Source organism: Maniola hyperantus, chromosome 3, assembly GCF_902806685.2.
Source record: "Maniola hyperantus chromosome 3, iAphHyp1.2, whole genome shotgun sequence".
Taxonomy (NCBI): domain Eukaryota; kingdom Metazoa; phylum Arthropoda; class Insecta; order Lepidoptera; family Nymphalidae; genus Maniola; species Maniola hyperantus.
This window is the reverse complement of record NC_048538.1, coordinates 12,172,771-12,316,949: the sequence shown is the minus strand read 5'-3', so window position 1 is coordinate 12,316,949 and position 144,179 is coordinate 12,172,771. Positions and strand designations below refer to the sequence as shown.

General features: G+C 38.0%; 6 protein-coding genes and 1 pseudogene across 10 annotated transcripts; 4 read left to right on the top strand and 3 right to left on the bottom strand.

Moving 5' to 3' along the window:
• The first annotated feature begins 51,017 nt into the window (after nucleotides 1-51,017).
• LOC138404723 (uncharacterized) lies at nucleotides 51,018-52,350 on the top strand. The gene is given in 5 exon segments (XM_069509514.1): nucleotides 51,018-51,035; nucleotides 51,798-51,898; nucleotides 51,900-52,008; nucleotides 52,010-52,171; nucleotides 52,174-52,350. Coding segments are annotated over 5 exon segments (567 nt in total).
• Nucleotides 52,351-59,976: 7,626 nt separating this feature from the next.
• LOC138404734 (uncharacterized) lies at nucleotides 59,977-66,410 on the bottom strand (annotated as a pseudogene).
• Nucleotides 66,411-68,561: 2,151 nt separating this feature from the next.
• On the bottom strand, nucleotides 68,562-69,436 carry LOC138404733 (uncharacterized). Its single transcript, XM_069509530.1, has 2 exons — nucleotides 69,371-69,436; nucleotides 68,562-68,936 (listed from the first exon to the last, which is right to left on the bottom strand). Exons 1-2 carry the CDS (start codon nucleotides 69,434-69,436, stop codon nucleotides 68,562-68,564), a joined length of 441 nt encoding a protein of 146 aa, XP_069365631.1.
• Nucleotides 69,437-74,166: 4,730 nt separating this feature from the next.
• Pc (chromodomain protein polycomb) lies at nucleotides 74,167-110,130 on the top strand. The gene is made up of 3 exons (XM_034984570.2): nucleotides 74,167-74,309; nucleotides 74,992-75,392; nucleotides 107,344-110,130. Exons 2-3 carry the CDS (start codon nucleotides 75,324-75,326, stop codon nucleotides 108,112-108,114), a joined length of 840 nt encoding a protein of 279 aa, XP_034840461.1. The 5' UTR covers nucleotides 74,167-74,309; nucleotides 74,992-75,323; the 3' UTR covers nucleotides 108,115-110,130.
• A 2,907-nt stretch (nucleotides 110,131-113,037) lies between these two features.
• On the top strand, nucleotides 113,038-114,962 carry LOC117996714 (uncharacterized). Its single transcript, XM_034984846.2, has 2 exons — nucleotides 113,038-113,540; nucleotides 114,335-114,962. The coding sequence occupies exons 1-2, from the start codon at nucleotides 113,220-113,222 to the stop codon at nucleotides 114,830-114,832; spliced, it is 819 nt and encodes a 272-aa protein (XP_034840737.1). The 5' UTR covers nucleotides 113,038-113,219; the 3' UTR covers nucleotides 114,833-114,962.
• Nucleotides 114,963-116,198: 1,236 nt separating this feature from the next.
• Nucleotides 116,199-122,444, top strand: Fuca (alpha-L-fucosidase). Of its 4 annotated transcripts, none has more exons than XM_034984841.2 (7): nucleotides 116,199-116,563; nucleotides 117,570-117,876; nucleotides 118,236-118,377; nucleotides 119,107-119,573; nucleotides 119,933-120,073; nucleotides 120,773-121,134; nucleotides 121,856-122,444. In XM_034984841.2, exons 2-7 carry the CDS (start codon nucleotides 117,633-117,635, stop codon nucleotides 121,973-121,975), a joined length of 1,476 nt encoding a protein of 491 aa, XP_034840732.1. In that variant the 5' UTR covers nucleotides 116,199-116,563; nucleotides 117,570-117,632; the 3' UTR covers nucleotides 121,976-122,444. The 4 variants fall into 4 exon arrangements, with proteins under 4 accessions (XP_034840732.1, XP_069365429.1, XP_069365430.1 ...); XM_069509328.1 differs by having other exon boundaries at nucleotides 116,200-116,563; nucleotides 117,581-117,876; XM_069509329.1 differs by lacking the exon at nucleotides 116,199-116,563 and adding an exon at nucleotides 117,415-117,503 and having other exon boundaries at nucleotides 117,581-117,876; nucleotides 120,773-120,956.
• A 3,104-nt stretch (nucleotides 122,445-125,548) lies between these two features.
• Nucleotides 125,549-143,863, bottom strand: Tbc1d8-9 (TBC1 domain family member 8/9). Of its 2 annotated transcripts, none has more exons than XM_034984838.2 (19): nucleotides 143,634-143,863; nucleotides 143,352-143,518; nucleotides 142,426-142,593; nucleotides 141,576-141,672; nucleotides 141,194-141,457; nucleotides 139,543-139,807; nucleotides 138,191-138,393; nucleotides 137,059-137,191; nucleotides 136,369-136,648; nucleotides 135,511-135,704; nucleotides 134,267-134,461; nucleotides 133,402-133,551; nucleotides 132,507-132,695; nucleotides 131,649-131,828; nucleotides 130,835-131,043; nucleotides 130,085-130,194; nucleotides 129,185-129,382; nucleotides 128,658-128,764; nucleotides 125,549-128,229 (listed from the first exon to the last, which is right to left on the bottom strand). In XM_034984838.2, the coding sequence occupies exons 1-19, from the start codon at nucleotides 143,675-143,677 to the stop codon at nucleotides 127,999-128,001; spliced, it is 3,384 nt and encodes a 1,127-aa protein (XP_034840729.1). In that variant the 5' UTR covers nucleotides 143,678-143,863; the 3' UTR covers nucleotides 125,549-127,998. The 2 variants fall into 2 exon arrangements, with proteins under 2 accessions (XP_034840729.1, XP_034840730.1); XM_034984839.2 differs by having other exon boundaries at nucleotides 137,059-137,179.
• Nucleotides 143,864-144,179: the final 316 nt, after the last annotated feature.

The following is a 144,179-nucleotide window of genomic DNA, read 5'->3' as shown; positions in this document are numbered from 1 at the left end:
ATTTTTACCATACCATTTTAATAGAAAGTTTTATGTTGACATGAAAATTATGTACTTGCTTGAGTACCTATATATTTATCTTTTTTTATAGTGCATTTATGACATTTTATTACAAAACTACGACAAGGTGCTTGGGTAATTTAATAATTTTTATGCCATCTTTAACTAGTAGATATTATCTAGATTACCTATATGCCATATTTTGTACAATTATTTTATTATTGTATTGTTCTATGCCGATCTGACTTTCGTAAGCGCTTGTAATGAGTCTAAATCGAAATAAATACAAATACAAATACAGAATTCCAAACTTTACTTGGAAATTAGTTCAAGTTTCATATTCAGTGAATGTGATCAAAGTCACGAACTTTAGGTTTAGACTCAATTTTAGTACAGTTTTAGGCCGTTTTGCTTGAAAATTAATTCAATTTTGTATTCAGTGATCGAAATCACGAGCTTTGGACTAAATTTTGGCACATTTTTAGGCCACTTTGCTTAAAAATGAATTCAATTTTGTATTCAGAGATCGAAATTACGAATTTCGCATTCAATTTTAGCACAGTTTTAGACCATTTTGCTTAAAAATGAATTCAAGTTTGTGTTCAGTGATCAAAATCACGAATTTTGTATTCAATTTTAACGCAGTTTTAGGCCATTTTGCTTAAAAATGAGTTTTATATTCACATTCAGTGATCGAAATCATGAACTTTGCACTCAATTTGAACACAGCTTTCGGGCGATTTGCACGAAAATTAATACAGATTTGTATTCAGTGGGCCAAAAAAACCCAAACCTGCTGTGGATTAAAGAAAGAAAAAGTCTTTAAGTAGGTACTTGGAATAGAGATAGCATGCATCCTGGAGACGGTCATCATCTAGTTGAAAATAAAATAAATATACATACTTAAAACGAATCTCTTCAACAATTTTCACATAAAATTGAAAAGCAATAAACTTCCCAACTTATTTCCATTTTCCGCCCAAAGCGTCAACGCAATGTAATCTGCTTTTCATCGCTCGACGCAATTCTACATCAATCTTAATATTGCTAATATAACTTTGCCGTCATCCACATGTATTTTCAACCTTATAACGAACAAGATACGATTTAGTAATGAATATTTTAGCTGTAAAGTTAACGTTGCATTCGAATACTAAAAATTCTATCTTTGAAAGTCGCAACGTGGCCCGAGGCGTCGTTCGGAATTCTTCGCTCCGTTCAAATCGTGTTTTCGAAAGGGACAGCGAGTGCTCAATTAACTTTGTTGGAGCGAGATGGTGAATAGTAATAGAAGAGGGTTTCAATTGATTATGAAGGGTGAGGCGCCCTTCGGTTCGTGTCTATTGAAGTCCCGAGGCGGGTGGGGCAGCTATTAAAATAAAGCGTGCCACTCACATTTTTTTGTTTCTCTCTATTTAATTTCGCGATGGAGCGTAATTTGAATATGCAATTTACATGGCCGCTTGTTTGCACATATGGCTTACTATCGTATGCATATAGCACTAGCAACCTAAGTACAATCGCACCTCTTTACCACTTTGTTGTCCTAATCGATAAAATGAAAACTGGAAAACTGTAACTCTGTCCATATAATGTTTGAGAAACAAGGTTGGCGATTATTTCTGAATAATTATTATTAAGTATCAAAAACTAATATTGGAAATAGCCGAGCAGAAAGAACCAAGTGAGTACCGGGTACTGGTGATCTCTGGCGATTATATTAAACATTGCAGACGACAGAGGAATATCGGTGGATAGATTGCCAAGCTAATAATTAATAGTCAGAGTCCAAAACGCAAGACAAGGAACGGTAAGTGTACCTACATCGGCAATAGACGTTCCTTGGTAGCAAATATTATTATCGAACTAAATCGATACAGAACTAGGTGATTCATATAATATTATGATTCAAAAGTACTTGTAAAAGTTTAATTGAATAAAATTTTTTATTTATTTATTTATGAAGAAAATAATATCAATTCATAAATACCTATGACTTGTACAAGTACCTAGACACGTCGGCAGAAAAGACCAAAAGGCTGACCAAAAAAGCGTGGGATAGAATGCGTAGAAGGAGAATGGGTAAATACGCAAACTGAAGAAGGCAGATGAAGGACCGGGATAAATGGAAGAAACTTGTGGGGAAGGTCAGTACCAACAGAAAGTTGTAGTGCCGTAGGTTGATGAAATTATCCGTCTATTAATTCCTAATAGCACAACAATGGCTTCAATTCCTAGAGCGAACCTTTTATAAAAAGAATTAATAGGCATAGCATATTTTGTGATCCAACATCCTTTCTTTACCATGCTATGAGTCCTTCAGGTGCTTATGCTAAAATTAACACAACGAACAAAAAAGAATCTACGTAAGCGCATAACTCATATTATAAGCGCATAACCTATTTTTTATGACAAGGAAAACAAAATACACTGAAGCATCGTCATAAGAATCTACTAAAGATGTCTAAAAAATGTTAAAATATTGTTGATTGATCTACCTACCACAAAACAAAAACAAATCAGTTATTGCAATGATACCCTAGACAACAACTGAATATCCGTTATTATCCTAAGCCGTACGTGCCCAATCTAAATAGATAGGTAGATACCTTATTTTAAAATATAGGTATAACTCACTTGAAAACATACCTAGAGGCTAGGCCTACAGAAATTAGTCATCTTGCGTCTACGATTAGGTAGTTCGTCTTTATCAGTAGGTACCTTCTGCGTTGTTATCAGAGAGTAAGCCGTAGGTACCTACTGAGCGATAGTGGTTCTATTTATAGCTATTAGGCTCAATCATTATAATTATGTAATTTCACTATTATAATTAACTAGGTCTACACAAATTTCAATCTCCTATTTTACCCCCTTAGGGGTTGAATTTTCAAAAATCCTTTCTTAGCGGATGCCTACATTATAGTAGCTATCTGCATGCCAAATTTCGGTCCAGTAGTGTGAGTCAGTCACCTTTTCATTTTATATATTTAAGAAGATTTTGATCACATACCTAAATACGTAGATAAATGCTTGTAACAGTTTTCACCTTGCTGTCGTTGTCCAAAACTATGACATTCAAGCTCACAAAAAAAAATTAACATCCAGAATTAGCGGTTTTTCGGTTGCTGTAGAAGATAATGGGCGGTGGTAAGTAATCTCTCAACCTCATAATCTCATCAACAGGTTTTGAATTTTTGAAAAGAACAACCCCCGAGTTTTTGCTGGCTCTTTCTTGCTGCTTGTCTAAACTCTAATCAATGGTAGATTTCAAGAAATAATTTTATGTGTATGCAAGTAGGTACATAAATTCACTTGATTTAACGGCAAAGAAAAACATCGTGAGAAACTGCATAGCCGAGAGTTCTCCATAATGTTCTCAAAGATGTGTGAATTCTCCAAATACGTACTTGGTAAGCGTAGTAAACCTTCTTACTTCTTCTTTACTATGCTGGGTTTCTTTTCCGCACCTAGACGTATAGCCGTCTTGATGTAACGTGTATCCCAACGGTAAAGGGAACTTATAAAATGAAGGACTTTCATACAAAAATTTCATCTCCTTTTTAACTTCCTTGGGGAGGGGGGGTAATTTTTGAAAATCCGTTCTTAGCGGGCGCCTATACGTGTAAAGGTGGTAACATATACTAGTAGCTACGTTAGGGACTTCTTGCCCGGGCATTTCCTCTCAGGTAGCACATTGCTACCTGGATCCTACTAGTTTTTGACCTGGAAGGCCAAGGTCTTGTGTTTCTATGGCGTAGACCTCATTGTATTATCTCTCCGTAAAGTGTCAAATCCGGTGGTGTCGTCAATCCCTTGCGTCGTCCTGTTCTCTCGCCACTGATGCCTGCGTTGGGTTCAGGTACACGTGGTGGCGTGGTGTCCCCAGAAGCTCACGAGGTAAAGGACGCCCGTCCGGCGGTCTCGCGTGATGCTGGGCGTACACGTACGTCGTACGTCTTATTAGGTACCTATGCCACACCCTATACTTACTAGGTACCTACAATAGATCTTCTGAGCTTCTGATCAGAAATCTTTTGAGCATTAATAGATTTCATACGTTCAAGTTGAATAACATGAACAATGAACATTTACGTTCTTATTATTGGTATTTGGCATAGATAAGAGAAATAGAATATAGATTCCATGCCTTTTTGCCTCACTTAGCGCTCGCTGTAAAAAATAAACATTCCCACTCAAATTGCGCTCAGCTCGGAGTTAATTAAGGATTATTAAGCGGTAAGGTTTACGAGGCTGTTGCTCATTTTCTATTACTTAAGTCGTCATTGTTCCTGCTCCGCTCATATTTTCTCCGGCGGGTGGTCATTGTTACCCTTACTATGGACCCTTACTTTGTCTCTGTCACTCATACCTATGTGACGTTTTGTCGGTCTCAACGACAGAGACAACCCTCTACGAAACCGTTATCTCACTCTAAAGGTCGATGTACAATATTATCTGGCGCGTACTGTAACTGCGGCCTGCCCCGCGGGGTGTTTACGTATTTCGCGATAGGCTTGCGACAAGCGTAAATCTCGCGATCATTGCTGTCAAAACGTATTTTTTTTATTTTTTTTTATTTTTATAACAAGCGTAGGTACACCAAATATTTACATTATTTTTTTCTCGCCAAACTGGTGAGCCAGTTTGTTGGCGAGCTGTCACCCCGCTGGTCTCCCAGTGTTATTGAGTCGGTTCCTAGCGAGATATTTGAATCGCCCCCGACATGTGAAATGTAAGTATAGGCTGAGGAAAGAGCTGATCATTATTATTATTAAACAAGTAGATTAAAGATTTTAATCAGACATAGCTGAGATCTACGAGTATCTCGATTTTATGTTTTTGAATACAAAATCCGCATTCAAATCGGTCTACCTGATCGAGAGCCACGGTGCACATACTCTACTTATCTCTGTCTCTGTCTTATCGCTTGAAAAAATCCATCAATTATTTTTCAAGTAACTAACTAATATAGTTGCCTATGATGATGACCACTGAAGCAGACGTGTTCGGACTCGGAAATGGAGAGGGAGACTACTACGTACGGCAAGCGCAGCATGAATCATCCTCTATTTTGCTGTAGCGACGAATTCAAGAATTTGACGTGAAGTGAATGGATAAGAACGCCCTAACCAGCTAAATATTTCAAGGCAAGAGCGAATAGGCATCTTCGAGGCAGTTGCTCCAACCTATCAGATATAGCAGTCAGACCTCCTTGCTTTTTACTAAGCATGGCTGACGTCAAGTGCAAGCCTATCTCGCAAAAAAAAGGAGGAGGCTCGCCTGTTTTGGCGCGCCCTCCTGTGACAAGCAGTAACGCCTGGTGATGATGATGATGTCCTAAAAGTTGTTTCGACTTACTTTCGAGTTGCGGAACCGTTTCGTTAGTAGTTTTTCTGCAAGCAGCAATCGCAATAAAGCATTTTTACGAGCCATTGTAAGCGGTTTACGACTCGCCGACCGCGATTGACTTTTGAACATAAAATGTGTTTTCTATGTCGCTATTTAATGTTTACTCCTTGTTTTTCCATAGTGCGTGATTATTTTCAAGGTTCACTTATATCTATTAATATACAAGTTGACTAACTAATCCCCGCGACTTCGTCCGCGTGGATTACACAAATTTCAAACCCCTATTTTACTCCTTTACTTTACGGGTTGAATTTTCGAAAATCCTTTCTTAGCGGATGTCTACATCATATTTAATAGCTTCTTCTTTTTCTCTTCTTCACTCTAGGCTAGTTCTCCGTATGTTGTGCGTGCTTTGCCCTTCCCATACATAATAGCTATCTGCATGCCTTTCATCCTAATCCGTACAGTGGTTTGAGCTGTGGGGTTGATAGATCAGCCAGTCAATCAGTCTTTCAGTCAGTCAGCTTTTCCTTTTATAGGTATATACTTACCTCTAGATAGAGAAGTGCTAAGTGTTGTTTCGTAGACAGCTAGGTAGGTATAGGTATCTAGTCCGCGACAGGCAATCGGGGTATGAGCCAGGAGGACGGCCAGCACCCTCACGTCACCCGCGCTCACCCGCACCGGGTTAGCGCAGGTGACGTGAGGGTACTTACCTATGCGGAGACAGGTGTGCGGGGTGTTACCTCCCCGATTGCCATTTTGACCTGTCACGTATCTACTATAAGAAGGTATACCAATTAGAGGCCCATGACAATTCATCAGAGAGAGGGCTCCCTGGTCCGTTCGTCCGAGTCAATTTTGCGTGAGGTATGATATTCCACTTAAGGCCTCCCAAAAGCCTCAAATTGCAATTTTTTCACATTATGTACCTATATCGACGTGTGCCAAATATCTTAATCCAGAAAATAGCGGCACTAACTGACATGGTTTTCAAAGTGTCTAATGGACGACGTTTACTGCAGAGGTAAAGGCAAAGGCATATGATACATTAAAATATTAATAAGACTAGGCTAGGTACCATATCGAGAGTGTAAGAGAAATTCTGGTTTTAAATTATTGTTAGGGAGGAAACCTAGATGATGAACCACGATGATGCCAAGACCGATGGCCAAGAATGTAGCAAGACTGTAGCACCATAACCGTAAGAAGAAGAAAGAGTGAAACTTGTAATTGACATAAATACTTCGGTTTAGTTTGAAGTGAAAATCTTTGGATCAGTTTATAGAGATTTGAGAGGCTCTACAATCTACTATAAACCATACAAATAATTATTTAGAGATCTGTGGGTTAAACAATAGATATCTACCTAGGTACCTACAGCCTAAAGTGATCAGTGACTTTAAGATCAATATAGAAAAAATAGTTGAAAGAACTTAGCGCAATCTTGGCGTTGGGAAGCGAAGCTCTACATTGCAGGGAAATCAATGTTAGTTTTAATGACTCTGCAATTTGTGAACCTAACCTGATGGAAAGTCTATGCAGTCTTAGGAAGTCGAAGGTATCAAATAAGTGCGGTGTCTGTAAATTCTATCGCGCGTTGATAAACGTTTCTCTGCAAAGCGGTTTACATGTTAAAATCTAATCTGCTTCCCTCGATGGAATCGAGATAATTTACTTAATGCAAATAACATACCTTATTTCTTTTCTTTCTTAGCTCTGGGCAGGTACTTATTCCAGTTATTGGAGTACCTATCATCATTATATCAGCTTGCGGATGTCCCCTGTTAAGCCTTCCCTAGGGAGTGCCACACTACGTCCTCATCCAGCCGTTCAGATAGCGTCAGTCGATTGCCGTGCTTGAGGGGGTCCCACGTTACGTATACCTACGCTATATCTACTCTAAGGCGTTGGACTCCAAGAGCCATCTCTCTTATGATAATATCTTTCTTACTAAGTATCCAGAAAAATCCATAGAATCAGATAAATCTGTTGTATGGGGTAATTTGCAGCACCGTGCGTGCGTCTCTCTAGAATAGGCACTCACTCACTCAGCACTTCAAACAACCTATCGGATAAGTCAGGGTTTCCTTTCTCAAAATCAACCGGGCCGCATAATATGTGAACTAATCATATTTTTGTGTTATCAAATTACATGAACTATCCTCAATTACAATCAATGTAACTCTCACGTATCCGGTATCGCACAGGGAAAACCATCAACGTTACACATATACCAGATCAACTCAACCTAAGTCTTCGACACGCCTTCACACTTATTATTGTGGTGAATTTTTGATGAAATGTATTGCGCGTGTTGTCAATGATTATTATAGATCAGAGACATGGTCGCTAAACATGACCTTATAAGAACGCTCAGAGTCACGGGGTGGTGATGAGAGCTATGCTTGGAGTTTGTCTACGTGATCAAATCAGAAATGAGGAGATTCGTAGGAGAATCAGAGTAACTGACATACTTAGCTAAATGGGTTGCGAAGCAGGAGCAATGGGTGTGTTTTTGTGTGATAGATAAAGCCGAAAATATTTGAGGCCTCATAAAAGGAGGATATTGTCCTCCTTTTTTGAGGAGAAAGAGTTCTACGCATTAACTTAGTTTTCTCTACGATGCGTTTTACTCACAGGTTTTACTTCATCCTACCTGCCTTTGTCAAATCTAAACCAATTTCTACGATTCTTTTGTCATTTGAAAATTTCGACGCAAATTTTCTTTACGATGCTTTTTACTTCATATCTCCGTAAAATTTGAACGGATTTCTACAGTTCTCTGTCATTTGAAAACTTCGACGCAATTTTCTTTACGATGCGTTTTATTTCATATCTCCGTCTTTGAACGGATTTCTACAATTTTCTGTCATTTGAAAATTTCGACGCAATTTTCTTTACGATGCGTTTTACTTCATATCTCCGTCTTTGAACGGATTTCTACAATTCTCTGTCATTTGAAAATTTCGACGCAATTTTCTTTACGATGCGTTTTATTTCATATCTCCGTCTTTGAACGGATTTCTACAATTTTCTGTCATTTGAAAATTTCGACGCAATTTTCTTTACGATGCGTTTTACTTCATATCTCCGTCTTTGAACGGATTTCTACAATTCTCTGTCATTTGAAAATTTCGACGCAATTTTCATTACGATGCGTTTTACTTCATATCTCCGTCAAATTTGAACGGACTTCTACAGTTCTCTGTCATTTGAAAATTTCGACGCAATTTTCTTTACGATGCGTTTTACTTCATATCTCCGTCTTGGAACGGATTTCTACAATTCTCTGTCATTTGAAAATTTCGACGCAATTTTCTTTACGATGCGTTTTACTTCATATCTCCGTCAAAGCTGAACGGATTTCTACAACTCTGTCATTTGAAAATTTCTACGCAACTTTCTTTACGATGCGTTTTACTTACTTCATATCTCCGTCAAATATGTAGGTACGGATTTCTACAATAATTCTTCCGTAATTTGAAAATTTCGACGCAGTTTTGTTTATGATGCATTTTACTTCTTCCTACCTACCTCCGTCAAATCTGAACCGATTTCTACAATCCTTCTCTCATTTAAAAGTGTATAACCTACCTACTATGAGATTAACCCTGTTTGACGATTTTAATGCTTTTAGGTCATTTTTAGGTTCATTCAAGGAAATGAAATTTTGTTAATAGGCTTACCTACCTAAAATTCACAATTTTAACAGTGTGACCTTCAAGTCTTCTAACAGCTTAGTGTTAAGTGTCATCACACCAAACAATTTGAACATTTTGAACAAACGAAATATTTCGTAATGCGTTTCGTCACAAAAACGCTAGAGCGTTTGCCTAGCTATCGGTGACTATTGTTGTTCATCTAATTCGCATCTAACAAGGCCAAAAAACGGTAAAATAAAAAATCTGCCAACTGACATCGATTCTATTATGCTTATAAAAAACGAACACAATGCGTCGACAACGCCACGCGTCCCGCTACCCTCAACGACGACTTTCAAACTCACTAATATTACAGAGTTCTAAATATGGAATTTAATATTAATTTATACCTTATTGGCTTATAGTTTAAGATTCATATTCATCTGGCAATAGATCATTAGAACTCTATCAATCTAATCTTTGTAAATTAAAGTTAGCTTGGAATCCGTCGTCAAGCGATGCGACGTTGCCGCTCCGGGCAAGCAACAGCGCTGTTCACTGTTCAGTGTTCACTGCTATGTATATGTGTGTACTCCTGACACAACTGGCGCCGAATATTTATTGTATACTAACAGAATACTGACGCACGCTTAGGTCGACAGGGTTCTATTTTTCCAATGGAACAATAAACTGTACTTTGAGCCATGGGTGTAGGGTCCATATTGATTTCGTTTTAAGTAGAATCCGACCTTGTTCTTATAGGATGTTTTTCTATGTGACCGTCCAGGTGGCTATGTATAGGTCGGTTCGATACGAATAACACGCCGCGCCGGCTTTATCTGGACGTGGAGGATTATTCGTGATCCCTGGTAAATTAATCAAGACGATATTCGAGATTTGAATGCGGCTTGATAATTCGTGCCTACGTAATTTGCTAATTTGGGTGGTACTTAGGTAGGTAGGCATAGGTAATTTGAATATCTGTTTAGGTCGTGGTATTAACGAGGATCTTAAAATTGCATAAATGATTATTAATATGTATAAGCACAGTTTTTATAGTGTTGTATCACGTTTCAAGTTTTTGTATGGGTCGTATCCTGAATGTCAAATTAGCATTTAAAATTTAAAACTAAGTGGACAAAAAAAAGAATTTATTACTCACTCAAATCCGTTCAGTTAGTTACCAAGTTATAAAAAGAATACCTACCTAATTTACAAACAAACAATTAAGATGATAAAAGCTACAATGCTTCAGCATTATAAAAAAAATGTAAAGTAGGTAGGTACCTACCTGCCTACATGATAAATAATTATGAGTAAATATGAACCTAATAGAGAATATCTTTAAAGAAACCGTGTTCATATTTTAAACCAATGAAGCCTGAAGGATTGAAGCTAGTTAAAAGAAATTGTATGAGACAAAACTGCAAATAGAATATTTTTTTTTGGGATGTCTGCATCTGATCTTCAAAAAACATATTTATATAGGGAAAAGAAAATGCAAGATAGCTTCATAACAAATTAAATACCTACCTAGATAATTACTTATCTCATTTTAAGTAGATACCTAAGTCAAATCACCCAGAATTGAGCATCGTTTTCCAATCTCTTCAAAAGTCTGAATTTCATATTATAATATCCTTGCATCAACTTATATGCTTGCTGTACCGTTTGTATCTTCGATAGGCACAGCAGTTGCAAAGCTGGTTCGTAACGTAAGCATCAGTAATAATAATAATATAAAATCTAATTGAAACAGAAGTATTTAGCGATAGGTAGACATATTATATTTTTGTTTCTTCGAACCAATTTGTTAAATTTATCACGCCCATCTCCACTGAAATTTTATACAAAATAATTTTTCAAATCACCTTTAATAACTTGCAAGGTAGTCAAAATAACGGTTAAAGAACGATGGCGCTTACGTCTGTCTAATACAATCTACAATTTAAACATTTGAAGAAAAGAAAGAAGCGGAAAAAGAAAAGAAGTGTAATAAGTTAGAAGCCTTTGAAATGTGGGTATACAGAAGAATGTTGAGAACAGAATTGAGCACAAATCTCTTGGGTACAACGTGTCATAAATACAACTGTATTATAATGGCTAAACAAAGATCTTCAAATCCTGAAGATCGTAAAAGTGCGGAAGTTAGAGTACTTACTTAGAGTACTACCACACAACCACCACACACCACATTGTGAGAAATTGCAAATACGATCTTCTTCAGCTCATTATTCAGGGAAAAATAGCCAGCAGAAGACCACCTGGCCGAAGAAGAACATCGTGGCCCAAGAATTTACGCCAATTGCAATGTACGAGAAGAGTAGGTACCTGATTTCTTTTCCGCGCAGCAGCATGCAAGGTGCAGATAGCCCTAATAGTTGCCAACCTCCGATAGAAAATGGCATTTCAAGAAGAAGAAGAAGAAATCTAGTTAATACAATTAGTCATTCAAAAAATAGGACGCTATGGCCGTGCCCATCTAGCCAAATTGTAACTTTTCCTTTCAGGCATTGCACTAAGTTTTGTTTAAAGTGACTTTAAAATCAGTATTATTCCTGTGTTGGTGTTTAACGAACAATATTTAGGTAGGTATGTAGGTATATCAATCGCAATTTAAATGCGGACTCGTAAACAATCAGTTTCAAGGCCGCTGTTATCAAAGACTAGGTACATTTCACTGCATTTTAATATCGTGATAAAGTTATTTTAGTAATATTTAGTACGTAATAGCTGTCTCACTCAGGTTTTGCTCGAGTGATATTTCTGAAAATTCTTTCTGAGTGGGGGTTCTTAGCATCATTGACCTTAGTCAGTAAATAGATGGGTGACCAACTTTGGAGGTTTGAAGGAGAATTCGTGTCTGTTGGCCCTAACTTCACTAAATCATAAAATTACCGAACACAAATTATTATTAAACCTATGGGTTGAAATGGTAATTGAGTCGTATATTGGGTAAAAGATATTAAAGCCCCCTGCATAATAGTTCCAAGAAAACTCCTACCATGATAATATAACTAATGAGTAGAGTATACTCTCTAATCTGTTTTCTGTGCTAGAGGATAAGATCCTCATAATATTCTCATAATATGAATGCCTGTTTAGTATCCCTGAGTCTTATGCAAGTGATTTGTTGCTATCCATTGAGGAATTCCATGCTGCATCTCCCTTAATATATATCAAATCTTCACTAAATTTGAGTAAAACAAACTAAATAAATAAAACAGATTCAGATTTGATAAAGTTATGGAGTGACATCAACAAAAAAACTCAACTTCTATCCCGACGAAGCGGATCAAAATTCAACTAAGTACATTATATCTTTTGCAACTGATGAAGGTAAGTATTTAGGTTTTTTAGCAATCTTTGTTTTTAAAGAGTATTTGTGTAGCTTCTTTTATATCTATCGCTGATTTAATCATAAGATGATCTTGAATTTTAATGACTTCTCAGAAGCGTGAATGTCCGTAAATGAATTCTACGTAGCATTTATTTACACGCAAAATATGCATGACAATCAAAATTCTACCTTTACGGTCTCGATTTAACACAAAAACGAAAGGTTTTTGTGTAAAATCGAGACCGAGAAACTTCTAAGTGTTCCTCTAAGTTCTAAGGTTTCTTTGTAATGGTTAATGAATTCTATGCAGCATTTATTTACACGCAAAACATGTATAATAGTCAAAATTCTACCGTCTCGATTTTACAGAATAACTTTTTAGACCTTCTAAGGGTCCTTGCCCCTATTTTAAAAACTTTGGTCATCTCAACCAATGACCGTTAACTTTTGGGCTTAAATCACTTGTAGAGATTTCTATAAACAACGGTCTTGTTCTTGTGTCGTAGATACCTATGTTTTCGGTGGTTCGTTGTGATAATTGATGTTGCCTGTCTGTCCTGCCAATGTCTTCTGATACGAATTTTATATTACGTTACAGCACCTTGGGAACCCACTTTTTATAGGTTCTTTGAGCTATGGACCCCGCTAATTGCTTCTTTAGCAGCTCACATCAATAGTTTTTGAGCGAATCTCTTCATTGTAAGGTTCTTATTTAATAACTTTTAGATATTTCAAGTTCATTCCATCGCTTGCTGAGTGACTTTGAACCTTTTTGAAACTATTTTACATAATCGTAGTGTGGACTGGAAATGAATGTTTTTACTACATCGTACCTCTCTAATAGTTATTTCCCTCAATATTCTCCCTTCGCTTGATATTCTGATCAAACTACTACCTATATCTCAGCTTGTACTTTGTATTGGTTTGAGTTAGATCAATTCATTTGAAACTCTCCTAGCTTTAGTTTTAAGTTTACGTAGCTGTACCTAATTAATTATCACCATTATATAATTGTATTGCAAATTCAGCAATTAACCATCAGAAAGTGTACCTAGGTGTACCAAGTACAACAGTAAGTACCTATTAGGTACACAATTTGAAAACTTACCTAAATGATTTGACTTTGACTTCAATATTTAACTGAGTCTTGGTAGGTATTGTTTCAAACTGAAAACATTTTGTCTTATCGATCAAATCAAATAAATATTCTCATACCTAATAGAATAAGTATCTAGATGGGAAGATTAATAGATAGAGACAATACACTGGGTACAACAAAAAGAATCCCTATACATAGGACACAAACACATAACGTAATACAAGTTACAAGCGAACAACATTATTCAGCAATGTATAGCGCGCTGTTGACGCAATAGATTTTCCGAGTTGGTCTGCCAACGCGAGCTGGCAACGTCGCGCCGGCATCGACTCGCGCTAGTAGAAAGCGCGTTTCTAATCTGGCGGCACTCGGCAGTCAATGACTTCGGCGCGGTTTCGTTTTAAAATACCAACACTGCATATTTATCTGCAGCGCGCCGCAGTGGTATTTTTAGGGTTCCGTAGCCGAATGGCAAAAAACGCAACCCTTATAGATTCGTCATGTCTGTCTGTCTGTCTGTCCGTCCGTATGTCACAGCCACTTTTCTCCGAAACTATAAGAGCTATACTGTTGAAACTTGGTAAGTAGATGTATTCTGTGAACCGCATTAAGATTTTTACACAAAAATAGAAAAAAAAGCAATAAATTTTGGGGTTCCCCATACTTAGAACTGAAACACAAAATATTTTTTTCATCAAACCCATATATGTGTGATCTATGAATAGGTTTTCAAATTAGTGATAGGTATTGAGGTTTTTGATATAATTTTTTTCTAAACTGAATAGTTTGCGCGAGAGACACTTCCAAAGTGGTTAAATGTGTCCCCCCCCCACTGTGACTTCTAAAAAGAGAATGATAAAACTAAAAAAAATATACCTATGTTGTACATTACCATGCAAACTTCCACCGAAAATTGGTATGAATGAGATCTAGTAAGTAGTTTTCGATTTATCGTGCAAAATAATCGATAAAATACGATTATACTACGGAACCCTCAGTGCGCGAGACTGATTCGTACTTAGCCGGTTTTTTTTATTTAGTTAGTTACAAGGAGCTATTTAGTCACCGTTCAAGTTTTTATCGTTGGCAATACCTACATAATATACATCGGGTAGGTAGTAGGTATCTATCCTATAGGGTTTGGATTCCCTTGTCGGGTCTTGACAGACAGACAGACATCGAAGTGATCCTATAAGGGTTTCTTTTTTAGGGTTCCGTACCTCAAAAGGAAAAAGGATCCCTTATAGGATCCCTTTGTTGTCAGTCTGTCGTGTTTGTCAAGAAAACCCGTTGACCTGGAATTATGAAATTTGGTAGTTAGGTAGGCCTTATAGCACAGGTAAAGGAAAAAATCCGAAAACCATGAATTTGTGGTTCCATCACAAAAAAAATTGTGTTTACGAAAAAAACAAATCACATACCTAGATAGATATATTTATGTAGGTAGATGTCTATATTATCTTGGATGATGGCACGGAACCCTTCGTGAGCGAGTCCGATTCACACTTGACCGGTTTTTTTCTCTGGAGATAAGTACATACGGAATCCTAAAAATCAATTTGTGGAAAAATACAAATACTTAAATCTCTGTTGCCAGAGGATTTATCGGTTTAAAAAAAATAGCATAATTAAAAAATTCTGCGATAAGCAGCCAAACGAAGGCTTTCCTTATTATCCAAGATTTTCCTTATTCATTTTAAATACATTATAGTTAGATATAAGTAACCTGCGTAATTACCTACCACGTTAATTTGAATTGAGTTTGTTGCGGTCTTCTTTTCAGACAGTGTGCAATTTCATAAAAAGTAATAATTTTTACCAACATCATAAAAAACTACTGCTGAACTGTTAGATCAAGGATATAATATTAAGATATAGGTACACAGAAGGCAGTGGTTTTTTACGAGTTTTTTCAATCTATTAGCTTGTATGCGTCCACTGCTGGACATATGCCTTTCCGGGCCGAGCGAATCGGGTAGAGAATCCTGCATTTCGTGCCCCATGCGAATCAGCGAACTAGGATATGACGACCGAAGAAAGGCGGGATAACCATTCCAAATTGCTAGGCTCTAAATAGCATAGATCAACCCGTGCCCAGCGAGGTCAGTATGGGCACTATAGTCCGTACAAAATGACTTTTCACACGCCATTATAACTCTATGGGTCAACTGTCATGTCAAAAGTACGGTTCACCTTTAAAATGGCTAAAACGGCAAACGGCTCGTGAGATGTCATTTTTTACGCATTATATTTTAGCTTATGCTCGCGACTTCGTCCGCGTGGACTACACTCAAAACCCTATTTCCTATTCCAGTTCCAGTTCCACATCCGTCCAGTAGTTTGAGCTGTGTGTTGTTAGATCAGTCAGTCAGTCAGTCAGTCACCTTTTTCTTTTATATATGAGTATTTAGATGAGCAGTTTACAAAGAGCTAAAATTCCATCATCTTCTGTTAGCCCAGGTGGCGCTCCGTCGGCGAGTGTCGTGACGCCTAGCACTGATAGTGTTATCAGTGCCGGGCTTATCGGCTTCCGCTGCACGCAGCTGCCGCTCTGACGCGGACCCGTCACGAGCTCAATTTGCACATTCACTTGAAAGATGTTAAATTATTAACCTCCTGCTGCGCGATTGCAGGAGAATGACAGCTACAATGTCACGATCGCAATCACATCTGATTTTTTGACGCTCGCTCACTATTGGCGACAATGCATTGTTGCAACAAGATTCGCACAAATTCAGCCAATCAGAACAATTGAGATTATAGTAATGATTGATGCCGGTTTTACGAAATTGACCTACTGTTTGCAATCTATTACCTTTATAGGTAGGTACATACCTTAATCGTCAATATGGTTAGAGACCAAGAGAGTGCCATAGGCTATTTTTTATTCTGGAAATCGGAGTTCTCGCGGGATTTTTAAAAACCTAAATCGACAGATTTTTACAATTTTCTGTTTACTATCTGGGTCTTGAGATTATTTTTGGAAATCTTGTGGTCTTCTTCTTGATCGGTGTCCAGCCGGTTCACGCACTTACCACCGCAATCAGAGTCGCTAATCGTTACTTAAGATTGAGTTAAAACGAGACAGATTTATGTGAGAGATATAGCTCTGTCTCATTTAACTCAATCTTAAGTAACGATTAAGCGACACTGAGTACGGCTGTTAGACTTGTCGCGCGCTAAGTACTGCTAGCTACTACTGGTAAAGTTTCTGTAAGTATAACTCAAACAAAGTTCGCTTTTGAACCCGACAGAATCTTCCCAGAAAATATAGTTCCCTGTTCCGCATAATACCTATGCCTAATGCTGAATCCCTCGTTTCCTCTCCAATCAAGGCAACCTAATATCAGATACTAAGCAGTTCAGTGTGGACGGTTAGGCAGGTATAAAACTTTAGGTGGCCAACTGTAAACAGATGAGATTCAAAATTTAAACCCCGAGATTAAACAAGAAATCCGAGCGAATTACGCTGTATATCTGGAACTCAGGTTATCTACCATGTAAATAATTTTATCCGTTGCATAATTCCGCCAAAATCACCTGTAAAAATGTTAAAGAACGGTTCCTTTCAAATTTAGTTTAATGACAATCTCGATCAATAAAATTAATTAACCAATAAAAAGCATCGGTTGAGTTCGGCTCGCTTTCAAATAACCTTTCTGAATTAAAAACGCGGCGCAGCCTTGTGTCCAAGGTCTGTCGGCTCTTATCTACGACGCTTGGATAAATACCCGTTTCAATCGACTAACCTGATAAATTATTTTTATGTTTTCGTTTTATACAAACACGCTTAGTTGGTGAGGAACTAGCTTGTGTCTATGGCTTTGTTCAGGTAGATTTGAATAGGTACTTACAACTCCATGGCCTATTGACATTCCCATCATCACCATCCACTACTCTACTACTGAACACGGGTCTCCTCTCACAATGAGAAAGCCAAAATCAATTTATCTTTCGATTTCTCTAACAATCCCTATTTTATGACTACCAAGTCACTGAAAAAGGATTTTGGTAGGTTTAGAACATCTAATATCTCACTGTTTTTCAAGAGGCAACAAAGAGCCTAAAGAAAAGACAGGCAAAACTAACGTCGACGAGCTTCTTCGAAGAGAAAATGAAGGTAGGTAGCTAAGTAAGTAGCTGGTTTAAATTCTAGATTTGGTGTAAGCACATCTGCAGCGTGATGAATGTGATTGGACAAGTAAGGACTACAGTAATTTTGACTTAAAATGCATGTTCAAGGACTAAGAATAGTCACGATTGCATACCTACTTTGTTATTAGGTATCTATACCCTGTGTCTATAACACTATAGGTACCTACTACTTAATATAATTTACAATTTCACATAGGAGCAAAAGTTAAGGCACCAATTACAAAGATTATCAGAAATATTTTGATGAATAAGAAAAACTCCTACCGTGTTAACAATTTATAAATCTTTAAAAAGTCTGAGAATCATTATGGGAATTCATATTTGAGTGATGATGTCACACATACCGAAGCCGAAATATTATAAAATCTTGTAGATACACAGTAGATCGTCGATATTATTTATTTATCATTCAGTCCTAAGCTACTAATCTTCCCGCGTCTCTACAAGTTACAACTCTGTAAGTTGTATACCTAAAGTCCTTCGCTTGTTTCTTAGATCGTCTTTTATATTCTGTTGGTAAAATTTCTCATCATCCTGAGACCTTTTGTTATGCAATTTTTGCAAATGAAGCAGCCCTTGTGCAGTATCTTAGAAGAGTAGCCTCTATAAGTATACCTACTTATACTTGAGAACCTTATAGAGGGTGAGATTCTCATTGCTGAACATTGATTCTCAATATTCAGAGGCTGAAAATCAGCGCTGTATGCTCTTGTGTATCAAGGCATACATTATTATGCAGAGCAGTGAGCTGGAACCTTTTTTCAGCTTGTGCCACAATAAACAGTTTATTTCAGCGCTTCTTCTGCTTAAGCCATTTTTGGCTTGTGCAGCATTTTGCTTTGGCTTTTTACATGTGATGTGTGGCTAAATTTATAAAATTACTAAACTTTTTTCTTTCTTCTTTCATTGCAAGCTCTGTCGTGTTGAAATCTACGGTAAAAATAGCAACAAACTAGTTTCAATCGATATTAAGTATATTCACGTCTGTAAGGACCAGATATATTATTATACCTACCAGCATCTAAAACAACGTAAATTAAACGCACGTAAAAACGCGCGTGTAAATTAAACGTATTACGCTACCCTATTTAAGTTTTTATAATATACGCGTCATGATGCATCCTGCTTCACAAAACATCAGATTCACGTTTTTTTACACTTCTATACCTATCTAGCTACCTATTCTAAATTATGTGTGTCCAACTAGGTATTTCTCTCAGCAAACAAGTAGGAGAAAAACTCTTAACTTCCAGTAGCGCTGTTGATTTCAAAACGACGGAACATTGAAACACTTAACTTTTTCCATTGTCCAATAGTTGCACAGTCATTGTTGTTCGAACTATTCGAGACCAGTAGCGGCTGGCATTGTTCGGATTCTTTGTCTAACGCCACGGCTACCAGCTATTAAACATTTACTATTGTTTTAAATTGCTTTCAAATGCGCTAGACTTGTTTTTTTCTCTTAGGTTTTTTATCCCTTTTTCAATGCACGTTCGGTCATTGAGTAATATCAATAGGTGATTATTTTGTGGTTGTATAAAAATGTGCAGTAAACTCCTGCATTTCCTGATGTAAAAGTATTGCATTAGGAAATGCAGCCAGTATGCAGGCACCATGTGACCAACACGTGACTTGTAGCTATATCTACTTAGTAATTTAATTAAATAAAGCTAGCTTTAAGTTTTATTCTAATATTTTCAAAAAATGAAGTAGGTATACTTAGTTCGCGACAGGTTAAGTTGGTAATCGGGGTATGAGGCGGGGGGACGCCTCGCACACCCGCACAAAGCCCACACGTCACCCGCGTGCGTATGACGCGTGGGTACCGCACCGCACCGCAGCGCATTTCGCCGTGTCTATATTTTTATGAAGCCTAACTTTGGCTGCCAATTTAATTTATTGGTCGCAAAAAAATTAAAACACTTCTAGTTTTTAGGGTTCCGTAGCCGAATGGCAAAAAACGGAACCCTTATAGATTCGTCATGTCTGTCTGTCCGTCTGTCTGTCCGTCCGTATGTCACAGTCAATTTTTTTTCGAAACTGTAAGTTAGTTAGAGCTATACTGTTGAAAGTTGGTAAATACATACTACAATAATATACAATAATATAACAGAATACATCTACTAGTATTCTGTGAACCGCATTAAGATTTTTACACAAAAATAGCAAAAAAAACAATAAATTTTGGGCTTCCCCATACTTGGATTGGAACTGAAACTCAAAAAAAAATTTTTCATCAAACCTATACGTGTGGGGGTATCTATGGATAGGTCTTCAAAAATGATATTAAGGTTTCTAATATATTTTTTTCTAAACTGAATAGTAGGTAGGTATACGCGAGAGACACTTCCAAAGTGGTAAAATGTGTGTGTGTCCCCCCCCCGTAACTTCTAAAATAAGAGAATGATAAAACTAAAAAAAATATAGGTAAGTATGATGTTTACCATGCAAACTTCCACCGAAAATTGGTTTAAACGAGATCTAGTAAGCAGTTTTTGATTTATCGTGCAAAATGTCGATAAAATACGATTGTACTACGGAACCCTCAGTGCGCGAGTCAGATTCGTACTTAGCCGGTTTTTTTTTATTTAGTTACAAGGAGCTATTTAGTCACCGTTCAAGTTTTTATCGTTGGCAATACCTACATTTAAATATAAGTACTATAGACCTATCAGTATCTAGATATACGTAGGTAGTAGGTACCTAATTATATTCTGTGCTTATAGGTCTTTATTAAAAACTTTTATTTCTTACATGTTGTTCTTTCATTATTACTTTCCTTTTATCTTAATATGCAGTCCGTGGTAATTTACTTGGTAGGTAATTACCGAACGCAATAATTCTCTTTATCTTCGGAGATAATGCTATGTTTTCAAGCATTTTATCACTCAATGACTCAACGACTACTAAATTCCTTCATTAGAGATAACTATAGTCTATACCTACAATGTACTTATTTTGATCTAAATTGAAATTATTTTATTAAAATGAAAAGTGAACAAATTTTTTTGATAAGTTACTTACTTTAGTTTACTTTAATTTACCTTCGATACCCGTGCACGTATTTGCCCCAATTTGGATGGTGGATAAATACTAAATAGGTATTTGGTATCTACTAACATTGGCTGATGATCGCAACTACTTTCGCATTAATTTACTTTTCTTAAAAACCCGTGGAAAGTTAAGTAAGTGTTTTATCAGGGAGACAGGATCAAGACCGGGAGCCGCAGCAGAAACGGCTGAAAACGGCAAGCAGCGCAAGTAGGTAGGTACCTATTCTCTTATCGAGTATTACATTTTTGTTCCGTTTGCCGTGGAGACCCTGGGGCCATGGAGTCTTATACGTAAAAAAAAAATATATTTTTTATTCAATTAGGTAAACTTTTACAAGTATTTTTGAATCGTCAGATGCATGTACCACTGGTTCGGAATGCCTTTGGGTAGGTATGAAGCGGGGGGACGCCCCGCACGTCATCCACGCTATCCCGCACCGGGTTAGCGTGGGGGCTGTGCGGACGTGCGGGGCGTTACCCCCTCGATTGCCATCTCGACCTGTCTCGGACTAAACCTAGGCGTAAAACTTCTTAGCCATTAGTAAAGTATAACGTGTAAAATAATTATGACGTCATACGAGTAAGCTGATGCCCGCAGTAGGCAACTAGTAAAATGTGCCTCGTCACTTCGACGTCCCGACTAAGTTAACTGCGGGTGGTCCTGTATATGTATAGGTAGGTACAGGTAGGTATGTATTTAGTTATAGTACGCGACAGGTTAAGATGTCAATCGGGGTACGAGGCGGTTTGTCTTCTTTTCACAGTGAATAAAACCGGCCAAGTGCGTGGCGGGCCACGCGCATTGTAGGGTTCCGTAGTCACAATCCTCGAAAAACAGATATAACTCCTTAACCTGTGAACCCTACTTAGCCATGATACTTAGTTTTACTTTAAAATTGATTATGTGTAGGTAGGTACTACTGCTGTGCTTTTTCACGTTTCTATATACCTACTACCATTTGGCTGATAGAGGGGGGGGGGGGGGGGGGCACTTGACTCTAATAAAAATTAGCACTTTAAAACATCATATTTTACAAACGGATCTAGAAATCGAAAAATGATGTTTCCACACCCACAGTAATTTTAAAAGACCTATTCAACGATACCTCACACTATGGGGTAGACGAGAAAAAAAAATTCATCCCCACTTTACATGTAGGGGAGCCACCGTAAAAAAATATTTATGAATTTTTTTTTCACCACTTTGTCGGCGTGATTAATATTTATTTATACCCATGCCAAATTACAGATTTCTAGCACTAATAGTCTCTGAGATTAACCGAGGACGGACGGACGGACGGACGGACGAACCCTAAAAAGCACCGTATATTCACGTTAATAGGTAAGTTTTTGCTATTTATCAATAGTAAGTATCGGCGAAGACATAAAATATAAATGTATAATAATGACAGTAAACGTGAGAACACAAGGTTTTATTATATTATTTACAAGACAACGCCATAAAATTACAGACGCGACGCGAAGAAGAACATTTGAATAGGGCTATTAAAATGTAATAAAATTATGACCATAAAAGGTAGATTGCAGCTTACTACATTGTAGCTGGTTTCAGCTAGGACATAGAGAACAATTCACAGAAGAGTAAGAGGAGATTCACAAATTAAAGAAAGAAAAAAACCGGCCAGTGCGAGTCAGACTCGCGCATCGAGGGTATCGTAAACTACAGTCGTATTTTTTCGACATTTTGCACGATAAATCGAAAACTATTAGGTATGCATAAAAATAAATAAAAACTGTTTTAGAATGTAAAGGCCCCATAGCCCTTACCTATGATACCCCACTTGGTAGGTAGGTATAGTTATCTTACTTTGAAAGTTGAAAATAGGAGATCCTACCTACTAATTATTTGTTCATAAACACATTTTAATTTTTCTTGTGATGTAACTATAAATTCACGGTTTTTAGATTTTTCCCCACATGTCTGCTATAAGACCTACCTTCCTGCGAAATTTCATGATTCTAGGTCAACGGGAAGCACCCTATAGGTTTCTTGACAGACCGACAGACAGATAGACAGACACACAGACAGACAACAAAGTGATCCTATAAGGGTTCCGTATTTCCTTTTGAGGTACGGAACCCTTAAAAAATATCTTGAATGGGCACATCGATGTGGCAGCCCTACGAATGACATACCTGCGCAACGTCGGCGGCTATTGTATTATGTATCAGGCCAGGGGGCAACTGATTTCCATTGCCTACCGCAAGATTTTTAAATAAACTTAGAGACCTTTAAAAAACCTTTAGGTAGTTATAATAAAATATATCACAATCGCGACGCGTGCGCGAACTGACTCCCTTGAAAAAGGACCCCGGATGGGTTCGAAACTAGTCGGGCTAACGTCGACTAAACACGTGAGTACAGCCGGGACGGATATTATATATAATAAAATATATACCGTACAATCTTGAGCAAAATAATAAATCAATTCAGACCACACACTCGTAATTATTTAAGATCCTGTACCTATTATCACGAAATGTAGGTAAGGGTTCAAATTGATTTGTCGAAAAGGAGTGAGGTAGGTAAAAATTAACTTAGGTGTAGGTACCTATAGGTACTTTAGCGTGACAGGTGTACCAATAATGACCTTGTTACCTGGTATTGACAAGGAAATCATGCAGCTACGTCCTACGAGTGATACTTAACCACAGTCCTGAGTCCAGAAGCTCTAAAGCAAATCAAATCAAGGAAGGTCAAATCGTATCGCTTATGCATTTCTCTGAGGAGGTTTCTGTGATTTATATATCTTCCAGTGAACTAAGGAAAACTGAAGTACATTCATATTTAAAAATCCGTAAAATATAATTTCATTTCATTAGCAACGAAATCAAAATCAATGCAACAAAACAATTTGTTTTTGTTAATTTACTTACAACTAATAGTAAACTAATAGTAGGCATTGGTATAGGTAGGTAGGTAGGTACCTATACCTACACAAAAAAATAATATAAGTACGTACATAAGTAGATCTAAAATATGTAACTAGGTAGGTACACCAATTTAAAATTCGTGTTTTGGCAAAACAAGAACTGAATGCCTAAAATATACTTCAAGGAAACCTTTTCTGAAATCATTATGAAACGAACCTTATGCAAATCAATAGATGGAGTTTAAACAAAATAATTATTCATTAAAATAGTTCCAATAAAGAACACCATTTACAGTCCTTCTCCAAACGCTAAACTGTAAAAGGATTGCTAACTGCGAAAACTGGAAGTAACACCATAAACCTCACTCCAAACACGCTTATCTATGTCCAGATAAAAAAGGCATTAATTAGTTTTCCTATAAAGCCAAGAAAAGTAAGGTACGAGCATAAATTGTGTGTTAATGATTTTAATCGCGACCGCTTATGTGCGCTGACATTCGATTCCGAATATGGCGACTACCGTAAAATGAATTAAATCACTCGTCCGAAACACTTACGTTAAAATTTAAAAGGATGTTTATATTTCACGGTATATTATTATCAGATTATTTGTCGGGCGACTTTTCTGGGGTAATGGTCAACTCGTTTGGGGTAACTGCAATCTACGTACCTACTTAAGTAGTGGATTTTGTAAAAAATATACTTACCTACTTTATTTTGCCTTTAAACTGTAGCAGCGTAGACAATAAAACACATTTTTAAAGGCTAAAGAGAGCTATTTTTATATCATTTAGGTACTATAGTTAGGTACAAATTTGAATATGATGGAATCCTCGGCGAACTTAGAGCTGCAACAATTGTTTTTCATGCCCTCCTGTCTTTCGGTACCTACTGCCATAAAATGGATGGATACACGAGAGTCTTTTAAGTCACTCTTTTAAAGTCTACTTCAAAATATGACCTCCCCAAGATGTCGGTCGGTCGACCAGGTCTCCTTCCAGTGACCGTGGTCAAATCTATTTGCTGTGAATAAATAGGTGTAGCCAGCTAAAACTTAAGCAGGTAAATACTAAATACCTATAACCAGAAACCTTTTACTTTTAGCCGTAGCGCGTAGTAACATTAATAACAAACATAATGTTCGTGTTAAAAAAACATGTGAAATCAAATAAGGATAAAAGCTAGTACCTACCTACTAAGTTACGTAATGACTAATGAATTAATAAAACCGGTAGCTAATTACAGAGCATGAAAATATAAGAGTGTAAGAATATAATAACTGTGGTGGATAATATTAAAGCAATTAACAACATTCTGCGCTAAGTTATATGGCCATTAGCGCCATATGTTGGTTGCGCCATAAAAGAGACACGCTAGTCGTTTATGAGCTGGAATCTTATGGTTATCATATCTTAGGCCACCTTAGGGCCTTGTCCTACCACTTGCGCTGACGAGGAAGCGACGCTATGGACTATTTTCTCGCTCTAGTAACGTAGGTACATTCTATCTATGATCCCGTTACAGGAAAAGAGGTAGTTGATCACTGACTGTGCATATACAGACCTCTTTCTCCACTAATTTGTTACAGTAACAAGAGTATTTAGTATTTCTTCTTTCTTTCTTTCTTTCTTATCTTTTACTTAAAGGAGAAAACTCCCGCGGAGGCGCTCTGTTGGCGGTCAAACCATTCGCGCAGTCTGTGAAAGGATTAAAATAAATGTACACCTACGTCTACCTATAGGTACCTATATATTGGCCACCTAACCGAACGATCGGTGCGAGTTTGCTCGCCGCACTCGCGCACTCGCTCATAGCCCAGCTACAAAACTATCACTACACACTCGCTTACTACGTTGCTCGCCCACTCGTTTCTAGTTTTTAACTCAATTTGTTTCTCGCTAATCGTCGCGTCGGCATGGGAACAAATGCCATTTGTCCATATCCATACTAATATATTAAATGCGAAAATGTGTCTGTCTGTCTGCTAACTTTTCACAGCCCAACAGATTAACCGATTTTGATGAAGTTTACATCAGTACAGGTACAGAGTTAGCTTACATCCAGGGAAGGACATAGGCTAGGTACTTTTTATCCCAGAAAACTAAAGAGTTCTCACGGTATTTTTAATAAACCTAAATCCACGCGGACGAAGTCTCTGGCATCATCTAAGTAGGTACCTATTATCGCTATAAAGCTATAGAGTATAGACACATGACAAAAAGTCCAATCTGTAAGTAGGAATATCATTATCTGGTGTCTTTTTGCTAAAAAGCATCTAAGGGCGTCTGTGCACTCATCCGTATTCGGTTCGTATCCATGATTTTTCGAAGTGGCTGTCATACAAATACGTATTTCGATTCGTATTTTTTTACCGATCCGTCAAATCACGGATGAGTGCACAAACGCCCTACCCCTAAAATATGAGTAGGTATACCTAAGTACCTACTACACTTACCTACTTAGTTTTGGTGCTATACCCAAAAACATAGGAATTTTGAAAAACTGATGTTTCTTAAAAAGTGTGTTACGTAGGTAGAAACACGGTTTTGCGTTCGTTTTTAGTTTGGGACTAAACTAACTTTTTAACCGACTTCAAAAAAAGGAGGAGGTTCTCAATTCGTCGGAATCTTTTTTATTTTTTTTATTTTTTATGTATGTTCCCCGATTACTCGAAGACGCCTGGACCGATTTTGAAAATTCTTTTTTTGTTAGAAAGGGTATACTTCAAAGTTGGTCCCATTTAAATTTGGTGAAGATCTGATGAACATCTTCGAAGATAGATACTGGAACTCCTCAACGGATAAGAGTAAATTGCTCGGGATCAGTGTAATAGCTTAGTAAACAGTAGATTTTTAACCAGTCATAGCATAATTCCATGGGGCCACTAAAAATTGTGAAATAAAATTTTTTTGCAAACAAAAAAAACCGACTTCGATCCTACACAAACACTAAAAATTGAAAAATAATTTAATTTATTTCCGAATATAATATGTATACAAGAGTTAATATAGTTCCATAATAATATTTTTTGGGGTCGTTGCCAATGAGGTGCCATGGTGGAGTCTCATAAAAATATGAAGTCTAGACGATTCCCGCAGCTAAAGCTCAATAATTGGCACCGGCACCAAAAAGTATTATTATGGAACTATATTAACTCTTGTATACTTATTATATTCGGTAATAAATTAAATTATTTTTCAATTTTTAGTGTTTGTGTATCGAAGTCGGTTTTATTTTTTTTGTAATTTTTTTTTATTATTTTATAGGACTACAATAAAAACTGCATAAGATAGGTACTCAATAATGTCTCTCTCAGAAAGAAAAATGTACCGGTTATCTCTACTAGATAGAGTAATAATGATGAAAAACTTTTCATTCAACTTTTTGCTTGGGCCGATCAGTGATTACTAATCATACATCCATCAATCATTGCATGATTACGTACTCTCATCAAGAGCTCTACTTAAGTAGGTAAACAAGACAAGTATTTTTTAACCGATAGTGTCGAGCTTCTAGGAATCAACATATCGTCCAATCTCAACTTTGGACAGTGCATCGAATGCAAAGCAAAAACTGCTGGCAAGAACTTGGCATCCTCAACAAAGTCAAACGGTACTTCACGCCGGATCAGCTTCTTACCCTATACCAAGCACAAGTTCGATCGTGCATGGAGTTCTGCAGCCATTTATGGGATGGCTCTGCCAAGTATCAGCTTGATGCATTGGTTTCGGTGGACCGTCCCGCTAGAAGACTCATTGGTGACAAAGCGCTGGTCAATTTTAAACTTCAAAGTTTGGAATATATAGGCCAAAATTTGCCTGTCTATCGGCATTTTACAGGATATGTTTCGGAGAGTGTGCCGAAGAACTTTTCGAACTGGTTCCTCCTTCACATTTCTACGGTCGTACCGCAAGGCATTGCCAATGTCTGCACCCGTACGCAGTCGAAATTCCATACGGATAGATACGTGCGAAGCGATTTGCCTTCTTTCTAATTCGAACCGCGAAGATTTGGCAAGCGCGCTCCATCATCACTTGCCACCAGGTCTGATCAGTGTTGGCAAAATTGAAATTGGCCTGTAATTATTTGGGTCACTTTTGCAACCAGATTTAAAAAGGTAGGTGTTGAGGTAGGTACCTATCAATTTACTACATTTCACAAGGTCTCGAAAGGATCCTGAATCCACAGATTCTTAAATAATTAGTCCGCAATTCTTTGTCCACTGAAGTGGAGAGGGAGTTTTATTCAATTCTATTGGTTAATATTTGCACTCCTCTCTTCTTCGCACCAGTTGACAAGCAGTCTTATGCTTGACCATATAGCACCAAGTTTGTTTTATTTAAAAAAATTCTAACCTTTTCTATCTTATTAATAAACTAGAACAGAACAAGGATCCGCTATTCCTTCTCAGCCATAATATTTATTACCTTGTTCACACTTTCGAATTAAATTATTGATTAATGCGTTTAATAAAAGTCGTCAAAGACTTGTTTTAGCAATTAAACCTATTAAGTATAGGTACGTACAACCATAATAAAGCTATTTTTTAAATGTCAGTTTCAGCAAAATACGCCCGTTGAGTTGAAATCCTTGACGACATTCCCGCTAAATGGCAAGTGCTTTTTTCGCCGAGCGCTTCTGCGAACGCCAAACTGGTCGGATCAGGACGGGTGCGCACGTTTTTTCGGGCAACGCACGCGCATCGCGCAAATACGAATAGGTATGTAATATTATGTATCTACTCTGTAGGTAGGTACGTGTAGTATCAAGACAACCGTCCCGTTTGTCCGACAACATCACCAAGCTTGCGTTAAATTATTGCTATTTCTCATAATGTGGCCGAAGTACTCCAACTTCCGTACTTTTATGGTCTTCAGGATTTCAAGATCTTTGCTTAGCCTTTGTAATACAGTTGCATTTTTGACACGTTGTACCCAAGAGATTCTCAATATTCTTCTCTATACCCACATTTCAAAAGCTTCTAACTTTTTATACAAGGTGTCCGTAAGTGTCGAAGTTTATAATTCAATATCCAGGTCGAAATGAAGAAGAGCATGGCGTGTCTGAAGGACCACATCGCTACATCACCGCCATCCTCAAGCTTCGCGGGGAAAACTTGGAGGAGGCCTGTCCAACACCGGGACGGCACGTCATTCTGTCCACATGAGGTGGCCATGTCCAACAATGTATACATACAAGCTTACAGAGAAGAACACGTTCATAAAAGATTAGGTAGGTACGGAATTAGCTGCGTTTCGCTTCTCATTCAATCGGCTTCTTTATTATAAGTATTCTATTTTGTCCGCAGGGGTTTGCATTACACTCAGAGTCAGCTAGCCGACAGTCAGTCTTAAACTATTTGCCGAAGCCTTACACGTAACCCTGCACGGTGCACCTAAAGCCTTTCTTTGCAAGTCGAGAAGTCGAGAAAGAGAGGCAAAACCCAGTAGTTTACACTCTGAAGTTCAACAAAAACCCAATCCTTGTACGGCGTGCACTAGCCGAGATATCGACACTCGCCTAATTGACGACCGCCCGCCGCATACTAATGGTCGATTAAAATTACTTTATGGCCCATAAACGTGTCTCAATGCGAACCGACCACGTATCGAAACAGTACTACTAAATTACTTTTGAAGAAAGTCCAGCCGCTTTGAAATGTTCACTACTTCTTATTCAATTATTGGGTCTCGATAAGACAGATTCAAAAAAAAAAGTAAACGCTGGTCTAGAAAATAAAATAATATACCTAAGTAGTGTCACCAAATATGGAGCTACAATGCCACAGCCAGACACACAGATATTTTTATTTATTTATTTTTATTTAACATGTACCGAAATTGTCTACTTGAAATGTAACTATAGGTACCTACATATAGCAGAAATTGGAAATGCTTATCTCTAAACAAAGATTTCTTCCAGCTTCCGATTCAAGGTTGTGAGTACGGCGTATTAAAAAGTGGAATAGGTCTCAGATACAAAAACACGCATATATAATACACGTTAAACTTATAAGCAGGTAACTCTTTTTGCGTGGGGCTAAAAACAAGGAATCACGGATACAAAAAGGGTAACTATACATAGCATTAAAGAGTAGATTGCTAAATACCACCTGTGGTGACCAATTTTATTCCAAATCCAAGAATGTAATTATTGCTTTCCTTTCAACCTTGGTCGTGACTTGTTTGTTAGCACTTAGCACTTAGCAGGGCCGTAACGGAGTAGACTCCCGGCGGCGTCAAACAGCAGGCTGAGCGACAAATCCCTTGAAGGACTTTTGGGTTGCCATTTTTGAAAATTACTGCACACTTCAGGCAATATTCGAAATTAAGCTCAGTATCCTATACCTACCTTCATATATACAGCTGACAGATAGCCAAGAATTAAATCCAAAGTAAATCATGGTTTTGGTTTTGGTACCTAAGTAAGTGTTTTATGGATCTTTACTTCTGCTTCCAATACCGGAATACCGGTATTGTCTAATATCGGGATGCCGGACTTTTTTCATCTTTTTTCAATACCGGTATTGAAATGTCTAATACCGGTCTCCGTGATATTATTAACCACCCAGTGACAGATCTATATTCTATTGCATATATTTCGTATAGGTACCTAAATGTCGATTTTCACGTCTCCAACTTCAAAAACATAGGACTTTCATATAACCTTCCACCCCCCATTTCACCCCAGTTGAACCACACCAGTTGGTAGGCTTTATAGTTCCTGAGATTTCGTGATTAGTCAGTGAGTGAGTGAGTGGTATTTCGCTTTTCTACTATACTAGACTAGCAGTTGCCCGCTACTTCGTCCACGTAAAATTTTTGGTTTCTCACGAGATCTAAAATTTTCCCGCTGCAAAAGGCCTCACTTACCTACTCACTCAGAATACCTCAATGCCAATTTTCATATCTCTAACTTCAAAACATAGGATTTTCATATAACTTTTCAACCCCCATTTCACCACCTTAGGGGGAGAATTTAGCTAGATCTTTTCTTATCTTTTAGATTTTTGAAAGTTCAAATCCTAAAGGGGTAAAACAGGGGGTTGAAAGTCGTGGGCGTAAGCTAGTTTAACCATCTTCGTTTTATGGTGCTAACTGCTAAACAGTGGGTGGACATCATTTTTCCGTCCTACTGCAATGTAGTGGTCGTGTAGGAGTCAAGTAGAATGCAGCAACGACGCGCGATCACCTTGACAGATAGCGCACATCCGCTTGGCATTTGAAGCGACCCGATACATTAATCAAACACTTTATAGACCAATCAAATATGCATAATAGAATGCGAAATCTTGAAAAAAATCCAATAAAATACCTATTTTCAATGCCTCGAAGTCGTTCTGTACTTATCTACTTACTAACGACGAGATTTTGCTGTTACCTTCGTAAAATATTTTTTTTACCTCTTACAGTTTTTACCTCTTATGTAACGATAATAATAAATAATGGTAGATAGGACCTTTTACCTCTTACAGTTTTTTGTAACGATATATAAGTAGGTATATCTTTAATGGTAGGGTAGATAAGTAACTTAGTATACTAAAAATAAAATGAGATGTGGAGAAATTAAGAAAAATATACAACTTCAGAAGAATAAAATAAAAGTTATATACTAGATACCTATAACCTACCTACTGCAATATTAATGATAGGTAATATATAGGTAAGTACTAATTAGTTCGGGAAACTTGTCTAATAAACGTTTAGAAAAACGTTGTTTTTCTAAACGTTTAATAGATATACTTAGACTGCAATTTTCTATGGATAAAACCGCTTACCTACTAGTTAAGGATAACCTATTTAACACGAAGTTACAACATACTTATTATAGAAATAGTTAAGATGTAGACAATTAACGCATAACGTTTTTAACGAAATTAAGCATTGCAATGCAACGCAATCAAGCTATGGGAAAATGGTCCGTGAGAATGTGAATTGCGCCACAGAGTTGAGTACCTACATGATCTGTCGTGGCTATATGTAGAGAAATTACAGTTAGCTGTCGTGGAGCTGCCGTAATATTGCTAAATTACCCGCCGAGGACGTGCGACTGAGCGCTCGCGCGCACTCATTCGACAAGAAGATAAGAAAAATGAGTTTTAGAGTTCCGTATAGTCGCCATAGAAAAAAGGTAGGTACTTACACTTGTCCATCTCCATCCCGTCAAAAGAATTAAAAGAACCTATAGGGTACCTACTTGCCGTTGACTTATATAATCATGGGCAGATGTCTTAAAGCACAATTAGTACTTATTGGGAAAAATCCAAAAATCGTGAATTTGTGGTTACAACAGCTTACATCACAATGAAAACCTGTCAGGTGCGAGTGCGCACACGAAGAGTTCCGTAGGTACCATCGTATAGGAAATAATGTACATCGATCCTTAGAAAGAGATTTCAGTTTCGAAGAGCGTTGTCTCTGTCACTCATACGTACCTATGCGACGTTTTGTCGGTCTCAACGACAGAGACAACGCTCTACGATACCGGTATCTCTTTTTTAAATGATGTACCTACCAAAAATTCAGGTTTTCAGATTTTTCTCTTTACTTGCTCTTTGCTTGCTATAACAACTATAAGACATTGCTGCCCCTTAAATTTCATAAGTCTAGGTCAATGGGAAGTAGATCTGTACCTTAGAGGTCAGACAGACAGACCGACAGACAGACAGGCAGGCAGGCTAGCAGGCAGACAGACGGACGGAAGCGAACGGACAGTGGAGGCTTTGTACTTAATAAGGTCAGCATCCTAAAAAGAACTTCCATTATTTTTTACGAATTAAGTACATCACTAGTTTACCTCTAACTCATTCTAATGTAAGTATATTCGTATTTCGTAAATACCTGACGCGTTACTCATTCAGGAATCGGGATGTTTCGGAAATGCTCGAAGTGCTTGCTCAGTAAGTAAATACTAAATACCTGACGTGTCATGACACGTCGGATATTTAACTCTCGGAAATTAATGTAGGTACGGAATTTTACTGATGGCGATTACCGTCACCATCATCGTCATCATCATGGTGATGATAATGATTGGTCATTTATTCATTCGTTAGCGGGGGACCGACGAGCCTGGTATTTATAAGCGTAAGACGGACGTATAACATTTCGGGGATTTTCTAAGTAATATGGTACCAGGACAGTGTGTCGAAGATTTTTAGCAAATTCACTATTAATATAGAAATAGTAACAAAAAGTACAATATCTCTAGTATATATCAAAAACAAGATAAAGAGAACTTTATCTAGAGCTACAAATACATCAGCTTTTACAGTAATTCGCGCTGATGTTTCTCTTGACATTCCCGCAGCGACAACATCTCGCTCTTTTATCACTTCTCTGCTTCTATACTTACCTATTCTCTTCTTGCTTGTGCTAGTAGGAATAGTAAGTTTTTTCCACATTTTCCGACTTTAAATAATTTCAGTCATTCCACATCGAAATGTACCGAACATTTTGATGTGGAAACAACTGAAATAACAAAAACGATGTACTAACAACTCCACAGCACACAGTAGCATACGAACAGCCTGTTAAACCTCATAATGGGGCATAATTACTGTTCGTAACGTGCTAATTAACCCGTCTTCAATTACCCGACCTACAAGGTATTATGAATTACGTGATGCATACTTGGATGCATTCTCTTTATTATGATTCGTTAATTTACACAATAACTCAACTCTCTAGGAAATAATTCGGTTTGGTTATAGAAATAAAAAAACTATTGTTAATGAACCGGATAACGGCTCGTGAATTTATCTCATAACAAACAAGTCATATCGATCCTCAGTGCACCGTAAAAGATCGAACAGTAATTTAAATAGACACTACATACCTACTTAGCGGCACGCCATAAAGGCGTAAAAGCACTGCTTAACCTAATTTTAATAAGTCATTGCTTTTTCATAAACAAACAATTTAGATTAACACAAAGAAGCTTTTGAAACTTCTGGACCTGGGAATTACGACCCCACATCAGTTTCGTTTTTCCTTAATTGATGACTATAATCTATATCAGATTGAAAACCTCTCAAAGCTTCAGAACAACATCAATGCTTTAATCAAATACATTGATTTCTCACTTGCAGAACAAGTTTATCAGTATCTACCGTTGATAAAATTAAATGAATCCACCGTTGATTCGCAACGTTTTCCTTCGAGGTCATTTACTTAAATTCGGAATTAAGCCATTTTACTAATCTTTAACTTTAGCATAATCTGTGTAATCCTCGATAGCTGGATTAGGTACTTATTCGATAAAAAAATTATCAGAGTGTGCCTCTGATAATTTTTCAACACGTAGAAAAATAGCAACGTCATTCGAGAAAATTATGACGATTTTATAGTTTGTGATATTATTACGATTAGTAAGCTGAAGTGGCAGTGGGCTAGGCCATGTTTGTTGCAGAACCAATGGCCACTGGACACAATGGGCAGATGGCGTGTTCTGCAGAAGAGACCGCGTACTGGCTAACGTAGCGTGGGCTGTCTTTCAGTCCACTGGATTGACAACCGTAAGAAGATGGCGGAACGTGGTTGGATAGGAAAGATAGAGGCTAGTATCTGCTGGAGTGCTCTTGATACCTAGTGTCTGATGATGATGTTAGGTATGCCAATTGATTTTATCAGCTATTTGATACCTACTTGAATTCCCGAGAAACTTGTAAAATTATTATCAATAGATACAGTCTGCAAAAATCTAAAAAATATTATTTAAATAAGGTATGTTTTAAGCTTGATTGCTTTCGTCAGAAAAAAGGCGGCAATCAGCTAAAAGCAAAATCATTTTCCAATTTCATTTCCTCTGACCGGGTATCGTTGTGGAAATGGAACAGAACAAAGGGGGATCACAAAGGCTATCCGCTCCCCTGCCTCCCTCAGAGGGTAAAGCGAGCAAAGTGGGTGAACCGGGTGCCTCCCCATTACCCCCGGGGCCGAGGGCTTGCGTGCACTAATTGCGCGCTTAAATTGGGGTAATGCATGAATTCGTTTGGCATTTTAATATTGTATGAGCCGTGTTGGAGCGGCCATTTATTTTAGTTAGTGCATTATCTCGACACACTATCTGAATTTTTGTGTTGGAATTGGATTTTCTTTTAAATAGAGGTTACGTCAGTGAGTGACTAAGCGTAGCTTGTGGAACGGATCTCTGAGTACTTTGATAACTCCAAATAAATATTCTACCTCTACTTACCTACCTAGTTTAAATTTAGAAACATTTCTACGAGAAAAAGACAAAATTTGCGGGCATGATCTACTTAGTCAAAGATAATTTAGGAACCATAAGCCACAAACCAAGACTAAAAGAGCTGCTCTAAATACTTAGTTACTTATCAATGCTTATAATGAGATAAGCTGTTAATATGAATGTTCCTTTAACACTCCCAAAATAGGATACCCTTCCAAAATAATGTAGGTAGGATAACTATTGTGCAAATGAAAGCAATATCGTCAGAGCTGTCACGCACACGTTGCGTCGAAAATGCTGACTCACAAGCTATTAGAGTTTGCCTCCTCGGAAAACTGACAAGATTCGATTGAAACGCCGTAAATAAAACATGTTGCAACGATCACCCTTCGAAGCATTCACATTATTAAGTTACGCGATCCCCGAAGCGTTTTGCCGCCAAAACAACGAACATTTTGCCCCCCGGCGCGGTAAAAACATTCACGTCGGCCGAGCTCCGAGCGCGAAAGAGAAAACCCTACAGGGCGGAAAGGGATGGCTGCGTTAATATTTTACAGGCATCTCCGCATCAGCGTTGCCCCCGTCATTAAAAATTAGAACCTAATCAACCTATTCGTAAGGTCGGAAACGATTCATCCAGCAACAAGATCGCGTGTGTGCCCTTACGTCGGTGAAAGGAAATTACAACCACACCCACATATAATGTTGCCGCAGTAAAAAACGTGTGAGAAGAAATAATGAGCGGTTACTGGCGAGTCGAGAACCGAGAGCGGCGATCTCATCTTTTTTCGTACATCCTTTAATTGATTAGAGGAAGGCATCGTCAAAGGATGTTAGCGTGGATGTTAATAGGCATCGACGAGTGGAGGCGATGAATGATGGATGAAGGGTCCCGCGAATCTGATTACAAATTTAAATGCGGGATGCAGATGAGCTGCTCGTGATCGCCGCCTGTTGAAATTCAATGAGAACGAGGCCATCGCGATCATGCGTCGATAAAACACAAATCAATTGTCATTCTGAACATACATAGTCGACATTGTTCCTGGCTGTTGGGACATTTGGTGTTTCTTTATTTGATTCCTGTACAGTATTGTATTCGGTAGGTGGTCTTTATATAAATTTTTGACGTGTTCTTTTTATCCTGCGATAGGGATCTTTATTCCGAACCTAAACAGGACTTCAGATAACAATAATACTGGCTTGGTACAATTTACGGACAAAACTTTTGCAGCGTGCACTTGATTACAAAAAATTTTAACCGCAGTCAAACTTATAGGTATGAACCATTATGTACAAGCGGTCAGATTTTAATAACTACAATAAAAGAATGATAAACCCCCACCACTATATTTATTGGCCTGTAATTCTTTATTATCTGCGGTAGGGTAGACAAGACTCGTGAAGTATTTACATTTCTCGCTAAAATATTACCTACCAACATTAACAACAAGGAAGTTAAGGGAAACCAGGCTTTTCTATCTTAAAAATATAAAACAGTTCAAAACAATGTTCAAAAATTTGTTGTTTTTCCTTGCCGTGCCTACTTACTTAAGTAGCTAATCAAAAACGCATAATGAGTAATTCAAGATTGGACTAATTGAGAATAATGAATGAATTAATATACTTAATTTAATTGTAGCACAAAATTAATACAGGAAAACACATAAAAAGCAAAATAAAAGTAAAGGTAGGTACAATTTGGCGGCCTTATCGCTACCTAGCGATCTCTTCCAGGCAAACAGAAGAAGATGTAATTTATAAGGTCCTTTGGCAAAGAAACACGTCCCTAGTGGGATTCAAGCTTCAAACTCAAGAACCATTCCGTAGGCATATTGTGCAAAAACTCTAGTTTAACAAAAACTAGAAAACTCAGTATAGTTAGAGTCCTATGGAAAGCTATAAACTCTCTTGTGGCCTGTGCTCCTGAAATCGAATGAGTTTTTTAAATCCGCAGGTCGATTCCGTAAGACCTGCATCAATCATTACTACAATCGCAATTGTTGTGATTGGCTGAATTTATGGTATTCTTGTTGCAACAATGAATTGTAGCCAATAGTGAGCAAAACGTTAACCAATCGGAGGTGATGGCGATCGTAACGTTGTAAGTAGATGTTATCCTACCGCGCTTGAGCGCCTGATCTCGTAATAGAAGAAGTTGAGCTGCAAGTACCAACATATGATTCTAACACCGTCATTTGCTGTCGGTTGGTAAAAAAGTTAGACTACTCATACCGCCACTTTTAAAATCTGACATTCACATTTCACAATCCAGTGACAGTCAATGAATGATGGATAATTCCTACCTTGGATGAATATTGAATAATTATATCTCTATGATTTCTACTTACTACAAATCCTGCCGAAACACTTATTCGAACAAGAATCAACTCCGTAGGCACTAAATTAACTAAGCGTCTCTTGTCGGCATTTGTTTGGGAATGAAACCATGAAAAATACCAGATCTCTAAGCGTTCCTAAAATTTTATGCAAGTTCGTTTGTTGCCCTTGACTAAAGTTATCGTATATACTGGCAAGTAATAATAAGTTCTCTTAAGAACTCCAATTATTTAAACACCCACAGTTAACTTTTTATTTGGTAACTTCCTGTTGGTGCCTGAGTACCTCTTCTCTCACAGGATCACTGTCAGTCACAGACGTTTTTCTACTCGGTGCTCTTAGTAGATAGTAGGTAGGTACGTATTAGAATTTTACTTTCAGTTCTTCCTCAACGTTCTTCTTCTTCAACTGTCCCTCTGACTAACGAAAGTTGGTCAGCACTCGCAATGTTCGTCCACTCTCTGATCCTGCAGAACATTCAGACTAATGTGGCTCTTACCAGCTACTATGCCTATCGTTATTACTTATGTCAGCAACACTGACTAAATTACTAGGTATTTTTAGCTAATTTTAAAGAATTGGTTTGAATTCAAAGTATTGATCAAGATTATCAATTTATTTATTGAAGTTAGTTTAATGAATTGGACATTGTTTGACTTATCCGATGTCACGCGATTTGTGGCGGGCAGCCATTTTGAATCAATTTGTATAAATACCGGTGTTTGGCCCTTTTGAAGGCAGTCTCGCTCTGACTCGAGACTCGACGACTATTAAATACTTTTTGTGTTTAGGTCGCTATTTCAATCAAGTGGTTGCAATAAGCATTTGTTCCCCAATCAAGTTAATATTTCAGTTAGTTTAGTTTAACGACTAAAACTCTCGATAAACCTCTACGCGTTGTGATCCATATCCGCGCGCAAGTTTAATATGAGAGGACATTTTAACTAAACTCATCTAAAAATACCCAATGATTTGCTTGCTTTTCTGACTGACTCTTTCACTTATTACTTGCAAAAGCCATCAGTACCTACAAATTGTGTATCTAAAATCTAAATCTAAAAAGGTGACTGACTGACTGATCTGTCAACGCACAGCTCAAACTACTCAACGCATCGGGCTGAAATTCAGCAGGCGGATATAATATATTATGTCGTAGACATCTGCTATAAGAAAGGATTTTGTAAAATTCCACCCCTAAGGGGATAAACCCCCAATTTTACTCCTAGAATTGCTTGTGTAGTCCACGCGGATAAAGTCGTTGATTACTTACATGAATAGACATACCTAAGCTAGTAAGGCATAAGTACGTACCTACCTACCCAAGATTTTTCCCTATTTGACGGTCTTTCAAAAATCACACTCACTTCGGAAAATTTGCCACCTTATATGCTTATTGCAATAGACCTACCCACCTCCATTATTAGGTATGGAACTTATTTCAATACATAATTCTGTGCCTACGCATCGCTTGCAAGTTGTAATATAGGTAGTACCTATACCTAGGTTTTTTAGGCATGACGTCAGTGTACCTAACCAGGCAATTTTTAGCAAATTGTGTAATTTTTTCCGTAGACACACTTGGAAGATGTAATTATTAGTTAATTATGTGATAAAAGTAATATAGGTAGTATGTATTAAATTACGGAATTCACTTATCTAAATGCTAGAAAAGATGGCATGAAACTAAAGAAACTAAGTAGTTTGTAAAGAATCTACGGATACTAGCGATCCGTTTTTATATAATTGCTTATTTATTCAGAAACTAAAAATAAATAACAAGTCTTCTTTTCATCGTATTCTGTTTGCGCAATCGGAATGTTTATGTGATGGCAACGATACAAGGCAGTTTGTTGCGCAGTGAAAAAACCACTATAAAAAGACCCGAGTATCTTTGAATATCAACTCTAGATGTGTTATTCTTAAATGCTACAATGGGTACGAGAGGGGTCTCTGTAACTGGTTATGATTAAACCCAGAATCTCCTTATGGAGTCTGCGTTCCTAGTAACTCGCGTATAATGCAACAGGTTGCGTCTGGGTCTTTCTTTCTGGGTTGTTGGAACTAATGAATGAAAACTGTCCGTTCTAGGATCGGCAACATGGTCGGTCGAGAGTTTGTTTTATGGTCGTTTCTGTGTGACTGTCGTTGTATTGTATAAATATCGTTAATAAAGAACTTATACCCAATCTAACAAGTACAAGTATAAAATACAAATTATTTAAAACATCCACAGAAATTCGATACACATTAACTACATTGTGGTAATCAATAGAATCATTTCGAATCAAATTAAACAAGTAGAAAATACAAAAAGCTAAACAATCTTAGCAGCATCGGCAGAAATGCTTTGAACCACATGAGTAGATCTTTGAACCCTTAAAGTAGGTAGCAATAAGTACATTTCGTTATATCGATCCTAATTTCAGTAATACCACCGTGACTGCAATCACACCAGCTCGTTATAGACCAAGATCCGCAAAGCACCAGACCTGTCTTATTTTCTGAGTAACAAAATGTGTGGGACAATGTAGTCTTTGTATGTACCTACCTTTTACGTTTGCATATTTGCTAGCTTGGACCAAGGGCCAATTTAAAGATATCAAGCTGCTTAAGGTGGTTTGATACATCCGGCCGCGATTTTTTTTTTTTTCAAATTCAAATTTTAGTTAGTTTTCAAAAATAGTAGACTAATCATACATCGAAAGTTTATGGTAATGAGTTTTGCGGGCATAACACTTATGCATCTACATGTTTTTCCATAAAGCTTTGGTCAAAAATACTCATTTACTTCATATTTGTTCCTGAAAGATAATTTTCTGAATTTTCCCAGATTTGCACAAATATGAAGTAAATGAGTGTTTTTGACCAAAGTTTTTATGGAAAAACATGTAGATGCATAAATGTTATGCCCGCAAAACTTATAACCATAAGCCTTCGATGTATAATTAGTCTACTAGGTATTTCCGAAAACGAACTAAAATTTTAATTTTCGCGGCTGGATCTATCAAACCACCTTAAGGTACAAAAAAAGTTAGTCACTTTTCTTAAAGTCTGAGTGCTCATTTTTATATTATACTGGCTTATGCTCGCGACTTCGTCCGCGTGGACTACACAAATTTCAAATCTCTATTTCACCCCCTTAGAAGTTGAATTTTAAAAAATTCTTTCTTCGCGGATGCCTACGTCATAATAGCTATCTGCATGCCAAATTTCAGCCCGATCCGTCCAGTAGTTTGAGTTGTGCGTTGATAGATCAGTCAGTCAGTCACCTTTTCCTTTTATATATTTATAGATGTGTTGAAATTACGCCCCACGGCAGATGTCTGGCAGTATTGATTTTATTAATTACTAACAATACTCTGTTATACATAAAAATCAGCACATATCACAAGTTTTGTTACTCAAAAAATAAGACAGGTCTGGCGCTTCAGGGATCTTGCTCTATAAGAATTAACGCGTACTAAATGTTTTCGCCGCTCATTTCTTTGTTTTTGTTGTTTGAAATTAGCGGTTCTTAGCGGTTGTTGGAATATGAGTCGGAAATCTAATTAAGCAGCGATGATGAGATTAAAAAATACCTACCTTCCTTGCAAGTATATCTAATTATAATATGGAAGTGTACCTACTAGAAGGATAAGCGAAGAGAATGAACAAAAAGACTTTATTGGCGGTAAGTATTTGTGATAACAAAATGGAAAAAGTATCACAACACACTTACAATTAGAAGTTAAACGATTTTGTTTATTTTGAATATTATAGAATCCAACTTCGGAGAGCCTAGGATTCGGTACCTAACGCGAGCTTTATAATTTTACAAAAAAGCCACCGCACCGGCCGCGTATTCATAAATACCACAGTAAATACCCGACGTGTTATCCGCCCGAAATAGCTTCGTAAATACCAGACGTGACACACGTCAGGTATTTAGGTACGAGACTAAAAATATGGGGAAGCTTATGATTTGGCATCATTAGGTATACATAGATACCTACCTACTTGTTAAGCAAGAAAAATTGCTGGTAAATAAGCACGCAACGCAATAAATAAATAATCAAGTGTAACATGTTTTGCTCTGCAACCAAACTTAATATTATCAGCAAATTAACAAAATACTTATATTCAGTCAGCTTGATATCACATTTATCAGTACGTCAGTTACGTAAGGGCGGCTACCTGGAGCTGGTGTTGAAAGTAGACTCCCTTTTGGTTGTGAAAATGATTTAATTAGGACATTCGTATCGACGTTGGAACACGAAGGCCTTTAATTAACTATCTTATTTAAGTTACTATACTACTTATGTTAAATTAATGCTTGAGCTAATTTTAATCAAAAAAAACAAACTATAGACTTACCCGATAGACTTTACTTGGACGATATCACTACAAGCAGTGGTCAAGAAATAAGTGATCTATTTAATAAATACTTTCATTCTTCTTTTGAGCCAAACTCCTCTTGTTCTACATCCGCCGTTTACAACCCGTGCAATTCCACAAACGAAACGTGTATCAGCCTATCGTCTATCAGTATTTCTCTATCAACTGTCAAAAAATACCTAAAATCACTTAATATCAATAAAGGGTCTGGACCCGATGGCATACCACCCCTTTTTCTAAAAAAATGTTTTCATTCAGTGTCAATTCCATTGTGTATTTTATTTTCCTTATCTCTGAAAACAGGTATCATGCCTACATATTGGAAGCAATCTTATGTTGTTCCTGTTTTTAAAAATGGTGACAAGCATGATATTAAAAATTACCGTCTTATTTCTAAGATTAGTTGTATTCCTAAATTGTTTGAACACATAGTTTATGATAAAATTTTCCCAATTTTACGTCCCTTGATCATAAATCAGCAACACGGATTTATTAACAGAAAATCAACAGAAACAAATTTATGCGAGTTCACTGATTTCGTTACTTCAGCAATGGACAGCGGCTATCAGGTTGACGTCGTTTACACAGATTATTCTAAGGCCTTCGACAAAATTTCCCACAATATCCTTATTTCTAAACTTAAACGTATCGGTGTACACGGGGACCTGCTTCGATGGGTTAAATCATACTTATTTAATCGTAGTCAAGCTGTTACAGTCAAAGGATACTGTTCATCATTCATCCCTGTCCCTTCAGGTGTGCCTCAGGGCTCCCATCTTGGTCCATTATTTTTTAATATTTACATAAATGACATTTTATCAGTTTTCAAACACTCAGAGTTTTTACTTTATGCTGATGATAATAAGATTTACAAAATTATAAGAAGCGTAAATGATTGTATTGATTTACAGAAGGACTTAGATTCACTTTGTCAGTATTGCTCCCAAAACTCACTATTCTTAAAAGTGCAATCTTATAACATTTACAAGAAAACGCAAACCTAAAAACTTTGATTATAAACTAAGAGATGAAATTTTGACCAGGGTGTCCTCGGTAAAGGATCTTGGCGTAATATTAGATAAAAAGCTGATTTTCGATGAACACGTCAACCACATAGCTAGTAAGGCTTACAGGATGTTGGGATTTGTCTTAAGGATTTCCAAAGAGTTTAAACTACCGTCAACACTTGTAATTCTCTATAACTCGTTCGTTAGATCATCTCTGGAATATGCTTCCACAGTCTGGAGTCCTCAGTATAATGTACATAAGGATAAAATTGAAAGAGTCCACAATCGGTTCAAAAAACGACTAACATATTACATATTAAACAATACTAATAGTAATGACAATCCCCATATGCCAGTTTCAGCTGCTGACAGACGTGTTCAAAGAGATCAAATCCTTTTATTTAAGCTTCTTAACAACGGCGTTGACTCACCATATCTGCTATCAAAAATATCTTTAAGGTGCCCACGGGTTAACTCCCGGCATCGGAAACTGTTTCATATTGCACCAAGTAAGACTAAACACGCTGATAACACATTCATACGACGAAGTTGCAACCAAGCTAATCATCTATTCGCGAAAATTCTTAGTGATGAAATCATTTATTTTGATAAGGATTAATAGCATGAGTAAAATAAACGCGTTTAAATGTAGTCCAAAAAAAATTCAAGATTTTTAAATAAAAAAATGGTTGCTGTGCCTCACTCGACATAGATGGGTATAGTGTGTCGCGGACTTTTTTGTAGATATTTATAAGATCTACAATTAATTAGAACATTTTATGGTTCTATCTTTTATAGTTTAGGCAGCGTACGCAAAATAAGTAACTTTTCTGGTTGATTTTTTACACCTTGTGTCCGAAAAACCCAAATATCTTACGGAACCCTATTTTTTTCCAAAATAAAATATAGCCTATGTTACTCGTGGATAATGTAGCTTTCGAATGGTGAAAGAATTTTTAAAATCGGTCCAGTAGTTTTTGAGCCTATTCAGTACAAACAAACAAACAAACAAACAAACAAACAAACAAACAAACAAACAAACAAACAAAGTTTTCCTCTTTATAATATTAGTGTAGATGTAGATTAGCTCAAGGGTACGAACCACGAGGTATGCGTTACTTCATCGATGGTTACTTTGTACGGGTGTGGACTATGGAGTGGGTATCTGTCCTTAGAGTCCTATGCAGCATCGTACGGGACGGTAAATAGCTTGATGCCTGCCAGTACGTTTTTTGCCAGAGAGTCGTCACTCGCCACGGCTTCAGCCTCCAACCGAACCAGATCAGAGACAATCTAGAAATTATTTTCCGAATTGCCCATGCCGGGCTGAAATCAAACCAGAGACCTCCCTCTTAAAAGACCACTGGGCCTCATCATCTTTTTTTTAATTTATAGACTAGTCCTTGGCTGCAATCAGGCCTGGTGGGTGGCAAGTGATGATGCAGCATAAGATAGAGCGCGCTTGCCTAGAAGATGCCTATTCACTCTTAACTTGAAGCTTACTCATATTATAATTGGAGGGGAAAACTGATCGTCAGCCAATATGCACCCACTGTTAGACATAGGCCTCCTTATGAACCGCCAACGTGCTCTATCTTAGGCTTTTCACATCCAATCTATACCTTAACCCCCCCCCGCAATGTGGATACCTTGCTGAAGGGGGGGGGGGGCTTACGCGTCGTTTCATGAGCTGCAGTCTCCATTTTTGAGAACCTTAAGGTGCTGATAAACTTGAGCATTCACTTGTAATGATCATTCGTGCGAATGTTGCATCACAGAAAAATACGAGAACATTTTAGCGAGCATTCTATCGAGCATTCTAGCGAGCCGAGCACACGCGACCTCTGACATCTTCATGAAGAATAGACGAGCATTCGCTAGAATGCTCAAGATGTTCGTAGCAATATTTGGCTGATGGCTCTATGCTTGGCTCGGCTCGTTGTTCAGTTCGACAAAAATAAAACCGGCGAATGCTTGATGTTCTGTTACAAGTGAATGCTCAAGTTTATCAGCACCTTTATGATTATGACTTTTCCACTTCAACTTGGGGGCTATGTCGGTCATTTCAGTTGTTAGGCGAATCACTTTGTTTCACTCAAAAAAATTCCGAGCATAGGTATTTCCATAGCACGCTAAGCGATTTAGAGTCGGTAGAATAGCTTCACCTGAGTGTCCACGTTTCAGCACCGTCGGTCATTAAGTACCTACTGATAGGGCTTGTAAACAAAATCATGCTAATAGAGATAAGCTACTGTTGCAAAAAAAACAATCGAATGAATCGAACAATAATTATTTATTATTGATCAATGGATTGTCGATTTATCTTCGATTTTGTTCGATTGTCTTCATAGAAAACAATCGAATAAAAATCGACAATCGATTGTTCCATTCATTCATTGTTTTTTAATAAGAATACCAACCGAACGCCCTGGAGCGAATAAATCGAAATCAATTGTGCAATTGCATTCGATTTTCGATTTATTCGTCCCAGACCTACGCGCTAAGTAACAACTTTTTTCGATTGTTCAATTCTGATTCGATTGTTATCGAATAATTACAACAATCGAATAATTCGAGTGTTTTTCGGATGTAAGTATCGCCCATAGCTCATAGAGAGCTGAGGTAAATAAGCGCCACTCATCCCACCCTCCTACGCAGCGACGCACGAGGTGCATCGCTTGAGAGTTGAGCTGAGTGTTCCAATATTTGTTTTTCCCATTAGATACCGGCCGCTAGTAATTTACATTCGACCGATAAAGAGCAATCCGGCAATATTGTTAGAAAGGAAAGCTTCGTGTAAGCACAGTGTAAGTAGGTACCTTTGCGCTTTGGTGTGATCAATGATCATACCTATACCTATCCAACCAGGTACCTACGTATTTATGTAGCTAGGTAGCCTAACCTACTAGTGTAGTGTTAGGTTGGTTATTCTGGGCATGATCTTGTGTATGAGTGCACTCGCCCAGCATCGGGGGTGTTAGAATCAGAAGCTAGATTAAGCTGATTATTGTTATCAAGTTTTTTGTTTAAAAAATTGACGGCTCGCTGGTCTGGTCCACTGGCGTAGATTTATCCCAAGTCATAACACAAATGGGATTACCCATGAAGTAGGAACGGAACAATACCTAAGTAGGTAAGTATAAAGAATTACCTACCAAACAACCTAATCAGAGGTAATCGCCGTTTATTGTTGTTTACCTACTTTCCTGTTTGTAGGCTAAGCTTGCGGAAGTCAGGCAAATCAGTCATTGTTACTATAATACCTTGCTAAATCCAATTACCTTTATCACTCTTTTCAATCCTGATGTGCCGTAATAGGTACCTACAAGGTATCTACCTACATCACGTATTAAATCCCATTTAACCAGATTAAATTATACCTACCTACATTATTACCCTTCCTTTCAATGTAAATAATAAGGTACATCTACATTAGATAGTACTTACCTGTACATTAGATAAGGTGTAACTGATACACATCAGATGGACTACATTTTGACTCGGCTACCTATAGGTATATTATGAAGTTCAAAATTAGGTTAACGAATGCTTCAATCATAGGACAAGAAGACAAAACTGTACACGGGCTCCAGTCTTATTATAAAGCCCACATAATTCACTGCACCTTTCGGCCGGAGCACCTCCTACCATTTGCCCAGCGGGCAGTTGTTACATGCATCACGTTCATGGACAAACCCTTTAGGTACTTATTGGAGTCCCTAGAGTATCGATTCTTCATCGATTCATAAGACATCAATTCTCTTTGTGACTTTCTCTAAAATGGGGAAAGTTCTGAAGAGTCACTTTGAAGTTTGAACTGATACTTACCTACCACCACATAAGTAGATATTTCTACTCTGTGCTGCAACCTTCCCTGTTTTCTGATCGCACCTTTTGTCGAGGTCGCAGAAAAAGAATTCGTCCTCACCACCTGGATGCCTGATTTTCTTCCACCTCTCGTTATTTCAAGGTTTTTCTTCAAGTATGGAACCAGCCTCCATGATACCTATTTTCTGTGTTCCTTCAAAAGCAAATGCTGGGCATATAACTTCAAAAGCAAAACTACAAATGCAAAATGGAGCTATTCAAGGAGCGGCGGAGCGGACAAAACAAAATTCCTCAAAAGACGGCAACGCATTAGCGGTTCCTCTGGTGCTGCTTAAATGTTCATGGGCGGCGATAATTAACTTACCTCGTAACATTAGGTGACGCGCCAGCTCGTTTGCTCAACATTTTCTCACTAATACCTATACAAAAATACCTATAGTAGGTATATCTAATACGGAATTATATTTTCGTAGAGCTCTGTCACTAATATAGGCCATGTGATGTTTTATCGGCCTCAACGACAGAGATAACGCTCTACGAAACCGCTCTCTTTCTAAAGGTCGATGTACAATATTTCCTGCCAGCTACTGTAAATAAGCAGTTTTCCTTGTCACACAACATGCGTCTATTACTTACCTAACGTACGAACGTTTTCAATAACAGGAAAACACTTTTTTATTCAAGATACCTACTCGTAGGTTTGCGCTTGATGATAATCAAGTCTGGTAAGAAGCAAAGGTTGACGCCATTGGAGCAAAGGCTCACAAAGATTGAAAAGATTGAGCAAAATTAAAAAAAAAATCTAACTGCTTTAGCTTCTAGGTAATAAAACTCTGAAACTTTAAAGACTGGTTTCACCTACTCAATTAGATTTCCCCAATAACAAAGGATTATAGGAAAATGATCAGGTATGAGTCCCTTTAAATTGCTTTATTCGACAGCGACGCTTGACAAGGGTCTACAATCTACATAGGAATTTTAAATTGAACTTATTTTTTCATCCTCTTGGACAATTCACTAAACGAGCTCTTTTTATCTACTTACGATACCTATTTAATTTTTCATAAACAACTGAAATCTAGCATGGTACTACCACTTGAAATTGACTCAATTTACTCTTGAACAACTAAGTACCTAAATTGTGTTAACGACGCTACTTAACTGTTATGCCGGCTCCACACAATCGTTCAACTGTCCAACACTCCAACATGTGGCCAACGTCTATGGTATGAAGTCGATCAAAAACAGACTCTCCACACACACGTCCCAACTTCATTGGAGGACGTTGAAGTGATAGTGCTTCTGTTGTGCGTGCATATAATTATTTTTTATAAGTTCAGCATCATTATCAACAGATCTGATGTCCACTGCTGGACAAAGCTCTCCTGTAAGGACTTTCACACGCCATGGTCTTGCGCCGCCTGTCTGTCCACCTAGTGGAGCGGTCTTTCAACGCTGCGCTTTCCGATGCGAGGTTCCCTCGTCTGACTTCTGAGTGAAGCGACCACAATGATGTGTGGACTGTGGAGGGTCTGTTCATGTGAGTTGGCCAACTCCTTTGATCTGTGTACGATTTACCGCCATTGGAGCGATCACGTGCCAAGACGATCCAATATCGAATTATCTCTCCACAGTTCACACGTGGAAGGTTGGATGAACAGTTTCCTGTTGGACGACTGTGTGGAGCCGGCATTAAAAATTGCTAATAACATGGATATTATCATATTATGGCCGCAATTACAGCTGTAAATTTTACTCACTGAACACTGTTTACATTAGTACAATGTAAACAGTGTTCAGTCATTTACCTTAGTCAATTTGTTGTCAATTAATTACGTAAGCTACTTGCGTCAGTAGAACTTACAGGTTGCGGCCTGAATCTATGGCTAATACTAATAATAGAGAATAGGTACAGATCTTGGATGAGTCTTAGTCCAAGGTAACAGATCCATGCTTACAGCCGTGAAACAATGACGAAACACTGTTTAGCTTCGCAGACTCGACACCATTTTCACGCTTCAGTTACTTAGTCATAATCATAGCCAGTTTTATCTACTTTTATGTCCTTTGTTCATTGTACGAATAAGGTAACAAATGTTTGTTACCTTATTCGTACAATGAATGTATTTTTTGCGATTATAATAGTAGGTGAGGTAAGTAAGTAGGATCATAATAGTAAGTAGATATGCATTGAGTCGAAAGCCAAAACAGCTAATAAAAGGTTTGATGGTATCCTGAACAAGGCAAAGCGATATAACACATCGAAATAACACGTCACACTTTGCCAGACTCAGGCTCTCTTTGGCATAGGGTTGGTAGGTACTTACTACTGAGCTGCTACCATCTTTAGGATAAGTACTAACTTGATGCATTAGAAATTAGAGTCGATAGATCGTGGCGCCCAATTTATCACTAAACAGGTGAAATTGCTCAGCTTACAACACCGCAATATCGTATAGGTATAGGTCTTTTATTTGCTGTGATAGCCTAGTGGTTAGGACGTCCGCCTTCTAATCGGAGGTCGGGGGTTCGATCCCGGGCACCTCTAACTTTTCGGAGTTATGTGCGTTTTTATATTTTATTAAATATCACTTGCTTTAACGGTGAAGGAAAACATCGTGAGGAAACCTGCATGCCTGAGAGTTCTCCATAATGTTCTCAAAGGTGTGTGAAGTCTACCAATCCGCACATGGCCAGCGTGGTAGACTATGACCAAAACCCTTCTCACTCTGAGAGGAGACCCGCGCTCTGTAGTGAGCCGGTGATGGGTTGATCATGATGATGATGATGAAGTCTTTTATTGTATAAGTAGTATACTTTGGAGGGTGTATTCAGGAACTTCACAACATGGTTCCTCCTGCACTGTTCTACCAAATTACATGAAACGTTTTTTCAACGTTTCTGATTTAAACCGGTTTGGAACGCCGCGCCGCGCCGTTCTGGCATCCGTATTTCACGTAGGTACTATACCTACATAAAATGTAGGTATATAACCTATACCTACATTTTAAGAAACTTCAAGAAAGTGCACTGCAGTGCACTTTCTTGAAGTTTCTTAAAATGTATAGGTACCAACCTAGTAGTAGTAGTAGTAGGTTGCAACCTAGAGTAGACCTCATCATTGCGAAAACAAATAAACTAAAAAAAATATGGAAACATAAGGTAAACCCAAACATATCTTAAGTTAAAAACCTATTCCTATGAATATGATTTTATCACAGATTTTTGCCGTCCCTGCCCCGGACTCTACATGACAGATACTTACATCAAGTATGAAGTAGGTATATACACAACTCATATTTCAGTATTTTGTAAGTTATTAAATAATGAACTAAGTATTAATACATTATTGGGATAGTTTGTAAAAGAATATAGAGTCAATGTGAATATGCCTTTATTCCGCGGCTTGGTATAGACATAGAGCATAGACGAAACGAAACGAATCCATACGAATTTGCGCCAACGAAGCACGCTACGTCTGTGTTTGTGTGCCTATGTGTAGTGTGTACACGGCGGCAACGTGTGCGTGCTCAGCATTTGATACGTCCACCAAATGAGGTTGCGGTGAGTGAGTGTGCGTGAACCGTGAGAGGGTATCGTTTTGTTCGTTTTATTCATTGATATACGGAACCCAAGACACACAGGTCTCTGCAAATGTTGCTCCTGAATTTCTTCTCCTGAACCGTATTTTCTTTTTAGGGTTCCGTACCTCAAAAGGAAAAAAGGAACCTGTCTGTCCATCGTGTCTGTCAAGAAATTTTCAAGGTACTTCCCGTTGACCTAGAATCATGAAATTGGGTAGGTAGGTCTTATAGCTGACATAAGGGGGAAAATCCGAAAACCGTGAATTTGTGGTTACATCACAAAAAACATTAAAATATTGTGTTCATGAACAAATAATAATTAGTAGGTATTTTCAACTTTTAAAGTAGGTAAGATTACTATACTAAGTGGGCTATATGAAAGGGCTTCACCTGTAAATTCTAAAACAGATTTTTATTTATTTTTATGTATGTATTATTGGTTTTTGATTTATCGTGCAAAATGTTCAAAAAATACGACTGAACCCTCGGTGCGCGAGTCTGGCTTGCACTTGGCCTGTTTTTTCAGTTCCAAGCAGACCAAATAATATAGAAAGGCATACAATTATCAGTTATTTTAAATATTTAAACGGGTGAGATTTGCACCCGATTTTGTGATTTAAATCCACCCACAATTTTTTTTATAATTACATTTTTGGTCTCTCATAATATTTGCTTTGTCATGGCCTCTAACTGAATGTATTGTTTGTTACCTGAATGATATTGTACAATCATTCTTTCAAATAAAAGATTATTAAGTAAGTACATATTTATTTTATTAAACCCTCAAATTGGCTATGCAGCAAAAGAGCTGATCATCAAATTTAGATCTGGTTTGTTTTAGTTTGTTTGTTTTGTTTTAGGGACTTGTACAGAGGTTTACCAGTGGTGCCTATCTTGGGTTTTATATCAGTGTTTTTTTAATAATTTTATTCGACGTCCCGGTTTCTCGTCGCTGAAAGGGTCAAGTGCGTGAATACGGCTATAGAGACGTCGCCAGGTGACGTGGGAACGGCTTACGATGATTATTATTTATGATTTTAGATTTAATCCCTGATTGTTTGTCAGTTGTGCGCTGGTTGTATAGTGCGTGCTTTGTATTGGGCGTTTGGATCTATTAAAGAGACGTACGTAGATATGTACCTAAATGGTGATTAAGGGAAATGTCCCAATACTCGTCGGTTTCTCAATTCAGCTGACTTTGCAGCTTTGCCACGTTGCTGTTAGTGAATTTAGAACAAAACAAATTACATGACAAGAAAGCAGATATTATAATGTATTTATTAAATATAATTTTGGAATTAATAAGTTTCATTAATGTTATTAAATAATTAAAAAATACAAAAATGAGTGATTTGTACCAGTATCCGTCAGATTTGTCCTAATTATCGTCAATGCGTCCCAGAACTCGTCAATTTTTAACAATAATTTAAACTCTATTGCCGTAGACATAAGGTGTATTTTAATTTCATTTTCAAGTTGTGATTTTTTTTTACATCGCCACTCGAGCTGAGAAAATGTGTAAAATATAAATTTAACTAGTCGTTTTAAATGAAAAACTATTGGATTCTGGGCTTTCAAGCCATGGCGGGAAATCCGCGCCTCGTCCTTGGCCGTTTACGTTGTCTATGATATATCATCATCATCAACCGATAGACGTCCACTGCTGGACATAAGTCTTTTGTAGGGACTTCCACACGCCACGGTCTTGCGCCACTTGAATCCAGCGGCTCTCTGCGACTCGTTTGATATCGTCCGTCCACGTAGTACCTACTATATTGTTCAAGTTTTTTTTAGATATTGTTCAAATAGGGATGATGACTACTAGTCAAATAGGCATCTTTTTAAAATTGTTTTTCTGTTGCTTGTTATATTTTAATATTTATATTTATGAACCCCAAATTTGCTTGCTCTCTCATTTAAAACTCCACTCAATTCGATAGCAAAAAATACCGAAAGGGCTTCAAGACCTAGATCACATCCACACACTGCGGCAGGTTATACAGAAGACTGAAGAATATAATCGGCCACTTTGTTTAATGTTTTTATGAAAAAGCCTTAGATTCTTTGGAAACATAGGCTGTATTGAGATCGCCATAGAGGTGCCAAATCAACTACTGGCATATTCAAGTGCTGAAGTGCTTGTACCAAAACCGCCACGATGTCAGTCCGCATTGAGGACCAGGCAAGGAGTCGTAACCCCCCGAAGTCCTTTACCGCTGCTTTAGAAGACTGTTTTAAGTTTCAGGATTGGAACGGTCTTGGCATTAACACTAATGGCGTGTACATCACTCACCTTTGATTTGCCGATGACAATGTATAGTCGTTATTGCAGAGACTCTGGAAGACCTTAATGCAATGCTCAATGACAGCAGAGCTTCAGAACAGGTGGGCCTAGAAATGGACATGAGTAAGACAAAAATCATGACTAAGGCTCATGTCCTGCCCCACCCAGTAATCATTAAGAGCTCTGCACTCGACATTGTAGACGAGTAGGTATGTATACCTGTTGCCATATGGTTCTGAGACATGATTGCTAATTATGAACTTCATAAAAAAGCTCAGAGTCTCTCTATCGCCCAGACCCAATTGCAAAGATCGTGCAATTGGTTCGAGATATCGACAAATAAAAGGCATAAACTAATCGTGGAATGTAGCCGTTATCTACATAATAATATGTCGTTAAACCACGAAATAAGCTTGAAATCATTAAATCACCTGCTTTAACGATGAAAGTCGTGGTCAAAGACCGGTCAGGCTTCACAGACTGTGGCGAAACCCGGGTTAACTCGCAACAAGGTGATGATGTGTGTGTGGTGGGATTGGAAGGGCATTATTCATTATGAGCTGTTATCACCAAGCCGGACCATCGATTCTGAACTCTACTGCGAACAACTGATAAGATTAAAGCAAGAAGTTGAGAGAAAGCGGCTGGAATTAATATATAAACAACAGAAGGGGTGTGGTTTTTCATCATGATAACGCTAGACCTCACACATCTTTAGCCACTCAGCAAAAGTTAAGAAAGTTTGGCTGGAAGGTGTTAATGCATCCGCCGTATAGTCCTGACCTTGCAACTTCAGATTTCCAGCTGTTTCAGTCTCTTCAGAATTCTTTAGGCAGTGTCAGGTTACAACATCACTAGAGGACTGCCAAAACCACTTGTCGCGGTATTTTGATCAGAAGTCCCGAAATTTCTATAGCAATGGGATCATGTCCCTACCTACAAGATGGCAAAAAGTTATCGAACAAAATGGTACCTACATACTTTAGTTAAATGTAAATAAACTATACTATTTTTTTATTAATTTTCTTAATGTGCAAATAAAATGCAAAGAAACTTTTTCCCCAACCTAATATTAAGATTATTGTAAAGTTATGTTAAAAATACTGATGCCCATTAAAAATGAAATAATTTCGTTTCTTTATAACATATATCTGATTTTAATTTTTGTTGTTCAAGTACACGATATCATAGATTAATTATTGGTCTCGATGCACGATATAACTGAAATTATACACACGTTTTAATCTCTAATATGTCACCGTTTTTGACATATGGCGTCGAATTCAATCGCCACTTTAAAACTCCCTATTTCATATGAGAGCCCCGCGGAAATAAAGCTTTTATATTTTTGTATGAATTTTTGTAATATTCGGCTGAAGGCCGTCAGTTTCATATTATGTTTAAATTTGAAATAATTGCGGTCAGTAATTCAGAAGTTATAAGGCTCTGACGGACAGACGGACAAGTGCCATTTCACTCAAGTAGACTCAGAGACCTCACTTCGCTCGGTCAAATATATACGGGAACAGATAAACATTACACAGCATGCTAAAATTATAAAACTTTAACTTCGTCGTAGTCAGGTTAAAAAATAAAAACATTGCATCTTCAATTTAAAGGTCCATTTAAGTACAGATTAACTGTCCAAAACAGTCACTGTCTGTATACCGCAACTGAAACTCTTATCACGTTGCAATAAGGTTTAAAATTGAACAGTGTCGGTATTACGTTCATTTTTCTAGTGTGTCCCAGTAACCGTCAAAATAGTATGAATTTTGACGAGTATTGGGTCAAGTAGGGATTTCAAAGTACCAATAGATGTCACATGCGTTAAATCATAAATAATAATAAAATAAACACAGTTTCATAGATTATTTCGTTAGAAAATTAACTTGACTATTGTATAAAATAATCAGATTTACCAGAGTGGCCAATAGATGTTTCAAAACTTCCTTCGAATACTAGCATGTAGGACTACGATTGAGTGACTAAACCTGGCTAAAAACACAAATTTTGAAAATGCTAACTTTGAATGCGTTTTTCTCCAACTCTATTATAGTTTGGATTAAATGTTGTTATACTAATTTATGGAAAATACTATCACAAATATGTTGCCATAAAAAGTTTTCATTTAGTTTTTGCTAGAAATTAATAGCTGACCATTTTTTACAATCTGACGGGTATCGGTACACTGACGACTATACCAGCGTTTCCCTTAATAGGGTACTGTATACCCTTTTTTGGTTTGGTTACTATCTACTTACTTGGAATATCTACACTTGAGCCTTGGTTATTTTCCTGGAAAGTTAAAAGAATGCTCTATAATACAGGACAAATCAATTTTTAATTGTTTCTGACTGATTTTTTTTTCACCCGGTTGCCTTAGCCTACATCGTCAGATGTTGTATACAAAAACTAACAACCAGGTGTTATACCTACCTACTGTTATTGGTAGATATTTCTTCATCATCATCATCATCGCGTGCCTTCTTCGAAACGAAGTTTGGAGGTCATCATGCGAAAATGATTTCTATTTAAAATACTTCTCTATTTAAAGCCGCCTCTTTTAACTTTGGGTAACTAAGCCCTGTCCAGTGTCCACCCCCTTATATCGTCCAATCATTTCTTCACCATTTAGAGATATTTATTTATTTTAGTGATAGGTATTTCTTCACCATCATCAAAAGCTTGCCTCTGACTACGTCTCAACATAAGCGTGATCGAAAACTCGCTAACACACACAGTCCTCTGGTTATCTCATCTAGCCACTTCTCGGCACTGCCTAAGGTCGAACTTCGGCCCAGCGGGCTGGAGGTCATCCCACGCTGCACTTAGGTAAGTATCAGTTCTCTACTTCAAAATACAGCCTCGCCCAGCGTCTATTGGTTCTGCGAGAGGCATGACCTGCCCACTGCCACTTCCACTTGCTAATTCTTTGGGATTTACTTACCTGTCATAGACCTGCCGCATTAAGCACCCTCGTAGCTTCAATTTAATTTAAAGAACTTTATTGTTAAAAAAATTACAGAGAGTACCTACCTAACAATACAGGATAGATACACTAAAGAAAACAAAGGGCAACCTTATCACTAAAGTTTTAAGTTCGCGTAATAATTATCATCACTATACTTATCATCTTACAAATCCAACAACCGACCATCAAAAAGTATAATTTATTAGGTAGGTACCTATTTTGATGAAATTATTTGACTGACTTCGACTTATAAAAATATTCTTAGTCAATATTTCTATTTTTGTACAACGTATGCGATTCATATAAAGCGAGAAAGAACATTTTCGATAATCCAATTTCTAGGAATCGACTCGGTGCGTGTGCGCACCTCATTAACGTGTCGCCGGAATCCTGCTCCGAGCAAGTCGGCCAGCCAGTTGGCCGGACAGCATTCAGCTAGTACTGCCAGCATAACTGCCAGTATAGTGAGTATCTATACTACTATAGCCATAATATGTGCGCACTTATTTAGACATACTTGTCATAGCGTCTGGCTGTATTGAAGGCAATTTGAACAGCTACCAACTACTATACCTACCCGTAGATTACATTTATTAATTGAAAAACTAAATAAAATTGTGTTTTGCTACAATTTTGTATAGGTAGTCTTCGTATTCAGTTGTATAAGTAACTTATCGATTAGGTATCTAGGGCACCAAGCACCATAGCTTTGCTTGGTCAGGCTCTGCACACATTTTCACACTCATAGCAGTCACAGCACTCTCGTCTTGAATGTTTGCTCATTGGAATTATTATTGCTTCTACTAAGATCATGTCAGTCATTATTTCAAAAATTACACATTCTCCCACTCCCGTCGCATCGATCTAGGTATATCCTTGATAGTGTATTTGTTAAACAACATACTTAATATGTATATTGCATATATACCATATCGCATATATACGAAGCAGAGAATCTGAATTGCTTCATTTTCCAATATTAGCTCTTACAGTGCACCAGGAAATGTAGACGTGCGGTGTACGTATGTATAGATATAAGCAACATGGCGTGCCTGGTACCACTCTTCTAGGATCGAACTTCGAAGCCTATCTTAGGGTGGGTAGGTATATATATACCTACCACCGGTGGGTACCTACCAACTCATAACAAAGGAGATCGCCCGTGAACGGGCCCTCTTTTGTGGCGTCGTGTCAAAACTTAAATTAATATTTTTTTAAATGTGTTATTTTTTACGATTATGTTTTATAACGACTTTTTTCACTCTATTATTGAAAATATCCACAATTACAGTTAGAATCGTAAACATGCATTTATTTTGAAGAAGTATTAATTAGGAAATATAACCTCAATATCAGCAATATAAAAAATAAGATTTCTTTAGGTATAAATAACCAGGGTGAATAAATAGAAATCGTTTGCAAAATATAAAGAGTTAATTATTTGTCTACAAAATAAAATTAAAACCATGGTGACATAACAATTATATAAGGGGGGGCCCAAAGCTTCTAAAAAAATGGGAAATCTCTTTTATGCGCTCGCTACGCTAAGTTAATTAAAAAACGCTTATTTATAAATAATTTTTATTAGCCATTACGCCCAGAAATAGGTATTTATCAAAACTTAACATTTTTAGCATTAGGTATAGGTAGGTAGGTAGGTATATCTATGCATTAAAGTCGGTATCTCTTCTAGGTACGAACTAAAATCTTTTTTTTGAGTTCCGTACCCAAAGGGTAAGACCCCGCTGTCCGTCCGTCTATCTGTCTGTCACCGAGATAGTAATTAACCGACTGGCATGATCGTGGCCAAGCGCTACCTGTTATCTTTTTAATAATAAACGCTTATCAAAAACCTTGACCTTAAAGTAGGTACCTAGTAGTACCTATAGGCTGTCAATAAATTATTCTTTATCGGTTTGAGACAAAGAAATTATTTAGTTATTTATCGAGCTGTAGGCAATCAGAGATTAATTTACAATTCAATCCCTATGACTAATGATTAGTATCTATTTATTTAAGTATACCTAATGAACAATAATTTAATACAGCAATTAGATAAGGAAGGCTTATTGTGGGAGAAAGTGACAACAAATACACACAGCATACCTACAGTTCTAACTGAACACTGAACAGTAATTTAAAAAAAAAATTACAAAAATCGAAGTCGGTTTTTTTTTTTTTTGTAAAAAAAATTTATTTCACAATTTTTAGTGGCCCCATAGAATTATGCTATGACTGGTTAAAAATCTACTGTTTACTAAGCTATTACACTGATCGCGAACAATTTACTCTTATCCGTTCAGGAGTTCCAGTATCTATCTTCGAAGATGTTCATCAGATCTTCACCAAATTTAAATGGGACCAACTTTGAAGTATACCCTTTCGAACAAAAAAGAATTTTCAAAATCGGTCCAGGCGTCTTCGAGTAATCCAGTTTCATACATTAAAAAAAAAAAAAAAAAAAGATTCCGACGAATTGAGAACCTCCTTTTTTTGAAGTCGGTTAATGAAAAGGAAAAACCGGCCAAGTGCTAGTCACACTTGCGCATGAAGGGTTCCGTGCCATTATCTATAAAAACGGCAAAAAAAATCATGTTTGTTGTATGGGAGTCCCTTTAAGTTTTTTATTTTTTATTTTTTTAGTAGGTTAGTATTTGTTGTTATAGCGGCAATACACATTCCGTGAAAATTTCAACTCTTTACCTACTACGGTTAGCGAGATACAGCCCGCTGACAGACAGACGGACGGACGGACGGACAGCGGAGGCTTAGTAATAGGTCCCGTTGGTATCCTTCGGAGTTCGGGTACGGAACCCTAAAAACTAGTAGATATCGCGAACGTGATAAACTGATAACAAGCTGATAACACATAGGAGCATAGCGTTCGTATCGACACCGAAAACAATCGGACATCACAATAGCGGGGCGAGAAGGGTCGCGATCCATCATGAGTCCATTGTAATGTCATGAGAGGAAGGGCGCCTCGCTGCGGCGCTCATTGTGTTTTTATTATGACATCATTTTCTGAACGAAATAACGCTTATGGAAAGCCTGATTTTAGGGTTCCGTACCTCAAAAGGAATAAGGGAAACGCTGGTATAGTCGTCAGTGTACCGATACCCGTCAGATTGTAAAAAATGGTCAGCTATTAATTTCTAGCAAAAACTAAATGAAAACTTTTTATGGCAACATATTTGTGATAGTATTTTCCATAAATTAATATAACAACATTTAGTCCAAACCTTAATAGAGTTGGAGAAAAACGCATTCAAAGTTAGCATTTTCAAAATTTGTGTTTTTAGCCAGGTTTAGTCACTCAATCGTAGTCCTACATGCTAGTATTCGAAGAAAGTTTTGAAACATCTGTTGGCCACTGTGGTAAATCTGATTATTTTATACAACAGTCAAGTTAATTTTCTAACGAAATAATCTATAAAACTGTGTTACTTTTATTATTATTTTTGATTTAACGCATGTGACATCTATTGGTACTTTGAAATCCCTACTTGACCCAATACTCGTCAAAATTCATACTATTTTGACGGTTACTGGGACACACTAGAAAAATGAACGTAATACCGACACTGTTCAATTTTAAACCTTATTGCAACGTGATAAGAGTTTCAGTTGCGCTACACAGACAGTGACAGTTTTGGACAGTTAATCAGCTGTACTTGAGTTGACCTTTAAATTGAAGATGCAATGTTTCTATTTTTAAACCTGACTACGACGAAGTTAAAGTTTTATATTTATGCAATGTTTTTATTTTTTAACCTGACTACGACGAAGTTAAAGTTTTATAATTATGTTTTTATTTTTTAACCTGATTACGACAAAGTTAAAGTTTTATAATTAAAATTATAAAACTTTAACTTCGTCGTAGTCAGGTTAAAAAATAAAAACATTGCATCTTCAACAGCCACACAGATACGGGAATATATATTTGACCGAGCGAATTGAGGTCTCTGAGTCTACTTGAGTGAAATGGCACTTGTCCGTCTGTCCATCAGAGCCTTATAACTTCTGAATTACTGAACGTAATTACTTCAAATTTAAACATAAAATAAAAACTGACGGCCTTCAGACGAATATTGCATACAAAAATATAAAAGCTTTATTTCAGCGGGGCTCTCATATGAAATAGGGAGTTTTAAAGTGGCGATTTAATTCGACGCTATATGTCAAAAACGGCGACATATTAGAAACTGAAACTTGTGTATAATTTCAGTTATATCGTGTACTTGAACAACAAAAATTAAAATCAGATATATGTTATAAAGAAACGAAACTATTTCATTTTTAATGGGCATCAGTATTTTTAACATAACTTTACAATAATCTTAATATATTATATGGCACTGTTAAGGGATAATAGAGTTATGGGATACCATGAGTTCTTAGTTCGGAGTGGACCACCGACCACTAGTTTATATATACCTAGCTACCTAACATCCTCATGATCAATCCATTGCCAGCTCACTACAGAGCACGGGACTCCTCTCAGAATGAGAAGGGTTTTGGCCATAGACTGCCACGCTGGCCAAGTGTAGATTGGCAGACTTCACAAACCTTTGAGAACATTATAAAGAATTCTTAGGTGTGCCGGTTTCCTCACGATGTTTTCCTTCACCGTTAAAGCAAGTGATTTAATGATTTTAAGCTTATTTCGTGGTTTATCGACATATTATTATGTAGATAACGGCTACATTCCACGATTATTGTGTTAATTTTATTTGTCGATATCTCGACCCAATTGCACGATCTTTGCAATTGGGTCTGGGCGATGGAGAGACTCAGCTTTTTTATGAAGTTCATAGTTAGCAATCATGTCTCGGAACCATATGTCAACAGGTATACATACCTACTCGTCTACAATGTCGAGTGCAGAGCTCTTAATGATTACTGGGTGGGGCAGGACATGAGCCTTAGTCATAATTTCTGTCTTACTCATGTCCATTTCGAGGCCCACCTGTTCTGAAGCGCTGCTGTCATTGAGCATTGCATTAAGGTCTTCCAGAGTCTCTGCAATAACGACTATACATTCTCATCCGCAAATCAAAGGTGAGTGATGTACTCGCCATTAGTGTTAATGCCAAGTCCGTTCCAATCCTGAAGCTTAAAACAGTCTTCTAAAGCAGCGGTAAAGAGCTTCGGGGAACTTCCTTCCCTTTCCTTCCGCATTGAGGAATGGGGACTGACATCGTGGTGGTTTTCGTACAAGCACTTCAGCACTTGAATATGCCAGTAGTCGATTTGGCACCTCTATGGCGATCTCAATACAGCCTATGTTTCCAAGGAATCGAAGGCTTTTTCATAATCCAAAAACGTTAAACAAAGTGGCCGATTATATTCTTCAGTCTTCTGTATAACTTGCCGCAGCGTGTGGATGTGATCCAGGTCCTGAAGCCTTTTCGGTATTTTTTCTATCGCATTGAGTGGAGTTTCAAATGAAAGAGCGAGAAAATTTGGGGTTCAAAAATATAAATATTAAAATATAAGAAGCAACAGAAAAACAATTTTAAAAAGATGCCTATTTGACTAGTAGTCATCATCCCTATTTGAACAATAGGTATCTAAAAACAACTTGAACAATATCGTAGGTAATGCTACCTAATACTCGTAGGTGGACCCCCCACTACGTGGACGGACGATTTCATCCATTTGGATTCAAGTGGCGCAAGACCGTGGCGTGTGGAAGTCCCTACAAAAGACTTATGTCCAGCAGTGGACGTCTATCGGTTGATGATGATGATATAGCATAGACAACGTAAACGGCCAAGGACGAGGCGCGGATTTCCCGCCATGGCTTGAAAGCCCAGAATCCAATAGTTTTCCATTTAAAACGACTAGTTAATTAAATTTATATTTTACACATTTTCTCAGCTCGAGTGGCGATGTAAAAAAAATCACAACTTGAAAATGAAATTAAAATAAACCTTATGTCTAAGGCAATAGAGTTTAAATTATTGTTAAAAATTGACGAGTTCTGGGACGCATTGACGATAATTAGGACAAATCTGACGGATACTGGTACAAATCACTCATTTTTGTATTTTTTAATTATTTAATAACATTAATGAAACTTATTAATTCCAAAATTATATTTAATAAATACATTATAATATCTGCTTTCTTGTCATGTAATTTGTTTTGTTCTAAATTAAATAACAGCAACGTGGCAAAGCTGCAAAGTCAGCTAAATTGAGAAACCGACGAGTATTGGGACATTTCCCTTAACGGAAACCTTAAAGGATCACTTTGTTGTCTGTCTGTCCGTCTGTCTGTCTGTCAAGGAACCTACAGGGTAATCATGTAATTTGGCAGGTAGGTAGGTCTTATAGCAGACATTAGTTGAAAAGTCTGAAAACCGTGAATTTGTGGTTACATCACACGAAAAAATTAAATTGTGGTCATGAACTAATAATTAGTATTTTCAATAAAATTATCAAAATAAGATAACTAGGTATATCAAGTGGGGTATCATATAAAAGGGCTTCATGTGGATTCTAAGACAGGTTTTTATTTATTTTTATGAATCATGGTTTTTGATTTATCGTGCAAAATGTTGAAGAAATATGACTGTACTACGGAACCCTCGGTGCGCGAACCTGAGTCCCAATTGGCCAGTTCTTTTTAGTATTTGGGTCTTCTTTTAGTCGTCCGGTACCGGTACCCACTTAGGTATTAAATTTGATGATTAATATTGTTTTAAAGAATACTTATTAGCCATGTTAATGATAACTATTTTTCCCTTTCCCATCTAACTAAGCGTTGCGTTGGTAGGAGAAGTGGGGCAGCTAACAAGGAAAAATATTTCGTTTTGGATTCGGTACCTACCTACTTATAATGATCTTTGAATCATGACAACGCTAAAACGTCATATTATCTTTACATAGGTATGGATAGGTAACCTAATATTATATTGCACTGTGGTTTTTGTATTTTAAGTTTTAACACCTGCATCCTAAACGTATTTTGAGTTAAGTAGGTATGACTAGGTAAGTAGAAAATAATGCACAAAGTAAAAATGTTTTAGCGATCTCCTATATAATATTATATATTCTGTGCCTGTATGCAGTCTTACCTATACTTACCTAATGATAAATGAAATAGGTGCACATCATTATCATCAATCCATTGCCGGCTCACTACTGAACACGGGTTTCCTACCAGAATACGAAAGGTTAAGCCTTAGTCCGCCACGCTGGCCAAGTGCGGATTGGCAGACTTCACACACCTTTCATAGCATTATGGAGAACTCTCGGCTACCTAAGTAGGTTTCTTCACCTTCGTTGCTTTACTTCACCGATAAAGCAAATGTTATTCAATTGCTTAAGTATATTTTAACTCCGAAAAGTTAGAGGTGCGTGCCCGGGATCGATCCCTCGACCTCCTGAATAGGAGGCCGACGTCCTAACCACTAGGCTATCACAGTAATAAGCAAACTACCCTCGATACAAATCTTCGCACCATTCATTGTGTCTACAATAGCCATTATTTGGCGGTAAACGGTCTACACTACCCACTACCCAGTACCCGCCATATGCCGGCCATGTGGCGCGTGCTCCATTAGATTCCTCCACACAATAATTGTCTATGCCTCAATGCTTTGGATTAATCGTTTGCGGTGGAGAAAGTTCTTTTGTGTGCGACAAGGGACCGTGAAAACTGACGCAATTTGAATTTCGGGTATTAGTACCTTTTTTTAAGGAATTAATTATAATGTTTTCTAGATACAGGGTAATTATGGTTGAGAAACTTTTAGATCCAACGCCTACGGAATGGATAGGAGTCGTGTCTTTTTGAGAACAACTTAATCTAAGCTTTATTTGCTTTGAAATACAGTGACAGTTCGAAAGACAGATATTGTCTGGGTTGGTGCGCGCTTGCCTAGAAGATGCTCACTTCTGCTTTTAATGTATTTAAGTAGATTAGGTACTTATACTTACAAGTAAAACACCCAAGTTATTTACAAGTAAAATGCTCAATGACCTTAGCAGAGCTTCTGAGCAGGTAAGCCTAAAAATGAATATGAGTAAGACGAAAATCACGTCTAATGCTTATCTCCCGCCCCACCCAGTACCTTATCGTAGGGAGCTCTGCACTCGAAATTATTGTAGACGAGTATATATACCTATCCAGAACAGACTGAGAATCCAGACACAGAATCCAGTTGGGTAGGCCCAATTTCGAGAATGAGGTCCGCCGCCGAATCCAACTCGGTTGGGAAGCGTTCAGGAAGCTCCGAGATGTCTTCTTGTCCAAAATTACTCAGTGCTTGAAGACCTATGTCTTCGTACAGTGCGTGTTGCCAGTGATGACATATGGATGTCATCACTGGCAACTCGCACTGATCTGAGACATGACCGCTAACTATTTAAGTACTATACTTATATAAGAAATCGCAGAGTCACTCAGCGGGCAATGGAGAGAGCTATTTTTGGATTTTTCTACGTGATCAAATCAGAAATGAGGAGATTCGTAGGAGAACTAGAATAACCGACATAACTCAACGTTGTGAAGCTGAAGTAGCAATGGGCAGGGCACATAGTTCGTAAAACCGATAGACGGGTCTCACTCAAGGTGCTGGAACGGCGACCTCGCAGCGTAAGACGCAGTACTGGAAGAGTGCGTGCGAAAGTCCCTACAAGAGATCTATGTCCAGCCATGGACGTCTAACGGTCGATGATGATGATGATGATGATGATGATGAGTAGAACAGGTAAGGATATTAGAGCCCATACCCATCTGTAACTTTAGCAGATATAAAATTGTAATAGAGGAGATTTATCCTGTCATAAAACTATGAAACTATTCCCTCGCAAGCTTCAGTGGGTAGGCAAAGTTATTGTAACAGTCGGACAGTGCAGTGCAGCGAACTGTGACGTTTGCTCGATTTGCTTGATAAAGTGTGTCGCGACTCTCGACCACCCTCCCAAGCGAAATACAAAACAAGCAGATTAAAACTGAGATTATGCTCGTAGGTACCTATCTATGTACCTATATGTTTAATCTAAATCGACAAGCTTATTTTCGTATCGTACTTACTTATAAATTAATTTTTAGGGTTCCGTAAGTACCTCAAAAGGAAAAACGGAACCCTTATAGGATCACTTTGTTGTCTGTCTGTCTGTCTGTCTGTGAAGAAACCTATCATAACATCAGACATGAGGGGAAAATCTGAAGACCGTGACTTTGTGGTTACATCACAAGAAAAAAATTAAAATGGCTACCTACATAATCTAAGACTTATCATCGTAGTCGTCGATGTTCATTAATGCAACACGCAATAAAACGCTAGATAGGTATAACTGTGCTACTTAATTAATGCTAAAAGTTCCACACATCGACTAATTAACAACCTTTAGCAATTACGCGTTCAAACATGGAAACTCGTCGGCTATGAATCACAGACACACTTCATTGCACCCATAAGAGTGCGTGTTCTGTAGATAAGCGAGGGTGGATTTATGAATGAAGTGACCAGATTTGATTTTAAATAATTAGGACAATTCTTTGGCGTAATAGGTAATGATAAGCTTCCAGAAGACATATTGGAGAGGTCTCTCAACAAGGTCAAAGTTTTCAAGTAGGTAGGTATATATAAATGATTAGAAAGCTTAGGAATGAGTTGCTTAACAGCTTTATGATAGTTCTAATAACTTTGAGTGATTTTGTAAAGTGTAAATTATAAAAAGAATACCCGTCTGAGAAGAGGCTCTTCTCAGACCTGGGCGCGTTTCGAAATCAAAATCATCGAAATCATCTTACAATTCCAACAACCGACCATCAAAAAGTGTAATTTAATAGGTACCTATTTTGAATAAATTATTTGACTTTGAAATAGGATTATCTCTACCTACTTAGGGCAAGATATAAGGCAAAAAGAGAAGTTGGTGCTATCTATATAATATACCTAATGAAATTGAAAACGGCAAGCGGCGCAAGTATGCCTCTCTTATAGAGAGTTACATTTTTGTGCCGTTTGCCGTGGAGACCCTGGGGCCATGGAGTCTTAGTGCTAAAAATTTTTTACGAGACATTTCACCGCGATTAATAGCCTCAACTGGTGACAGAAGGGCTGGCTCATTTTTTGCGCAGCGGATCAGCCTGGCTGTCCAGCGCGGAAATGCAGCCAGTATTCTTGGCACCATTCCACGCGGTCATGATTTATATAGTAATTAGATAAGGCTAGCTTTAAGTTTTATTGTATTAAAAAAAAAAAAAAAATATACCTAATTATGTTGGGTAAATATAACTCTGATTTTTATTGTTTGTTGACAAAAAGTTAGTAGATTTTTCCAATAAAAAGTTTTATCTCAAATAAAAGGTACTTATGCCAGCTAAGCAAAAAAAGTAAATTAAGTAAAATCAATGCGAGCGTAGCAAGCGCAATCAAACTCATATTCAAACCCAAATCCTTTATTCAGATTAGGTATTATCACAGCCTTGAAATATATAGTATTTCGTTATATACCTATAGATAGTATTTCGTATATAAATAATAGTAGTATTTCGTTAAACTGTGGTATTATTGTACCAATACACTTTCTGATTCTCAATTGCTGAATTTGCAACACAATTATGTAGTGGTGATAACGCGAACTTAAAACTAAAGCTACAACAATTTTTTTCATAAGTATTGATTAAGTTTCTTTTGGATCGCGGTATTTGCGTAAATAAAAACCGGGCTGTCTCACCGAAACCGGGACGGTGTCGGTTGTGTCCCGTTATTTATGAAGCCGCTGGCTTTTCAATTTCCGCTCCCTGCGCCCTTTCCCGCTCACCCTCGCTCACCCCTCGTTTCACTCGAGACTCTTCACAACGTAATTTTATTAAAAAGACAGACCGTGACTCGCTCTGAATTTTTATCTCTTCGTTCGAGTCTGCTGCATTCCACGTCCTATTTTGAAATTCGAAAGGGGTTCAAATTCTCTGGGGGCATAGACTTTATTGGTTTCATTTCATTTTTTAAAAATCGGCCAAGTGCGAGTCAGATTCCTGCACCGATGGTTCCATACTACAGCCGTATTTTTTTGTCATTTTTCACGATAAGTAAATCAAAAACTTCAAGCATAAAAATAAATAAAAATCTGTTTTTGAATGTTTAAGTAAAGCCCTTTTTATATGATACCTACCCCACTTGGTATATTATCTTACTTTGAAAGTTGATGACCATACCTACTGTGAGCGACAGGACCGGCCCGTGTCCATCATACACAGGTCCTCGAGGGCAATGCCTTCTCCACGTTCCCCATCCTCAATATCTCCCTCGCCCGTTGCCTGACTGGACATGCGAGAAACCGATGGGGCAGCCCGTGATTGATAGGTGATGAAACACTCATCACCAACCACCCACTACATCCACATCCTCCGTCCAGTGGCAAAACGGCCTGCTCCGACGTGACAGGAGCATACCGATTTGCCTCGCACTCCTCTGTCTCATACCTGAACGGTCCTCGTGTTCCGGGGGTGTGCCCCCCACCTTCTGGGGCTATGCCCCATGTGTGCGTCTACTGCGCCCTCTGCTGGGGACACTCAGAGAGACGCGCAGACAACACCCCCCTCCCTGCCAGGTCAATTAGCCGTGGCCAACAATATCCCATACAGAGAACTTGTTTACCATGTTACCAGGGTGCATCGGCCCTAGCGCTGCTCTTCCCTTCGGACGCATCCAAAAGGGACTCCCAACACTTAGGCTCAATGGGCCCGCGGTGGATAGGTACCTACTACAACCCTTTGTGGCGCCTGGCATCCTCTACAGTCTTCTTCCACTTAACGAGGTCCTTCATCTATACCTTCTCCAGTTTGTGCATTTTCCTACCTGTTCTTTTCAGGTAAACTTACATAAAGTATAGGTACCTACCTCTTACAATGAGTCTTAATTTACTTTCGATCATCCTCACTTTTTCCATGAGTTCGATAAGCATATGAGGTCAGGTAACTTCATTCGCATTTTCAGCAGGTACCTACCTACTTACCTCCTACTTAAAAATGTCTTGGATTCGAATTCTATCTATACGGTTCGTACGGAATGTGCGATCTGCATCAAGACCACATGGCGGTTCACAATGTTGAGAAATTTGCGCAGGCATTGCAAAAACCGGCTCTTTCCCAGAACGCCTATTGTCAGCTTGATTACGGCTCGCAATTTTGTTCAACTGGTAACCCCTATGTAAGCCAGACTTAACACAAAACCTTTTTTAAAACAAGACACTTTCAGCCTTATTAACAATTTACACACAGTTTAGTTTTGAATAGTAGCTGCTTCAAGACGGGATTTCAAAACCCTCGTTTATTTGCTCCTGCTCCGTCGAACCAATCCATATAAAAAAGCGCTGCATACTCTTGAAGCGATCTTTACGCTGGTGTATGGCAAAAATTGAAGCGCTTTTTTATTTAAAATGTATTGTTAGGGAAAGGGGCTTTTATACGACAGGGTGCTTTTCAGTTTCATTGTTACAAAAACCTTTTTTCCTTCGGCTTCGTCATCGAGACTGACTCGTAGGTAGTTATTACCCGACTACGAAAGGGCTTTTAGTTTAGCACTATCCGTGCGACTCACCGTGATGTCGTCCGTCCAAGTGGGGGGTCTTCCAACGCTGAGCGTTCCGGTGCGAGGTCCAGCACCTTAGGACCCCAACGTGGCAACGTCTTTCAGTTTTCGACTATCTGCCCTGCCATAGTGCCATGTGCCATATCAATTCACCAGCAAAACTTTCCAAATCCACACGGATTAGGAGTTCGGTACCTTGCAGCATCAGGATTGAAGAGTCTATGCTCGGTATTTACAATATTATTTCACCAGAAGCAGTTCCTGAATCTCTATGATTTAGGAGTGCTGTACCCTGCATCATCAGGTTTGAGGAGTTAGAACTTGGAGTGTACCTAATCATAAAGCCGTTGCTTGATACCTAAAATATCAAATCACCTTTAGAAATTCCCGAATCCCCACGGTTTAGGAGTGCAGTAGGTACCTTGCAGCATCAGGATTGAAGAGTTGGGATTCGAAATTCAATGGTGTAGTCTATGCTTGGTACCTAAAATAATATCACACCATCCGCAGTTTCTGAATCACTATAGTTTAGGAGTGCTGTACCCTGCATCAGCAGAGTTTAAGAGTTAGGACTTGGAGTCCAAGCATGAAGTCTCAGAAGTCATTCCTTAGTAGGTACCTACAATATTAATTCACCATGAACACTTCCTGAATCTTGATAACTTAGACGGGCAGTAACCCTGCAGCATCAGGATTAAGGAATTGGATCCAGATTTTTTTGGGATCAGCACGGAAACTTCTGCTGTTGAAAAAAATTTGCAAATCGGTCCAGAAACCTCGAAAAAATCGGTGTGTATTTATATTAAAAAACGAGCCAAATTGAGAACCACCTCATTGGTAGTCGGTTAAAAACAACTTAAGATAGACATGGCTTAGCAAGCTCTGTAATTCTACGGCAGGTTATTATCGCCCTTTTTGAAGAACAATACCACCACGCTCCTGTGACATGCCTCTGGGGGTGATCTGTGCTCTGGCGTTATGCCCTCGTGAATGACGGAATTGAACAACAGCTGAAGGACCTTAAGTACCAGTTTTCCACCCGCTTTTAGGAGTTCTGCTGTGATTCTGTCATCACCTGGTGCCTTGTTGTTCTTGAGTTGTTTGAGAGGCATACTAATCTCGTAGTCGTATAGGCTAACGTCTAGGATCTCTAGCCATATCTTCAACAGGCTTTTGTGTGGTGGTGTGAACTTCTCTACCTCTCTCAAGATCTCGGTTTTAGATGAGACGAGACTGCTGTCCGATTTCAGTCGCGTCAATTGGCTCTGTCATTAGACAGACTCTTGCGAATACTTTTGAGCCTCTGTTCCGCTTGATGATATATCTAATACTGTAGATATTATTACCTACCTGTATCTACTTATTTGTCAATTTTAACGACACTCCCTTGCTTACCTTCTTTAACTCTCATGTCTACCTGCCTAGTAGAGATAGAGAGGTAACTAAAGAGGTACCTAAAGAAGGTGCTAAAGGTAGGCCTGGCCTTTTAGTTTGGAACTTTACGTTGGTCAAAATTCGACGCAAGATTGCATTGTCAACAAAATGCACTTTTGCGTCCGTTCTTTGAGCCATTGTTAAGTTTTTCTATGGTTTGTAAACCTTGCCATTACTTATAATGTACCTACCTATTAGGTAACAGACTAGCGGATAATTACGGATAATGAACTAAGTATTGTTTGCAATTATTTATTTAATTTACGGCTGGCGTTGTTTTTTGTTGATAGGACTCTTTTATCTTGTCTTTAGAAGTTTTTAATTTACCCATATTCAATTCATTTATAACACCTATCTACATAATCAATTATAATCTGAAGGTATAGGATTGAAGTTTCTAACTTGATGATTTCTAACTTGATTTTTGCATTTAGGTAGATTTTCACTCCAGGACGAGCCAGCTGGTCACATACTTACCTAGTCTCCCAAATATAATAAACGACATTATCGGTAGTGAGCTAGACAAGTTGGAACGTAATGACCTCCTTCTGTAATACTGAAGGATACCTATACCTACTGAAGGAGGGTGCGGAGTTGGAACGAGAGCTGGACTCTGACACCCACCTGCTCCGCAGAAGGAGACAGGGGAGAAGAAAGAGATGTTTGGCTCACCTTCTCCCGCCTTAGGAAATTAGTACAATCGCAAACCCGTGCCGGTTCAACGTCGGGACGTGTCTGTAGTAGCATCCGATACCCTAGGGATCTTGAGACGCCTGATTCCTGACGCGGGTTTTGTGGCAGTTAGTGAGTCCCTCATATGTACATAGGTAGATACTCGTACCTACCCGCATTTGTGTGGGATGCGTAGATAAGTGCATTTTTCCCAGCGGAAAAAATGGTTATATGTCCAAGCGCTGAAGTGATTATACGAAGACGCCACCATGTCAGTCCGTATATAGGAGCAGACTACGAGACCAATCCAATTGCAACGGGGGAGTGCGACATGGAGACGTATCTAATCTAGTTGGGTATAGGTCCAATTTCGAGAAAGAGGTCAACCGCCGAACTTTACTCGGCTGGCAGCGTTCAGGAAGCTTCAAGATGTCTTCTTGTCCAAAACTCCTTAGTGCTTGAAGACTAAAGTCTTTGAAAAGTGCGTGTTACTACTTGCCAGTGATGGCATATGGGATCCGACTCATCCGAGACATGGTCGCTAACTACGGGCCTCATAAGAAAGCTCAGAGTCACTCAGTGGGCGATGGTGAGAGCTATGCTTGGAGTTTCTCTACGTTATCAAATCAGAAATAAGGAGATCCGTAGTAGAATTAGAGTAACTGACATAGCTCAACGGGTTACGAAGCTGAAGTTGTTAGGAAAACCGATAGACATTGGGGTCCCAAGATGCTGGAATGGAATGGCGACCCCGCACCGGAAGACGCAGCGTTTGAAGACCCCCACTCGGAGGACGGACGAAACAGACGAGTTGCAGGGAGTCGCTGGATTCAGGCGGCGCAAGACCGTGGCGTGTTGAAGTCGCTACAAGAGACCTATGTCCAACTGTGGACGTCTAACGGTCGATGATGATGAAGCGAAGCCAGGATGGGTCAGCTAGTTAAGTAATTTGGTAGATTTATTGGTTGGTTTATTTATTGGTGCTTATGGGGAATGTCCACTGGCAAGCGATTTCCGCAATTTCTTGCAGAAGTAAACATTTTTCAGTGTCTTAGGTAGATGTTTAAACACTCTCGCTGCAACTTTTGCAAGATTTGTGGTTTAGTCCTTTGTTAGTTAACAACTTGCAGAATTAAGTATTAACATGACAACTGACTGCGAATCCTAAACGAAAACGTGCCAGTGGACACTTGGCCTAGGGTACCTTACTTATTTAGATAGATAAGTAGGTAATTACAGTAGGTACTTAAGTACGTGGCAAAAAATAATGTAGGTAAGTAAGTACTTACTTACATGGACCTTTAGAATGAGATTTCGGCTTTATAGAGCGTTATCTCTGTCATTATGTGACGTTTTGTAGGTCTCAACGACAGAGACAATGCTCTACAAAACCGATAAGTTTTTTTTCTAAAAGTCGATGTATCTAGTACATTATTTTCTGCTGCGTATACTATAGGTACCTATACTTAGGTACCTACATTTACCACAATCCAATAATTTGAAACAATGCGTTACATATTTAAAAGTACCTACCTCATCATGATCAACCCATCACCGGCTCACTACAGAGCGCGGGTCTCCTCTCAGAGTGAGAAGGGTTTTTGGCCATAGTCTAGCACGCTGGTCATGTGCGGATTGGTAGACTCCACACACCTTTGAGAACATTATGGAGAACTCTCAGGCATGCAGGTTTCCTCACGATGTTTTCCTTCACCGTTAAAGCAAATACTTAACTGCGAAAAGTTAGAGGTGCGTGCCCGGAATCGAACCCCCGACCTCCGATTAGAAGGCGGACGTCTTAACCACTAGGCTATCACAGCTTATTAAAAGTACCTAGTCGTTACGTATTTGCCAAGCCATTAATTACACATTAGCGCAGGGGTCCACAATCGAGATAACGATCTCTGATGAGCGGTCAGACGGGACTCGGCCGTTTTTTAACACAATATCCTGCCCGCTCTACACTCGCGCGTGAATCACGTCGGCCGTGAATTTTGTCAGCGATTTGCGCGTGATTTCTGCACGGAAAATAATAATACCTAGATACTTAATACCTACCAGAAACTTTCATTACAAACTCTTTTTCTGTAGCTTTACAATACCTAGCAAGGGTACCTAGTTAGGTACCCTGTAGGTACCTACTCAGCAGGAAAGATTATGACATCGAACTTTAGAAAAAGATAATCGGCAGCTTCCGTTTTGTAGAGCGTTGTCTTTGCCGTTGAGACTGACATGGCGACAAAGCCCATGGATGTAGAACAAAACCTCACGTAGGTATGTCCCTCTACCTAGTCTAATTTGCAACTTTTCGCTAGTGTAGTTTGCATTTGTTGCAGACCCTTTGTCGAGGGCTCAACTTAACCTTACCTTCACTTGTGAGTTTGGTTGTCCGCGACAAAGGTAGGTAAATAGGTATATCGAAGTGCAAACGCTAAACTGTGCAACCAAATTATTTCGCGACGTTTACGGGCTTTTACGGGGCCACAGCGCGATTGGTGCCATAGACCTTCCTTATTTCTACATAGTATAAAATAAAGTCGCTTCCCGCTGTCTGTATGTATGAACGCGTAGGTCTTTTAAACTACGCAACGGATTTTAATGCGGTTTTCACCAATAGATAGAGTGATTCAAGAGGAAGGTTTATAGGTATAGTTTAATATTGGTTTGTGTTAATTTGTTGAAATATGATGATATTTGAACAAAATGTCGGAAGAAATCAAACTTCCATCGAAAATTACTTACCAAATATTGTGCACAACAAAACGAGACGGAGGCGGCGGTGGTCGCATTTATCTTAAATATATAAAAGGAAAATGTGACTGACTGACTGACTGACTGACTGACTGACTGATCTATCAATGCACAGCTCAAACTACTGGACAGATCGGGCTGAAATTTGGCATACAGATATAGCTATTATGACGGAGGCATCCGCTAAGAAAGGATTTTTGAAAATTCAACCCCTAAGGGGGTGAAATAGAGGTTTGAAATTTGTGTAGTCCACGCGGACGAAGTCGCGAGCATAAGCTAGTATCTAATAGGTATTAGTACGGAAGTGGCACTACATAAGTATCTACATTGCCACCCATGCGAAGCCGGGGCGGGTCGCTAGTATTTTATAAAAGCCGAAAGTTTCTCTGCGTATTGTCCCCGACACTGCAAGGAATGTTTGTTTGGTTTGGGTAGGTACCAAAGTACCTACTTAGGAACAAGTCAAGAGTGAATAGGCATCTTCTAGGCAAGCGCACTCCACCTTGGGCTGCATCATCACTTGCCAACAGGTCTGATTGCAGCCAAGCCAATATAGGTAGATAAATTTAAAAAATCTCAAACCCCAAATTTTAGCGGTTCGGTTTAGAAATGAGGAGGCAAATAGGTACTTACCTACCTTACCTACCTACCTATCTCTACGTAAGTAAGTATCTGTGGAAGTTCGACTAAGTAGGTGCAGACCTGGCGATTTTTGACATAGGCAAGCTATACTTAAAGAGGCAGTGGTCGCGACTCTCGTAGGTAGGTAACTGAGTACCTACTTAGGTAGTACCTAATGCCGCAGATAAGAACGCCAGTCGCCAAGCAGACTGCAGATCCGCGACCCATCGTCCGCGTGTCGATACGCGCAGTTTGTGTTGAACTCCAGCCCGATGGACTTGCAACCTATTTGCAGCCCAAAGGATCAGTAGATAGATAGGTAGGTTCAAACTATCTGATGGAAGTAGATAGGTACTTAAGTACTTTACCCATCTGTCGCAGAAAAGACTGCCGCTGTGCAGTTGTGTTCTAGACAGGAATTCGCAATCCGTGCAAACGAGTGGCATTAAAAAAGATTTGGCAGTAGATCTACCTACAGATAGTTTTAGCTAGTTATATATTCACATACATTTCCACGGTGCTATTGTACGCAGGTCATAAATCAAACGTAACGTATCGAAAATCCTACCGCTCGTATCAGGGCGATGTGTCGTCTCGCAAGCTGTGTATATTTATCGCTCCACATTATCTCCCCAGCGACACCGACAGAATAAATAAAAGTGCGCGCCGCGCCCGCATCCGGAGACCCTTCGCGTCGCACGTAATCCAAAATGTCCGTTTATTTTTCTTTATGTGAGCCCTTTCAGCCGCGCGCTCGTCACAAAAAACAAAGCACGGATCCAGCATAGCACTCGAGGAGAGCGAGAGGGCGATAGGTGGCGGCCAGGCAGCCGCGGACGGGGCGCGGCTCGCCGCGCGCCCATTGGCCACCGCCGCGCGTCGCCCGCCGCCCGGACTCAACACCCAATCTCATTCGCTCGCGTCGCCCCCTCCCGCGCACCCCTGCCCCCGAACACCGACCTTTCACGAATGCCGAACCGATTCGATACGACCGAAAATGCCTTAGTTACTAAACGTGCGTGCTGTAGCCTAGTCGTTTTCGTCGTTGTTTTCAGAAAAACATACATAACCGGTGTCGACTAGCAAAAATTCAGTGAGTGCTTTATCGATTGGAATGCGTGCATAATTTGGCGAAACAGGATCTCAGCTGATATTTTCAGGTACTAACGACCAACAACTAGTACATGCATATATTAACCTAGGAAAAGAGTAAAATGTAATAATGTTTATGATATCATGAGAAATTTGTGTTTTACTGGAGCGTTTTAGTGCCGGATGATCGAACGTAAAAGCGGTGTCCTCGTAATCAACGTAGGCCGGTCGGTACGGCAACGTCGCGCGTAAATAATAGGGTAGGCGCTTGGTCTTTCTCTCGCAGCTGGCGCAGAGCGGCAACGTCGCGTTCGCGCCCGTGCCCCGTGCCTCCACCGCGCCGCTGCGCCACACCGCGACACCGCGCACCGTGGGGAATCGCCGCACGACTCGAGCGAGTCGCATTCACCGTCAATATACCTACCTACTATACCAAAACAATTTCAATGACGAATTCATTTGTCGCTTTACCAATAACGCTATATTACTTGAGATAACACATAATAAGCATTGATGACCGGCGATTACTGTTCTGTACTTAACTAATCGTACTATGTAATAGTAGGTATATTTACTACCCTTATATACTATGTATGTAATTAATTAATCAATTATCTAATTGTACAATATTGTTAGCCGTAAGCGTGTTTGTGAAACCGTATAGTGATTAAGGTAGTCGTATTACAACATATTATCGTGTAGTAGCCTCTGAAAAGCCAAAACACTGATGAAAATAAAACTTGTTTACAGATATCGAGCGGGTGTTTGTGGATGCGTGGCGCACTCTGCCGGGGCCTAGCGGCGTGAGGTCGCGAGACGCGCGGGGCGGGGGCTGCCTCCCCCTTCGTCAGTTTCTTCTGCGAACCTGTGGGGAGTGGACGTCGCTGCGCACGCCGCCAGAAGCAGCGTTCGCGCGGCAACTTTGAACAGTGACAGTGCACGGATAGTGAATTGTGACAGAGAAATGTGTGTCGGATTGCGGTGCGCAACAAATTGGATGCAGTGATCGGATCACAATCATTTGGATTGCAGTGTTATTTTCTGGATTTTGATAACAACTTGTGCCGCCATCCAAACTGGGGATGCATAAGATGGAACTCGGCGACAGCGTGTACGCCGCTGAGCGGATCATGAAGAAAAGAATTAGAAAGGTGAGCTTAATTCTTTTGCGAAAGCGAACGCAGCAATATATTCCGGGTTGCAAAACTGCCATTCGTGATCACATATCGCCCGCCTAATATATTTGGTGTTGGTTTATTTGCATTGCTCGTGTCGCAATAAAACGACTAACGATTGTTTCGCTTGCAACAAACACAAACACGCTTGAATGTCGCTTTGTTGATCATAATATGCATGCTTTGGGCTTTTTAATTGAGATATATTTGGGTGCTTAAACTTTAATCCGAGCATTGTGATCCGGGCAGCAGCTGTTGAGAAATTATCGCAAGGGTTTTTTGGACGCCTTTTGAACGCATGTTTTCGTCCCTTATTATTATCAGGGCTCCCCTTACTCCGGCTTATATTTGGAAACTGAGGGCTGTAAGAAACGCAAATCTTATGAATGGTGCCCTTCTTGAGATCATATTCAGTTGAAAGTAAACAAGTTTCGCACATTGAGGCCCGGCGTGAGGGGGTCCCTTCATTGTGACCTGATTTGTTTGTCTGTTACTAACCTAAGTTACTGTGTCTTGGCAGGTTTTGTTCCCGCTTCCTATGGTGTGCACATGTTTTATTATAAATGCCTGCAGACTGTTTAGAACTTAAGCAGAGAGCTGTCGTATCTGATTCTGAAGCTGTTGACTTTAAACATATTAATATGTTAGCCTTAGAGTTTCTCCATAATCAACAGTTATGGAACAATTTGAACTCTTTGATAATAGTATCGTTAAAGAGTTGAAATTGCAACAGGTTTTCAAATTCTAGAAAAACTTGTAATTTTAACAGTTTTCAAGATGCCGAGTTACATTACTGTCAATTTAATAACTGACCACTAAATTGACACTAAAGTCGGTCCTAACTATCATGTAATTAACTGGTAATTTGAGCAGTTGTCGTTTTTCAGCCAACAACGGACCAATTTTTTATTAGACTAGCTTATGCTCGCGACTTCGGCCGCTTGGACTACACAAATTCCAAATCCCTATTTCACCCCCTTAGGGGTTGAATTTTTAAAAATCCTTTCTTAGCGGATGCCTACGTCATAATAGCTATCTGCATGCCAAATTTCAGCCCGATCCGTCCAGTAGTTTGAGCTGTGCGTTGATAGATCAGTCAGTCAGTCAGTCACCTTTTCCTTTTATATATATAGATATGCCTGTATAATATTATTAGGTCGCTAATTATGGACTTTAATTCTGAAATAGGCGAAGAACCTTTGATTTTGGTTGGTGTAGAGAGAGGTCTCTAGTCACCGTATGATAAGAATTTAGTTAACACACTTTACCTAAATTCACACAGGAGCAGGGTGTTCCGTAGCGCATGTGTTGCAACTTGCACTTGCTTGGGTATTACAATAATACTTACTTATTATAATTTTGTAAATAGTACCTAATGGTCTTGATTGCGTTCTTTGCAGAATAAATTGTGTACAAACTGTACCTATTCATCTGATCCAGGCCGTAGTCAACGCAAGTAAGTTTAGTAATAAGATTGACTACACAAAATTATCTACTGATTTGATGGAGGTCCGAGAAGGTAATTTTTATTGAACTGAAACAAAATTACTGTCTATTCAACTATAGGTAATATATAATTTGTGTACTTGCAAAGCTATAATAACAGGTACTTCATATATTCCTACATACCTACAGAGTATAGACATACATATTTTAGAGAAGAGAACAGAAGAATAAGCCAAGTTGTATTAATCTGTTAGTCAGGCCTACCTACAAAATACAACCGCCCAACAAAATATTAGTTATCAGCACTAACCAAATGGGTTCCTTTCTTATAACCAACTAGCTGATGCCCGCGAATTCGTACGCGTGGGTTTAGGTTTTTTGAAATCCCGTAGGAACTCTTTAATTTTCCGGGATAAAAAGTAGCCTATGTCCTTCCCCGAGATATAAGCTAACTCTGTACCAAATTTCATCAAAATCGGTTGAACGGTTGGGCTGTGAAAAGCTAGCAGACAGACAGACACACTTTCGCATTTATAATATTAGTATGGATTAGGTCCTACTAGGTAGGTAGGTACATCTAAACGGTTTATCTCACTTTATATGAAGGTTCTTCCTCCTAACTGGTCTCTTTAACAAGTCTAGCCATGCGAGCTCATTCCATCTTAGCATGCACGTGTGATTCTATAACTGTTCTTGTCCTATAAATATCCATATATTTCATGTAGGACAACTTGTGCTGCTTATATGTAAAGATTAACACTGATTCGGAAAGCAAATTCTACAGAAAAGAGCCGCCAAGAAACTCAACTTGCTTTAACTGTAAAGCCTATGAGCACTGAGCAGTAAGTACTCTTGTCGTTGTAGTTTCTGCTATCTTTCTCTATCTCTGTTCTCTATACCTACCCTTACCTGTCAGGTTTAAAAGATGTTAGTACGTGGCTAGTTACCACCCTACCGGCAAAGCCGTGCCGCCAAGCGATTTAGCGTTCCGGTACGATGCCGTGTAGAAACCAAAGGTGTATGGGTTTAATAAAAACTGTCATACTCCTTCCAGGTTAGCCCGCTCCCACCTAAGACTGCATCGTCACTTACCATCAAGTGAGATTGCAGTCAAGGGCTAACTTGTATCTGAATAAAAAAAATAAAAAAAAACGTAAGAGAGTCCACTGCTCAGTCTTTATGTCTATTAATATAACGTAAGACTAGGTTCATCACTTCACGTACCTAGGTAATTGACAATGATGTTCAAATCTATAGAGCACATGACTTTGCTTAGACTAAAGCCACTGTTCAAACGAGACAGCGTCATATCGCTGGCAAATCGGTCTCGTTTTAACTGAAACTTAAATCTGAGCAAAATCAAGGTAGACGGTGTAGAAATCTCACTCTTTATAAGTTACATGGAGTTATGGATCAGCTTAGCTCATTCTGTGATAACGCTAATTTAGATAAAACTAGCTTAGGTATATGCTTGCGATTTCGTCCGCGTAGACTACACAAATTTCAAACCCCTATTTCACCCTCTTAGGGGTTCAATTTTCAAAAATCCTTTCTTAGTGGATGTCTACGTCATAATAGCTATCTGCATGCCAATTTTCAGCCCGATCCGTCCAGTAGTTTGAGCTGTGCGTTGATAGATCAGTCAGTCAGTCAGTCACCTTTTCCTTTTATATATTTAGATCATAACCCAAATTTACCAAAAAGGTAACCGAAACTATAGTAGATAATTTTCACACCACTTTACCAGTGTTCGTGAAATCTAATTACCTACCTACTCTAATTTTTCAAATTCCGAAAACCGGTAAACTTGAATTTTTGGTGGCAAAAAAATACCTGACATTTTACGACAGCTATTACCTAATATATATTATTTAATAGAAATGTACCCGTAGTACAAGATTTTACGTCTCACCAAACCAAACCAAATTCGAGAGTCGAAATACTTCCGCGTTACAGTAAACTGGATCTTACATGCCTTGTTTTAAAGCTCAAGTTTGTCTACACTTCTACAGCCAGCGCTCCAAGCGGAAACATTGCGAAATTAAAATCAGTGGCATTGAATATTTGACTTCAATTCAAGGCTGTTTAGGTCCATTTTACTGTAACGCGGAAGTATTTCGACTCTCGAATTTGGTTTCGTTTGGTGAGACGTAAAATCTTGTACTACGGGTACCGATTTGAATCGGCAGAAACAATTCTTGTGGAATCGATAATAATTATTATTGGATATCTATTGTTAACGGTTTTTGTAACACCTTCCTTAGGGTAGGTACCTAATATACCTATACAATAGAACAATAGACATTTAAAAGTTAATGAAGTGTGTAGCTTACCTTATTAACTTTTTTCTTAAATAACTTTATCTAGGGAGGCAGATATACCTATTGTATCCGGAGTTGTGATCTAAATTCTTCTTGCATCGTGTCCTCAATATCTACCCACTTACAGAATCGTAATACGTAACATCTTTATGAATTAGGTACCACCTGACCATTATTCTTCCTTTTATTGTCCTTTTATTGGCTAAATACACTTTGTTGTAAAAGTGAGATTCGACCAACAACGCAGTATTTTTCAAATTTCCTCACAACACTTTAGGTATGCTCTCGTGCAAGAAATTGTACTTATGGAAATTTCTATAGTGCCTGATATAAACAAGGCTTAGATTATAGAGGTGATTATAATTTTCACTGTCTGTAGCTGATAGCTGTACCTAACATTACCTACTAGCTACTAAGATGTGAATTTTTATCTAATCTTCTCTTTTTGCGTCGTGTTTCTCATTGATGAGGGCCGTCACTCCTTTCCATTAATAACATTATAGTCAGAGTTTTTTTGGGATGATGATTCGGTGGCTTCCCAGATCCTTCTGCATTTTATCTAATAGTTCAGGTAAGGTTTTCAGCCATTTATAAAGAGTAGGTATATGATTACTACATTGGTCGCGTCAGAGTTTCCGGGTTGTCAAATGGTCTGTCGAATGGTAGGTAAACGTATCTACCTACATAATATATAGTCTACATTCACGTGGTCTCCATTTATTCTTCCCAATGGGCACAAAATTGCCTGATCTGTGTTGGTATGATAAAACCCAATTAAATCTCATAATATGCTCTCCTCAGGTAGTTAATCCTGTAAATTTTGATTCCGAAAACATTATTGGTCTTCTTGGTTCAGAATCCATCTTCGCCATAATCGCTTGAAAATCTATTTTTTGCTGGTCAGCGTAGGTATCTAGTCCTTTCCGCTGTTGCATTGCAATTCGATCCAGTCTTAAATTTTAGGCTACTTATCTAAGACCGTCCATGTATCTACCTATCATCTATATTTTATTTCGGATTTATGTTCTCAATTCCCCATTTTCCTGCCTTCCTTATTTTGTAATACCTTGGTCATTATAATCATTTAAATTAGTAAAGCCATTAATTCTTTCCAGATTAATTTAGAACAGTTGGTTTTGTTTTGAGATAATGGTGTGAAATATCAGCGATATTCTTACCTACCTACCTATAAATAATCGGTGTCCATTTAAATCTCTATTAAGAGTTTTTCGTCTCTAAAAACTTTGATTCGTTAGGTATCTTTGCGTAGATTATATTTTTAAGGTATTAAAAGATTTAAATAGTAGGTACCACTCACATTAATGTAAAAAAAATCAATTTTGATTAACCAATATACCTACTTACCTTCCTAATATTAGGCAAATAAATTGCCTAACCTATTCCTTGCATTTGAAGCCTGCTATCTAGTTAGTAAGTGTTGTTTATTGCGTGATATGCGATAAAATGCAAGTTTGTAAGAGAAGTTAAATAACTGGTAGGTAGGTATTGTAATGGTTTTATTTGTGACAGCGGTATTATTGGACATTGACATTAGTCCTGTGAAGTTTATACCCCTAACGCCATCTATTGAACACAGAGAAAATTGCAGATATAGCGCCATTTGCGTTTTACATAAAATCTGTAAAATACTGCATATAACTATAGTTTATAATTTTTTTGGTACGTAGATAATAAAACAATATAAGCATATGTAAGCAGGTCAATGTTTACTTTGACTGTCAACAACTGGTTGTCAAGAAACTTAACCAAATAAGGAAGGAAACTCACGATTTTAAGCATAAATTTCATTGTTTTTACTTCGATATTAGATGCACTTAATCACCTAGTGATTATCATCATCATCATCACATTTTAAACTTATTGCCACAATCTAGAGTAATTTATGTAAATAAGAACAATAAAAGTTGAAAATAATTGTGTTTAATTAGCCTTTGTATTATATTGTTTCATTCATTGCTTCATTATTCATTGTCACCATTCACAACTAAAAGATTCCAGCGGCTTCCCTAGCGCCCGTGTCAAATTTAGGAAACTTCTTAATAATCAGGGTAGTTTTCGAATCCACTCTCACCCTTATGTTTAATACTATAGGGAACATTTTACAGTGCTTTCGGCTTACCTTGATATCTGTCAGAACGACTTAACCTAAACGAGACTTTTCTGTTGTTCAGTATTAATTCATATGACAAAGTCATACGGTCTAATTTGCAATAAAGAAAATCCATGAATGTAGAAACTCCTACAGAGCGCTGTGGCCCTGGTATCTCGAAGCAAACGCGCCAGTATTCGACACAGACCGAACCCACGTCGAGTGCGCATGCTCCCCGCCATTACCACCAGCCAATCAGCGTCGAGTAGAACTTGTTAAGCGAAAATGCACCACATTAACACATGCTTGTAAACTAACATCAAATATAAATAAATATTTAAGACGCTGTTTCAACAAAAAGTCGTAAGTTTACGACAGATCGTATCATTTTATATAAAACGCCGCTTCTAAATACTGCTACTACTACGTTAATTTGTCAACCAACCCAAAGGAATACGAAATAATTCAGCAGTCGTTGGTTAGATGGCGCTATTGCCGAGTGCGCAAAATTATTTAACAGGATTTAATAATAAATTATACAATAATAATGTAGGTAGGTAGTTCTAACAAGACTTTAACGTAGTTAATATTTAGTTTGAAAGGAATTTTGATTCAAAGATACAGCACAATAGAACTAATAAATTGTTATCTATCTATCTATATCTTCATGTGCCAAGCGAATCGTATCGATTGAACGCGTAGAAGTAGGACATCCACCTGTAGATTTACCTACTAAATATTAAAAGTGTGCCCAACCATTGAATTAAAGACAAAATGCACATGAGCCTTATAATGGTTTTACTTGGAATCTTTGCTTGAGAACTTCGCATTCTTTAATGTAACCAATCATCAGCAAGTTACAATAGAATCAGATAAGCCTAACTCTAACTGATACCTAAATTGGCGCCCAAGCAAAATAAGTACGAGACATGACAATCGATTTCTCGTTCCTCTCTACCACCAAGTGGTGAAGCGCTTAAAGAAACGCGCTTCTGTAGATATGTTCTGCAACTTAGGTACATTGGTTTGACATACCTAAATAACTTTGTATAGGTAGGTATCTAACTATACCTAGACTCACAGACTCTAGAAATTGTAACGACAAGTCTGGAGGGCAATCGGGGAGGGAACGCCCCCGCACACGGCACAACCGCACAGCCTCCACACTAACCCGGTGCGGGCTGGCGCGGGTGACGTGCGTGTGTGCGGGGCGACATCTCGACCTGTCGGGGACTATAATCATGCGATAAAACTGCTAGGTAATGTTTTTGTTGGAGTGGATTGGCGTTAAGAGTCTATCTACAGCATTGACAAAGTTCTGACGTATAAGTACCTACCTATTTTTAGGTGAAAATGGTCTCAAGGGCATTTTCTTCGGGGACTGTGGATATGTAGAGACAATTTCTGAGTGGCATTTACGTCCACACTAGCTGCAAAAAGCGTCGGCGACCACAGACAACGGATATTGACGAGACAAATACGTCCAGTAAAGGGAAATCTTGTGATTAAGTATAGGTACCAATGACTGCAAATCAAGATGAGGGTAGACAGATTTTCCAGTATGTATTTTCTGGATCTCTATGTTTTGATTCTTTATGAAAACCCTATGAAACGCAAGAACGAACTTGTTACCTAACAAAGCATCTGAATGGTGCAGATAATAAATATTTAGAGCACCAAATCGTGGTGTGCGAAAACTGATTAAGAGATATTGTCTTGTCTTTGAAAAAAATGAGGATATCTGACATATTTCTGGATATTTACCTTCATCGGTCAATTAAGTAGATACTAATAGGTACCAATGTTTTAAAGATGTAGCTTAAACTTCCATGGTTCATTAGGTATATTATACCATACACATATATATATTACATGAATATACATATTATGTATATTCATGTCGATACCTCTCCAATTCCTTTGGTAGATAGTCTTCTTCGATCTTCTAGATCTTCTCGTATTCATATTATTTGCAGCTGAGACAAAGTTCCTAGCTGATATCGCATCGAAAGTTTCGAAACATGCTGACGAAGAATACCTACTCTAGATTCCGTGGACAGTGCATAGAATCAAGGCATCGTGACTAAAAAGGCTATCAACCAGTCTTCAGAAGATTCTTGATCATTTCGGCCACATTTCCAGAGGGGAGGAAAGGATTCTGATTACCTACTGACAAAGTGGATGGAAAGAAATGGTCGGATGAAATCCCGCCACCGATCTCAATAGCAAGGTCCACGATGCTTTCCATGTCGAAACGAGTTGGAACACGAGGCAAAGACGGACCTACCACTAAATAATTGAAAAAGGTTTTTTTTAATAGAGATAGCGAGTAAACGTGCAGGCAAGTCACCTGATGTTAAGTGATTACCGCCTATGAACATTTGCAGCACCAGAGGAACTGCCGATGCGTTGCCGGACTTTCAGGAATTTGTTGGTCCGTCCCTTGAATTTGGTAAACCTTGTGGTGTGATAAGAAAAAAATATAATCCTAACGGTCTTTAACCGACTTATAAAAAAGAGAAACGGCAGTGACGCGCTACGAGGATAAGTATCAACAATTTGACACGAATAGCTGCACTTGGAAGTTGGAAGCGAACACAAAGCCACCAAATTTTCTATAAATAATCGCCTAACAATGCCTCGGCGTAATTTTATCCATCCCTGTATTAGAATGAAATAAAAAAGTTCAAAACGAAAAAAGAAACGAATGGAGTCGATTGTATTTTTATTGATGCTATATTTTTTATTTTACTAATAATAGGTAGTTCTACAGTAGGATTAATTAGTAGATATCTATGTAGGATTTGATTTTGATTCATCATTCTAAACATAGATACCTACCTAAGTAGTTAGGTATATCTAACCTATTTTTCCTTAACTGGCTAAGCTAAACAAGTAGGTAGCTTCTCGCTGAAATGCTCAAGAGGTGCATTTTACGCGGGCCATACAACCTTGTTACCATGAACTGACAATGAAATCGGGATACGAGTGAAAATCCTAACTCCAGAAGATCTAAAGCGTAGCGCAAATCGTGATTTTTTTAGAATTGAAAATTTTCTTTACCAAAAAAAGATTAAGATAAAGATCAAAGCCTTCTAAAACTCCGCTTGATCTTCTTAACAGGCTTAACTTATTATACCTAAAAGGTATTTATTAGTTTTATGAGAACTATATTCCAACCACGGAAAGAAGTTAAGAACCTACCTAGAGCGCTCTCTCTGTTACGAAATCCCATAAATACGAATGATAGACATAAAAATCTCAGTGGGCTTTAACCATTTTGATTTACCAATCATAAACGAAACTTGTTTCCGAATTATATTTTTTTTATATATTTTCGAATGCTTTTCAGAAACATGTTTGTGATTTGTTGGTACTTAACTCACAATGGTTAACCCTCACTGGGATTTTTGTCTCTATCTTTTCTATGGGATTAGTATTAGATACGTATCTACCTAAGAACGATATTTGACGACCTCCCTGGCGCTGTGGTCTTAGTAGTGGGAGGTCCTAGGTTCGATTCCCGGCAGAGGTTTCGAGTTTTATAATTTCTAAATTTCTGGTCTAGAAATAGGCTAGTTACCACCCTACCGGCAAAGCCGAGCCGCCAAGCGATTGAGCGTTTCGGTACGATGCCGCGTAGAAACCAAAGGGGTGGAGTACCTATGGGTTTAATAAAAACTTCCATGCGCTTTCCAGGTTAGCCCGCTTCTATCTTGGACTGCATCATCACTTACTACCAGGTGAGGTTGCAGTCTAGGGCTAACTTGTATCTGGATAAAAAAAGGACAAAAGTGGAGTAGGTACCTACCCAACTAGACACACAATAAAATAGTTTAAGCAATACTCTACACCTCTCGCTGTTCAGCTCTATACGATCAATTATTATGTACACGTTGCGTAGGTAGGTAGGTATCTACTGTTCTCCGCCACCCCTCGTGATATAAAAACATTTTCTATGTGAAGGGCTGGGGGTCTCCCTATATTTAATAGAAAGCATACTTAATCGCATACGTGTACGCTCCGAATATTAAAGTGGTGAATGGGGAAACTGCAAGCCCCACACAATTAAATCGGAGACGACCGGGGACAAGGTTACAAATTACCCCAGAATTTTAATTAAATTACCCAATCCTCCAAATGACAACGTTGAAAATAGAATTTAATAAATATCATATAAAATCTGACCATTCACAAACACACATGTGGTATTGTGTCTATTTTATCTAAAACAGACAAAAATGTTTCGTAAAATATCTCGGTAACACACATAAGTAGGTACCTAAATAATAACGAAATGAAACAAATAATGACATGATAATATGACTAGGTAGTATAGTATACCTACCTATTAATATAACCTATTTTAATAAGTAGTATGAAACGTATCCAGAGATACTAAGTACGAAATACCGTAAATCAAGAAAAATCATGGATATCTTCTTTATTGAACTATGTTATCTAAAAGATTAAAAGTTCCTCAAAATGCGGTAATTACTTACCTACTCCCAAAAGGGGCAACATTGGAAACGGCATTGTCCACTGACGCACGAGACATTCCGCTGCGCGCAGACACCGCTGGGAACTAACGATCAGAAAATCATGGGTATCTTTTTTAAAGAACTAAGTTATCTAAAAGATTAAAAGTTCCTCAAAATGCGGTAATTACCTACCTACTCCAAAAAGTGGTAACATTGGAAACGGCATTGTCCGTCACGCACACTGACGCACGAGACATTCCGTTACTGCGCGCAGACACCGCTGGGAACTAACGATTAGAAAATCATGGGTAGGTATCTTTTTTATAGAACTAAGTTATCTAAAAGATAAAAAGTTCCTCAAAATGCGGTAATTACCTATTCCCAAAAGTGGCAACATTGGAAACGGCATTGTCTGTCACGCACACTGACGCATGAGACATTCCGTTACTGCGCGCAGGCACCGCTGGGAACTAACGATCAGATTATTGCACGTCATCGCAAATTCGATCCTAAATCTACAGGTATAAGATAGATTTTTAACTAATCAATCACATTTATAATGCATTTGAAACACGACACCTTTACCCGTGATACTGATCTCCAGTTTTTATTTCGCTTCTTTCGAAACTTCTTCGCAACATCAAAGCATCGACACGGTTATAGGCGAGCAGTACACCTTCATTAATTTTTCTTATGGACTTTGGCATGATATTGTTTGATGAATATTTGATAGATTTAATACCTAACAAAGATGACTAAGTAAACATTTGTGACTTTTTACACCTACTTAACTACCTACTGGATATTTTTCAATTAGATATATACCTACCTAATATATTGCTTTTACGTCTTATCTATTAAAATAGTGATTTTAGTTTTTTTTCTATCCTTGTCCCATTTTCCCTTTCCCAAAAACAAAATACTTTTTTACTTTACTATTCATGACGAACCAGCCGTATCACTACAGCAAGTGTAAACTACGCCTTATAAGGGCGCCATAAAAATATTATGAAGCATTCAGTCGAATTGGTGTGCCGTCATTATAATAATGCGCCTCCTCTCGGCCACAGTGCCGACTGCCGGCGCGGGCGGTCGTTATGCCCCGCGCATTATTATGTAAATAATAAATATAGAAGGGAAAGGTTATTTTTTTTTGTGGACGGTCTTATCTGATTTAGATAGGGATTGTAATTAGTAGAGTACGTTGTGGAGAGCCGTTAAAAGTGAGAGATGTTCTCACGTCGGACTTCCGTCGGTTCAGTAACGTCTAACTTACATTAGGTGATTTCTGGCGTGGTTTCTGGTAACATTTCTTACAGGATACCATTATTATTAAAATCTGGTAATCCCCGATGAAAGTAATAGATGGAAAACTAATACCTAGTGTTTACTCTGTAGAGTAGATAGGTGTATAGTACGACTTGACACTTCGCGTACTATAATAACTTATACTTATCTATACATAAGATTTTCACCATAGTAGGGTAGCCCATTTGCTTACTATTTCAGGATTCAAAAGCTCGAGATCAACCGTTGAAAATGTAAACTGCTCTTCGTATAACATTTCCACCATACTTACTGTTTTCTTTTGAAGGTCGTTGCGGGTGTTTCAAGACTCTCAACCAACAATCTCATAAGCACAATGTTTGTACATTGTTTAATACTAAATAACAATGGAATCTAATCAGTAACGCTGTTATGAAGGGTCGGGATGAGGGTCAGGGTATATCGGGAAATATTTGTTATATCTCCCTCGGCGCCCGTGTCAGTGCCACCCGTTCGGCATTGTGTTTTTTCTTATCTGCCCCGACCCAACTACGGGCACACATCCCGCCGCGGGCTGTTATCCCCTTAATTGAGTTATTACCAGGGTTACCAGATTTGGGGGAAAAATTGCCTTAAAATATGAGGGGTAAGCAAATCATTTTAACTAGGGCATGCTCCAATGCAATCCAAACTATCAGCCTGTATGCGTCCACTGCTGGGCATAGGCCTTTTCAAGTATCCGCCACGATACATCCTTCGCCTTCCTCATCCACCCGCTTCTAATCACCTTCTTTAGGTCGATTTTGTGATACAAACAATTTGGAGATGCAAATTTTATTATTTTTATCTAAGGTTAGGTCCAAGTAGTTACATATGAGTAATAATAATATAACTCTCTGCGTACAGTCACAGTTAGTGTGAATGCCAAAGACCAAGGGGAATTAGTTGAACAAGTGTTTGCTCTCCGGCTGAAGGAAGCCGAGGGTCCGAAGCCCTTTTGTGTCTTGAACAAGGGTACCTACCACTTACCTTGCTCTTGTTGTGTCGATTCGTACAAATCCGGTTCGAAAATCTTATAGATCTTAAGGACGATACTTAGGTATGTGGGTAGTTAATTATTCGATTCCATTTTAACAATCCTGAATGCAGACCCAGAAATTATGTTGTGTTTTGAAATTATTATCTAGGTATACCTACCTACTCTTTCTTACTTTATACAGTGCGGTAGGAACGATAGATAGCTATCATTACAGAAGTTCTATATTAGGGCAACATACCTACCTAATATTTTAATGAAATAAGTATACAATTACAAGCAATCTAGGTCATAAGTATTGTTTTACCTTTACCTATAGACGGCCTGAATAGAGGTTAAAAAATACTAGTAGAGCATAAAATGTGAGCAGTCTTTAGGTGACATTATCAGCAACAGAATTTCAAGTGAATTGTGGAGTTTTTAAAACGTTAAGCTACAATAAACCTACATAATTATTCTACTAAATTTTGGTGCTGTCTTTCGTATGTCATTTCATTTTTAGTTTCCTATCAGTAGGTTGCCATCCTGTGCCCAAGAGTCACAGTTGTAAAATGTCTAATCACAGTCACCAGTCGCGTCATTTCAAAGAGATATCCAGTCTCTGAAACGATAAAGTCAACATAAATCTTTACAGTTCCCATCGATTCAGTAGCTCAAGTGGCTATAAAGCGCGGCGCGTCGCTTGACAGTGCATCGATTTAATTGTCGCAGAGTCGATGACCGTGGATATGGACCGCTAAGTGCACGCACCCGTCACTATCTTTACAATTTCTCATAACTGTTAGTGTTACCATTGCGTACTGCTCCAGTAGCAATAAAACAAATAAAATAATTGAAGTTGAATTGAAGTAATACAGGTAGTATTTTAATGTGCATGCTGTTTTTTGTTTCTAAGAAACGAAGACTAGTTTTACTAGGTAATATATTCATTTGAAGTGGCAGCTACCAGCTATAAAACGCTCATTATAATGATAAGTGATAACGTTCGGAATGTGAACCGCGTTTGCACTTTGCAGCAATTTGATTAGAATCCGGACATCCTTTCCCAACGACGGTTGGGTAAAGACTGACGTGCGTCGTGGAGCGTGCTCTGTGACCCGTCTGTGAAACGCCACCGATTCTGCATCGCTGTCCCACAAACTTGCTTGCCTTGTCTGACATATTATCAATTTTCTTTTCACACACACCGCGACTTCGTAGTCTGTACCTAACAACAACTCCGCGTCATTTCTGTATTCCTAGTACTTATGTTACAAAAGAATACGCGGATATCGCCCTGAATAACTTTTATTATTATTTATAAACGTTTATTTATTTTCAACAAATAACGTTACCTAATATTTAATAAAAATAAATAACGTTGCATAGATAAAATACATAATGGAGCTTTGAGGTATTTAAGTGACCAGACGCAAATATTATTCATTATGCATTTTTTTTCTATATCTGCTGAAACTGGTACCTATAGATAGACTAACTGACGACCTTATCCAAGACAAAAATATACCTACCTACCTAAAACAAACGTTAATATTTTTCTTGCATGTTGCTTTTGTACGAAAATACTCGTACTCATAATACCTAACTACCGTAGTAATTAACATTATAACAACATGTACCTTACCTACTGCTACAGTGGTATCTTTTAATTGCTGGGAATTTTATCATACAGCTTCGTTATAAGAAAAAGTTGGTAAAAAATAGATAGAGACACGTCACGTATTTCTTCCGAGGAGGTCCGCACGTGCTCAGAATAAAATAACTTTCGTTCGAACTTCCAAGGGGAATAGAATAGTTTTCCTAATTAGATTTTATGCGCAACGCGTCTATTTGATACGGTTTTTATCTCGTTTAGTACCTACCTAGTTACTTATCGCTTTTGTTTTTTTTATTTCGAGTGGATTGCATTATTTATGTCAGGTATCTACGATCATAATTATTATCTTAAAACCCTGATTAAGAATCCAAAAAGAGTGTCTTAATAACACCATTTTATTCACGATGCACCTATCTGGCGTCAAAGTTCTTGGTTCTGGCTATTGGATATGAAAAAATATGTTACTCAGATTATATTGTTTGGATTTTAAGATATGAGTTAAAGTAGTGTATAAAACACATTTTTTATGCCTTCGTGTGGCGACTAAAAAGTGATCAAAATATTTTCCAATAACATCAATCTTAAAAGAATAGACCCCCATCCTTTTCGAAATTACCTACGTATTATCAAGTTATAGCAATAATTGTTATAATTGCAATTGCTATTGAGTTTTAAAAACTTCATTCCAAGCCCCAGCCAGATGTTATAAAGATAAAGAGATGAACAAGAATTACCTAGCCGAAGACAAGAATCATCAGCATTGAAATGACAGTATGACTTGATTCTTGTCTCGTACATACCTATTCATACTTATTCTTTATTTATCATTCAACCCACGCCGATATATAAGTAATATAGTTAATATAAGTAATAACTTACTTATAGTTCGTACAAAATGACTCCTCACGTGCCATTTTAACTCTATGGGTCAAATATCATGTGAAAAGTAGGTATGGTTCACCTTTAAAATAAGGACTGAAATCGTAGTTTTGATATGTTTGACACGAAAAGTTGAATCGGCGCGTGAGGAGTTAAATTTTACGCGTTAAGTATATATGCAAGGTATAGGATAATTTTAATTGACGTGATATCCCGGGAAGCAGAGTTTAAGAGCGAAGGGTAGATGTACCTACCTACCTACCTACTAATAAAATAAATGATGAGCCCCGTCACGTGATAATATATTATTATGAGGACCGAAAGGGAACCCTGCAAGGGTTGTCAAATTGTAGTAAAAACAAAGTCAGCTGATCGCGGAAATTACCTCGCATAGATTAATTATTATACCTAGGTCTCGCTCCTGTTGCTACGGATTCCGTGGAACGCCAAGCGCACAAACTTGTCTATCCTTTCGCAACTCGGAATCACTGCTCGACTCTCCTCTATATGTTACCAACGATTGCTCTCATATTTCGGCCACATCATATGGCGGAGGAATGACAGCTTAGAAAAGCTCATAGTGACGGGTAACACTGAGGGCAAAAGACCGAGAGGTCGCTCACCAACTAGGTGGTCCGACCAGCTAAAGGAGTCCAGCAGGTGTGGATTTTATCACATGAAAATGGCCACCGACAGAAGCCGATGGAAACAAATAATCCATTCGAGGGCAGGTTGCCAGGACCACGATCTTCAGCAATGAAGGAACGACCGGAGAGAGATATATTATAACACAAAATGATGCCTGCGACTTCGTCCGCGTGGATATATTTTTATATTTGTATCTACCTACGCGCGCGACGACGGGGTAAAAAGTAACTAGGTATAGGTAAGTAAGGGAAACGCTGGTATAGTCGTCAGTGTACCGATACCCGTCAGATTGTAAAAAATGGTCAGCTATTAATTTCTAGCAAAAACTAAATGAAAACTTTTTATAGCAACATATTTGTGATAGTATTTCCCATAAATTAGTATAACAACATTTTGTCCAAACCATAATAGAGTTGGAGAAAAACGCATTCAAAGTTAGCATTTTCAAAATTTGTGTTTTTTGCCAGGTTTAGTTACTCAATCGTAGTCCTACATGCTAGTATTCGAAGAAAGTTTTGAAACATCTGTTGGCCACTGTGGTAAATCTGATTATTTTATACAACAGTCAAGTTAATTTTCTAACGAAATAATCTATAAAACTGTTTTATTTTTATTATTATTATTGATTTAACGCATGTGACATCTATTGGTACTTTGAAATCCCTACTTGACCCAATACTCGTCAAAATTCATACTATTTTGACGGTTACTGGGACACACTAGAAAAATGAACGTAATACCGACACTGTTCAATTTTAAACCTTATTGCAACGTGATAAAAGTTTCAGTTGCGGTACACAGACAGTGACAGTTTTGGACAGTTAATCTGTACTTGAATTGACCTTTAAATTGAAGATGCAATGTTTTTATTTTTAAACCTGACTACGACGAAGTTAAAGTTTTATAATTATGCCATGTTTTTATTTTTTAACCTGACTACGACGAAGTAAAAGTTTTATTATTAAAATTATAAAACTTTAACTTCGTCGTAGTCAGGTTAAAAAATAAAAACATTGCATCTTCAACAGCCACACAGATACGGGAATATATATTTGACCAAGCGAAGTGAGGTCTCTGAGTCTACTTGAGTGAAATGGCACTTGTCCGTCTGTCCATCAGAGCCTTATAAATTCTGAATTACTGAACGTAATTACTTCAAATTTAAACATAAAATGAAAACTGACGGCCTTCAGACGAATATTGCATACAAAAATATAAAATCTTTATTTCAGCGGGGCTCTCATATGAAATAGGTAGTTTTAAAGTGGCGATTGAATTCGACGCTATATGTCAAAAACGGCGACATATTAGAAACTGAAACTTGTGTATAATTTCAGTTATATCGTAAACTTGAACAACAAAAATTAAAATCAGATATATTATGTTATAAAGAAACGAAATTATTTCATTTTTAATGGGCATCAGTATTTTTAACATAACTTTACAATAATCTTAATATATTATATGGCACTGTTATGGGATAATAGAGTTATGGGATACCACGAGTTCTTAGTTCGGAGAGGACCACCGACCACTAGTTTATATATACCTAGCTACCTAACATCCTCATGATCAATCCATTGCCAGCTCACTACAGAGCACGGGACTCCTCTCAGAATGAGAAGGGTTTTGGCCATAGACTGCCACGCTGGCCAAGTGTAGATTGGCAGACTTCACAAACCTTTGAGAACATTATGAAGAATTCTTAGGTGTGCCGGTTTCCTCACGATGTTTTCCTTCACCGTTAAAGCAAGTGATTTAATGATTTTAAGCTTATTTCGTGGTTTAACGACATATTATTATGTAGATAACGGCTACATTGCACGATTATTTTGTTAATTTTATTTGTCGATATCTCGACCCAATTGCACGATCTATGCAATTGGGTCTGGGCGATGGAGAGACTCTGAGCTTTTTTATGAAGTTCATAGTTAGCCATCATGTCTCGGAACCATATATCAAGAGATATACCTACTCGTCTACAATGTCGAGTGCAGAGCTCTTAATGATTACTGGGTGGGGCAGGAAATGAGCCTTAGTCATGATTTCTGTCTTACTCATGTCCATTTCCAGGCCCACCTGTTCTGAAGCTCTGCTGTCATTGAGCCAAGTCCGTTCCAATCCTGAAGCTTAAAACAGTCTTCTAAACCAGCGGTAAAGAGCTTCGGGGGAGCTTCCTTCCCTGGTCCTCAATGCGGACTGACATCGTGGCGGTTTTCGTACAAGCACTTCAGCACTTGTATATGATTTCAATACAACCTATGTTTCCAAGGAATCGAAGGCTTTTTCGTAATCCAAAAACGTTAAACAAAGTGGCCGATTATATTCTTCAGTCTTCTGTATAACTTGCCGCAGCGTGTGGATGTGATCCAGGTCCTGAAGCCTTTTCGGTATTTTTTGCTATCGCATTGGGTGGAGTTTCAAATGAAAGAGCGAGAAAATTTGGGGTTCATAAATATAAATATTAAAATATAACAAGCAACAGAAAAACAATTTTAAAAAGATGCCTATTTGACTAGTAGTCATCATCCCTATTTGAACAATAGGTATCTAAAAACAACTTGAACAATATATATATATAGTAGGTAATGCTACCTAATACTCGTAGGTGGACCCCCCACTACGTGGACGGACGATATCATTCATTTGGATTCAAGTGGTGCAAGACTGTGGCGTGTGGAAGTCCCTACATAAGACTTATGTCCAGCAGTGGACGTCTATCGGTTGATGATGATGATATATCATAGACAACGTAAACGGCCAAGGATGAGGCGCGGATTTCCCGCCATGGCTTGAAAGCCCAGAATCCAATAGTTTTCCATTTAAAACGACTAGTTAATTTTATATTTTAAACATTTTCTCAGCTCGAGTGGCGATGTAAAAAAAATCACAACTTGAAAATGAAATTAAAATAAACCTTATGTCTAAGGCAATAGAGTTTAAATTATTGTTAAAAATTGACGAGTACTGGGACGCATTGACGATAATTAGGACAAATCTGACGGATACTGGTACAAATCACTCATTTTTGTATTTTCTAATTATTTAATAACATTAATGAAACTTATTAATTCCAAAATTATATTTAATTAATACATTATAATATCTGCTTTCTTGTCATGTAATTTGTTTTGTTCTAAATTAAATAACAGCAACGTGGCAAAGCTGCAAAGTCAGCCAAATTGAGAAACCGACGAGTATTGGGACATTTCCCTTAAGTAGGTATACTTAATTGGTAAAACACGCTGTATAAACAGTCATCGGATCCCCGGGAATATTAATCACACGATCATTACATCAATTGCCCGAGGCCCGAGAGCCATCCGTTTTCCCTCCCTCTTGCCTCCACCCTTTTAGCGCCTATCGAGGGTTCGAAATTAAACCCTACAATATTTTCACATTGTAATTTGAACTTTGAGAGAATAGGAAGAAAGATTGTTTTTCCTTGAGAGATAATTTACGCGATGCAATATTAAATTTGCCTCGATATGAAATTGTGCATTGCTTGAAATGGAGGCTTTGATTAAAGTGACAGCTATGATTGGACTTATGAAGAGTTTGGTTTAGATGAGGGATTACGAGGATATCTACACGTGGATTATTATTGGAATCGTGTTCATCAGTAGGAGATAGATAATAATTAGATATGCTTTCATTCACGTGTTCTTTTATAGCTTTACTAGCTGATGCCCGCGACTTCGTCCACGTGGAATTAGGTTTTTAAACATCTCGTGGGAACTCTTCGCCTATGTCACTCCAGGTCTTTATAGTTTATACCAATGCAAAAATCACGTCAATCCGTTGCACCGTTGCGACGTGATTGAAGGACAAACCAATAAACCAACAAACAAACACACTTTCGCATCTATGATAAGGGTAGGTACTGATTTAAATAAGTAGGTATCCTAATTCTTTTTTTACTAGTTAGCCATCTTATTCTCTCTCTTACCTATCTTGTTCAGGTAGGTATAGATGTACTTAGGCGTCTCGGCTAATAGCAGCGTTAGTGGAGAACTTGGCATTGCTATTTAAGAAATTCACCAGGAAAAAATGGAATAATTTTTTTGTGATGTAACTACAAATTAACGGTTTTCGGATTTTTCCCCTTACGTCTGCTATAACATTTACCTACCTGTCAAATTTCATGATTCTAGGCCAACGGGAAGTACCCTGTAGGTTTCTTGACAGACACGACAGACAGACAGACAACGAAGTGATCCTATAAGGATTCCCTTTTTTCCTTTTGGGGACGGAACTCTAAAACACCTAGTATCTACAAGTTACCTACGGGATAATATTAGCAGATTTACTTACCTAAGTTAAAACTAATGTAAAACAGAGACATCAAAAGTAGATAACAGATAGATACCTAATAGGTAGGTATACCTACCTAGTTTCTCAACAGAACAAAGGCAGTCAATGTCATTTCTGCGTTTCATTATACTTAAAAGTGCCTATCTACTATGATAGACAAGTCATTAATTAATACTTTCGTAATATTGAACAATCAAAAATAGATAAAACAGAATTAGAAACCGCGGAAATGAAATGTGAGATCAAAGACGAATCGTTGTCCTAACAGACATGAGACAACGCAAGAGAAGGAGAGTTTCGACGTTTCATTAAACTTGACAGACAAGTTGTTGTTTAAATAGGTGAAATCCTAAGCATAGGAGCATATGGACTAAGAGCGAGCGCGTGCCAGAACTTCGTTATTTTATAAAAGCTGAAAGTTTATCTGCGTATTCTCCCCAACACGGGGAGGATCGATCAGTGACTATAAAGTTTGGATCATGGTGGCTTTGGGAGATAACATGTAATAAAGGTGTAAAATATAATCTTACGTCAGATTATAAAGTTAATTTTTTTTATATTTGCTTCGGAATAGTATTAGAAATCACATCATGCATTGTCAGACACGTGTCGTGGCAACCCCTGCCAGACGCCCTTAAAGTTTAAAAGTTTAAGGGTGTCTGGCAGGGCATTGTAACGATACTAGGTAAGTTTCTGGCAATGCATGACGTGATTTCTAATAGATATCTACTACTTATTCCGAAGAAAATATTGAAAAAAATTGTTAATCGTATCGTAACATCGTAGGTAGGTAACATACATGTTACAGAGACAAAATTAACTTAAAATCAGAAAATGAAGAACATGAAGCCCACGAGAAAATGACAATCCCTACGACAGTATAATTTCTTAGAAAGACAGTTGATACCCAATGTAAACAGTTGAAGACTCTAGAATAAACAATCGTTTCGGAATCCAAGAAGCGACTGCGGTTATTTGGAGAGGCAATAAAAAGTGTAGTGTTAATTGACGACATGATACATGCTACAGAGAAAAATTAACGCAAAATCAGTAAATGAAGAACATGAAGCCCACGAGTAAATGACAATCCCTACGACTGTATCATTTCTTAGAAAGACAGTTGATACCCAATGTAAACAGTTCAAAGACTCTAGAATAAACAATCGCTTCGGAATCCAAGAAGCGACTGCGGTTATTTGGAGAGGCAATAAAAAGTGTAGTGTTAATTGACGACATGTCGCCGGCCGCGCGGCTCTCATCGCAGCGACACGGTCACGAAGCGAAGGCGCATTCTAATCGTGATAGAGAACTACTTAATTGGGGATGTATACTATACCTACCTACCTACGGCATACGGTAATGTAAACTCTATGGGGATATATACTAGTAATTACGCACATAGGTATGTCGACTGTCGTCATATTGTGTCTAATTAAGGAGTCCATCCGTATACTTTTAAGGGATTTTACGTCTAGATATCGATTAGATAGGTACCTAATTATTTGTCTCCATAATACTAAATGAACTTTAGAGCAGACTTTCTTACCAGATAGGTAATCGAACAGAGGAGCAGATTTGTAACTAAAGGTATGATTAATTACCTACTTAGTATGAACTAGCTTATGCTCGCGACTTCGTCCGCGTGGACTACAAAATTTCAAAACCCTATTTCACCCCCTTAGGAGTTGAATTTTCAAAAATCCTTTCTTAGCGGATGCCTACGTCATAATAGCTATCTGCATGCCAAATTTCAGCCCGATCCGTCCAGTAGTTTGAGCTGTGCGTTGATAGATCAGTCAGTCAGTCAGTCAATCAGTCAGTCAGTCAGTCAGTCACCTTTCCCTTTTATATATATAGATTAGGTACTTAATCTACATGATATAAATATTTTCGAATGTTTTAATCAATTTTATAACTAAGGACCCCACAAAACCCAAATGTGGTCATTTCGCATTTCTCGCCTCACAATTCTAAAACAAACACTTTCACGGACATTTCACAGCCGTGGCTCGGGCAATTTGAGAGGATCCGTGTTTAAACGCCTGATCGGTCCCCGTGGGCTCGGTCAGCGGTTACCAAATGTTTGTCCACATATTCCAGGACATTATTTAGTTACCTATTGGTGGTTGTACCTTTATCGCAATCATCATCATCATCATTGTCAACCAATAGATGCCCACTTCTTGCACCGCTTGAATCCAACGGATCCCTGCGACTCGTTTGATGTCGTTTGTCCACCTATTGAGGGTCAACCAATACTGCTCCTTCCGGTGCGAGTCGCCATTCCAGCACCTTTCCGAAATATGTGCCCTGCCCCTTGCCACTTTAGCTTCGCAACCCGTTGAGCTATGTCAGTTACTCTGGTTCTCTTACAGATCTCTTCATTTCTGACTTGATCAGGAAGACTAACTTATGTAAGTACATACCTACCTACTACCTACCTACATTATTCATTATACACACCTAGTTGCAATTATTTTGCTACCATCAACTTTCTACTTGCACAATAGGGTTAAATCCAACTAGGTATACCTACCTACCGCCAGGATTGTCCTACTAATTTCATACTCCTGGTAACCTCGGCGCTGCCGCTCCCGATCCATTAATCTGCCACCCTCTTTTTCCCCTCTTCCTCCCTCGCCCTAACCTCCCATTCATCCCGCCGCTAGAGCCGGGCAGCAATTTGTGCCTCGGCGAAACGTGCTCGTTCCTATAAAGTGAAGGGATGTCACACACAATATCCGCATTTATTGCCATCGTTAAATGAATATTGTCAGTTGTGGACAATAATACCACAGAATAGATAGGACTAGGTAGATACAATATAATATATTGTCTCTACCTAGTCCTATCTATTCTGTGGTATACAATATATATACAATATTATTGTAATGTAGATAGGTAGTTAGATAGATAGAGACGCTACGAGTAGATGCACCCAAAAAAATGTGGCCGTTCAAACTTGCGGTAGTGAACGAACACATCTCTACCTACCCGCATTTTTAGATACCTATTGTCATCTATAAATGAATAGATACTAGGTACCTACCCATTGACAATCGTGAACAACCACTGCTCTACTACACACAATTCATTTTTCATCTTATATAGGAGTTTAGTTTCTATTTTCTACAGAATTTGTTCTCTCACTACTATGATACTTACCTACCTATTACATATACTTACTTAGAGATAGACACGAATTCAACGGAACCTTGGAGAGGTGGTCACAGGAAAACGGAAAAACGTGCCAAAGTAGTCGGATTTATAGGTAGGTACCTAAATGGCCTTTAGTGGCACAGCTACAATATTCATGATTTCGCCACCAATATCTCACTTCATTTTCCGACACGGAGGAGTTCCACAGCAAAATAGGTAGGTATAACCGAAGTCAAATCTAGATAAAAAATTAAACCAATCCTAAACTTTAACTTTACCAGGAGGTAGATCATCTAAAATTGGAAAAATTTATCCTCACAAATCTCTTTAAACGCCGGCTATGCAAATTTTTCACTCTTAACGCTTACCAGAACCGTGCTAGTAAAATCCCTGCAGCGCGAGCGGGCAATCAATTATTATGTCTGGCAGCGCTCCAACGACGCTCTTTAATTAACTAAGTATAAGTACTTTATCTACCCACTGCACTCCACGAGTCACTTCTACTTAGATACACTTTTTAACCTATTTACGGTCTTCAATAAATTATTATCATATCAACAAATTGGTTAGAGATTGTTTTAAAGAACGGTTCCGAGTCATACCTCCTATTAGGCGCTCGCGTTGTTCCGCCACGCCCGTATACACTCAAGCAGCACGTGCGTCGGTATGTCATCTACCTCCATGCAGGCCCTGCACAGAGGACTGTTCGTGACACGAACAGGTGTTTGTTTAGTGGGTGTGCCCTGTCCCACCACCTTCCTAAGTTTACCTCTGTCCCGGCGGAGTAGTAGGCCTTAATCCACCTAGTTAGAAATAGTCCTGGACGAATGTCTAAATTCTAATGTGTTTCAACATCTACGAACGAAATTGCAGCGTTTTACAGTCTAGCTTAAGTAGGTGTTTTATAAAAGAATTATAAATGATTGCAGGCTCCTTTGAGGTCCAGTTGAAGAGGCCCATCTCTATGAATAAGTAGGTACCTACCTACCTATTCTTATGCAACCAAAAAAATTCAAAGCAAAGCCCTTTTATTGATCGCTGATTGAACAAACAAGAATAATGTCTGGTAGGTAGGTACGACGGAAGAAAAAATTCAAGAGATTTAGTATACCTATCTTAGATAACTATTAGTACCTCGGTAGGTAGGTACAGATTATACGGCCTACAGGAGGAAGATGATTCCTAGAGAGAGACGGACAGACAGACAGAAAGTAGACGATGAAAGTTAATGAAGTCTTTCTCTAATAAGTGTCTCTTGTAGGGATTATCACACTCAATGAGTTTGTGCCGCTTGCTGACTAGGTTATACCTAATCCTGAACTACCGATTAGATATTTTTGTTCCATTAGATATGCTTGACACCAAAGTTTGACAGCTCTATGTGACGATCGCTATCACTTAGCCTCTGATTGGCTGATAGTCTGATACCGTCTTGGTATTGGTTAAAAGCATTGTTGCAACAATGCCATAAATTCAGCAAATTACAGATTGTGGTTCTACGAATGTATACCTATTCAGATAGGCATCTATAACGCGAATTCGTTTCATCCCGTATTTTCACCTCAGATCTCACTTTCATCTTCATAATGCATTGTAGGTATCAAATCGTTGGTTGACATAGAGTCATTAGAATGGTCGACTAAACGGGCGTCAAAAAAATTGCAATAATAGCGTTGCTAATTTTAATAAATAAAAAGAAAACGCATAAAGAGAGCTAAACAGTTTTGGGGACAACCTTTTTCTCATCATCTAGCAGACCTTCCCTTCCAAATTATTTCTTCCTACTGTTTTTACTTAATATCCTGGTTGTTGTAGGTATTCGTCACTCGTGAAATCTCAAAAGACTTTCGGGATTCTATTTTTTCTGTGTTAGAAAGGCTTGACTATTTTTCTGCGAGAATTTAGTTCGTCTCAAGTTGCTCGTCGTCGTGTGAATGCTCTCATACCCGTTCTCCTAGTGGTCGGGACGACCGGACATTCGCTTGCGTGTCGCCACTGCGCGGCGTGCTCGTACAAGACACCACGTTATCAATATTAACTACAGAGTGTCATGTCGGTCGGCGGCCGCGGTCAACAGCAGGTAATGGCTCTTATACGTCGATAAGAAGCGTTATCAATAGGTATACCTGCCGTACGTCGCAGAAAATAATGTACATCGACCTTAGAAGGAGATAGCAGATTTGTAGAGCATTGTTTCTGTCGTTGAGATCGACAAAACGCACATACTTATAGGTGATAGGTAGGTATTATAGTGACAGAGACAACGCTAAAGGCCGATGTACCTACCTAGGTACATTATTTTCTGCCGTTTCACAACATTCGTTCAAAGCCATCCACAGACAATTTAGTGTCAAAGCGATTTAGCCTAACGATATTCAAATAGGTATGCGGGTCCCAAACTAATGAGGTTAAATTGTGATTTGTTGCCGTTGCTAACCGACTTCCTTATAAGATTTAAAAAATGATTGGATAGGTTTTGAAATTGGATCGGGAAAGAGTCAACCCGTTAAATCGGTCCATATAGGTAGATATTATTGATATCGCAAAAGCCTTTGACAGGGTTTGGCACAGGGCACTTCTATCGAAACTAAGTACCAACCTACGGACTATACTCATGAAGCCTGTTGGATCGCCACCTTTCTTGATGGACGAATCATCAAAGTCGCTGTCGACAGTTTTTGCTGGGAACTTAATCCCATCAATGCTGGCATCCCACAGGGCTCAGTATTATCAATTTATCACCCACACTGTTCATCCTGCATATCGATGACATGTTGCATGACAGCAACATCCATTGCTATGCGGATGACAGTAGGTACGGGTGACGCCCTCTAAAAAGGTTGAGCACAGCTTTCTCGAGGATCTAGAGGAGTGTAGAGCCAAGCTTGTGTCCGACACAGAAACTTGCTTAGGTAAAGTGTCAGAACGGGGTACTTGGGTAGGTAAAGTACTTACTTACGCAAAATCTATATTACCTAGTGCAATTTAACCCGTCAAAGACACAAGCTGCAATGCTCTGAGGAGTTGTTTGACCTCATTCCACCCTCCTTTTTCTACAACCGTAGGTAGGTAGGTACCGCAGGCTACCGCAAGCAATTTCAACCTTGCCACCTGGGTGCCTGGTGCACTTCAACTGCCCGTTGTGCCAGATCCTTTTTTCGACGCACATGCTTAGTTGGAGAGGAAAGGGGAATAGGTACTTATTAGTCATTTTAAACATGTCTATACCTAGTAAGTAAGTAGGTAGGTACCTCTAGGTAGGTATTCTTTAAAAAAAAGAACACCCTAGACTCGTTTAGAGACAAAATGCTGGGTAGGTAGCTACCTACCTACCTACCTACCTACCTATTAGGAAGGCTGTAGGTACCTACATTGTCGAAATAAAAAAAACTGTCAAACAAGCCAAATTCATAAATCCATCTGGACAGTTCTCAATAGGTACTTAATTGTAAACTCATCAGTCATCACTATCATTTTATCCCTGCCTATTTAGGATCATCTCATCATTTACCAATCAATGTTTCAACTCTCAATCCTATAGAAAATGTGGTGCAAACCCAAAAAAACGAACGAATGTCTCGGCCAAACCCATCACAAAATCGGCTCGTCTTCCAAATACAATGAACTCATCACCTTGGTATCATTTTATAATTGTTGATTAACTCGTTAATTACAGCGATCGGCTCTAATTGGCGTCTATGATACCGACTTGTGGTACGCCCATGGCAATGCCAGTATAACAAAACCACCATTTTATATATACGCCCAGTTCAAGCAAAAAACGACTTTACTGTCATGTAAATAGTAGGTAGGCGGGCCGCATAGGTACCGTGGTGGGCTCGATACAGGCGTTGCGGGGGTGGAGGCAGATGGAGCGGGGGCGGGGTCCCTCTCCCGTCGCCCCGCCCGCCGGCCAATCGCCGCGCAGCCGTACGCTCTCACCTTGCGTGCACGTCCCAATGATCCTTTTTATTTTTTTACAATATCCAACGTTTTTGTTTAATTTTCGAATGAAGCTTTGAAGAATGACAGAAATGGTTGATTTGTTTTTTTTTGAGTCTTGGTCGAAGTATCTTTTGAATTTTGCATATCAATTCTTTATACCTACTTAAAAGTTTAACTGTGAAGTTTTTTTATTGATTTCTTCACTGTAGGTTCTATCTATGTAGTTATTTCCACTTGTGCAGTTTTTTCAGTTTGTTAGTTTTAAGAGCCAAGGAAAAATATAGGTAGGTAGGTACCTTATACTTTATTACCTACCTACCTATATTTTTCCTTGGCTCTTTTTTACTTGTTTTTTAAGTGCTAACTTAAAATAGCAAAATTTTATTCAGTTTCCCTTTTCAACTTTAGCATTTCAGTAGGTGGGTAGGTACTTACTTATCTCGGTAGCTTTTATAATAATCAAACGACTTAGGTATTGCAGCCCAAACACAATCAATAGGTACCTGCTACAAAGCTTTCTCGCAGCTTTTAAGTGGGTAGGTTGCATTGCATTGATAAAGCGTTGCAAATGCCGAGAAAGCGTTGTCACCTTGTCATACTAGGTAGGTAGATATGTTGGGGCTAATGTGTTTCAAGCAAAAAAGTACTTTTGTAGACTACTGCATGGCTCTATACCTAGCTCAACGATTAAGGAGCGAATTGAAATGCGAAAGATCGTTAGTCCAAACTCCACCCGTCGCGTTGCCCGTCGTAAAAATAAAATAAAAGGAAATGCTGACTGACTGACTGAGTGATTGACTGGACAGATCGGGCTGAAATTTGGCATGCAGATAGCTGGTAGCTAGGTACCTAGGTAAGTACCTATTAGTAAGATGTAAGATGTGATGTGTGGCACAGTTTAGAAAATAAACATCTTTTCTTTTTTTCTTTCTATTATGACGTTGATATCCGCTAAGAAAGGATTTTTTAGAATTCCATCCCTAAAGGGGTAAAACAGGGGCTTAAAATTTGTGTACTCCACGCGGACGAAGTTGCGAGCATGAGCTAGTAAAAAATAAAACTAAAAAAACTCAAACTAAATTTCCATTAAAATGAAATAAAAACCGACGTCACTACAAAGTCACGCCGTATACTGCAGCTCCCAACTCACCCCCTCATTATTAAAACCAATAAGAGGCGAGGGTTCACAACAGGTAGGAGCTTTCGAAACGCCCTATGTGTAATAAGTTACGAAGCAAAATGGACTGTAATATCAGGGAGTAAAGTTGGTTTTCGTGTGTTTGTAGAAAATTGATAAAAGAGAAAGGCCCGTAATAAACATCAGGTTTTATATTAGACAGTTTTCTTTGTAATTTGTGTCGCCACAGGTGTCCACTATGGGATTGCAGTTTGTCATGGATATTAAACGGTATCTTTGTGCCCCGCTATCTTTTTGTCTCTGCAGTGATAGCCAGTGGTTATAAGTATGTCGCGCGTCCGCCTTCTTTTCGGGGGGGTCGGGGCTTCGATTCCGGAGACGCATCTCTAAGTTCGCAGAGTTAAATATCACTTGCTTCACCTAACTGAAAGAAAACCTGCATGCCTGAGAGTTCTCCATAAAGTTCTCAAAGGAGACGTGTGTAGTCCGCCAATCTGCACTTGGCCAGCGTAGTGGACTAAGTAGGTAGGTACAGTCAGCAACAAAACTAGGTTTGCACCCGCCCGTACAAGCGATGGATGGTTGCAAACCTAGCTTTGTTGCTGACTGGCCTAAGTACTTACCTATGGCCAAAGCCTTTCTCATTTTGAGAGGAGATTCGTTCTTTTTTTTAATTCAGATATATAGGTACAAGTTAGCCCTTGACTGCAGTCTTACCTGGTGGTAAGTGACGATGCAGTCTAGGATGGAAGCGGGTTTAGGTACCTAGAAGAGGTATGACAGGAAAGGGATAAATCCATGCCCCTTTGGTTTCTACACGGCATCGTAGGTAGGTACCTACCTATACCCGAACGCTAAATCGCTTGGCGGCACTGCTATGACAGTAGGGTGGTAACTAGCTACGGCCGAAGACTTCCACCAGACCAGACCAGAAATTTAGAAATGATAAAATTCCAAATCCCTGATGTCAGGAAAAAATCTTGCGTCAATACCTACCTAGGTATCTACCTATACCTACTTATACTTACCTACCTATATAAAGTCAATTTTTTTATAAGTATTTTCTTCGGTGCCTAGCCTAGCCTATCTAGGTACTTACCTACTTACCTAAGTTACTTACTTATTAGAAATCCATCATGCATTGCCAGACACTAAAGTCAGAGTGCACTCTCCTAGGCTGAGATCTATCTATACCTACCTAGAGCGCACTCTGACTTAGCTTAGACTTAAGACAGAGTTAAAACTATAGGTAGGTAGGTAGGTATAGGTATCTCTCACATAAATCTGTCTCGTTTTAACTCAATCTTAAGTCTGAGCAAAGTCAAAGTGCGCTCTACTTAGATCTCAGCCTTAGTGTCATGGGAACCCCCGCCAGACATCCTTAAAACGTTAGATAATACTTACTTAAGTACTTAATTTATTATCAATGGTTAACAAATAAACTATTAATAAACTTAAATCTAAAAAAAAAACATCATTAAATTAAAACTAAAATAAATTAAATTAAATCTAAAACCTCGTCGAGACCACCGCAGCGAGGCATTGTACCCAAGATGCTGGCAGCATTACCCCTTTGGATGGCCAAACTAATTCTTTGACCAAGGTACTTACCAACTACTGTCTGGCATCGCATGACGTGATTTGTAATGTTATTCTGAAGAAAATAGAAATAATATACCTAATAATAGAAAATAGAATAGATTTTTCACACCTTTATCTCTCAAAGCCACCATGATCCAAACAAACGTTGCTCCTCTTTTCCTCCTAGTGTTTGGGACAAGACGCAGAGAAACTTTCAGCTTTTATAAAATAAGGAAGGTCTGGCACGCGCTGGCTCTTAGGCTATGTGTACCTAGGTGTAGGTAGATAGGTAGGTACGTGGCAGAAAGTAATGTACATCGGCCTTTAGAATGGCATTGTACCTATAAGTAGGTATTACGTTTTGTCGGTCTTAACGACAGAGACAACCAATCTGCTATCTCCTTCTAAAGGTCGATTAACATTACTTTCTGCCACGTACTGTAGTCTCAAAATAAATACCTGACCTGACTGTAATACCTAAACTATATATTTTTAAAACTAAAAAATATTCATGAATTATTATTGTTAGAAAAAAATTATACCTACTTACCTAGGTATAGGTATAGTTTCTAAACGTTCCCAAATCCCAATATGTCACGCTAAGGTCACGCTCATGTGCCACCATGACCAAATGACAGATGTCAAAGTCAACTATAAACGGCACAGATAATAATTGTAAGTAGATAACAATGTTGCCTGCTTTCTGAATTTTCCCACATAAAAAGGACTAATAATTACCAGGATAAATTGGACGCTTGTTTTTACCGACTTCTTTTAACATAATAGATAGGTAACATTTAGCAAATAGGTATATAACTTAATTGGACGCGAGTTTAAAAAAATTAAAATTTTTTTTTATTTCTTTATTTCTTTATAAATACCTAAAGAAAAAAAAAGATAACATTGAATTATTATAAATACCTACCTGCTAACCCGGTGCGGGTGAACGCGAGTGACGTGCGGGTGTGCGGCCCCCACTCCACCTCATACCCTGATTGCCATCTCAACCTGTCACGGACTTACCTATAGGAACCGTAATAGGTAGGTAACTACGTGCGTTATAGGATCAAGTAGATATAGTAGGTGGACCAGAATCTCATGAAAATACTTACTTATTGAAGTGGGATCCCGGAGTTCGCAGCGCCGCTGTACACTGTGAGTATCCTGTGTACCTACACAGTGCACTGTGGTGAATATTGTAGTGAATTATTAATATTCACAACGCAGTACTATGTACATGGGGTGTTCGCGAGTAGGTAAGTACTTAGTGTTGCTAAATTTGGAATTTCATTTAATGAGATTCTGGTTTACCTATACCTACCTTACCTATTGTTTTGTTAGTTAGTGGTATTATTACTCAGTTTTGACATTGCATGATTGTAGAATAATTGTAAATAGGTATGTTGTAACGGCATTTGGTGTCGCGGCGTATGTTTCGGGCTCGATCCCGGGGGAGATAGCCGACAGCTGTTGTTTCGGGCAGGTGCGCTCCGAAACTGCGAACCCGGACCGACCTGCGTCTCTGCCTTTTTTTAATCCAAAACCAATAGTCAATACACACTTTTTTTGTTGTAATGTGTGCATGTCACCATGTTAGGTAGGTAATTGCATGTTTGAAAACTAATTCTATTGTATGTTATTATCGTCGCAATAAGTACCTACCTAGGTACCTAATTTACTGTGTGCCTGCCAAAACAATTTGCTGCACCAAAATTATTGTTGCCATTTGCTGCTATTTCATTTTATTAGATACCTACCCACTTGATAGAACTAGGTAGGTATTTCTGGTAAAACAGAAATCAGAAAGTTAAATTAACAGCGTTAAAGTTTTAACCCGGTCAAATCGCGAATAATCAGCGAGGCTATAGGTACGTGCACTGTGCAACCCTTAGTACCTACCTACGGTGCACGCCACCGGCCACTCAGTCACGCCACGCTAGCGCAATCGCGCGCCCGCGTTATAATGCCCATCGGTACCTAAATAACCTCGGTCTTTTTCTTTTCAGAGCAAAGTGGAGTATTATGTGAAATGGAAAGGTTGGAAGCCGAAACACAACACATGGGAGCCGGAAGAGAATATTCTCGACCCGCGACTCATTCAAAGCTTCGAAAGAGGCGAGGAAATACGAAGGCAAGGGCGAAAGAGGGAACGAGAACATTCACCCGTCGAGCGAGCGCGCAGTGGTTCCGAAGAGCGTCACCCGCCACCCGGGAAACGCAAGGCAGAAGTTTTGTCGAGAGAATCGGGGAAAATTGGCGTCACGATCACGATGAGTCCGCCGGCCAAACGACACGATTCCACCAAACTGAACGGTGGGAGGACGCATGCCCAGCCCCCACCACCGGCGGCACCTCCGGGTGGTGCGGCTGCGCCAGCTTCTCCTGCAGCCGAGGCTGCTGCTCCGAGAACGGGACCTAGAAGAGCACCACATTCACCCGAAGAAGCGGACGCACATACACCTCCGGAACGAGAAAGGCGGACTGATTCTCAACCTACAGCGACAGCACCAGCCGAACCGAAAGGTGCTCGTCCGCCACCGCCCACCCCGCAGGCTGAAGATGAGGACTCGTGGGGAGAGGCGCCCGTCGCTGCACCCATGCCACCCCCGCCCCCACCCCGACGAGGGGCAGCCTACTGGATGGCACGGTCTCCTGTCGCCGATCAAATCTTCATCACAGACGTTACCGTGAACCTCCAGACGGTCACTATTCGAGAGTGTCGCACGGAAAAAGGTTTCTTTAGAGCGCGTGAGCACCGACCGCTTGACATAACGTAAAAATTTAGTTTTGAATTCTCGTACAAATTTTTATTAATAGACATTGTACAGGCATGTAGCTAGTATTTATTTAGTTGTTACGTGAGATGTGACAGCGTAGACGGACCGATAAAGTGAGATCGATTCCTAGTTGTAATAATGCCTGAATATAGGGATCAGAAAACGGATGCGAGTCAAGTTTTCACTTTCCATAGTAACCTCAAGGCGATACGACCACCAATTTGTAAACAAATAGGCAAATTATTGTCAATTGTTAAAAATAGAATGTCTATTATTTGTTAACTTATTGATAATAATTATATTGACTGGTTATTGTACCTCCCAGTATACTACTTTATGAATGTAAATTAGTTTAATGGCTCTACCTACTGCTTTAATATGGACTTTTAGAGAATATTTTATACTTAGTGTATCTAATTGCAGCTTAATTTCTAATGGATTATTGCCACTAATTAATTAACATTGCCATACCAATTCTATTAACAGCTGTAATGCATTATCTATACTTACCTACTTCTTTTGAGAGTACCTACTATTTCTTTTCGGATATAATATATAGAAAAAAATCTGTAATCTATTTAATGTCGATCCTTGTAAAATTGACATTTTAAAAATTATTAAACGAATCTCTTGTAATTTCTGTTTAGATTAAAGCTAGGGCACTGTACATACCTACTTAAAGGCTCCCCCACACAGCCGCGTTATTATCTGTCGATAATATCGCATGCGTTATTGCGATATCTGTTTTCAGTACATTTTGTATTAGGATGGTCAAATAGTTACACACTGCTGCGATAATACGTCCTACTTCCATTGCGGCGTTATTATCGCAGCAGTGTGTAACTACATGACCATCCTAATACAAAATGTACTGAAAACAGATATCGCAATAACGCATGCGATATTATCGACCGATAATAACGCGGCTGTGTGGGGGAGCCCTTAATCATCATAGAACCTTGTTTTATTTTTGTTGTTTGTTATTTATGTGAACTGCATTTTATTGTTCCAATTAGATCTTGTGATGTATTTTTAGGTTATTTATCTTGTGAAAATTCAATGGATATATATCATTTAGGAATGGTTTAATTCAGTGAAGAAAGATTGAATAATATTTCTTCTTTCTATAATTTTAATAATACAGAATAATTATTGTTGGTTTATAAAATGAACAGATTATTTTGTTTGTACATATTATAACAGTTATTTTGACGGTATATTTTGATAATAGGGTTACTACGTTGATATTTATTACATGAAGCTTATTAAATCTTGGTAGTTAACCCTTTACAAGTAAGTAATTAGATATCGATACCTAACGCTATCGATGAATAAGAATTTGTGTTCTATAATTTCTATTGTTATATCTACCTATTATTTGGTTCCTCTTATTTAGTAAAAAGTGAGGGTGTGAAGTCGTTATTTAAGTTTTTAATTAATGTTTCTTAAATAAAACAATTTTATCGATTCTGTACTTACATCCATTTCTAAATGGTAGACTTTCAAGTCGAGCGTCTGCGGACTGCGGCGCCACTGACAGACGTCAGCATTAGTGTTGCTGCGCTCGAATGACGTTTCCTACATTTGCATAGTAGGAACATTAATCTAACGCTCTGTCGCGGTGTCACTGCCGACGCTCGAGTCAAAAACCACCTGCAGTGGTATAGTCATTTGAACTTAAAAATATTTTCTTGCTTAAACTATGAAATTGCATTTGATTTCTAAAAAGTTCAAGGCATTATAAAAATTAACATATATAACTATATATAAATATCTAATATGTATATTATTATAATATCTTTCAAGCAAAGTATTCAACCGTCTTAATAATTTTTTATTTGTGATAAGAAGTTATGGAATGAAATTGTTTTATTTGAGGTATTTATGAGTTGAATAGTGCATTTTATAGCAACAGTTGTAAATAGTGTAAATATTTTATGATAGAGCACTTGTTTTATAATGTGGTAGTCCTTACACATTGTAGACTGTAAATAAATGAGAATGAAATAGACGAAATGTTTTTTATTTTGGTCTTCTATAAAAAAGTTAAAAATAACAGCTCAGAATTGTGTAATATTTACACAAATGTATATTTGAATGAATCAAATTACATTATCAGTACTCAGACAATAAGCTGATCTATACTCACGAGGGATCTATCTTCATTCATATGTTTTTTTTAAATAGCTGCTAAGTTGTCATGGCAAGCTACTTTGGGTATAGATGGTGTAACAAATGTTGGAGCGAAGCACTATTTAAATATTGAATTATTTCTCTTGATGATCTAAAAGGTAAGTACTAAAATCAAGAGAATGGAGAAGCGGTAATGATACGCGAAGAACAATTATAACAGACTAGATGATGCCCGCGACTTCGTCCACGTGGATTTAGGTTTTTTTTTAATCTCGAGGGAACTCTTTAATTTTCCAGGATAAAAAGTAGCCTATTCCTTCCCCGAGAACCAAGCTATCTCTGTATCGAATTTCGTCAAAATCAGTTCTACGGATGGGCCGTGAAAAGCTAGCAGACAGTAAGTACATTAGTATGGATTTAGGTCTTCGGTAACTGATCTAACTATCAATCGGTTTTTAAAAGAATATCTGAGAGCAAAAAGCAGCAAAGTTTCAAAGACCGTATCGTATATTGAATATTCAAAAATGCACTAATTCTACTAATATTATAAATGCGAAAGTACCTCTGCTGTCTGTCTATGCTAGCATTTCACGGCCCAACAGTTCAATCAATTTTGATAAAATTCGTTATAAGTAGGTACTTAGAGTAGCTTATATCCCGGGGACGGACATAGGCTACCTTTTAGACAGGAAAATAAGGAATCTCTACGGGAGTAAAAAAACCTAAACCACAGAAGATAAGTATAACAATACTAACGTACCTACAAACTCACGCGGACGAAGTCGTGGACATCATCTAGTTAAATATAAATTACCTATATAGGATTTATAGTGTAAAATTATATCAATAAAGTTTCCTTGACGTTCCTTATTCCTAGTTTTTAGTTTTATTTTCGATTTTTAATTCTTATATAACAAAATTAGCACAATCTAAGACTATTATTAATAGTGTCTTGTAAAAAATACATTAAAAACCGGTACCACTCTGAGGGTAGTCCCTCCCGCAAATTGCTAAAGCGCTGGACCATGTCTCATTTTCATCGATATGACGTCAACAAATTATTTTGTTAAAAAGCACTAAAGCATTTTTGAGGTTGGTTTATTGCATTTTTTGGAAAGCAGTTGGCAACACTAACTCAAGCATTTAAAAAAAATGGCGTTGACCATAGTGAAGTAGGTAAGGTACTGGTATCTATGGCGTTCGTTGACTGACTTGATGAATCTTGAACATAGAGTAAAGCAATGAGTAAACAATAACTATGGAGAGGCCCTATTCTACTATAGCAGAATAGCTTATACAAATATCTATCATATCGACACATTCATATCAAATAGTATGTTGTCTCTTTTTAACCAACCGACACCTGCATATGCAAAAAAAGACAAGCACATGTTTGTTGTGTACTTTTTGTCACAACATCATGTGTGACGTCATGAGCCTACCGTCGCGTGACCGGCTAATGGCAGCGACGCCATTTTACGCGCCTAGATCTGCTGTCAAAAGATTGTTTACTCCGAGGTTTACTCCTAACAATTTTGTGATTTTGGTCCCGTTTTGGTGATAAATGCAACAAGAAACTAGATATAGTACTGCTAATTAATGGAAAAAACATGTTTTCGTGTTGTGTTAAGCAGTGTGGTGCAAGAAAAAACAAAAATCAACCTCAATTGACCCTTCACAGGTTAGTAATGAGATTTTACCGATTATGTCCAAAGTCTAGGTTTTTGTGTAATTTATTGATACATAATGATGATCTATTGTATAATTACTAAGACCTGTTTTAATCCTATGGCTTGTAATACCAGTATTTCCTTTAATTTAACTTGTTTTGTTTTTATTTTTGTTTATATAGCGGATAGTGATGTGACGTTGAAGTTTATATATCGATATTTTCCAATACTAGTTTTTTACTCAACAGATTTCCTGTAAATGGAATTTTGAAGAAGAAATGGTTAGAGTCTATTGGCTCTGAAAATATAAACCCACGGCATAAAAATTGGTATGTCTGCTCGATGCACTTCGACGAAACTTGTTTTAACAAAACTCTTGATGTGACAAGATTACGTGAATTAATATTTTAATAAATTATTAATAAATTTTTCTTTACTTATTAAATATGTTTATACATTATTCAGTGTTATTTTTATTTTATTTACCTTTTCAAACCAATGTCCAAGAATGATGATTTTGAATTATTTGTTATTCGTACTGAAAAACATTTGATCTATAACTTTAAAAAATTCTCTAGGTACTTTTTTTAATTTTCACTATGCCTCGACGCTTTCCATTTCCGTGTTTTCATTACTTAATAAATTCACGTAAACGAAGTTGGGGGCAACCAACTAGCATAATACATATAATAATACTACATATCTACATAAGTTTAAAAATATATACAATATAAGAGGTTATTAGTATATGTAATTGTATATGTATAGTATATAAGTAGGTATTCCGATTATAATAATGACTAGAGAATCGCCCCAGCTTCGCACGGGTTCAAAATCGGTTCAGTAGTTCCAGAGATTACTTCCTACAAAGCAACTTACAAACTTTCCTTCTTTATAAAATTAGTATAGATAGTAGGTCAAGAAAAGTTCGAAACATAAGAACGAATTCAGGCACAATAAATATCGATAATCGATATAAGCTGGAAGTGTAAGTTCTTAGTTACAACCCTACTAGAAGCAGCCATCTTACGCGCCAGCGTTTTTTTAAGTAGTCACGCTGATTTTATAGGTAGGGCCGGTCCATATTATTTCCTAGGTCATTGGAGTAAAGTAATACACTGGAAATCTTGAATCGAGTGTTGACTTGAGTCTTGACTGTCATGTTGTTCATTTTATATAGAAAAGAAAATATTTAGTGGTTCAGTTTAGCGAATAGTCCAACGATTGGTCGTCGAATGTTAGTTTCTGTTTGTCTATAAATCCAATGTTTACGTTTTTCTCATTGGCTGAACGAGCAGTGTAATGTTAATGGAGTGGTCGAAGGATAAAACCTTGAAACTTATTGAGCTACTGCAGCTGAATGCTAATTTATGGAATCCATCCCTGTGTGATACGCGCAGAGATAAACAAAAGCGTAAGGAGGAATTGCGTGGAATAGCCGACATTCTGAACATATCAGTGTCTGATGCTACGAAGAAGATCCAGCATCTTCGTACACAATACAACAGAGAGTCCGCTCGCGAAGCCCGATCTGACAACGAATGTTATATTAGTAATTGGTATGCTTATGAATACCTGCACTTTATGAAGGACTCCAATAAACCATATAGGGTTTTACTCTCGGTAAGTTTACCTAATAAAAAAACTCAATAAGAAAGAACAAGTATTATAACTCAGACATGAGTCTTAAGATGGATGCCTGTAGTAATCACACAAGCATGCAATAATGAATTAAGGAATATATATATACAGTTTTGTTGACTAAAAGTTGTAAGTAAAGGAGGATCTACATCTCATCATGGCTCATGAGTCGCTTAGCTCTCAGTTGAACGTCATATTCTGCACTGCACAAACTGAACTGCAGCTTCATATTGATCCATGTACAAACCTGCAAGCTTAGTGGCTCATAGCTCGCATGTGTGAATCCTCCTTAAGAATTACTACCTACCCCAATGTTATTTTTCCATTAGGGTTATCAAAAAGTTAGGTAGGTAGGTACTAAATTACATGTATCAATCGGGTTACCGTAAAAATATATTGTGACAGACATTAGCGGCCTAGTTGTGACAACATATATGAATCGATTGCGATTGGTCCGAATTTGGCCTTTTTATTTCCTCTATATTTGTAAAAACCTAAATCTATGCACACAAAGTCACGGGCTAGTTTAAATATATAGAAGGAACAGGTGACTGACTGACTGACTGATCAATCTATCAATGCACAGCTCGAACTACTGGATAGATTGGGCTGAAATTTGGCATGCAGATAGCTATCATGACTTAGGCATCCGCTAAAAAAGGATTTTTGAAAATCCAAAACTACCTAACTGCTATGATTTTAGTTACCAAAATCTACCTCCTGTGGTAACTGACGCATAAATATATTTTTTAATAACCTGTTACTTGAAATTTCAGGGCAATCAAGACATCAACATCACGTTGCAGGGAACAGAAAACTCTGCTTCAGAATGCAAGCTTGACAATCTAACAACACCATCTAAAATAGCACGCACAGATTTGCTGCACTCATTCAAACCTGACATAGTTTACCCTGCAAACAGGGATGAGTTTTCGGTATTCGGAGAATACATTGCCAACGAATTGAGGTCTTTAAAAGGTGAAAAGAATTTATTAGTCGCGAAGAAAAAGATTCAAGATGTTATATTTGAAGTGAAAATGGGCATGATAAATGAGCCAAGGGTGGAGCAAACTGTACATACATGTACTGTTTATACACCATCAACCCAATCTCATACTTCCATCCACAATGGCAAACTGTATACAACTCCAGTCATGAGCACCATACCTTTAGAGACATTAACAACATCTCAAAATCCACCAACATCAGGGATCAGTGAAATAATCATCAACGGTGCATGCCACTACTCAACATTCAAAGTTGATGAACAATAGCATTGTTAACCACTTCCTAATGTGGAAGTGGATAAAAGTGACGGTTATAATATTAGAAACGAATAGACTGTAAAAAAATAGTGAAATTAATTTGTAGCATTGGAATTGATGTAATTAGAATGAAGAGCTACACATAGGGCTAAATCTAAAAATAAATTTTAATATCAAGCCTGATTTATGATTTAAGTAAAGATGTTTTAAAATTTGGGAGGTCCGAGATCAGGTTAATGCGCCGGGTTAATGCACTACTGAAGTTTGAGTCGAGTGTGATTGTTTACACCTACCAGCTGCCCCGCCGCTGTGTGCCGCCCCGGGTCATAGCCCCTATTGCCCCTAAGGTAAATACATCCCTGAGTGTACTGTCTAGCCTCCAAGCATGACCACCACAATTTTTATTTTTCAAGAAGTTTTTGAAGAATCACTTTTAATCAACTTTCTAAAAGGAGGAGGGTTCTTAATTTTACATTTTTTTATCTTCTTATGCCATCTCCTACCAGAGCTTGAGTTTCGGAAACCATTATAGCTAACTAGATTATATTCACTGCTGCTTGAAACAGTGACCTTATGATTTCTGTATATTAAGTTGATGAAATCTGTAAATGTTGGTCATGCTACATATGGAATGTATACATATGAATATATGTAACTTTATTTTGTCATTAACTTATAGTATCTAGTCAAGAGCTTAAGTCTCATAATAATAATTAATTAAGTCACATCAATGAATTTATAGACAAATTATGCCATAGTGTGACATGGGTTGTTGCACATTATTTTTATAATATATAAGTGCTAAGTTCTCATAATGATGAAGTCACATCAGTGAATTTATAGACAAATTATGCCATAGTGTGACATGGGTTGTTGCACGTTATTTTTATAATAAGTGCATGCTGTTTTAAAATTAAGGGATGTGTTAGTATTTAAATAATTATTATAAATAACTAGGAATTAAATATCCCTTATATTTTTACCTAGACATCAGAAGGCAGAGGTTCTCAAATGAATTAGTCTAATAAAAGTAAAAACTACATAATTTTGTATTATTAAAAATTCAGGGTTGCCACGTGTATTCATTATATTTTTAATTTAAACATGTTTTGTTAAATTTTTTCGAACACTGGTAAAATTACAAGCATTTCTTGTAAGTTAAAAATAAAACACATTAACAAATTGAACATGTAGATACTTAATGTTAAATTATTTTACTGTAGGTACCATTAGAATGAATTGTACATAGTTGGTATACATTATTATATAGACCGGAATTAAATGAGCTAAACCAACATATTAAAATCTGTCTTGTATTATTTATGTTCCTATCTTTTTAGTATTGCCAGTTAGGAATTAAATATTTTAGTTTTGGGCAGTCTTTACTCTTTATATTAGCTGTAAATAAATAATTATTCTAATAGCTTAGAATTTTGACAAGACATGTATAGAATAAGATTAAACTTAGGCCCAAAACACGTTGCTGGTTATTAGGCATACAATTATTTGCGCCCTATACTTTTTCAATATTTTAATCGCCGGTATCTTAAAATGGTCATTTATTTACATATTCACATAGCCTTACAGTATGCCTACAGTAGAGTATTGACTAACCATACTTATCTACATTACCACTCTACTTATTGGCTGGCAGTCTTCGCAGTTCGCTCGACAGGCGACAGTCGCCGCCGCAACGAGTCGGCGAGACAGAAAAAGATAACAGTGCTGCGTAAATAAACAGTAAGTTATTATTATTATTTTGCTAATAATTAAACACTATCGATAAACCCAGTAAAGTTAAATAAAATATTGGATTGTATCAGAGGAAGATATTTAGGTATTTATTCTGAGTGCCGATTTTTCAATCGTCAAAATAATAACTTTTATCGAGGAATCAGATATCTATGGGTTCATTATAGGTGGGTTGACGGTGGGTTGGGACTTAGGTGTCTAGCGGTGATTGCCTAGCCCTAGTAACTAGTCGTCTTCGGTCTATTAGGAACAAGGAGGTTCGATCCCGGACACGCACTTAAATTAATAATTATTTTAAATAAGTATTACTTGCAGTAACGGTGAAGGAAAGATCATGAGGAAACCTGCATGCCTAGAGTTCTCCATAATGTACTCAAAATTCTGTGAAGTCTGCCGATCCGCACTGGGTCAGCTTGGCAGACTATGGCCTAAACCCTTCTCTTTTTGAGATGAGATCCGAGCTTAGTAGTGGGCTGGTGATCGATGGGTTGATCATGAAATTTCTGTTACCTATACATGCCTACAGCCTACAACAGGTATTAATATAACTAACTAGTGTGTTATTTATGTATTCGGTAGAAAATGGGTAGAAAACAACAAACAGACCGACAATAAAGCGATTTTATAAAAACGTAGGTAGGTGTTTATGTTTTATTCGTAGATAGGTAGGTAACTTTTAACGGAATGGATTTTAAAAAAAAATGGAATATAAAATAAAAACTGGGATCCCAAAAATAGTTTTGTGGATCGAATGTTACTGAACGTATGCAGCGATTGTCAACATAAATGACAGTCATTGATTTTCTAGGAACACTAGGAACAAGTAAATGTGTTCTGTGACTAGGAATCTGTGGCCGTTTTGTTTACATGTGCCGGTCACAGCAAAATTTGAATTGTAATTAATTAATAATTATAAATTAATACCTAGGTACCTACTTCTCTGTAATGTGTTTTACAAATATGTTAATGGTCTAACGTTTTTTATTGTAACTAGTTGGTTTTTAGGTTTCTAGGATTCATCTATACGTGAGCACTGAGCACACGTGTGTTTGTGATAATGAGAAATTTGCTCCTATTTCTTGTTATATACAAAACCAATGCTGAATTAAATGTGGATTACAATTTAGTGGAGAGCAATAGCCTGGAAAATGTGGATAAAACTTACGCTCCGAACTGGAAGGACTTGGATACCCGCCCTTTACCGGAGTGGTACGACAAAGCCAAAATTGGTATTTTTATGCACTGGGGAGTATATTCGGTACCAAGTTTCGGATCAGAATGGTTCTGGAGTAATTGGAAATGTAAGTAGAACCAGAGTTTTACTACAAAATTCTGGCATTTTATACAAAAACTAAGCACTTTTATACAGCACATAGTTCCAAACGGGTAAAATTCGATATCGTTTGGCAGGAGAAGGGGGTTGAGAGGGGTAGGGGGGTGTCCCCTATCCCTCGACCCGGGGCCAAGTCGACGAGGAGGGTGGACGGGGGGGTGTGGAAAATTTATAAAAAAAAACTGAGCTTAGGCGATCTACCTTATTATAACTGTACACACCACATGTTGTATAAATAAAAAATAAGAGAAAACTGCCAAAAGATATAATTAATTCAGGGTTTATCTAATTTTAAGCAACTTTTAAAAAGTCTCCCCCTTGTTGTAGTATCTGGTGACAACAAGACTGTTGAGTTTATGAACAAGAACTATCCTCCAGGATTTACCTATCAAGAATTTGCACCTATGTTCACAGCAGAGTTCTTTGATCCTGATGCTTGGGCTACTTTATTTGCCAAAGCTGGAGCCAAGTAAGTATTTTTTGTTTATTCAATGACAATTTAGCCTCTGACTGTAATTTCACTCGGTGGTAAATGAAAATGCAATTTAAGATGGAAGCGAGCTAACTTGGAACGGGTATGGCAGTTTAATTTAACCCATACCCATAATCCGTTTCTGTGTAGCATTGTACTGGAATGCTAAAGTGCTTGTCCATAATTGTCTTTGTCCATTATGTTAGTAACTAGCCACGGCTGAAACCTCTCTTCAGACCAAACCAGACCAGATCTAGCTATTAAATTTTAATAAATTATATAAGACTGGTGATAGCCTAATGATTAAAACCTCAACCTCACTAGCTTACACCTTAATCACTGTGCACTGGATCAGGGTGGCAGGCTTTGGCCTAAACCTCTCTCATTCTGGGAAGAGACCCATACTCATATGATGGGTTCATCATACAGAAGAAGCCAATAATAATATGTGGAGAATGCCTTTGAGAGGTTCATTTAAAAAGTCTCATATCCATATAAATTACTAGCTGATGCCCACGACTTTGTCCGCATGGAATTAGGTTTTTCAAAAATCTCGTGGGAACTCTTTGATTTTCCGGGATAAAAAGTAGCCTATGTCACTCCAGGTCCTTATCTATACCCATGCAAAAAATCACGTCAATCCGTTGCACCATTGCGACGTGATTGAAGGACAAACAAACACACTTTCGCATTTATAATAAGGGTACTGATAATGAAACATTTTAGGTATGTCATCATAACAAGCAAACATCATGAAGGATACACCCTTTTCCCATCACGTCGGTCATTCAGCTGGAATGCAATGGACGTTGGCCCAAAACGTGACATAGTAGGAGAAATAGCACAAGCAGTCAGACAGCAGGACCTAAAATTTGGTGTATACCATTCTTTATACGAATGGTTTAACCCAATATACTTGGAAGACAAGGCAGCCTTATTCTTAACTAAAAATTATCCTATGACAAAATTATGGCCAGATTTAAAACAGCTTGTGCATGACTACGAACCGTCTGTCATCTGGTCAGATGGTGATTGGGAAGCGTTTGATGCATATTGGAACTCAACGGATTTACTTGCTTGGTTGTACAATGAGAGCCCGGTTAAGGATGAAATAGTTGTCAACGATAGATGGGGTATTGGTATCCCTTGTCATCATGGTGACTTTTATAACTGTGCAGATCGATATAATCCTGGTAAGTACTCATAATATAAATAGGTATACTTAAATCCCTTGAAAACTCTTTAACTTTCCAGGATAAAAAGTAGCTTATATATATAGTAGTTTTTAACTATATCCATGCAAAAAAGGTGATTGAAGGACAAATAAACACCTCTGCATTTTTACTATTATTAATAGGATGTATTGCATACCTATTTTTTTATTTAAATCATCACTTCTCTCACTAAATTCATCTATAGTCTATTGATATTCAAAAAAATTTTTTTGAGCAACAAAGCTTAGATAACTTGCATATTATACAAATAGATACACTTAATATTATACTGTAGTGTATTATACTATACCTATGTCCTCTATAATATTTATTTTCAGGCAAACTACAGAATCATAAGTGGGAAAATGCTTTCACGCTTGACTCAAAGTCCTGGGGCTACAGACGGAATATGGCTTTGCACGAAATACTGTCCAATGAACAGCTGCTCGAGCAAGTGGTTTCTACGGTCAGCTGTGGGGGTTAGTACAATTTATAAACATAATGAAACATATGAATACAAAAGTGAAATGAAAAAACATGAAAAAAATCAAAAATTGCATAAATACTGAAAAGTATAAAACAAGGCGTAAACTGAAGTGGGTATTTCATTTATCAATTTACATAATAATTAATTTTTGCATATAACCAAATTATTAAATTTTTATAAGTCATCAAGGCGTACTGGCACGTCCATTGTTATTGTATACATAAACACTCAAGTACAACCTAATGACCCAAAACTATTGGGTCGTTGACCGCATCTTTATCATATTTATACATAACTGTAACGCCTATTTACCTACAGATAGTCTCTATTTGTCAATTTTATTATGATCCGATTATTAAATCCGAGTCTAAAATTATTGTAGCATTTTATTATTAAAGACACATGTCGCCAATAATCGATTTTTAGCATAGTCTTGTAACTTCGCTAATAGAGACTTAATCTACACCCATTGATATAAATGACAAGATATGGTATAGCGAACAAAAATTTTCACGGTTTTGGAACTAAATAAATCAGCGCCACTTCTTAGATACTAATGAACGACCCGTTTGAAAACCGGACATCACTGAGGTTGCATTGGTGATAAAGCATGACTGAGTCAGTGCCATTTTGTTTGTTCAATAGCCCTGTCCATACAAAGTAAAGTCAATGTCTACATCTAATATTTCAGGTAACGCTCTCATAAACATAGGACCAACTAAAGAAGGCACAATCGCACCAATATTCCAAGAGAGACTATTGACTCTCGGTGATTGGCTATCGATCAACGGTGAGGCCATATACGGCACTTCACCGTGGCTGCACCAGAACGACACATACAACGCCAATGTTTGGTACACGTGCACCAAACGAGGGTACGACGCCCGACGTCCTACGTCGCGACCAACACAGACTGACGTCATAACTGCTGTATACGCGATTATTCTCCAATGGCCGAAAGACAATTTGCTCAAAGTGAGCGACATGGCTCCTTATCTACACACAGGCACTTGTAGTACAGTAGAGTTGCTTGGCAATGAGGGAATATTGGATGTAAGTTATTTAGGTTAAGTGGTGTTTGAAGTATGCTGTTTACATAAGATTATTATTTAGGCAAATAGAGATATTTTTTATTTGTAAATAACCATTGCAATGATTTGAAGTAGGTGAACCTTTGTTGCGATGGCTATCTAACAAGTTGTTAGAAAAAAATGGTCAAGTGCTAGTCTTATTCGCACACGAAGGGTTCCGTACCATCGGAAATTTTTTTGTAAGGTGGTAAACGTTTTATGAAACTTTTATCGCTGTCATTTTGAAATTCTTTTTATTTGTTGTTATAGCGGCAATAAAAATAACATTCTGTAAAAATTTCAACTCTGTACCTATTACGTTTCACATACATATATTATGTTATATAGCCCGCTAACAGACGGACGGACGGATGGACGGAACTACAGCGGAGTCTTAGTAATAGGGTCCCGTTGGCACCGTGGATTAAGTTTTTAAAAATCCCGTGGGAGTTCCCTGGTTTTTTAAGAAACCAAAGTGGCATGGGTTTATTAATTACTGCCACCCCCCTTCTAGGTTAGCCCGCTTCCATCTTAGACTGCATCGTCACTTACCACCAGGTGAGATTCCAGTCGAGGGCTCGCTTGTATCTGAATAAAAAAACGTATAGGCTGTGAAAAGCTAGAAGACACACACTTTCACATTTATAATATTAGTACCGATACGGATTTTTATGTCATGTAACTAGTTTTCTTTTTGATTTCAGTGGAGAACTTCCTACGGCGTAGCTTATATCAACTTACCTGATAAAGCTACAGTCAAATCGAGGCACGCATGGACACTAAAACTTACCCAAAAATGTCCCCCTAAGGTTTTTGCAGTGTAAACTTCTTCAATACCTCCATTTCATTGTGATTTGATACCCGATAAAACGAAAAAGACAATCACATACAGGGTGTAACCAGAACTCTAGCAAAAACGAAGACTATACTACTGATAATGGTAACACCAAAAAAAAGAACGCGAAAATATTCAAAAAATCCTATATTTTGTAAAAATTCACGATATATTGCAAATAAAACATCTGACTGACGCTAGAGGTCAACGAACATTGCGTAAGTAGGCCATTCGGAGTCAATGCCACGTCGTAGGCGGGGCATTAACCCCAGTTTCACTTTTTAAAATTAAGCCGAATTTTGTTTTATTGAGGATATTAAAAAATTAGACCCATTTTAGATCTAGTTTTTGGGTACAATTGTGTAAAACTGTTGTTTAAATTTAAACTAAATTGTTCTTATTATGCACAGTTATTATGGATACCAAAGAAAATAAAAGATATTTAACATTGAACAAAAGTATTTTATTAAAGTACATTTCACACAAGTTTTTAAAAACATAATATACACGTTTACATTGATCGAAACCTATAAGGTCTGACAGGTTTAGTACTGTTTTGGAATGATTTCAAAAATACATACAAGCAACACAACGCGACGGCACGTGAGATATTAGAGGCAGCGAGGCTCAATAATATAATTGGCCGCTTGCCGCGCAATCCCCGTGCCCACGACAGTCGCTTCTTGTAGACAGACAACAAAATGATCCTATAAGGATTTTGAGGTACGGAACCCTAAACATCACGTCGATCCGTTGCTGTGATTGAAGGATAAACCAACAAACGATAAGAGTTCCCGGGATTTTCAATCAATGTAATCTTATTATTCTTCACCAATTAATCATCATCATCTCAGCTGGACATAGCGGTCTCTTGTAGGGACTTCCACACGCCACGGTCTTACGCCGCCTGAATCCAGCGGCTCTCTGATACTTGTTTGATGTCGCCATATGAACCTAGTCTTGAGGAGTCTTCCAACACTGCGTTTTACGGTGCGAGGTCGCCATTCCAGAATCTTGGGATCAACGTCTATCGTATATGCTTAGCAACCCGCTGAGCTTTGTCGGTTACTCTCTTCTACAGATCTCATTTCATTTTTGATCACGTAGAGAAACCCCAAGCATAGTTCTTTCCATCACCCGCCGAGTGACTGAGCGATTAATGGTATAGAATACCAGGCAGACCCGGATAAAAAATCGGATGCCAGGATAAAGGTATTTCCTAGGTCCAAATCAGATGTGTTCGCGGTATCTAAGCCTGTCAGTCCGTATGCACACTTAGGATTATTATAGGTACCTATTTGACATAGAAATAAATAAAATAGGCAGGTACATACAGTACGCGACAGAAAATAATGTCCATCGACCTTTAGGAGATAGCGGATTTGTAGAGCATTGTCTCTGTCGTTGACACCGACAAAACGTCATATAGGTACATGAGTGACAGAGAACGCTCTATAAAGCCGAAATATCATTCTAAAGGCCGATGTTCATTACTTTCTGCCGCGTACTCTACAAATTGTGCGGTAGTCGGCAGTCCTAATATCAATATTATGCCAACATTATTTTCAAGACTACATAATATTAAGGGATATGAATCCAAAAAAGTCATGGTACCAATGTCATGAGTACTCAGCCAATTTTGATTGTTATGACCCTGAAGTAATTTACTTATTGCTCTTTGTATTCTATAATTATACTTACTTAATGGACCTGGTACATCAATATACTTATTAAGGTAACAGCAAAAGCTATTTAGGTGTACTTATCCAAATGATCTTCCCAAATTATTTCGTACTTTTTAGGGTTCTATAGCCAAATGGCAAAAAACGGAACCATTATAGATTCGTCATGTCTGTCCGTCCGTCCGTATGTCACAGGCACTTTTTTATCTATACAGGCATTGACATTGACCATAGTATTGCTTTGCCTGTCTTTCGAGTAAAAGCTTTAATATTTTTAAGAGCTCTTTTAAAGTTTATCAAGAAATTAAGGAAAATATAAATGTACCTATGTAAGTACTTAATATTATGAAGCTATGAACTTATTTTGTAATATTACTTTATTTTAAATCTTGCCTTTTACAATTTATTCTAACTTTATTTCATCATCAAAATACGAAGCATATGAAAAAATAAGGCTAGGTATAATATAGACTAACATAATTTTTGGTACATCGATCTGAGTTAGGTATTTTGAATCAAACCTAATATTTTTAACAGCTAAGCACCGCATATTACGAAGGTACATGAATTATTCAAACGCGCAATATTCTATTCTGAACAAGTTGTACATACAGTTTTGTCTAGGAAATAGAAATTTCATCAGTCAGGAAAACAGTCAAATTGTGTTGAAATGGAAGATCTTTCTTTTTAGAGTTCCGTACCTGAAAAGGAAAAAAGGAACCCTTATAGGATCACTTCGTTGTCTGTCTGTCCGTTGTGTCTGTCAAGAAAACCTATAGGGTACTTCCCGTTGACTTAGAATCCTGAAATTTGGCAGGTAGGTAAGTCTTATAGCACAAGCATAAGAATTATTCCGAAAACCGTGAATTTGTGGTTACATCACAAAAAAAATTAAAATGTATTTTTAATTTTCAAAGTAAGATAACTATGCCAAGTGCTATATCATACGAAAGGGTTACCTGCATATTCTAAAACAAATTTTTATGTATAATAAATTTTGATTTGTCGAAAATGTCGAAAAAATACCTGAGTACGGAACCCTCAGTGCGCGAGTCTGACTCGCACTTGGCTGGTTTTTTTATGAAATTGGGTAGTTTAGGGGAAAAATCATAGAAAAGTGCACGCACTCGGAATTGCTACAGTAAAAATCTAGAGCACTAATTATAGCAAATTGAATAAAATTGTCAAAACTTTTTTTGTACTCTTTATTCTTTTTATCTCAAGAAGTTGTATTTCTCTAAATATCTTTATATTATTACTCGTAGGTATATAGTGCAAATAAAAACTTATGTTATACATATTTGGTTAGTAACTAACACTAAAATTACACCTAATTTAGACTTACACTAATATGGCTATGATTTAAATATTCTATAAGATACAAAAAATATTTCATTAGGGGTATAAAATCACTTTATCGTAATGAATTTCTCGTTGAGTACTCACTTATTTCGAAAAAGTTAAGTCGGTAACTAAATGTGTTCCGCAGTGCCTCAGAAAGAAACTTTAAGAGAGAAGAAGAGTACTTTACAGTACGCGGCAGAAAGTAATGTACCTTTAGAAGGAGATAGCAGATTTGTAGAGCATTGTCTCTGTCGTTGAGACCGACAAAACGTCATATAGGTATGAGTGACAGAGACAACGCTCTACGAAGCCGAAATGTCATACTTACATGATGTACATTACTTTCTGCCGCGTAGTGTAACGCTAGCGTCCTAATGCTTTCTGTACAAAGGTAAGTAGTATGGTTCTCATTTGACCAATTAAACTCATTAAAATTTTGTAGACAATTAGGCTAATTCCGTTGTACACAATCTCTAAACTAAACTAAAATAGCACATCTAAATCTATTTCTATCCCTTTCATAATGTTGCTTGCGGAATAGGATAGCACAAGATTTAGACCTGTTAATTTAGTTTAGTTTAGAGATTGTGTATGAGAGAATCGGCCCCAATATCTGTGTCTGTGGTTTGATTTTTGTAATTTTCAATGTTACAAACATATTAACAACAAGAAGATGTAAAAAATTCATTGTGGAATGTTGTTTCGATTTACAAAAAAAAAAAAAAACGTTAAGCAGCATGATCCAAACATTTCTAAAGCTTATTCTAAAAATATAAATTCATTATATTTACTTATGCAAAAATAAACTTACGCAAATTTAATTTAGACCATTGTTACATAATATTATAATATTGGTATCGAAATATATACATATAAATTACCAATCTATGCAAGGTCTTCATCAGACGGACATCTGCAGACTGTGCCACGAGTCTCCCGAGACGCCGATGCACATTATCTGCTTCTGCCCTGCTCTGATGCACAAACGTAGCGTCCACCTAGGGAGACACATCATTTATCCGGAGGATGTTACTTCAATTCCAGTCAAGAAGGTGCTGCTGTATCTGGCGGCCACAGGATTTGATAGCGAAGTGTGAATAGGCTACTTGACAATTTTTTTAAGTTGGTCTTAAATGGTTAATATTTGTCCTATTATATCAAAAAAATTAACACTATATTTTTTTGCGCCCTAAAAACCGTAAAACTTTAATTTAAAAAAATATTTTTCTTAGACAGGTGAAAACACTGTCGGCCATGTTTGGCCGATAGATTATCTGTGCTCTGACGTCATGCATTTGTAAACAACAGTATAACCCTGGGGTATAGCCTATTGGAGGCAAACACAATAGATCGGAGACGGTCGCAGTGATTCAGGGATAGTAAGGACCTGTATAGCCCCAAAGAAGAAAGAAGAAGAAGAAGGTCTTATAATCAAATAGACATTATACATATTATTATTAAATTCGTTTATGGACTGATTTTTCAATCGCTAGATAAGTTAACCGAAATAATAAATTGCACGTTTTGAACAGTTTTTTATATGAAATCTGCCTTAACATCCAATTTATGGTCTTTTCTATTAAGCTATTGAAATATCAGTCCTAAATCAACTTATTAAAACAAACTTTGAAAAATATATGTTTCAAAGCACTTGCAAGCTCAATTAATTCCAATGTTCTTACAGTAATAACAATTTTTATATTTTACGACATGCAATCGGTTTCTCTATAAAAATATACATAGTTAATATAAGCTTATATAAAAATAAATGATGCACATATACTTACTACATTAATACAAATATATTATTATCGATATACATTCAGATATTTATAGAACAAATATTATGTAATGTAAATGCGAAGGCGAGTAAAATTTATTGCATTGTTCTTCATAACATTCCTTTTTCCAGTGTCTTAGCACCACTGACCTCTACTAATACACGTACACTGGACCTGTGATTCCAGACATATTTTTGAAACAACTTGATTTTCGGTATTTTGGCGCTGATAGCGCAACAGTGAGCGTCATGTGAGCGTACTTAGAACTAAATGTTAGTGATGAGACAATTGTCAACATGTGTCAACGCGAATATATTTTAATTCGCGGTACGCTCGGTGGGGCGCTTCGAATCGAATCGGAAAAAATAACTGTATAGAACTCCTCTTCTAACGTACTTGTATTAGTAGTCGATCATCCGTTCGGGTGTTTAGCCGTAAAGCCGCAAAATTCAAGGGCGTCGACTCACTGTATGCGTTTACGCTGTGGTTTTACAATCAATAAACTGGTCCAATTGATCTTAATGTTTATTGACTCGTCTAAAAATGAAGTAGATTGAAAAATTTCGTGTGAATTGTCGATTAAATGAAACATATTTACTTGGTCCAGCTACTCGCTTGGTATAAACTATAGCTTATAGTGCTCTTTAACCTTTGTAATTTCTACTGAACAAAATTGTTTATTTCTTGCAGTAGGTATACACGGTGAGATTTTAGTGGTTTGAAATCCGTGGCTAATTCAATTAATGTAATTAATTGAGGGGCCTTAAGCTGTACTATAGACTACGCTTGTTTATTTTAGAAAACTAGGCACTTTTTGTTTGTTAAAAAAATAAAGTCGAATCTGTGAGAAACTATAGTTCGACGCATTTTAAACTGAGTCGTCGAGTTATCTGTCTGTTTCGCTCGCACTTACAGGTCGTAGGTAAGTGCAAGTAGTAGGTGGCGAATGCGAGCGCCACGTGATAACTGCGATAAAGCAGGACAAAGCGACGCAGCGGGGTACTACTACTGGTTCGCGAATAATTTTTCCAAACAATAATTTCTCGATTCAATTTTTTATTATTTTAAAACTAGAGGCAATATAAATGGTCGAAATGGATAGTACTGCTTAAGGCAATTAACTTAGCCACGTCTCTAAAACCACTAAATTTTCACCGTGTATAACGAATATATCACTTATCTCTAAACAAACCAAGGTTAACGAACTATGAAACTGACTGCAGTCGATCCCTTTGCCGAAGCGCTTCTAAAGAGGGCAATATTGGAACTTGCTTGTTGAAGAAATCCTCTAGCGAGGATTCGGTAAGCATAGTCGCTAGGAATTGTTCTAGAGTTATAGACCATACGCCCTCGTCTGATTGGTCAGCTTCTTTTGAAGGTGACGGTTGGGGCCTCCCGTCTTGGTCGATTTCTGTTGGATTCCCATTAGGATCCACCTGTAATTTAGAAAACGTCTTATAGAATCTGCGTCCCTGGTACATCGTAATCGTTATACATACTATATCCACGGAAAGAAGTTAGTACAGGGCTCTCTTTGTTACGTAATCCCATACAAATGACAGAGGCGAAAATCTCAGTGGGCATTAATTATTTTGAGTCCCCAACTATTTAATCGCAAACATGTTTTCGAAAAATATTCGAAATTCAATTCACCCTATGTACATACAATTTTGCAATTAATAAACTTATCTTATCTTATCTTATCTTCGAAAACATAGCTTAGTTGGTGCCTCAAAATGGTTAACGCTGAGATTTTTGTCTCTGTTATTTGTATGGGATTATGTAACAGAGAGAGCGCTATACTAACTTCTTTCCGTCAATAGAATATAGAGGTATTCAATTAATGTGGAATTTCGATGGTTACCTCAAAAGTAGGTTGCGCTGCGGCCGCCAAATAGAGGCTGTCTTGAGAAATCTCGCGGTCTAATGCAGGTCGATGGTTTAGTTCACCCAGTTGTAGAAGTAATGTACCTGTAAAATTATTGTCATATTCACGAAAATCATCAACGAGTGTGGAGGCCGAAGGAGGTACAGAATAGGAAATTCGACCTTTTCGATTCAAGGGAGAAGTAATAAACAGTGTGAACCGTCTAGAGATTTTAGTAACTAATTCTGGTTCGACAATCATATTATTTTTCATCTCCAATATATATTTTGTAGAATACCAATAGACTGCGCCGATAACATTGCGCCGATGTTCCAAACTTTGAAGCTCAGAATTGACCAGGGCTTCGTCACCAATGAGTCTTCTGGCATTGGTTGGTGTATCAAAATGGTAATGGTCCACTGAGATTTTTGTCTCTATCATTTGTATGGGATTACGCATCAGAGAGCGCTGTACTAACATCTTTCCGCGGATAGAGTATAGTAGGAACTATGAATTTGACATACCTGCTCTCGCAACAGCTTCATACAGCGGCGTGGAGTGTTGCGTTAAATCGTGTAGTGCGGCTAATAACCGCAAAAAGTGCGGTCGCGGTAACGGCGGTGCGGACCGCGGGGGAGGGGGGGTCCCAGGAGTAGAAGCCGCTGGGGAGGGGAGACCAGCTAACGCACAGGCGCGGACACAGTCTGCCGGTTGCCAGGATTCTAAGTGAAAAAAAAAATGCATTTTACATTTCGCCGCGAAAACGCTACCCGCCATCTTTTTAGGTTCAAGAGCTGTCATGACGTCACACAGATTGGTAAACTACGGTGTTTTCTTAGTGAAATACATTAACAATTTCAATCCATGTGACGTCAGTCGGAATGCACATTGCGGCTACGGGATCATGCGTTATGGATATTTGTAGAACAGATAAAAAGTGAAATTTTTGATTGAATGAATTATAAATATAAAATTCATTATATAATTTTATAAACTGAAATGAATATTTTTCGATTGCTTATTGTACTACATATCTTGTTTTAACGTTTGTAGATTTTTCTTGCTTGGTGTAAAATACCGTATTATTTTTCTTTATAGTGGATATGTAGGTGCTAGGACTGTAAAGCGAGGTTTAGACTAGCAAGAACTTCTTGCAAGTTATTCCGCAAGTACTTGCAGATATGTTTACACTACGAGCAATATTGTACATGTACATACATTTGTGACTTGCGGCAAGTCCAGCAATTTACAAAACTTGCGGAAGTGAGCTTGACGTGATTCTTTACACGGTAGAAATATCTTGCGGAAGTCAACTTATGCAAGTTTTGTTGCTAATAATCTAAACCTCGCTTAGAGCCTGCTGGCTTGTTCACAAATACTGGCAGTTTTCACACTGTATGTATTTAGGCTGAGGTATAACTTACCACTTTGACTGTACGCGCTGTCAGAGGATTTGTCCATTGGACCCCCATCCCCGCACACCTCGCTTATCGACCGCTGCAGAGTTGGCTCAGGTGTGGGCGGATTCTCTATACTGTAATCAACAAAATATTGTCTAATGTCATATCTCCATTCCTGCTTCCGTTTTCACCGCTAGCTATCAAAGAATCTATCTATCTTCAAAAGAAAAGTGAATAGGCCTCTTTAGGCAGGCGCGGAGGCTGCATCATCACCTAATGTTTTGTGTGATTGCATAAATATATATCGGAACGAGACATGAATATGGACACGAATATCACGATAACTTGTCCCCTGGCGTCATGTTGGCACTATTGGAAATCACACAATAATAAACCCTAAGTTCTAAGGAATAAAGCAAATATGGCAATGGTGCCAACATGACGGCAGGGGACAAGTTATAATTAACGGTCTGTACTTACCAAGATTTAAAAGGTTTTGAGATGCGATAAAGAGCCTTTTCAAAATTCGTAACGGTTAGGTATTGTAACAAGGAAAACTTAGCATTTACTCTAATGCTTACCGTTTGACTCACCTGTCAAAGAAACAAATAGCATCTGTGGCCAGTTCCTCGCCAGTCTCAGTGAAGTGTGTGGGCCGAAGTTCTAGTGGCGATAGTAGTGGCGGCGCATGCGCACAGTATAATGCTCTAATCGTCGCAGCGCATCCGCTCTAATGCTCAGCTTCTACGCTCAATCCTACAACGTTTGTCTCACCTGTCAAAGAAGGAAATGGCGTCTGTGGCTAGTTCCTCGCCAGTCTCGGTGAAGTGTGTGGGCCGAAGTTCTAGTTCCGATAGTAGTGGCGGCGCATGCGCACAGTATAACGCTCTGAGTCGTCGCTGAGCATCCGCTTTAGTACTCAGTCCAACTGCGACACTCAATCCACGAGCGCTGACTAGTCCATCATCATCGTGATCCATTAGCTAAAAAAAGTTTTTCAATGGATTTTTGCTGTAATTTTTTTTTACCGCGGTAATTTACAATGGTTCGATAAGAGACCCATGAATTTAGGAATGGTTCGCGGCAGAAAATAATGATAAGCTACACATCGACGAAAGATTTCGACTTTGTAGAGCGTTGTCTCTGTCACTTATACCTATGTGACGTTTTATCGGTCTCAACGACAGAGACGATGAAATTCAAAAATTCAAATATGTAACTCAACAAAATCCCTTTCTAAGGTCGATGTACATTATTTTCTGCCGCGTACTGTAATTGAGATTGCATTAATAGATATATGAAGTAATGGTACAGGTCAAGGCAAATTGTTTCTGAATTTTTTAGCAACATATTAAATATGTTTTCATACAAAATTCTTTTGCAACCTTTAGTTCCTTAGTTTTAATTTATTAAGAGTTGTTATCCTTTAAGAAAATGTAATATGATTAATTAACGATCTCTTGTGATTCCAATAAAATTATAACTAATGTGCAAGTTTTTGATTTTATCTCCATACAATTGAAAATTCAAACATTATTTTTAAAACACTACCCATAATATTATAAGTGTTAGTGTAAGTTAAACAAACCTTAAACATCCTAGTAGTGATAGCATCAGCGTAGTCCCCTTTGGCCCAGGGCGATAAAGCCGAGAACAAAGTCTTGAACTGGCCGTAGTCGAGTCGATACGCTTCGTAAGGCGCTTCCAGTCGCTCGCACGGCACGCGCTTAGCCCAGAATAGTTCCTCACGAATTACGCTTAATAGTTCCTTGGGTATAAAAGTACAAAAGTAAACACATCAGTAGCTTCCACCTGCTGTGTTTCAAGACTTTGAAGATTTGGAACTATTTAGGGGGTGGATAAACAAAATACCTTGTAAGCAAGCAACACAGTAAGTTGAGACATTCATGAGCGACATCAGACATATCACTTGCTAGTAAATAATATATATATTATGGCATGGTATAGTTAATATAGTTCCTTTTGGCCCAGGGAGATAGAGGCGAACTGTCCGAAGTCGCATGATACGCTTTTTCGCTTTTAGGCGCTTGCATGACACTCGCTTAGCCCAGAAAAGCTTTTCGAGAATCACTTGACCCAAAATTCAACAATATAAACAACAATTACGATTGGGCTAGTTCTTAAATCAGGAAAAAGACCCATGGACATAAAAATGACAATATTACTCCAAAATATGTGGACCACAATATTATTTTTCACAATAGTTTCGCGAAATCATTAAAAGGATCGTAAAACCGTTGAAAAGTTTACAAAACAAGGAAAACTAGCAAAAACGAGAGCATTTTTAATAAACTTTGTAGTGTTTTGATTACCAAGCCTGCAATAAATTAATTAATTAATGATTTTAAGCTTATTTCGTGGTTTAACGACATATTTGTACCCGGTATGTACCCGGTCATATACATTAAAATTATTAATTAATTACCTGCAATTCGTTAGCATTGAGAAGTTTGTCCTGTTGCAACGCCCGCAGAGTATTCTTCTCGAGACTGTCCTCCAACTGTCGTACGACTCGAAGTCGATGTTTCAGTCGTAAGTGCTCAATACATTCGCTACTGACCGCAGCGCCGTATGAACGGTATGATTGGTATACTAGGTCTTGGATTTTTATCGTCTGCAACGAAAATCATTTGGTTATGGATCTCCGTTGATTTGATGTTTTTGACACTGGAAATGGGCCAGTTTGTAAAATATTAAGGCTCGAAACACATTGGCGAATAGTCAAAACGACACAATGCGTCAAATCAGCTGAGCCCAAGGCGTCGTGGCACGAATGCGGGCGTAAAAATGTACTCTTAACACTTAGGGCGGTTGAGTGTGTGATCGCTCTTAGAGCCGATCCGAATCCGTGAAAATACGGATATAATAAATATCTACGTCATCTGTCATAAACTACTATACAAATAGTTCGGAACGTATTTTCACGGAGTCGGATCGGATGAGTGCGTAACCGCCTTAAGTGTTAAGAGTACATTTTGGACGTCCACATTCGTGCCACGACGACGCCTTGGTCTCAGCGGATTTGCTGCAGTGTGACGCTTTGACTTACCTAAAACGCTAAACCTACAGGATACTTCCCGTTGACTTAGAATCATGAAATTTGGCAGGCAGGTAGGTCTTAGAGCAGAAAAAATACGGCTGTACGGAACCATTGGTGCGCAAGTATGACTCGCACTTGGCCGGTTGTTGTGCATATACAATACCTAAGTCAGTAGAAATTCAAATATTTTTTGTTCAAATAAGTTTTTAAAAGTAGTTTTTAATCGTCAAATGCATCTACACAATGAAACACGGTCTAAAATAATGTCCTTACTCCTTACCTTTTCCGCAGTCCTGGGTTCAGTGGACAGCGCCATGGCCTCGTCGTTGTAAATGCCTGCCAGGTATTCGTTCAACACTTGCATCGCTTGACCGTCTTCCTCGCAGTTCAGTAACATATCCCTGTTTATGTCTAATATTGTCAGCGTCACCTACGCACCAAATACAAATAAAAATATTTTAAATTCAAATAATTTTTTTGCTTTGGAATCGTCAAAGAATCCAGTACGCGGCCGAAAGTAATGTACATCGGCCTTTAGAATGACATTTCGGAGTAGAGCGTTGTCTCTGTCACTCATACCCATATGACGTTTTGTCAAAAATCGAAGAGTTCCCACGGATTTTCCAAGAACTAAATCAGGAACGAAGTCACGGGCATCAGCTAGTCTGGAATAATTTACTTACATAAAAAACCCGGCCAAGTGCCAGTCAGGCTCGCGCAACGAGGGTTCCGTACTACAGTCTTATTTTTTCGACATTTTGCACGATAACTCAAAAACTATGATGCATAAAAATGAATAAAAATCTGTTTTAGAATGCACAGGTGAAGACCTTTCATATGATACCCAACTTGATATAATTAATTATCTTACTTCGAAAATTGAAAATACTAATTATTAGTTCATGACCACAATTTTTTTTTGTGTGATATAACCACAAATTCACAGTTTTCAGATTTTTCCTATTTCCTACCACCCTGCCAAATTTCATGGTTCTAGGTCAACGGGAAGTACCCTGTAGGTAGGTTTCTTGACAAACCGACAGGCAGACAGACAGGGAGACAGACAGACAGACAACAAAGTGATCCTATAAGGGTTCCGTTTTTCCTTTTGAGGTACGGAACCCTAAAAATGAAATAGTATTTACCTGAAAAATAACTTTCGCGCCATCATAAAAGAAGCAGTCCATCACATTGACAGCGCACTCGTATGGCATCACACTTATGAAGAGGGTGAGGAACCATGACAGTGAGATCATTTTCATCATGCCAAGCTCGTCCAACTTTGCATGTAGTTCCGGCAAGTGCGCTTTAGTTAATTCGTCCAAAACTCCCTGGTCCACCTGGGGGTTGGATAGTAAATTGTTTATACAGGGTGTTCACTCCGGCCAGCTCGGTTGGGGTAGGGGGTTCGAATCGCTGCTTGATTTAAAGAGCTGGACTTTATGATTTCTAGAAAGTATGTCGCGACACCAGTGAGGAGAAAATACAAACCGAATCACCAGACGTCGTCGTGATCTCTTCTTGGGTCGGACACTGCATCACTATATGGTGGCCCCAGGGTGGTGGATTTAGGGCGTGGACGCGCGAACGACATGCGCTATCCGTCACTTGAGAGCGACTCTGTCAGTGAGCGGCAGGCATCCACCCTCACTGGTTATATATTTTTCAATCTACCCAAAACCTTTCAAAGTTCTAACGATACCGATTTATTATGTCGATCTGCCGCTAAATTACGAATCTTTGTACATATAAACTAAGCTAAACTAAAACTAAACGACATAATACTAAACTAAACGATGGGGATTGAACACAGGGTGTAACCAGAACGCTGGCAAAACGAAGACAGGTGACAGTACTGAAAAGATACCACAAAAAAAACGCGAAAAAAATATATATAAACAATCCTATAATTTTGTAAAAGTTTACGATATATTGCAAATAAAACATCTGACTGACGCTAGAGGTCAATGAACGTTGCGTTTTTTTGGAAAAATATTGGATCTCAGCAATGCATTTCCATGTCTTTTACTAAAGAAGAGTTTTAAAACCATTTTCTTAAGCGTACTTTGTATAGAGCGTACTTTTACTTTGGCTTTGCTCAGACTTAAGTTTCAGATAAAGCGAGACAGACTCATGCCAGCGATATAATGTTGTCACATTTTAACAGTGTTGTAAGTCTGAACAAAGTCAAAGTATTTTGGTCTTAAGGTTATGGTTCATTAGAGGCACCTGGCACCCGACTTACACCGCCTCGCCTCGTGCGGTTCGTATTCTTTATATGGACTTCTATGTATCATATCAACTCCGTAGTGTCCGCGGATCGCCTCGCTCGCTCGGGCCACAAGTCGGGTGCCGGGTGGCTCAAATGAGCTATGACCTTTAGTCTTACCAAAGCACCGACGACCCTGGTGTTATAGTAATCCGGGAGTAACGTTTCGCAGATGGTCGCTAACAACCAGAAGGCCTGTTCCTCGGGACAGTATATGAGCAACACGGAGGCAACTATGTTCATCGCTTGGCAGTAACCGATCGTGGGGTTCTTTATTGCGTATGCGCACAGGACACGACGTAAAGCTGATATACCTAGAAAGAAAGAGGATATTTTCTAATAAGATATTTATCTAAATCCATACTAATTTAAAACGAAATTTATAAATGCGAAAATGTGTCTGTCTGTCTGCTAGCTTTTCACGGCCCATCCGTTCGACGAAATTCGGTACAGAGATAGCTTGCGCTCCGGGAAAGGACATAGGCTACTTTTTATCCCGGAAAATCAAATAGTTCCCACGGGATTTTTAAAAACCTAAATCCACGCAGACGAAGTCGCGGGCATCATCTAGTAAGTCTAAAATTGTAAAATGAAAAGGTGACTGACTGACTGACTGATTGTCTGATCTATCAACGCACAGCTCAAACTACTGGACGGATCAGTCTGAAATTTGGCATGCAGTGAGCTATTATGACGTAGGCATCTGCTTAGAAAGGATTTTTGAAAATTCAACCCCTAATGGGGTGAAATAGGGGTTTGAAATTTGTGTAGTCCACGCGGACGAAGTCGCGGGAATAAGCTAGTAATATAAAAATATACAAAATCTAATAAAAGTATGCTCCTGAAAAAAGCATATTACACGATTGAAGATTATAATATAAATGACAAAAGAGCGTGATCTTACTTGTTCACTGGCCCTGATTAGAACTGGACTTTAATTACGAAACCTTGAGAAATAATAACATAAACTGCACATACCAACATCATTTTGAAAAGCTGGATGCTCTGGCAGCGATCGATGCAGGTCCCTCTCAATTTCGTCATTCGCGGTATTCTTGGAAGACAACGCGTCATTCACCAACTTCTCGTACAGCCCTTTGCTTTGGGCCTTTTGCAGTATAGACCCTGAGAAGACGCTCCACAGTTCCCCTCGAAGGGACTCGGGGATACCGTTGACGACTAGCTCGCTTCCTTCAGTTGTACGATACATGCTTACTCCTCGACCCACTTCTGCCATGTGGTCTTCCCATTGTTTTTCCTAAAAATAAATGAATTTAACAAGGACAAATTAATTTAATTTTGTAGCTTCAGTTTTTTAAATAAAATTTTGTAAAAAGTTTATTGGCTACTAATTCATCGCAATTAAAACTCAACTCGCGTGGAGAAGGACGGACCCTTTTTATTTTTTAATTGCCTTCCAAAAGTGGCCCCTATGTTCAAAATTTATTTATTTATCACGTCTGTGTTTAGATCACAGAAATTCATATCTGTACCAAATCTCAACAAAATGCAGTAGATTCGGAGTGAGTAGGCTGTGACAGACGGACAGACAGGTAGAAAGACACACAAGCAATCCTATATAAACGTTCCGTTTTTCATTCTGACGTACGGATCCCTCGAAGCAGTCCATTGAATTAAGGAGTTCGAGAGTTTTAGAGAGAAATTCACCTTCTTCTGTTGTATCTGCCTAATGGACGACGTTTGGTGCGTTTTGAACAAGGTCATAAGGGGCGGTTGCGGCGCCCACTCCCCTTCCTCCGACCGGTTCAGTGCTTTCGAAGACTTCTCCCTGTACACATCACTGCAGGTCAAGAAAACTATTAGAACACGCGTTTAAAACAACAGATTATGCTAGACCCAGAAGCGTTAGTAGCCAGTAACATCCGATGAACGTTAGTTGAAGTCTGTTAGTCGTAGGCAGGCAAAGACGAAATTCTACTGAAAAGAATAATAATTAGAAAAAATAATAATTTCACACCTTTATGTTTATTAATGAAAATAACCATGAAAAATTCAAAATGCCTGGACAGCCGAAAACGGTCGTTTGGTTTAATTAAATTAAATTTTTAAAGCTAATAAAAAAAACTTGTGGCTGGATATTTTTTACCACCGAACAACCGCTTGTGGCCGTCAAAATATATCCTAAAAATATATAAAAATGTTTTAGTCTCATTCGATGTGGTCAGCCTAGGTTAATCAGTATAATATTTTACCATGCAGATTTCAGTATACTGTATTAAGTATAACATACCAATCATGCACAATTCACACATTACGTTATTTAACAACTTCTTTCAACTGAGAAAACATAAATACAAATTTTTGAATTTTTCTAAACTTTAAATCTTGCTGTTTTTTAATTGAAATTCCAAAAAGCCTAGTACACATCGGCCCAACACAATGCACTCGACGAAAGTAAGGCATATTAAGTATCAGAAGTTGCCCGTCTGAAAACTTTCTGCCGCATTCACTACGCGAACATCAGAAGCGCACGTCCAATATAGCCAAAATTTGACAGTTTACAGTATGTCTGCGAGGTTTAGTACAAAATGTATGACTAAATGCCCTCCGGCGCCCGACAAAAAATTCTGAGAGACAATTTCAGACAACACGTGGCCTAAAGCGCTGCTTGTCATTATTTGCAACGTGTAGAACTGTAGAGCTATCGCCGGTCAACTTGCCCACTTTTTGTGGGCGCAATTCGGAAACAGTACACTTTGGCCGACTCGTCGAATGCATTGACCTAATGTGTACTGGAGCCAAGGAGTTGTAATACCCAAAAAATTCAAACTTTGCTTACTTGGGTAATTTAGCTAGCAGTTCGGATATCTTGTAACAAAGGAAGTCCCGGTCGGAAATATTCCCGAACAGAAAGCTTGTATGATGGGCGGTGGTGATGAGGATGCTACCGGAGTCCCCCGAACTGCCCGTGCCTCCCGAATCCGCGCGTTCCACTTGATACACATTGCGGAGCGGTATTGTTAGACGGACTAAATTTGGAACCTATAAAGAGTTTCGGAGTAAATAATTACGTATCTAACTACTACTGTCACATGTAACGTGTCGCTACTATACTCTATCCACGGAAGAAGTTAGTATAGGGTTTTCTCTGTTACGTAATCTCCTACAAATTACAAAGACAAAAACTCAGTGGGAGTTAACCATCAACCAAACAATTAACTAATCAAATAAGAACATAGATTTCTTAAAGGACCTTAGGACGAATAATAGATTCGTAAAAAAATGGTCCATAAATAAAAACAAAGATGTAAGTTTATATTATAATAGCAAACCTAGAATATATGCGATCTGCTATAGAATATAATATGACTAGCATGAGTCACCGTTGTGCACATATTATTGATAACAGAAAAATAAATGAATAGGTATGACTTACATTGATATTTGATAACAAATGTGAGGTAAAACTTTTAACAAAATTATAGAAAATACTTTGTTGCATTCACTTCATATTTATGTAATGTGTAACAATATTTTACTCCAGAAAATATTTTGCTATCATTCTTTAGCCATCTGCCTTGCTACTTACTAATATGTATGTTTAATTTTAGCGTTTAAACGTAAATCGTGAGTGACTTCCATTATAAATGTAGTCGGAAGAAATGTAAAAGAGACCGGCTTTACTCACGTATTTAGTCGACGCTAGCCCGACTAGTTTCGAACCCATCCTTGAGTAAAGCCGGTTTCTTCTACATTTATGTTTAATCTCTTAAAATTTTTAAGGGATCTTTTATGACATGGATACTAGCTGAGCATCAATTATCCTTTCCTTAGCAACTGCTCTCAAGCCCCAGCAGTTTGAGCTGTATGTTGATATGTCAGTCAGCCAGTTTGTCCTTTTATATATAAAAGACTAGCTGATGCCCAAGACTTCGTCCGCATGGATTTAGCTTTTAAAACCCCATGGGAACTCTCTGATTTTCCGTGATATAAAGTAGCCGATATCACTCTCCCATCTAAAAAATCACGTCGATCCGTTGCTCCGTTGCGGCGTGATTGAAGGACAAACCAACAAACAAATACATTCTGCATTTATAATATTGAACTTGGTAAAATGGTTAAGAAACTTAAGTAAGTATAACGCAGTAATTAAAAAACAATTAGTTATCAATATCATCAATAGATACATACCCTACTATCAAAACAGATGAAATTCTGTGACAAGTACAGTCTTCCCCAGTTATGTTTCTTATTATACGGCGTCCACAAGGTGCATTCCTCAGTACCATCTAGTTTTTCAGTATGCGGCAATCGAAATCTGAGCGTGTACAAGTTCGATTGCTTCCTAGCGTCCAAATCCCTTTTGAGAAAAGATGGTTTCTTTGGCACATTCTTGCTGAGTTTAGTTAATAAGTCCTTATCGATGTTGAATGTGCCAGATTTGTCGTCGATTAACCTTCAATAGAAGAAAATTATGACTTCTGTAATTTTTTAAAATAACTTAGTCATTACAAAAGTTGTCGTTTTATAAATTACTCGATGATGCCGACGATTTCGTCCGCGTGGATTGAGGTTTTTAAAAATCCCGTGGGGAACTCTATGTTTTTCCGCGATAAAAAGTAGTCTATGTAATGTTGACGCAAAGGTCAACATTGTTAAATGGACGAGATTCTCAAAATCCCCTGCGAATTCTTTGGTTTTGGGAAGCAAAAAGTGGTCTATGGACTTCCCCGGGATGCAAGCTATCTCTATACCTTTGTCAAAATCAGTTGAAGGGATGGGCCGAATCCGTTTAACTAATGTTGACGCAAAGGTCAAGACGACGGACGAAAGGTCAGGACGAGATTTTCAAAATCCCGTGGGAATTCTGGGAATTCTTTGGGTTTCGGGAGCAAAGTGGTCTATGGACTTCCCCGGGATGCAAGCTATCTCTGTACCTTCGTCAAAATCAGTTGAAGAAATGGGCCTTGCTAAAGACACACTCATTTATTATATTCGTATGGAGTGTGGATAATGCCTAAAGGAAAACAAATTGAACGATTATTTATTTATTGTAATAATTGTTTAATGATACCTTATCTATCTGAACTCATTAGTTTTATAGACAAACTAAACTAAACAAAGGAGACGTATAAGACCATGTTTGCTCGAGAGCTTTTTTGATGCGCGAACGAAATATGTATGCTTTATTCGCGAATGAATCGAAGCAATGGTAAATTAAATTAAAGAAAAGGAAAAGGTCTGATCTATCAACGCACATAGCTGATACATCTAGCATGCCACTAATGAAATGCTGACGAGTGATTAAATCTATTCATCTGTTAACGCTTTTTTAGCGCGTTAAGAAAAAAAGCGTCTGTGCGTAAGAGGTCTATTCTATAAATTTTCTGCCATAATATATATTTGAAGTTAGTATATTCTTCGATACCTATAATATATATAATGGATCTCCATAGCTGAATGTTTAGAAAATTTAAATGTTCAAGCCCACACAGTTATTCGATATTTGATGCAATCATAGTAATAATTGGCTGTATTGTAGTATTCTTAGGTAGAATTCTAAAGATGCAAACCAACTATGTAGACATGGCCGGTCGCAATGCGACAGAGTCGTACATACTAGATGATATCTGTAAGTTCGTACATGTGGGCTTAGGATTTTTGGATATCCTGCGGGAGCTCCTTGATTTTCCGGGGAAAAAGTAGCCTATGATCATCTCTAGGATGCAAGCTATCTTCGTTCCAAATTTAGACTAAATTAGTTAAGCTGGGCGGTGGGCATGTCTGCATATTGTTTTCTGGAGATTTTATCTATTAATCAGTGTGACAAAACAATACATACTCTTTCATTGCAATATTGGCAAGCTGTTGCATCAGGGCAAAGGTCTCATTTTTCTTCAGAAACATAGTAAAGTAATGTTCTCCGTCCCTTGTCACAACTTTAATCGAATCTGGGAATAAAAGGCTGTTAGTTTTAGCTAGCTCGGTGACATCTGCCCATCGGATTTTTATGGCGGTTTTTCGCCCAAATATGTACGAGTAGAAACACATATAGTGGACGGAGAGGTACATCCACCCTTGACGAGGCATTTTGCCTTTCCAGTAACTGTAACAAACAATGAAATAAGAACATAGAAGAAAAGGTTTAAACACTACAAAAAATTAGTACTCTTGGAAACATCTCTCTTAAATTTAAAAAAAACTGTTTTCTTTGGCATACTGACCTGCATGAGTAATAACACACCAACTTTTCATCTTTTGGCATTGAAAATCTTTGATGAAACTCATAGTCAACATTTTTATATGTGATCGTATCTTCATCTGAAAATACAATATATTATATAGAATTCCACCAGGTATAGATGAAAGTATGACATGATTTGCTATTAACAATCCTCATTAGAGGATTAAGTAAAATAATGGGCTGATTCTCTTGTACACAATCTCTTAACTAAATGAACAGGTGTAAATCTGGTGCTATCCTTTTCCGCAAGCAACATTATGAAAAGGAAAGCAATAGACATGCCCATTTAGTTTAGTTTAGAGATTGTGTATAACGGAATTAGCCACAATATCTGCCTAAATGGTTTTGGTAACATGTACTTGATGTAATTGATTGGTGGAATAAACAAGAACTAGAATAGGGACGGCATTCCGAACCAGTGGTAAATTAAGACTACCTGACTATTCATAAGCACTTGTAAAAAGTTTACATGAATAAAAAACATATCTATTCTATTCTAAGATTTTTTTGTATCTTTATTGTTCAGGCTAAATTTTTATTCATAGATCTTCAAACTACTTTTTGAAATTACAATGTAATGATCAAGAATGTTAGCTAATGCAAAAAGACAACGGTTCTAGCTGAAGTTGGTATCTGTAACAGTTTTTTTATCAAAATTGAATTTTTTCATCTTCTTATTTTGTTTTGTGGCACTCAGATGTGTGCTGAGCACAATGCACTTCGCCAATGTCACATAGAATTGAAAAGCCACAGAGGGGACAGTATTGAATTTTTAAATCAATGTTGATAAAATAATGTCTGTTCTTGAAATAAGATCTTTTAATACATACCCTCAGTTAAAGTTTCTTGTTCAGTAGCAATTATAGAATTTATTTTACAGCAAACAAACTCTGTAATCTCCTCCTCAGTGTCAAAAGAGTGTAACGTTGGACTCACATTATCAAATAGCCATTGCCAGTCTTGACGGATCTCTTGCTCAGTTAAAGCAGTTGATATTACTATATAGAAAGTAAATCAACTATTATTTAAGTACATATTAAAGAATAGCAATGAACAAAAAATGTTTTATTAAAATGAAAAAATACTGAAGATAATTATTCTAAAATTAGCTGATTGCTGCAAATACATCCGCATGGATTAGGGTTTTTGAAAATCACAAATCCTTTTGATTTACCAAAGAGACTATACATATAGACAGACAGACAGATCTACAGTCAGACAGACATACAACAAAGTGATTCTATAAGGGTTGCTTTTTTCCTTTTGAAGTATGGAACCATAAAAATACTGCATTTATGAACAATTTTAGTAACTGCATGAAATGGTAAGTAATCAATTGTAAATCATTTGATGTGAAGTTCATTGTTATCAATAACATTCATGTTATTAGCGTTAGGTCGCAAAATGCAATTGTTAGCTTACTTAAACTTGTTAAAAGGTTACAGAAGTGAGATGACTCACTAATTGCAAGTTGCTTTGTGTAAAAACAGCTGGAAATTTAAGTAGGTATGCTTGATTTTAAATGTACCAAAAAATAACACTATACTTAAACTAAGCTGCACGCCTTGTAGATTATTTGCTTGGGTAGAAAATGTATAGGTGTATGTGTATGTAACCTGACACAAATATGTGCTAGTGTATCAACTTGTGTATTTATTTAGCTTTGACATGTCGAGAGATAGGAGAAACATTATATTATTGTAACATAAAATAAAATAATATATGCTAGATACAAATTTTAAAGTAGATTCCATACCATAATATATTTCAGAATTTGGTGTTTGGTGCAGAATTCTGAAAGGCGCTGGCTTGGTGTCGCGAACACTATCCAATGTACCCACTAGCAACGAGGAAAGACCTTTCGATTTGCCATGTCCTTTCCTTCTTTGAAGAACGAAATACAACGTCGTTTCATCACTATCCCTATTAAAATTACTATTCGTTAGTTGTTAGACCATAATATTATATCATTGAAATTTGAAATAATAAAATGCAATCACAATGCAGAGATAAGCGTAATAAAACAGTTTTGGTTTACCACAAAGGGGTCTTCAGAAATACTTCTTGAGGTTTCACCCACATTTTAAATGTTCACAAATAGATGAATACGTAACATAGCTACGAACAGCTAGCCTATTTAATCACGTTTTATCATCACGGAATTAAATGAAAAACTAAATTAACATCGGGATTAGTAGATTTTCAAAGCAGTGAGCAGTCGCACTTCGCAGATTTGGGTTGTTTTTGACGTTTTTTTTTTGACCAAGTTTTTGACGACTTGACAAAAGACTGACAGTGACATTTGCTCTCCTATACCATATAACCATAGAGTTAGTATTGTTTTTCATTTATCACTTTCGGATAGGTAAAGATCTATAGGTAATCGTTATATCTTAGTATAATCAATAAGTCCAATGAGTATAATAGCCAGACTATACAGTGCGACAAGGATTTTTTGGCGCGTGGTAAAAATCGGATTTTAACGCTGCCAACCTGTGAAGAGTCACGCTGTCGTAAATGTGGTGGTGGCGTAGATAGAATAATAGGGGTGGTGGTGTGTTATTAGATTCGTGGTATTAGTATT

Bases quoted from the DNA above. Each gene is read 5' to 3' on its own strand.
- LOC138404733 (XM_069509530.1), bottom strand. From the start codon at position 69,436: ATGGGTAAATTAAAAACTTCTAAAGACAAGATAAAAGAGTCCTATCAA. The intron at 68,937-69,370 runs GTAAATTAAATA...GTCTAATGACAG, and splicing joins AACAAAAAACAACGCCAGCC to AGCCAATTGACGCGACTGAA.
- Pc (XM_034984570.2), top strand. From the start codon at position 75,324: ATGCATAAGATGGAACTCGGCGACAGCGTGTACGCCGCTGAGCGGATC. The intron at 75,393-107,343 runs GTGAGCTTAATT...TTTTCTTTTCAG, and splicing joins TGAAGAAAAGAATTAGAAAG to AGCAAAGTGGAGTATTATGT.
- LOC117996714 (XM_034984846.2), top strand. From the start codon at position 113,220: ATGTTAATGGAGTGGTCGAAGGATAAAACCTTGAAACTTATTGAGCTA. The intron at 113,541-114,334 runs GTAAGTTTACCT...TTGAAATTTCAG, and splicing joins CATATAGGGTTTTACTCTCG to GGCAATCAAGACATCAACAT.
- Fuca (XM_034984841.2), top strand. From the start codon at position 117,633: ATGAGAAATTTGCTCCTATTTCTTGTTATATACAAAACCAATGCTGAA. The intron at 119,574-119,932 runs GTAAGTACTCAT...ATTTATTTTCAG, and splicing joins TGCAGATCGATATAATCCTG to GCAAACTACAGAATCATAAG. The intron at 121,135-121,855 runs GTAAGTTATTTA...TTTTGATTTCAG, and splicing joins GCAATGAGGGAATATTGGAT to TGGAGAACTTCCTACGGCGT.
- Tbc1d8-9 (XM_034984838.2), bottom strand. From the start codon at position 143,677: ATGTGGGTGAAACCTCAAGAAGTATTTCTGAAGACCCCTTTGTG. The intron at 137,192-138,190 runs GTAAGCAAAGTT...CTTGACCTGCAG, and splicing joins CTGCTAGCTAAATTACCCAA to TGATGTGTACAGGGAGAAGT. The intron at 134,462-135,510 runs GTAAGACTAAAG...TCCAACCCCCAG, and splicing joins CCAGGGTCGTCGGTGCTTTG to GTGGACCAGGGAGTTTTGGA.